Source organism: Phyllostomus discolor, chromosome 3 (genome assembly GCF_004126475.2).
Source record: "Phyllostomus discolor isolate MPI-MPIP mPhyDis1 chromosome 3, mPhyDis1.pri.v3, whole genome shotgun sequence".
NCBI classification, from domain to species: domain Eukaryota; kingdom Metazoa; phylum Chordata; class Mammalia; order Chiroptera; family Phyllostomidae; genus Phyllostomus; species Phyllostomus discolor.
Genome location: NC_040905.2, coordinates 196950971 through 197094641, shown reverse-complemented (window position 1 = coordinate 197094641; position 143671 = coordinate 196950971). Strand labels below are relative to the sequence as shown.

Here is a 143671-nt window from a genome sequence, read left to right as displayed (position 1 = left end):
GACCCAATAAAGCAAACTAGGAGCTGCCCACATTTTGCCCCATCCTGCAATTCTCCTTCCCAGGGCGTCACTGGCAGATAGATGCTCTGAGGGTGGCCAGGAGAGTCAGGTGTCCAGGTCCGGCCTCCTCATGTGGCTTCTCTACATCCCCACGTTGGGAGGGAGTGGAGGTTGGAAAACATCCCCCACCACCACTGGTATCTGTTGTGCATGTCTTATGTGAGATGCTAGTGTCCCTAGGTATAATAAGAACACAAGTTCAATTCAAGTTGGGGTGAAAAACCCTTCCCATTCTGTGCTGATGTCCTGTTCTTAAAACAGTGCTCTTGCCAGGCCAGGCTACCTTGAGTGTTCTCAGTTATATCAAAGACACAGGACTTGGAAAACATTGTTTTCTCCTGGGTATGTAACACTTAGTCTTACAGCCATAAAAGATGATTGATTTCCATTGGGAAGCATGACCCCCACGTCCCCAGTCTGAGGGCCATTTATAGTAGATTGTGCTATGTCCACACCAGTGATGGTTGATTTTATTACAGATTTAATTATCAGCAACATAAATGCGAATTTTCCTCAACAAGTTAACAAGAATGCAGTAGGTCCATGTTAGCATGGTGTGATCTCAGAAACTGCTTGTTGAAGAACAGATACATGCAGCAGGACACTATTCACATAAATGGTAAATAACACAGAGAACAACCAGAAACATCATTTATGGATTCCTGTGTGTGCGATCATGCAGTGCTTCTCAGAACGTGCACACAAATCACCTGGGACCGTGATGAACTGCCAGCTCTGAGTTAGCAGGTCTTGGTGGCACCTGAGACTCTGCTTTCTAACAGGCTCCCAGAGATGCCAGTGCTGTGCTGCCTTGGAAGGGGTGTCTCTGATGAGAGGAGTCTGTCCTTCTTACCTTCTTCTGTGCATCAATGCCTTGGATTGTTTTTGCCTCACATGGTTGGCGGGGCCTCTCAGTTGTATCCTGGACTCCCACAAATGGTAAGGTATTGTCACCCACAAATGCTTCTTAAAATAGGTGTTCCCCTGGAGCCATGAGGGCTGGCACCTCCTATTCCACTGTCTTGTTCCTGTCAACCCAGATCTGTGATTATTTCATCTAAAGACAAATATGGAGAAAGATACTTATTTTCAAACCTGTATTTTGGTTTTCTAGGATATCAAATAAAAACAGGAATCCAATGAAAGCTATGGCAAAATCAGCCTTCAATGGGAGCAATGCTACTGCTTCTTGGTGCACTTTGCTCAGGGACTGGAGGGCCAAGATCACAGTCAAGTCCCATTGGGCCTTTTCCGCCATGACATTTAAATGATACGTCTTTTTTTTTTTAGTTTTTTTTTTCCTATCACCTTCCTGTCCATGAACACATTCTTAGGGTTGGAAATACACTGAGTTGGTTAAGGAAAGAGAAACAAACCTGTTGCAAAGAGCATCACAGGAGAAATCCCAAAGTCAGGACAGTGTGAATGGGATTACTCACTAGGTCACACTGCTCAGTTGCGTCCGAGAGCTCACTCTGCCTGTGCATCAGAAATGCAGTGAGGAAGCTCTGGTCTCGGCCTCCAGCTGGACCAGAGACACGAGTCCTGCATTAGTTTCCTGATTGAGCTGGAACAAGTCACCAGGAACTTAGAGGCCAAAACAGCCAGTTTATTGTCCTGTAGTTCTGGAGGTCAGACATCTGACCCATGGTCGCTGGACCAAAACCAATGAGCCCTGTGTCTGTCAGGGTACTCAGATCACCTTCTATGTGCTTTCTCAGAGTTTTAAAATTTTCTCCTTGGTAGTTTTCTAGTGTATTCTTGGTTGTTAATTGCTGTGTACTGTCACCAGTTTGTTTGTTTCACAGTGTAGAATATTTAATTTTAGAATTAGCCAGATGGACTCAGTTCAGAGGACTTCAATTTTGTTGGCAACTTCCAAATGATCACATGGGGAAGGCAGGTGCAGGTGAACACATGCCTTCTTCTCCCCATCAGGCCTGAGCAGGGTGTCGGCCTTGGCCATGTCAGTCTTGTAGAGCTTCCTCACAGCCTGTTTGGCCTGGTGCTTGTTGGCCTTGACACCCACAGTGAACACAAGTGTGCCATTGTCTTCTGTCTTCTTCATGGCTCCCTCGGTGGACAAGGGGACACGATAATGCCAGAGTGGTCAAGCCTGCATTTCCATGGGGTGGATACTGAGGCCGCCACCAGAGCCACAGTGTCTTTGGCCATCAAAAGGTGTTTTGACACACTGGCCTGGTTTTTTTTTTTTTTTTTTGCATGTCGTAGATGACTTTCAGCACTGCTCTCTTTGCCTTTACAGACTTTGCTTTCGATTTGGGAGTGTCAGGGCCTTCCTTCCTTGCTTTGGGCACCATCCTCATGAAAAGGCCATTTGTTTTTTTTTTAACCAGAAATTGATATCATTATTTTTTTCTGGTATAGAGAAATGCTAGTGGTTTTTGTAAGTTGATATGTCTAGCAACCTCAATGAATTTTATAATTGTAATGAAATGAGTTCCAGTACTTTGTGGATTCTGTTGGTTTTATAGGTATATAGTCATATTATTGTAAACAGTGTCAAAGTATCTCTTGCAATATTTATGCTCCTCTCTCTTTTTTTTCTCCTCTCCTTGTAATTTTAGCCAGAACCTCCAAGGGTTTTTAGATATTGAAACCATGTTTTCTACACCAGTTGGTATAGAACTGTGGATCATCAGCCAAATCTAGCCCACTGCCTATTTTTGTATTGCCTGTAAGCCAAGGCATTTGCTGCTGGTGCAATATCAAGAACAGTATTTTCATCTCCAGTAAAGCAAGTTTCAAAAAGAAGATACCATCCCTCTTACTAATAGATCCATATTTCCAAAATATTGTACTGAATATTCAGTTTTGAATTTCATTGAAAAATGTGGACATATATTTTCTCTATTATTTTTGTTAATACCTATGTAATAACTTTGATTTTGCCTCTTGTCCTGCAAGACATAAAATATTTCCCAACCATTTCTTTAGAGATAGTGTTTGCTGGCCCCTTCCCTGTACCATGGCCCTTGCCCTGGCTGCTTTTTGCTCTGGTGATTTGTGCTGCACTGTCCCCCACATACACGCGATTCTCTCACTGAGCCCCTCAGAGCACCTCCCATAAAATGGGCATTAAATTTTCTAACTGTGGGATTAAGGAGATGTTTTTAAATTGTCTGCTTACAGCTCCCCTGGAATGACTTCAAGCTGAATGGAGGAAACATAGGTAAATGTCAAATAAACTTCCAGTGTAAATATCAACCCAGGACACCCCGAGGTCATCTGACATTTCAACATTGACAAGGGAGATTCCACATCTCCCTTCCCAGCTTTGGACACTCTGCCAGCTCAGCCTCTGGTCCCAGGACACAGTTGTGTTGAAACTGTCCGCCCCTGGAAGCAGGCCCATCAACTTTCCTGAGCTTTCCAGAAACACTGTTCTGCTGCTCGAAAACCCTTTACGAAGGCTCTGATTGGCTCCTAGAAAAATAGACAGTTGCTGGCTGACCCCTTGGTAAAGAAAGACAGAGGCCGGGTATGCCAGCCAGCTGAGGAGAGCGCTGCCCCAGGAGAAGACCTGGTCAGCAGCACTGACAGAGACAGCCCAGCTGCCTGGCTCCCCACAGCCACTCTTGGTTTCCCACGGGTCTGTTACACCTGCGTTGTTATGCACACAGTGTTCCTCCAACCCCCATGACACTGCTGTCTCTGGACTCTGTGTGAAATACTCAGACCCAGGTATGTGCATGTCCTGCACCCGCACGACACAGGGGTGTGTCACCTTGAAACCAGAAATGCCAGAGTTTGTGCCGCCTTTACTACGAGAACCAATAACTAGAGAGAAGGATTGAATCTTCATGGGCGCTTTATTCAGAGGCCAGCAACCTGAGAAGACGGCAGGCTCTGTACCCTCAAAATCTGTCTTAACATCTCATCTCAGGCCAACCTCGTTATAAGGAGAAGAAAGGGCAGGTAAGGGGCTTGGAGAAAAGGTGAGTCAGGTAAGAGTTGCAGTGTGGCTGCCGTTTTCCTAGTGCTTCTTCATCTGTTTGTCAGCAACTCAGATACTGCCTCCTACGCTGGCGGACCCCCTGGGGCCAGGAGGTGGAATTGCTTGTGGACCTCCTGGAGTCACATAGGTCCTGCATTCCAGTTCCTGGAACAACAGCTTTCCACCTGCAAGAATCAGTTAAGCATTAATCACTTAAGCCTTAAGTCAGCTAAAACCTTTAACTCTTGAGTTCCCCTGTCAGCCTCACACAGAGGACTCCACTGAACCCCAAGCATTAGGCGGTGCTCTTTCCCCACCTTCTTTGGCCTCTCACATTTATTTCTTTCCAACCTAGACCCACTACCCTGAAGGTAAGTACAACCAAGCCAAGGAGTTGATTTTATTGCAGCAACAGCAAACACCTGTGAAATGGTGCTTAGCTCCATTGACGCAGGCTCACCATGGGCATTGGCTTCATCAGTGGGCTTCCCTGACCTGCACAGGAAAGCCTGGGGACTTTTTTGACCAGCGACATGGGAGTGGAAAGTGCCCAAGTCGTGGGATCCAGGATTTTTTAAAATCCTCAGGTGATTTAAAAGTGCAACCAAAGTTGAAACACATCCCTGTAAGGATGGGATGCGTTGGTCTCACGACTTATCTGTAACGTGGAGTCTCCAGAACTGGAGTGCCGAGAGGGGCTGCCTGGAGTCGCCCCAAAGAGTGCTCTGTACTTGGGGCGGTGGGGGGAGGACTGCACTTTGGTGGGGGGGTTAAGAGGAGTTCCAGAGAATGGCTTAGGCTAAATGCAGGTCAAGTTTTCCTACTCTTATTTCCTGTTTCCTTATTTTCCTGTTCAACCTTCAACTAATTAAGTTCCCGGCTGTCCTCTCAATGCTTTAACAAGATCAACCTTCTTTCACTTCCTCTCTTGTTTTGTTTTTATTTCTCTTTAATCTCTTTACCTGTTAGTCAGTCACGGCAAAGACGTTCAGCTGCGCTTGTTAATCCGCGCTGAGCGGCCAACAGACCGTTTGGAAAGAGGAGGAACGAGCCAGCTCCCGTTCCACTGAGCTTTCTCTGCACCCTCGGCGGACCGATCTGACCACATTTCCCCCCTTCTTGTTAAATTAGCAGTTCAGCCGTCGTCAATCCTAGTGTTATCGCCCTGTTCTCAGCCAAAATCGGTTTCTCTCTTTATTGCGCTTGCCTCGTATAACTTGGAGAATCTAAGATGAGATACAAGGAACTGTATTAAAAAGATACATTTCCCCTGGCTGGCATAGCTCAGTGGACTGAGCGCGGGCAGTGAACCAAAGTGTCTCAGGTTCAATTCCCAGTCAGGGTACATGCCTGGGTTGCAGGTCATGACCCCCAGCAACCACACATTGATGTTTCTCTCTCTCTCTCTATCTTCCTCCCTTCCCTCTCTATAAATAAATAAATAAATAAATAAATAAAAATCTTTTTAAAAACCTTTAAAGAAAAAGATACATTTCCCATTCACACACAGAACTACATTATAGTGAACTTCCGAAGGGGAGGAAAAATCCTATTTGTGTGTGTGTGTGTGTGTGTGTGTGTGTGAGACTCCAGTGTACCACGTACAGTAGGAAGTCGTATTGAACACCAGAAAATAATACGAGTTAAAATTTGGAGAATAAAGGCACAGAGCACACACTGTTCTTGGGCAGGACACACGCCAACAGAACAAAGCACAAACTGACTGGTAGGGTTCTATACCCAGGTGATTCTTACACATTCACTGGATTAGAAACATTACCTCCATCTTCAAAATACTCCAACCTCCTCAGACCACTCTCCAGAACTATTTCACATTGGTTTTAGGCTTAAGGTTCTAGCAATGTCCTTAGTTCTTAAAGGCATAGCTTATGAGTATATCTATCTTTAAGGTATCTGGAGAATATGTTAAGGAAATAGCACAATGACCTACGTGGTCTGTAAGGCTGATTCTATTTAAGAAATCACTGCTAGGCCTCCAAGGAAACTTGGTGTGTTAGGCATATGATTACTGCACCCCCTCCTGAAACACCACTCAAATGAATGGAAAGGTTTGGGGGATAAAAAGAGGGAGGTGTCCACAGAATCCATCAAAGATGAAAAGAATGAAAGAGGAAGCAACAGCAGGAGAGGATGGGCACACACTGGGGAGCTGGCAGGGGGCTCCGTGAGGGCTGAGTCAGCGAACCAGGGGAAGGAAAGGCAAGAAGAGCTCAGATCCCCAGGGCTGCACTCAGGAGAGGTGCCAGCCCAGGAGGGAGCGAGGCAAAGGGAATCTCTGCGAGGATGGGTCAGAAAGGCACTTGAGCACCCCTCTGCAGCAAGCCCAGATGGTCCAGCCTGGTACCAGGGCGGGAGGGGGAGAGGCAGCGAGAAGTGGTGAGTTTCTAGACAGCCGACATGTTTTCATGATGCATGGAGTATGTAGCATGAGAAGAGGGGAAAGAATGACATCTCGGGTTTCTGACCCAAGCAAGAGGAAAGGTGGAGTTGACATTAGTCGAAAGGAACACTGTAGGAGTTATAGGCTTAGAAGCGAAGATAAGGAGCTCAGACGTAGACAGGTGCAGGCTGAAAGGCCCGTGGGACGTCCGAGTGGCAGAGCTGAGCCAGCACCTCTGCTGTCCTGGTCAAGAATCAGACTTGCTCTCTGCTCCAGACGGGGGCATCCTCTCTGTGCTCCCAGGTTGTCTGCCAAGCACACATCTGTGGAGACACAGTCCAGGACATAACGTGCCACAAGGCGGGCAGAAATGGTACGGAACAGGGCCCCCCACCAGACAATGCCCACCCCGTCATGTCTATTTGGTCTTGGCTTCTAGAAATCTTCCCTGTGAACTTGCCCTTCATTCGGCCACTCTGACCATCACCGCCAACAGGAGCTGAGACCAGATCTACGCAGTGTGTACTCTAAGAAGCAGAGTCGGACCAACCTGCAATATTGACCTTGGATATGCCCCCCAGAGCTCCTGCTGAACAAATCCTACAAATCATAAGTACCTACCTTGGAAAGCCAAGGGGATTTCTCCTAAGTTTCTGTACTAACTCGAAGCTTTAATCTGGGTGGAGCAGGATACAATAGCAATGGCACAGCCCTACCTTGACCCACAAGGGGGAAGTCAAGGGTGATTCTTTCATCCCATAACCACCCAAGACCAAGGTGGTGTTTCCTTAAGCACTTCTAGGTCTCTTATGACCACCTCTTAAGGTGCGAGCCACTGTGCTTTAGGAGAAAGCTAAACTATAAGCACCACAGTCCCAGAGGAGAATGTCCTGAAAAAAAGCTTACAATTCTGGGGGCCCCCAAAGTGGGGTTGACATCAGTCAGAAAGCACAGGTTGCTGGTGATTCTGACACAGCCTCTGGGCTGCTGGTAAGCCTTCGAGTGCCCAGCTCTGTCCACTTGGAGGGTCTGCCTGAGGCCAGCCAGCCCACGCAGTCCCCAGCACCAGCTGGGCCACAGCCCTGTGCCTCACAGAGTGGGTCAGAGCCTTCTGGCGGAGGACGGCTGAGTCGACAGCTGGGTAAACTTTTTGCAGCCATTTGGGAGAAACGTGCTCTGGGTTTTCCTTCTGTCGGAAGGCTCCAGCACAGTTCTGGAGGACGGAGAGGTTGCTAACGTCCCTCTCCCCTGACGCCCAGGTCCTGCTTCGTTGCGCTTTCTTCACCTCCACAAAACCTCATGTCCCGTTTCAGGAGAACTTGACCTTTTATCCAATCATCCCCACTCACACCCAGACCTTTCATCCAGAAAAAACAGGTGGGAGACAGGGCATTTTTATGAAACTGAAGAATTAGGTGGGAGTCCCCTCTTTCAGTGCCATCAGCATAAGCCAATCAGGCACCTGAAGAAGTATCAGCGGGGAGGCAGCCCTGACAGCCTCGGACGGGGGTCCGAGAGGTGACAGAGTGGATCTGCTAGGGAGGGGGAGGGGAAGCACCCTCGTGAGGTGGCCGCCCTCACCATGAAATGGAAGGGTTGACTTTTGGCAGGCGTCACAAGTGTGGCCTGAACCTGTAGCTGAACATCGGAGACATTTGGTTCAGTCAGCAGCTTGATTCCGGCCAGTCTCGGAACCAGCCAGTGCCACGGGCATCTAACTGAATGGCCCAGACAGTCCAATCAGCAAGCTCGGTTCGTCTCAGTGGCTTCAGTGCCACCTTTGACCTGGCAGTCTACACTCTTCCAAGTGGAAGAACAAGCAGTTAGGCCATTGGCAACAGCCCTCGAGTCTGAGCTCTGCCCACCAAGTGGGGCACCCACATCTGCTTCCAGCAGGGCTGACTCTGAGGCTGTTACAACCAGCCCAATAGACGCTGCCCGGCCTCTTCTTACCCAACCCCTCGTCGTGCCAGGCCCAGGAAGGCCCGGTGGAGGGCACCACGGGGCCAGTGGCTTTGCTCCAGGGTTTTTTGGGGGGTGGGGTAGGGATGTGGGTGGGAGGGAGAAAATTTTCTTGGAGGAATTACAGCTACTTTTCCCACTAAAGCCGAAATGCCCCTGGGGCCAGGACAGCAGTGTGCTTGAATATATCATGCTGGTCTTGAAGTCCATAACAGGACTTTGAAAATAAAGTCACAGCCCTTCATGGGTCAAGCACTCCATTCCAAGAGGAGCTCAGCAAGGTAAGAGATGCTTTCCAGCAGGAGCCTGCCTGGAATCACGTGAGAGGGGCCACAGGTCCAAAACCCTGCAGGCGCCCCCAGGCAGCTTGTCTCCCTTCCCCAGAAGCTCCAACTGGTGAAAATCCGCCAGAGACTCCTCCTGTCTCCAGGGCCCAAGGTGTTGAGGCTCCTGTTGGGGGGCAGGGGGTGGGGCAAAGAAAGTGTTTTCCTTGACTGCCAGAGAGATCGACTGTCCTGAGTCCGCCCATGTAGACCTAAGAGACTCCATCTGGCATCCGGCCCCCCCTGAGTGTTTTCCGGTTCATCGGCCACGCCTGCTGGCAGAGGTGTGTGGGCACCGTAGTCAGGGCGATGGAGACCGAGGCTTCAGACGTGGCCACCAACAAGACATCTATACAGTGAAAACTTTGGACATCGGAGGGGGAGGCTGTCACGCTGACTCCTGACCCACCTACCGGTGGCAGATGGCAGTGGGGCTCGTCTCACTGACCTTTCTCTGTACGCAGCTCTCCCCTGATGGGGCTAGTCCTTCCTGGGAGGGGGAAATGCAAGCATATTCCCGCTATCCTGTCAGGTGTAGATGCAACAAAAGCAGTGTATGAAGTCAGCCCAAAGGACGTCATCTACAAGATCACGTCAGTTTCTCTCTCTCTCGCTACAACCTTGAGCCCCACGCAGGCACCCTTTTCTGCACAAGACCAAGTAGGGTGGTGACTTGGGCGCCTATATCTGACAGGCTCCTTGTCCTGCCCCTGCCTAAGGTTCCCTGGCATACTCGGCTTTTTCCTTAAAGCGGTTGGTGTGCAGGCAGAGGGGAAGGGAGAGGCCTGGGCGCGACAAGGGGGCGAGTGGCTCTGCATCTAAGCAAGGCCCGCCTGCTTGCTTTCCAGCAGCCCAGCCGCCGCTGCAGCGCTGAGGTGCCCCTGCGGCAGGAGAGCTGTGCTCCTGAATATCACTTGTTGTCTTGGAGTCCGGGTGGACCCGCCCCAAAATGAGAATATAAAAAGCAGAAAATCCAGAGACATAACCAAGTGCACACGGAAATTTCACATAAAGCAAGGCAGCATGTCCAGGCAGTGTGGAGCAGACAGACTTTTAAAGATAAGTAGGGTTTTCATAAGAAATTAGGCCCAAGGGAAAAAGGTAATGCTAGGATAAACTGTGAACAGCTCAGAGAGCTATCTGTAAAGGAAAACAGAGAAGCACCAGAGGGAAATCCAAGTGAATTCTTTTACATTCTGGCAGTGAGAGGAACTTTCCTAATTATTATTGAAATATACCCATAAAAAGTATTGATAAAATTGACTACACAAAAGCCAGAAAACTTTTGCATGGCAAAAGATACAGTATAAACAAAAATCAAGGGGTCACTGACCAACTGAGAAAAAAATCTTAGTTACATACCACGGAGTGTTAGTGTCACTAATATTATAAAGGGCTTTGAAAATTTGAGAAGAAAATCAATGACATGATAGGGAAAGAAAAAATATAAACAGATCACAGAAGAATAAATGCAAATGGCCCTTAAATAGGAAGAGGTGCTCTACCTCACGCAGGAGAGAAACGCAAATTAAAATGATCCTGAGAGGCAGTGGTCCTTACCCGTCACACTGGCAGCGATTCCAAGGATAACAACCGGCTCTGCTGTGACGCTGTAGGGAAACAGTCTCACCAGCTGCTGGCGGTCTCCGAGGGCCTTTCCCCTGCACCACCCATGACAAACATCAGTGAACAAGCAGGTGGTCTTTTTTTCTTTTTTTACTTCAAGTTGAAACACTTCATAAGGCTCTGGGAACTGGTAGAAAGGATTTGAGGGTTTTCTTTTCCCATCTCCTTTAAGTCACTGGAGGTAACAGGGCTATTAAGCCTTTTCAGTCGGTTTTTTTAAATTTTAATTTCCTGCTATTTTAATCACTTCCCTCTCACTAAAACCATTGCCTGATTTATGGTGTTTTCCATCATGACATGCCTCATTCCATTAAGAAAGTCACACACACGGACACTTTGCCAGCTTTGGTTTGTAACACACTACCACGATCTTAAGAAATAAAAGGTTGCCGAGGAAGCCCAACGGGAGCGGCGGCTGCAAGGGACTAACCAGACCAACGTCACGTCACCACCTGCAAGTCAGGTGTCTAATGCGATGCTGTGCCTTTTAGTTACTATATGTTTGATTCACTTACAGATGAATTACATCAAGGTGACAAAGACAGCCCAAAACCCATTAAAATATAGGGGTTCTCAGAGCCCTAACCAGACTATTTGTCAGTGAAAATATTTTTCAAGCAGCTGCACGGATCGATCACTTTATAATTGCACAATCAAAAACATACAATAGCGACACCTTGTGGTCACCATCTTAACCAGCCGACTAAATTAAGCACCACTCTTAGCGGGACCGCCTGAGATCGCGTCTCCTTCCCTGTGTGCGGCAGTATGCAGTGCGCGGCATCACCTGCGACACATTCATGAAGTCTTAGCCCTAACCTTCAGGTTGCAGGAAACTCAGGGCCTCAGGAACACAGGGGCATTCTTGGATTTTTCTGTCTTCTTTAGGTAACTCTGCAGGAACTATTTATTATATGATTCTACAACTTAATCATAGTCTTCCAATCGGGTGTTTAAGCGTGGGGATTTACTTCACTTCACTTATAAGCAACATTAGAAAGGGTCATGACTCCAGTGTTGTAGCCACGGGCCCATGGTGACCACTAATGCTGCAGCTGCTCATGATACAAGAGAAATACACACGGACTACCGAGTCCTGTGGAGGAATAGGAACGGCATGGCCATTCTCTCTAGTGGGGAGCACGCCAAGCCACCGCCTAAGTAGGCTTTTTATTAGGCAGTATTGGGTAAGGGTACGGATACAGTTTTTGGATTATAGTCTAGCAGGGAAGATCAAACAAGTAGGTAGCTTTCAAAGAGCTGAAAGGGCTCACGCTGAGTTGGGGGTTTTATCACCTAAGAGCTACAAGGCTAGTTTCATTTCCTGCCTGTGCTTTCATATTCAAGAGCATCCTCAGCAAGCAGGTCTCACAGGGTCTTGCATATTCTATGCCCCAGGTCTTATTACTCCGGGGGTCCATCAACTCTGGTCTAGACTGCACTGCCCCTGCTGTTTCCGCAGGCCTGAGTGGGGCAGAGGAGACAAAGGCAGCCGGGAGACTTGGATTTCTCACATCTAAGAACAAGGACTCAGGCTTTGTCAAAGCCAAGGGGGTAGGGGTGATGTCGATCACCCCTTCATTTCCACAGCCCCGAGTCTCTTCCCTGAAGGCCTTCTCATGTGATCGTGTCTGTCTTAGATTCATCCTCTTTGGAGAATTGTTACCCATTATTGACTAACCGACCAAGCGATGGGAGCCAGACATACAGCAGGCAGCGCTCATGCCAGGGAAATAAGTTTTGTTTCCTTAGGTCTCCTGGTTTCCGAGGTCTTTCACTCAGCCCTAGCCACAGGGGGTTACAGCTTCCTGAAACCAGGCAGGGCAGACCCCAACACTCTAGCATCAGACCACCTTTTGGCGTAACATGTAGCAAAAGCTTGCTTTTGTTTTTAAAAAGTAGCAGTATAGCTTGTAATTTAAATCAACCATAATATGCAAATGAGTTTCACACAGGGGACTGCAGCCAACCTGGGCCAGCTCTGTTATTTTACAAAACAAGAAATTAGAGGAATGCAACAGGAGGAAAACTTGGAAAGAAAAGAGCTGTGATCCATCCCTTCCATCGAGAACATACTTTCTTCTAAAAAAATGCAGTTGTGTGGCTGCAGGTAGACTTTTTACACTGGGATGAGTTACTCCAGCATTTTTACCTGCATGTTCTGAGTCAGTTCAGGCACATCAGTCCCTTCAGCAGAACCTGCCTTAGGCACTTAACCTTCCGTGGCTCAGGTGTGCCAAGACAAAAAAAAATGGCCCAAATGGAAAAATAGATCAAAGCTCTAGAACAAATACAACTAAGTAACGAAGAGATAGCCAGCCTATCAGATGCACAGTTCAAAGCACTGGCAATCAGGAAGCTCACAGAATTGGTTGAATTTGGTCATAAATTAGATGAAAAAATGAAAGCTATAATAAGAGAAGTAAAGGAAAATGCACAGGAAACCACATGGTGATGGGAAGGAAACTGGCACTCAGATCAATGGTGTGGACCAGAAGGAAAAAAGGAACATCCAACCAGAAAAGAATGAAGAAACAAGAATTCAAAAAATTGAGGAGAGGCTTAGGAACCTACAGGACATCTTTAAACGTTCCAACATCGAAACCATAGGGGTACCAGAAGGAGAAGAGGAAGAGCAACAAATCAAAAACTTATTTGAACAAATAATTAAGGAGAACTTTCTTAATCTGGCAAAGGAAAGAGACTTCCAGGAAGTCCAGGAAGCTCAGAAAGTCCCAAAGAAGTTGGACCCAAGGGGGAACACACCAAGGCACATCATAATTACATTACCCAAGATTAAAATGAAGGAGAGAATTCTAGAAGCAGCAAGAGATAAGAGGACAATCACCTACAAAGGAGCTTCCATCAGACTGTTAGCTGATTTCTCAAAAGGGACCTTGCAGGCAAGAAGGGGCTGGAAAGAAGTATTCCAAGTCATGAAAGGCAAGAACCTACATCCAAGATTACTCTATCCAGCAAAGCTTTCATTTAGAATGGAAGGGCAGATAAGTGCTTCTCAGATAAGGTCAAGTTAAAGGAGTTCATCATCACCAAGTCTTTATTATATGAAATGTTAAAGGGATATATCTAAGAAAAAAAGATAAAAATATGAACAGTAAAATGACAACAAACTCACAGTTATTAACAACCACACCTAAAACAAAAACAAACTAAGCAAACAACTAGAACAGGAACAGAACCACAGAAATGGAGATCACATGGAGAGTTATCAGCAGGGGAGTGGGAGGAGGAAAGAGGGGGAAAAGGTACAGAGAATAAGTAGCATAAATGGTAGGTAGAAAATAGACAGGGGGAGGTTAAGAACAGTATAGGGGATGTAGAAGCCAAAGAACTTATATGTATGACCCATGGACATGAACTAAAGCAGGGGCACCGGGGGGATGTGGGTGGGATGGGCTGTGCAGAGCAGAGGGGAATAAAGGGGTAAAAATGGGACAACTGTAATAGCATAATCAATAAAATGTATCATTAAAAAACAAGAAATTATTTAGCATCGTTGATTTGGAATGGCTGTCTGTGCTGAGATCCCCCCCAAACTGCCCCTCTTGGTGAGAGAAAGATGAGTCATTCAGTGGTTTTCCTCAAAGAGAGACAGCTGCCTTTTCCCTCCTGTTTGTCACGTGGACATGCGCTGGTGGGGAGAGTCTAGGACAGGTAGTGCAGATCATAAAATAATTGCTCTGAGAGCACTATCATTATACCATAGTGTTATGCAGTAATTAGTATGTCTCTGCCCTTTATTTACTAAGCGGCAGAATCCTTAAAGGTTTGGGTCAAATATGACCAAGTAAGAAAGATGAGGAACGCTTGCATAGAAATGCTGAACTTGAGAAGCTTTGCTGTTGATACTCAGGTCATGTTTTTTAATTTAAAAAATATTTTATACTAATTAGCCTATTAAAGTGTGAATAGAGAAATTATTGTTTTTAAATATTTGATTAGAAAATAAGCACTTGTATGTAATGGAATTCATGGTGTATAACACAACACATTGTGAGATGCTAAATTATATGTCATTTTAACTATGTAAACAACATCTCAACCAATTGAAATGCAGAGAAATTTTTATATGGCCTTGTATTGGGGGGGGCTTAAATGTTAATAAATGTGTATTTTCTACTTTAGGTAAGTGCTCCTCCCAAGTAAAGTGGGTTCTCGTGGGACATAGCTCACGTTGAAAACAGACAATGCTTGGGGGACTCTCCTGGTTGATCGGGGGGAGCCCCGTGGTCCAGGATCTCAAAAACCTGTGAGGCACAAGCATGACTGCTGGCCAGGGAAGATGAGATCAAGCGTGTGCAAGGGGACGGGGACCAGAACTAAATCTCTCCCCTTCTGTCTGTAACAGCGGATCATTTTATCAAACCCACCTGTATATGCTGGGGTTACTTTAAGTCACAAACATAGTCTTCGTTCTGAAACGACAAGGTCCATTTTAATTAATTAATTAACATGTTGATGTTCATTATCATGAAGACAGGTCTTCTCCCTTCCTCTAGGGTTAAGGCCACTGCAGACTTCAGGGAAGTGGTTTTTCTTCTCCCTCCCCTCCTTTGCTTAGATTCCTAAGGGCAGCTTCTGGGCCGGCCGCTGAAGAGCAGTCAGAGTGGATGCCTTCTTCCCACATAGTATCTCATCTTCCTCTGGCCCATCTTGCCTTCTTCCCGGTGACCTTCCCCAGGCCACAGAGAGGCCGGCCCCTCCCTGTTCCTGTGAGACCTCGACTCATCACTGCCCTCTGCATCCTAGTTCTTCAGCCAATTCCTTTCCATGGGTTCTTTTCCTTGTGCTCCCCTTGCAAGTCTAGCTTCTTTCCCTCCATCTAATATCTTTCCCAATAATCACACTTGGTGGCCAGCGGTGCTGCGTTGCACAGCTGCACCAGGCATCATTGAGTCATAGCCTATGTGAATGGTGCCCCCTGGAGTTGAACAGTGAGATTGGTAGAACGAATGAACAATGTTGAACGGGGAAAAGGAGCATTTCCTCTGCTCACTAGGGGGCGCTCCGGCGGTTTTCAACTGTGTGTTGTGGCAGTGGCTCAGAGATTGACTACCACAATTCAGCAAACTCACTGCTATTTTCTTAGCTAATCAAACCTTTATCATAAGGGTCCTGGGATTATAGACGGAGATTCTAAAAGAAGCTTTGCATTTGCATATCCTCAACTTAAAACATCTCCTGTTGGAAGGAATATAATTACTACTTAAAGAGCTCAGTCAGCTGTTCATGCATTCATTTGAGAAGCATTTATCGAACACTTGCTGTATGTATATCAGACACTGCGCTCCGTGCTGAGAATTCAGGTGGGGATAAAAAGAAAGAAAAAAACCCACACGATGTGGACACTCATGGACCTTTCAGGCATTGATTAAACATTTATACAAATACCATTAAGTTATAACAGTGAAAAGAACTGCAGGTGAGAGGTACATAATGCTGTGAGAACATCTACTAGACCAAGACAGGAAGTTCAAGGACGGCTTACTTGAGAGAGGGACGGTCGAGAGAACATCTGAAGGCAGAGTAGGTGTTGATTGGGTAAGATGGAAATGGAATGTCACAAGCAGAAACAAACACATGTGCTGGGACCCATGGGGCAGTGGAGTGGGTGAATGATGAAGACCAGTGTGGCTGGATCCGTGTGAGCAAGGGGGTGTGTCAAGCAAGACGAGGCTGGTGAGGCAGGGAGGGCCAGGCCTGGTAAGCCTGAAGGCTGTAATACTGATCTTGAACTTTATTCCAAGACCAACTGGAAGTCATTGAAGGGTTTTAAGCTGAGAAATGACATGACCATATCTGTGCTTTAGAAGAATCACTTTGGCTGCAGTGTGGCTAATGTAGGGAAGGGGGCCTTAGAGATGTGGGGGGGGGTGGGAATCGGGAGATGATTGCAGGAGAGCAGAGGAGCAGAAGCTGGTGGCTTGTACTGAGGTCGGTTTGGAAAGCTCTGACTGTTAGAAATTCCCTCCTTATATCAAAGCAAAAGTGGTCCCAGCTCTTTCTTCTGGGGCTGCTAAGAACCCACCAGCAGGCTTTCCCCATTGCCCCTCCCTGCAGTCCCTGACAACAAACCTATTTTCTGTCCCTATAGATTTGCCTAATCTGGACATTCTGTAGAAATGGAATCACAGGATACAGGGTGTTTTTGTGTCTGACTTCTTTCTTTCACGAGGCATGTTTCCAAGGCCCATCCATGTTGTAGCATGTATCGGCTCCTCACTGATGTTTGTGGTGGAACAATATTCCTTTGTATGGATATAGCACATCTGGTTTGCCCATTCACCAGGGGATGGGTTTTTGGGTTGTTTCCAATTTGGGGCATTATGAATAACACTACTGTGAAAATTAATGTTCCAGCTTTTGCATGGACATATATTTTCAGTTTTAGGGGCACATACCCAGCAGTAGAATTGCTGGGTCCTATGGCAACTCTGAGTTCAAACATTTGAGGAATTGCGAGAGATTTACTGAAGTGGCTGCACCATTTTATATTCCACCAGCTGTGTACAAATGAATGTTACTGTCTTTTTTTTTAAAGATTTTATTTATTTTTCCCCTAGCTGGTGTAGCTCAGTGGATTGAGTGTGGGCTGCAAACCAAAGCATTGCAGGCTCGATTCCCAATCAGGGCACATGCCTGGCTTGCAGGCCACAGCCCCCAGCAATTGCACGTTAATGTTTCTCTCTCTCTCTTTCTCCCTCCCTTCCCTCTCTAAAAATAAATAAATTTACATCTTTCAAAAAAATAAAATTCAGAAAAAAAGATTTTATTTCTTTTTAGAGAGAGGGAGGGGAGGGAGAAAAAGAGAAGAACATCAGTGTGTGGTTGCCTCTTGCTCACCCCCCACTAAGGACCCAGCCTGCAACCCAGGCATGTGTCCTGACTGGGAATCAAACCGGTGACCCTTTGGTTCTCAGGCTGTTGCTCAATCTACTGAGCCACTCCAGCTAGGCCCTGTCTTTCTTTTTGACTCTAGCCATCCTAATGGGTGTGAAGTTGTATCTTATTGTGGTTTTCATGCACTGATTGGCCATTTGTACATGCTCTATGGACAAATGTCTACTCATACCCTTTGCCCATTTTTAAATTGGGTCATCTAATGTTTTATTATTGAATTATAAGTGTTCTTTATATATTGTTCATACAAGTCCCTTATTAGATATACAATTTGCAAATATTTTCTCTCATTCTGTGAGTTGTCTTTTTTTTTTTTTTTATGGTGTCCTTTGCAGCACAAAAGTTTCTGATTTGGATGAAGTGCAATTGGCCTATACATTTTGAGCAGAAGTGGTGGATGTCACTTTCTAGGCCACACATTTGTCAGTATGACAGTCTTCAGAGCTCTCTTGAAGAGGTGACCAGCAGTGTTTGAGTTGGTGATGGTCCTGTCATTGTGGGGCCCTGAGAGGTTCCAGTGAGCAGAGCCTCTCTCCCAACCCATGAGAGATCTGTGCCCGAGAGGGAAGTAAACCTTGGTCGTTTTAAGCCACTGAGATGTGAGGATGACTTCTCATCACAGTGCAACCAAGCCCATCGTGACTGATACACGTGTCTGTTATAACTTCATTAGGTGTCAGCATATTATCAAACAAGAACTAAGATACTTGTATATATATAAAATATTTACAAATATTTTATATATATTATATAAATATATATAAGTTTAAATGAAATGAGTTTATAATGTCAGCTCTGTGAACTCTCTAGCACTTTAGATTTTATCCCATATTTAATCAAGAATTTCAAACAGTGGTTTCATGATATGGAAAAATGCCCTTGCTGTAGTAAATGAAAATAAAGATTTAAATTTCAGGACAAAGTGCTGGAATTTTAACTAGTGGTTATGTCTCCCTGTTGGATTATATTTTTCAGAATGTATCTGTATTTTTACATTTATTTTTACAATTTGATACTCAGAAAATAATATTCCTTTTTAAAATATATATTTTATTGATAGTGCTATTACAGTTGTCTCAGTTTTTCCCCCTTTGCCACCCACCAACTGGTATCCCCATTCCTTCCAGCAGTCCCCCCACCACCTTAGTTCATGCCCATGGTTGTGCATATAAGTTCTTCGGCTTCACATTGGTGATACTGTTCTTAACCTCCCCCTGTTTATTTTGTATCTACCATTTATGCTTCTTATTCCCTGTACCATTCTCCCCCTTCCTTCTCCCCAACTGATAACCCTCCAAATGATCTGCATATCTATGATTCTGTTCCTGTTCTAGTTGTTTGCTTGGCTTGTTTTTTTAGATTCAGTTGTTGATAGTTGTAAATTTGTTGCCTTTCTAATGTTTATAGTTTTGATCTTCTTTTTCTTAAATAATTCTCGTTAACATTTTATATAATAGTGGCTTGGTAATGATGAACTCCTTTAGTTTTACCTTGTCTGGGAAGAACTTTATCCGCCTTTCAATTCTAAATGAGAGCTTTTATGGATAGAATAATCTAGGTTGTAGGTCCTTGCCTTTCATGACTTGGAATACTTCTTGCCAGTCCCTTCTTGCCTGTAAAGTTTCTTTTGAGAAATCAGCTGGTAGTCTAATGGACACTCCTTTGTAGGTAACTCTCTGCTTTTCTCTTGCTGCTTTTAAGATTCTCTCTTTATCTTTTACCTTTGGCATTTTAATTTTGATGTGTCTTGGTGTGGTGCTCTTTGGGTCCAACTTGTTTGGGACTCTCTGTGCTTCCTGGACTTGTATGGCTATTTCCTTCACCAAATTAGGGAAGTTTTCTTTCATTATTTTTTCTAATAAGTTTTCCATTTCTTGCTCTTCTTCTCCTTCTGGAATCCCTATGATCCAGATGTAGGCATGTTTGGAGATGTCCCAGATGTTCCTAAGCCTCTCCTCATTTTTTGAGTTCTCATTTCTTCATTCTGTTCTGGTTGACTATTTATTTCTTCCATATGTTCCAAATCATTGGTTTGAATCCTGGCTTTTTTCCCTTCACTGGTGCTTCCCTGTGGATTTTTCTTTACGTCGCTTAGTGCAACTTTCATTTCTTCCTTTATGTTTTTGCCACACTCAGTGAGTTTTCGAGCATCCTGATCACCAATGTTTTGAACTTTGCATCTGATAGGTTGGCTATCTCCATTTAGTTCTTTTTCTGGGGTTTTGTTCTATTCTTTCATTTGGGCCATATTTCTTTGTCTCCTCAATTTGGCAGCCTCTTTGTGTTTGTTTCTATGTATTAGGTACAGCTGCTTTTACTCTTTGTCTTAGTAGAGTGGCCTGCGTAGAAGAGGGACCTGTAAATTGTGTTGGGCAGAGCCTTAGGTAATTGATTAGGTAATCGCTGGGCAACCCACTTCACCACTGTGGCCTGTGGGTGGGGAGGGCTCACAGAGGGGACAATGCTGCTGCCTTCTTCTGGAGGTTTGCCTGGCACTTGTCCCGCTTCTAGTCCCTTCACCTACTTCCCATGTGCAACTGACACCCTTCCAGCTGCTGCCTTGGTAATGAAACACAGAGTGGATGGGTTTGAGGACATTTTAAGTCCCTGGGGGCCCTTTAAGTGGCAAAAATCTGGCAGTTTCTTCCACCTCCCCAACCCTCACTGGTTTTTACGGACAGAGGTAATGGATTCATCTTCCCATTGCTGGGACCCTGGGCTGTGCCATCTGGCCTGGGGCTGTGACTGCTCACTCCCAAGATATCCTGCCAGACTTTTATCCACCACATGTGAATGTGGGACCATCTGTTCCACTGCTGCCTCTCTGTGCCATACCTCCTCTCTGCCCATCTCTGCAACTCCACCTCTCCTACCTACCCGGTGATGTGGCATCTCTAAATCTGTTGTTGTCAGGCTCCATACAGCTCAATTTTCTGACGGTTCTAGGTGTTATTTGTTTTTGAGATCTGGTTGTAATACTTTGTGTGGTTTTGCAAGGAGACAAAACGTGTCTGTCTACCTATGCCTCCATCTTGACCTGATGTCCTAGAAAATAATATTATCTTATTTACAACATTTCTAGCTTAGAAATGGCATTAACATTTGTCTATTATTAGAAAAAAATTGGCATGAAAGGTATTGGCTATTCTGTATATTTTTATGTGGTCATCTAACAATGTTTACAGAAAATCATGAGAAGAATTGCTGCCCCATAATCAACAGACTATATTTTGTATCATGTTTTTAAAAATTATTTTATTTTATTTTTCAATTACAGTTGACATTCAATATTATTTTATATTTGTTCCAGGTGTTCAGCATAGTCATTCGACAATTATATAATTTACAAAGTGTCCCTCTGGTAGTTCTAGTCCCCACCTGGCACCATAGACAGTTACTACAATATTATTGACTTATTCCCTATGCTGTACTTCCCTATGCTGCAGTCATTCCCCATGACTGTTTTGTAACTACCAATTGGCTGTACCATATTTTTTAAGTGATTAACCAAAAGAATACAATTTTACATGCACTAAGTATCTGTGCAATAGACCATACTAATTTCATATTTTTCATTTAATTTCTGGATTCAGGAGTTAGGTATTATAATCACACATACAGGTTTATTCAAATGAGCCACAAAGTATCACTAGTCTACAAGAGCCTGGACAAAATATGGCTTTTATCTTACGATGGTGAGAGGATATGTGCATTACCTCTTCTTTCTCTCTCAATATTACTGAATGCAGAAGGAATATAATTGAGAATAACTTTGTTGAGCCAGAGGCAAATAAAAGAGATACCATCTGTGAACTGGAACCAACAAGAAACATCTGGAAAATGCTAAGAGACAGACAGAGCCAGAGTGCAGTCGAAATCCATGGAACAGATGTCCCAAAGCCGGCTGGAAGGGGAGATGGCTCTCTTCTCCTTCCTCAGGAAAGGCAAGTGACATGGAGTAAACTCTAGCCCAGATAATATGATGACTCAACCTAAGTCTTCAAAACAGTAACTTGATTTCTGGAAGAGGAAGCTGATGTTATTTTTCTTTGACCCTGTCTGGTAATACACATTTGGTAATATTTATATGCGGGAAATAACCTTGACTGTTTACGTCCTCCCGCTGGGCTAGGTGAAGCCTTTCCCACAGGGGTTGTGTGTTGCTAACGCATTCATTCCCTGGAATCAGAAAGTGATTATGTGCCTAACTTGATTTAACTCATTACAGAAGTGTTTCCTGGCCTGTACCGGCCACATCTCTCCAAGATCTACTTTTTCTGATTCATAAAGCACAATTTGACTGATGAAACGACCGTGCAGATAAGTAAGTACTGAGTCAGGGTGATAGCAGAAATATTACCCTTTTTTCCCCTCCTTTCTCCCCTGAATTACAGTGTGGTTTTTTGAGACAATGCTCAAATACTCGGGAACTTGAACTTCTTCTTCTTTTTTCTTTTTTTCCCCAAGGAACAGAACTTTTACTTTCACTTCCTTTTCTTAAAAAATATATTTTATTGATTATGCTATTACAGTTGTCCCATTTCCCCCCTTCATTTCCCTCCACCCTTCCCACCCCCTCCCACCCACATTCTCCCCCTTTAGTTCATGTCCATGTGTCTTCAGTTCTTTAGCTTCTACATTTCCCATGCTATTCTTGCCCTCCCCCTGTCTATTTTCTACCTACCATCTATGCTACTTATTCTCTGTGCCTTTTCCCCCTCTCTCCTCCTCCCACTTCCCTGTTGCTATCCCTCCATGTGATCTCCATTTCTGTCATTCTGTTCCTGTTCTAGTTGTTTGCTTAGTTTGTTTTTGTTTTTGTTTTAGATATGGTTGTTAATAATGGTGAGTTTGCTGTCATTTTACTATACATGTTTTTTATCTTCTTTTTCTTATATAAGTCCCTTTAACATTTCATATAATAAGGGCTTGGTGATGATGAACTCCTTTAACTTGACCTTATCTGAGAAGCACTTTCTCTGCCCTTCCATTCTAAATGAAAGCTTTGCTGGATAGAGCAGTCTGGGATGTAGGTCCTTGCCTTTCATGACTTGGAACACTTCTTTCCAGCCCCTTCTTGCCTGGAAGGTCCCTTTTGAGAAATCAGCTGACAGTCTGACGGGAACTCCTTTGTAGGTGACTGTCCCCTTATCTCTTGGCTGCTTCTAGAATTCTCTCCTTCATTTTAATCTTAGTTAATGTAATTACGATGTGCCTTGGTGTGTTCCCCCTTGGATCCAACTTCTTTGGGACTTTCTGAGCTTCCTGGACTTCCTGGAAATCTATTTGCTTTGCCAGATTGGGAAATTCCCCTTTATTATTTGTTTAAATAAGTTTTCCACTTGTTGCTCTTCCTCTTCTCCTTCTGGTACCCCTATAATTTGGATGTTGGCATGTTTCAAGATGTCCTGGAGGTTCCTAAGCCTCTCCTCATTTTTTTGAATTCTTATTTTCTTCATTCTTTTCTGATTGAATGTTTTTTTCTTCCTTCTGGTCCACTCCATTGATTTGAGACCCAGTTTTCTTTCCGTCACTGTTGGTTCCCTGTCCATTTTTCTTCATTTCACTTAGTGTAGCCTTCATTTTTTCATTGAATTTGCGACCAAAATCAACCAATTCTGTGAGCATTCTGATCACCAGTGCTTTGAACTGTGCATCTGATAGGTTGGCTATCTCTTAGTCACTTAAAGGTATTGGCTCTAAGGCTTTCCTTTGTTCTTCCATTTGAGCCATATTTTTTGTGGGGGGTGGGGAGGGATCTGGTCATGCCTGTTACCCTGTGAGGGCAGAGCCCTAGATGTTTGCCAAGGTGGGTCAACCCAATCACTGGGTTGTGACGCTGTATGTGGGGGCGAGGTCAGAGAGGGAACAATGGTGCTTGCTCTGCTCTTTGTTGGATTTCAGTCCCCTCTGCCACTTCCCCCAAGCAAATTGGGCCCTTCTGGTGCTGGTTCCCGAGAGGGTGGGCTTGTGTACATTGTACGACACTGTGGGTCTCTCCAACGAACTTTCCTGTGAGGGTGGGAGTCTCTCCTAGCACCTCAACCTCAACAGGTGTTTTCAATCAGTGCTTTTAGGTTTTATTTCCCAGCACTGGAGCCCTGGGTTGCACAGTCTGTCTCGCTGCTCGTTTTCCCCTGGTTTATCTGCATGCGACTGTGACTGCAGACAGCCAGCTGCCTTGTGCACCTCAGTGTGTCTGCTCGTTGCCTCCCTGCACCCAGAGTCTGCCACGGGGGTCTGCTAGCTGCCGCTTTTTCCTGCTGCAAGCCCTCTCCACTGGCCACTGACTACACCCCTCTTACCTGTCTGGATGAATGGATGTTGCGACTTTCGTGCAGTTCAATTTTCTGTCTGTTCTGGTTGTTTTTTTTATTTCTAAAATTTTCTTGCCCTTAATTTTGGTTGTGAGAGGAGGCACAGTATGTCCACCTACGCCTCCATCTTGGCCGGAAGTCTACTTTCACTTCTTAATTTTTTTAAATACTGTGGAGACTTTCACTTGAGGCAGCTGATCTTGTGTCAGGTGAGGAGGGTAGCTCGGAGACCCCACTTCCTAAACTGGGGAACAAGTGTCTATTGTCCATCAGCTCCTGGCGGTGGACTTAGCTTCTGAGGAGAGAGTGAGAAGCACAGGTGTGTGTGTGCTACACCCAGCCAAGGAGAAAGGAGGAGGGCTGGTGAGCTGAGATTAATGTAATTCCCTAGGGCTCCTTTGCCAAAAACGTTTCCTTGGATATGTATTATATTAGGGGCTGCCAGAAGGTGATGAGACAGGAAATATGGAAATACAGGCTATAGTTCCAAGCTCTACATCCAGCCTCAGTGGCTGCAAAGCTTTCAGTAAATCAGGGCTTGGCCCTGGCTGGGTGGCTCAGTTGATTACAGCATCGTCCCATACACCAGAAGGCTGTGGGCTCCATCTCACGTCAGGGTATACACCTAGGTTGCAGGTTCAATCACTGGCTGGGGTATATTTGGGAGACAACCAACCTATGTTTCTCTCTTTCTCTCTCTCTCACTCTCTCTCTCCTTTCCTCTCTCTCTAAAGTCAATAAACATATTTTTTAATTAAAAATTAAAAAAAATAAATCAGGGCTTGGAGGAATAGCAGGATTCCGAGTTCACCTTTGTGGATTTGATTTAGTGGTGACATCTGTCCGAAGTGTAGTGCTGATGAGATTAATGAGATTAATCGCTTCTCGGCCTTTTAGCTAAAATCAAGTGAGATTAATGAGATTAAGAGTCTCATCCCAGAGCCCTGGCTGGCGTAGCTCAGTGGATTGAGTGCGGGCTGCGAACCAAAGCATCGCAGGTTTGATTCCCAGTCAGGGCACATGCCTGGGTTGCAGGCCACGGCCCCCAGCAACCCCACATTGATGTTTCTCTCTCTCTCTCTCTTTCTCCCTCCCTTCCCTCTCTAAAAATAAATACATAAATAAATAAATAAATAAATAAATAAATAAAGTAGGTGAAGGCCTTATCATGGGCCTAGTATTTGAACTTCATAAAAAGAAATCTTAAAAAAAAAAAGAGTCTCATCCCAAAGGTACCTATGAGTTAGACCCAGAGCCATGGTCATGCTGCAAATTCATGTTAAGGTGTCAGAGGGTTTAGTTTAGTGTACCCAGCAGGCCCCAACCTTTCTGGCACCAGGGAGTGGTTTTGTGGAAGACTTTTTCCATGGATTGGGGAGGGGGTGGTTTGGGGACGATTCAAGTATCTATTATTTCTATTATTATTTCGTTGTAATATATAAGGAAATAATTAGACAACTCACCATAATGCAGAACCAGTGGGAGCTCTGGGGTCGGTTTCCTGCAACTAGACGGTCCCATCTGGGGGTGGGGGAGACACGGACACCCAAAGTGTGTTCCCTATGTCCAGTCTACTCCACGACCTCGTTTTGGTTGCTGTCACTGCAGAAAACCCTGCTTCACAAACGTGGGAAGTTGGAAGTGGAAGCAGGTTTTCCAGTGCATTTGTGGCCATCTTGGGGTATATCACTGTAGTGGGGGAGGGAGAAGGAGACTGAGTTTGGTCTTGCATGTGTTGGAAAGCAGGCAATTGGTATGTGGGTCTGGAGCTCAGGGAAAGGTAGAGATCGGAGACACAACTTAATGAGTCAACTCTATGAAGATGGTAGTTGAAATTATATGGGTGGAAGAGATTGTTTGCAGAAGAGGCTGAGCCATACAAATTACAACTTTAAAGACTGGTTAGAGTCTGATGAGTTTCTGAAGAGGAGAGGAGTGGTCAGAGAGAAAGGAGATAAGCCATGAGGTGTGGTGCTACCAAAGCAAGAGAATGAATTCTCGGTCGTTTTGGAAAGAGGTCAAAATTCTCAAAGGTTGCTCAGGGTCAAGTACAATGAGGACTGAAAAGGCCTCCTGAATTTATTCACATGGAATGACTGATGATCTCAGAAAAATCTATCTTAGTGGCATGATAGAGCTAGAAATAAAATAGAAAATAGGAAAAGAGTTTGGAAGTTTGAAGGGAATGGCAAAGTTCTGAACTTGTAATTTTGCAGAACTAAAGAGTGAGAGGTGGCTGGAGAAATGTCATAGGACTGCTGGATAGTTTCAGGGGCTCATTTGAGATTTGAGCTTGTAAATTTATAGTTAAAACCTACCCTATTGTGAGGCTTCCCCCAACAGTCCTCAGCTGATAATTGGGTTCCTCCAAGGCTGATACGCATTGAAAAGATAGAAGAACCAGAGAGTTTGATCTGTTGAAAAGGATGTTGTTAAAATGATGTGCCATAAAATCTTAATTGAGACAATAGAGGAAGAGAAGAAAGAAAAAGCTACTGGTTTGGAAAATCATGCATTAGTGAAGGGGTACATGGGTCCTGATAAGATCAAAGAATCATTGCGGCGGAAGTCGTTAACAAGCAACCCAGAAGGAGAGGAGGCTGTAGGCAGAGAGTGGGATGTTTGAATTAGTGACTTTGGAGGGGGCACAGTGCAGCTGAGCGGTTACTGGATCCTAGGGAGATGTGGCTGACAAAGGGGGGAAGTCACCAAAGATTAAAGGCCCTGAGTTCGACTCCCTCAAATCTCTTTCATTTGCCACTGATAGAAAACCCAAATTAAACTTGAAAAGGGAATGCAGAAGCTTTTGTTGTTAAAAAGTAGAGGGATAGTTTGGCTTTCAGGCACAGCTGTCATGATGTCCTCAGGATCTGGATTCTCTCCAACTTTCAGTTCTGCGTTTCTCCGGGTGGGCTCCAATCTCAGGTAAGCTCCTCTGTAGCCGTAGCAAATCAGCTGCCAGCAACTCCGGGCTTTCATGGCCACCAGTCCAAGATGAGCAGAAAAGAATAAGCCTAACTAAGCCTAAATCCTGGGCCTTATTCTGATTGGTCCAAATTTGGGTCACATTCCCATTTCTGAGCCAATCATTGTGATCACAGGCACTCATTTCTGGGACTGGCCAGACCTGAGTCTCATATCCACTTGGAGGATGGTTTGTCAAAAGAAAAATGGGGTGCTATTACCAGAAGGTCCATGGACGCTGGCCAGCAAAAACAACAGATGTCTTTCTTTTTCTGTAGGGCTGAGCAGGTTGTTGATGACTTAGGGTGGCAAGCTTAGGGTAGAGAGGAATCCCACAAACCAGTCTTTGATGCAAGAGGAGGCCTGGCCTGGCGTCAGTGACTTCATATGTAAAGCAGAACTGGAGTGGTGGTGCAGTGCCTGTTGGTAACTCTTCAGACCGAAAGATCTTTGAGAGCAAAGGAGTTTGTATCCCTGGTACCTCCTAGTGGGTCTGATACTCAAAATGTTCCTGTGGATGGGTGGATAAGTGGATAGCAGATGATAGAGGATGAATGAATGAACCAATGAACCACTGTATTTGACTATATCGTAGGAACAGGCTCACAGTACTTGATGGAAAGTGATCAACAAATGAATGCTTTTTGAAAATGTATTTCTTCTGTTCAATGATGTCAAAATGGAGCATTGTGAAAACAGCATACTCTTCAAGGTCATGCAAACCTAGATTTGAATCTTGGCTCTGTGGGGCCTCATGCAAATTATTTAGCTACCCTAAGTCTTGGTTTCCTCATCTATAAAATTGGGCAATGTTAGGGTGGCGCCTCAAGGGGGGAAGGTCAATGAAACAATCTCCCAAGAATAGCCATTAGTAACATGCATTATTTTGACACATTTATTATCGTTAGGGCCTAGCTCTCAGCCTGACAGAATTTGAGAAACATCACTTCATCAGCACGTGGACGGGCAACCACCTCCCAGTCAGAGGCTCGCATTCACCACACCAGACAGGCAGACAGATAAATCAGAATGCCAACTGATTCATTTACCTTGAGAGATGATTTGGAGCATCCAAATAACTATCACATTTTCTCCCTGTGTGCACCTATATTTGGGTAGTAAAATCGTAATGAGAAAATTGTTGCGATCAGGCAAGGGGACTTGGGCCAGGCATTGGGATACCCTCAGAGGCAGTGGTCCCTGACAAGGTCTGTCTCTTGTCTCCTAGGATGAGTCTGTAAATCTTCGCCTTGTTCCAGTGTGCATTTATGCTTCAGGAGGCATCTTATTTTCCTTGTTTGCAATGTTTTGGCAAGAGACTCGCCCCAACCCCTAAAATACAGTAGGAACAATGAAAAAAAACCCACACTTCTTCCTTCTTCGTCAGCACAGCCTGCACGTCAGCGGAGAGGTCTCTCGGGCCTTTACGCTCTGGGTCAGATGGCTCAACTCCCCACGTCCACAGCCTATGAAAGCCCCGAGGCCACCTCAGATTTCCGAAAATCCCTGTGCTCCTGTGGCCTCTGCTTCCACCCCTTTCCTGGTGGGCTCTGCTCAGCATGTACACGAAGCACCCAGACACAGCTGCTCTGCTCACGCCCACCTAATTGAAAACACAAAGTCCCACGGGAAGACTTCTCTGAAGAACTGAGGCAGGAGGAGGTCGCAGGAAGGGTTCACACATACACACACACACACACACACACACACACACACGGACCGGCAAGCTGTTTAAAGCCCATGGAAGATGCTCCTCTTCTTTTAGGGCCCCTCTGACCACCCAGATACCAGGGACTCCTTGTTCTGGCCCTTCCCACCCCAGGCCTCCTTCCCACGTGTGTGTGAGTCTCAGTCTCTCTCTCTCTCTCTCTCTCTCTCTCTCTCACCGCTCTCCACCCCTCTCCCTCCTCTGCCCGCTCTCCCCCGCCTCCCTCCCAGCACACTGGCCAGCTTCCTGTCTTTGACTCAGAAGCAGAGGTTCCACCCCCTCCCCGCAGCCTCCTCCACCGCTGAGATCCGGGCCAGGGGATTTGACCTGCTAACTGATCAAAGGTATTTTCCAAACACAGAGTGTTCCTTTCTAAACTGAATTTTGGGGCCACGCATTAAGAAAATAAAAGAGTTCCCTGCTTGATTGCAACGTGCTGGGGTGTACACTCAATAAACAAACTTCCATCCACTCCTCTTCCCTCGTTTGTGCAATACGATGCTAGTAAGTAAAATCATTTCAAAACGACCGAGGTGTTGCGGCTCCTCTCCACATTCCTGTGCTGCTAGAGAGGACACCTTCAAGTGCAGTTTCCCACAGCTACGGGCCTTCACAGACCGGCTCAAAGGACTGGCTTCCCCACTTACTACCTGTGCGATCTCCTGCAAGTTCCTGAACCTCGCCGGCCTCAGTTTCTGCCGCCATAAACTGAGGGGACAGACTAGCTTAAAGACTTCTCGGAAAGGCTAAATTAATTTATTCCTGCCAAGTGCTTCGTACATAGTAAAGACTCAGTAAATGTTAGCTGCTTCTTTTAAAACTCTTTTTAGTTTCTCTCTCCTCAGGTATGTGACTTTATCAATGTAAAGGAGGAGAGAGTTGAACCTTTGCACTTTAATAAAGCCAGCCTTGAGTTTCCCTGGGGTGACCTTGGGCTCCTGTGCATCCTTGCTGCAGGCTGTGTCCGGGTAGAGGGAGAGAGGTGGTGTTTTGACTCTCCATCCCGGGGCACGACTATTTTTGCCCCGGTCCTCTTTGCAGAAGTGTGTACTTAAAGGAGGAAGCAGGGAAGCCTGGGGTTTCTCCGCCCGGCACTGACAAGCCCCAGGGGGAAATGCGCAGGGACCTGCAGGAGGTCGGGGCACGCCTGGCTGTGAGGATAACGACGCCTGGTCAGGCGGCCGCGCTCACTGGAGCAGCGTGACGTGGAGGTCACGGGTCGGGACGCCAGGGACCAAGACTCTCTGTGCGATCCTCTGCGCCTGGCTGCCCTGGGCGGCCGCCAGCCCGGCTCTCGCGGAGGCGGGGGGGGGGGGGGGGGGGGGGGGGAGAGGCGCGGCGGGGGGGGGGGGAGGTGGCGGAGGCGGGGGCGGAGCACAGCCTTTTCTGGCTCCGGAGGAGTGGCCGCGGCCGAAAAGGCTACTTGGCCACCGGGCTGGCAACAGTCACAGGAGCCCCGCCCGTCCCCACTCTCCGGCGCTCACTCGGACGCACGGGCTCACGCGTTTTGGAGCAGCCACCAGCTATCGAACAAGCCCCTCCATCCCGCATCAGAGAGACCACATGGGCCCCGAGGCTACCTGCTCTTGCTGCGGCTACCTGACCCGCCTCCAGGTGCGGACCTGGATTGAGCCCGTGGTGGCGTCCACTCAGGTGGCCAGCTCCCTCTACGATGCGGGGCTGCTCCTCGTGCTGAAGGAATCCTTTGCAGACAGAGCCTCCACCAACCACAGCGCCAGCCCGACGCCCCGGGATGCTCTGGAGGACCAGCAGCAGAAGGCCATCTCCAATTTCTACATCATCTACAACCTCGTGACAGGCCTGACGCCCTTGCTGCCTGCCTTCGGGCTGGGCTGGCTCAGCGACCGCTACCACCGCAAGATCTCTCTCTGTGTGGCTCTGCTGGGCCTCCTGCTCTGCCGCCTGGGGCTGCTCTTCAAGGTGCTGTGGGACTGGCCCGTGGAGGTGCTGTACTGGGCCGTGGGGCTGAATGGGCTCTGCGGGGGCGTCTCAGCATACTGGTCGGGGGTGGTAGCCCTGGGGTCCCTGGGCTCCTCCGAGGGCCGCCGCTCAGTCCGCCTCATCTTCATCGACCTGATCCTGGGCTTGGCGGGATTCTGCGGCAGCATGGTCTCGGGCCATCTCTTCCAGCAGACGTCTGGGGGACCCTGGAAGGGCCTGGTGCTGACGGCCTGCAGCGTGAGCTGTGCCTCTTTTGCCTTTTTGTATAGCCTCTTGGTGCTGAAAGTCCCCCAGTCAGCGGCCAAGGCCAGAAAGGCACCCCCCGCCGTGGATACGGTGTCTGGCACCGTTGGCACCTACCGCACCTTGGACCCCGACGAGCCGGAGAGGCCGGGTGTAGTGGGGCACCCCCTATCTCCTAGGAAAGCAAAGCCCCAGAAAACCATCATCGCCCTGCTCTTTCTGGGTGCCATCCTCTATGACATGGCTGTGGTGGGCACAGTGGACGTGATGTCTCTTTTTGTGCTAAGGGCGCCGCTCCATTGGAACCAAGTGCAGGTGGGCTATGGCATGGCGGCGGGGTACATGATCTTCATCACCAGCTTCCTGGGCGTCCTGCTCTTCTCCCGCTGCTTCCGGGACACCACCATGATCATGATCGGGATGGTCTCTTTCGGGTCGGGGGCCTTCCTGTTGACCTTTGTGAAATACACGTACATGTTCTACATTGGTGAGTCCGGCATTCCTGGGGAGACAGGAGGGAGACGAGACGCTACAGGCCCCCTGAGTCCGGGGGCTGACACCAGGAGTGCTGTGGTCTGGGCATCCCCGCTCAGCACCAGGGATTAGACCTGCTACCTCGGAGGTGCCAGGGAGACGGGATTATGCACACTCGAGTAGATCTGTGTGGTATTGCACCTCGTGCCAACTGAATTGCCCGTGGAAATGTTCCCAGAGTGGCGTCCACGGCTCTAGGAGGTCACGGGAGGGGCGCAGCCTGAGGTCGGAAGAAGAGGCTTTGGGATGGCCTTGGATGAAGGAGATGGGGTTGGGTTTCTGCTTCCCAAGTTAAAGGGATAAAACATTAAATAATGCAACTGAAGAGAGCCTTTAATTAAAATCATTTCAGGTCAAGCAAGGGCTTTCTGAAAATGGGTTTAAAAATTCTCCATAAATGCTTTCTACAACCAGTGCAGTGAATTCCCTCAGGGAAGCGGAATGGGGTTTCCACGTGAGGACTCAGTTCAGACGGCCGCGAGCAGAGGGCACCAGACCAGGGCGCCAGGGGAACTCTGTACAATGACAAAAAATGACCTATGTCTGTTCTGCCCAGTAGAGACGCCACAAGCCACATGTGGCTATTGAGCAATTGAAATGTGGCTAGTGCAAATAAAGAACAGAATTTAAAATTTTATGTCATTTTCATTAAATAGCCGCCCATGGCTAGTGGCTAGCACATTAGAAAGAGACGCCTGGTGGATTATGTGTATCCATGTCGACGAGAATTTGTTTCACTCTCTGTGCTTTGCACGACCAATAAGCGTCCGTGCTTCAGCTGACGCAACTGAAGACGGTTACCCGGGAGGGATGAGTTTTGCAGAGCAAGCCACAGAGCAGTGATGGGGGGAGGGAATTCTGAGTGAGGCTTTTGCTTCATGCTGATTCACTTCTTGGCCAAGGCTGGGCTACAGTGAGGAGTGCTCCTGTGTGATTTCTTTCCAGCTCGAGCCGTCATGCTCTTCGCTCTCATCCCCATCACGACCATCCGATCAGTAATGTCCAAGCTCATCAAGGACTCCTCATATGGTGAGTAAAATGCATCCCTCTGAGGTTCCCTGCCCGGGCTGTTACAGAGCCGCGTGGCTTTAGGCACAGGGTTCAGACGTGTAGAAGGCACACAAAGACAGTTTCAGAAGCAATCTCAAATACTCTAGGGACACACACGTGTCCATCCAGGGCAGAGGAAGTGAAAATGGGAGGGTGGGGCAGACTCGGAGACTCAGTCGCTGAAAAGCCACAGTCAAGGGAAGACACTTCCACCTGCAGGCCCCAAGTGGATCCACCACACGGAGGCAGGAGCCCTGGTGAAATGAGGCCTGGAGGCCGAGAGGGAGTCCTGGGAAGGGGGAGGGGTCTCCTGAGAGCTCCCCGGAGGCTCAGCTAGCTGGGAACAGGCAGGGAGAGCCGCATATCTTCCAGGTTAACCTCTGTTCCTTCCACAGGAAAGGTGTTTGTCATCCTGCAGCTGTCCCTGACTGTCACCTGGGTGGTGACATCCACGATGTATAATGAGCTCTATCAGCTCACCTTGGATAAGTTTGTCGGCACCTGCTTCGCTCTCTCCTCCTTTCTCTCCTTCCTGGCCATCGTCCCGATTGGGTAAGACAAGAACAGCATCTGCTGTCTGGGCTAGGCCTGGGGCTGAGGTCAAGGACAGGCAGGCCACATCCAGCCCATTGTCATAAAGCATTATTTATTTTCAGTGGGTTCCCTCACAAAGAAGAATTCCTGCTGTTCCCAATTCATTATTTGAGAATTCCCCACAGTCATAAGTAATGAACAGAAGGCCCCAACCCACTGTCTCATTTCCTGGCGGTTTGGTAATACAATTTATTTTTAGGAGCCTCATACACTTCCTTATATTCAGAGGCCGGGAGTAGAAACCTCTGGGACCTCTCGGACCTCTTTGGTTTAGCTCCTTTAGGAAGCAAGGAGTCATCCCTCCTCACTCCCGACCACTCCTTCTTCCCAGTGCCCTCTGAGGGCTTGGCACCTGGGTGCTCTGTACCCCTGGCCTCTCATGGCCAGGGGGGCTGTGTGAGGTCCCCGAAAGACTTGGGCGGTTCCCTTGAACATCTTTTGGGGACATGGCCTCATTTGTAAAACAAGAGCACTCACGCCTGGGAGATAACAGGCGGGAGGAAAGCTGCAAAGCAAAAGGGCGGCCCTCCAGTAGCTCCACCAGAGTGCCAGAGTGTCAGCCCTGTGGCCGGTGGGCCACAGGGCAAAGGCCGGTTCTCCAGCAGCTCCATCCAACGAGGGCATGGCCTGAACCACCAGGGCAGGCTGTGTCTGTGATTTTAAACTTTCTAGTAGCCACATTTTAAAATGACGACAGCAACAGGTGAAATTAACTTTAATAACATATTTGATTTAACCCACTATAGCCAAACTATCATCTTCACATGTAATCAATTTACAAAATTAATCAATGAGGTTTTCCTTTCCTTTTTTTTTTTTTCTGAGTCTTTGAAATCTAGTCTGGACTTTATGCTGATAACACATCTCAATGTGGACTAGAACCGATTTCACACTGTTCAGTAACCATTGTGGCGAGTGGCTACATATCAGCCAGCACAGCCCGGATGGTTTAGGACCTTCCCGCCTCCTCCTAAAGTAAAGTTCTCTCAGGCTTGCATCAATCCCACCAGAAGGGAAAGAATGCAGTAAATGCACCCACGCTCAGGTGCAGGGGATTGGATGCAGAATTGCATTTTAAAGGGAACTGCCTACGAGCGCACAAGAACTGCACCAGCATCAATAGTCAGTAGTCAGCAGTGGTGGTGCCGTTGGCTGTGGGGGGGACAAGGAGGGAAGGCAGGCGGGAGACGTAGGAAGTGGCTGGTGGTGAAGCCCCCTTTGAATCCTCACATCATAGCACATGTATGTCCCTGCCTGCACAGAATCAGGCCTTTGGGACAGGGGCCATCAATCCTTAAGGCTCTTTTAAACTTCTGGGTTTTTAGTGAATTTTTTTCTTTTTAAATCCTCACCCAAGGGCATGCTCATTGATTTCAGAGAGGGGAGGAGAGGGAGAAGAGTGAAGGAGAAACATTGATGTGAGAGAGAAATACCACTTGGTAGCCTCCTGTATACATCCCAGCTGGGGACCAAACCCATAGCCTAGGTATGCGCCCTGGCTGGGAATCAAACCCACAACTTTTCGGTTTCGGGGATGAAGCTTTAACCAACAGAGCCACACCAGCCAGGGCAAGGCTTTTTACTTTATTTCATAGCTAAGAATAATAAAGTACGAAGCTGAAACAGCTGAGGAACTTGGCGCCAACGGCAGGCACCAGTGCCCTCCTGGCCCAGCTCTCACTTTCCCGAGATGCAGAGCGGGGCCAGACCTGTCCTCAAGCTGCCTGGCCCCTTAGCTCCTTTCCTGTGCGCCTGCTGCCTGGGAGCCTTGGCAGCTATCCAGTCCCATCCGATCAGCAGATAGGTTGAAATAGTTCCTTTAACCTAAATAAACACATACCGTGAAACAACAAAAGAAAACAAGTCCGACTAGATAATGGGTGTCACGGTTAAAGACAGGAATAGTTCAACGAGAGCAATAAGGAGATGCAGTAACCGGTTCCCTTCTGGTTTCGCTGCTTCGTGTGTGTGCTAAGTCGGATGCTTCGCCTTCCCTAAGAGACTTTTAGGGCACGTGAAGCAGGTGCGCTGCCCTTGACAGCTCCCCCCAGTGCACTCGTAACATGCACCTATACGACACAGTCATACGTTCTCTGCCTGGAAACGGTGATGCCATGCATGGTCTTTGCAACCTTCCATCACAGGAGCAGGGACAGAGTCTTGAATCAGTCAAGTAGGTGATTGAGTGCCTCTGTGAAGGAGGTGCTTCGGCCATTGCTAATTTCCCCCTTTTGTAGACATTTAGCAATGGAGGGAGCCCTGTGCGAACAAGGCCTCCTTGGCTCGCTGCACAGTGGAATCACTGTATGGAGAAATGTGAAATTTACCCATGTCCGGACCCCACCCCCAGAGGTTCTGACTCAGCTGATGTGGGGTGCAGCCTGGGCACAGGAACTTTGAAAAGCTCTCTGGGTTATCCAAATGTACAACCAAGATTGAGAACCTCTAGTATATGGGGAGTGTTTTCATCACCTTTCCCTTCCACAAAGGGGAAAGTTCTTACAGCCAGAAGAGGCCAAGGCTGTACCATTAATTATTAAGTGAGACCCACAGGTAAGTCCAGCAGAACTCTCTAACAGCAGAAAGAGGGGCTGCATCCCAAGGACATAGAACATCAGAGCAGGGAGCAGGGAGCAGAGGAGCCCGTGGAGGGCAGAGGCTGGGAAGAAAGGTCCCTGGGCTGCAGCTGCCAACAGCCTGTTTGTGAAAAGGGACTTTGGCTCCGGCCATTCCTGGTATCAAAGTGAGCCGATTTTACATTACCTGCCCTCTCCTGCCTGCTCTTCTTTATACGCAATAGGGAGATGCTGAAGAAATTAGTGTCTGACTCTGCCCATCTGCAGCCCATGTCCCACCCAGCACACACATGCTCAGCTACTGCCTCATGCTTCATAGAGAGAATAGAAGCCACCAGAGAATGGTCCCATCTTCCCCAAAGTAAATCTACAGACCTATGTTCATTTGTACCCATTCTATTCTTTTCCTCCCCCACCTTTTTTTTAAAGGTTCAGAACAATTTTTTAAGATTTTTATTTACTTATTTTTAGAGAGAGGGAAAGAGAGAGAGAAACAGAGGGAGAGAAACATCAGTGTGTGGTTACCTCTCAAGTGCTCCCCACTGGGGACCTGGCCTGCAACTAAGGCATGTGCCCTGACCAGGAATTAAACCGACGACCCTTCGGTTTGCAGGCTGACAGTCAATCCACTGAGCTATACCAGCCAGGGCCCCCTACCCTTTTTTATGATAATAATTACACATACTTAAGTGCCCTTAATATCTGACAGGCACAGCTTTAAATATTTGATATATTTTAATTAATTTAGTCTTCTCAAATAGTCCTCTTATGTAATTACTATTATCCCCATTTTGAGATGAAGAAACAAAATCTAGCAGGGGTGTCCAACCCTTTGGCATCTCTGGGCCACCCTGGAAGAAGAAGGGTTGTCTTGGGCCATATATTACATACATTGCAACATGTAGCCACAAAAAAAATCTCATAATGTTTTAAGTAAATTGACGTTTTGTGTTGGGCCCCTCTCTCAGCCATCCTGAGCCGCCTGTGGCCCATGAGCCGCAGGATGGATGCCCCTGAGTCTAAAGCATTCTGCGACTTGCCAAAGGGTACATAGCTGTAAGTGGCAGAGACTGGATTTGAACCCAGGCAGTCTCCCTTATCTACTAAGTGACATCACTTCTTAGAAAACTCACCAGGTGTCTGGTTGGTGTAGCTCAGTGGACTGAGCACCGGCCTGCAGACGGAAAGGTCACCGGTTCAATTCCCAGTCCGGGCATATGCCTGGGTTGCAGGGCAGGTCCCCAGTGGGGGTGAGTCTCTTCCACATCGATGTTTCCCTCCCTCTCTCTTTCCCTTCCCCTCTCTCTAAAAACAAATACATTTTTAAAAAGAAAAAGAAAAGTCACCAGGTATCTGGGAGCCACCCTCCCATCTCCTCTGAGAGCTCACCGCAGTGGTTAGATGCTCTCTGTCCTGAATTCTTCCTGCCGGGACTGATGCACAATCCACCAGTCTTTCTCCTGCCTCCTCCTCTTCCTCTTCCTCCTCCCCCTCCTCTTTAGGTTCCCCAGAGGCTGGTCTGCTCCTGTGGTCTTACATATTCCCCTCATTTCCTTTGCAACCCTCTACAGACTGATGTCCCCAGCTCAGCTCCCCGGAGCTGCTGTCACTAGGACTAAGACAGGACTTCTTCAAAGCGGAATCCAGTGGACTCTGCCCTCCTCACCCACGGTTTCTCGGTGGCCCCCAACACTGTCGATCACTCTTTCCTTGGGTGGTACTTGTCACTGTCACTCATATTTCTCAACACCTCCATCTCCTGGTTGTTCTACTTCTCCGACTGCTTCTCCACAAACCTCCAAATGGAAGAATTCTTTGGGGCTCTGCTCTGGGTTGTCATCTCACTTTATATTCTCTAAGTCAGGGGTCCCCAACCTCCAGGCGGAGGACTGGTACCAGTCATGGCCTGTTAGGAGCCCGGCCACACAGCAGGAGGTGAGCTTGAATACAATGCACTTGAATCATCCTGACACCATCCCCACCCCCTATCTGTGGAAAAATGGTCTTCCTTGAAACCTGGCCAAAAAGGCTGGGAACTGCTGCTCTAAGTCACCTCAGGTACTTTCAAAACTTCACATTATCATTTATATTTCCAAAATTCTGCTTTGACGCTCTCCCGAGTCTGTTCTCTTTCCAGCCTTTCCCGTCTCATTGAATGACACCACCACTCAGAGTCACCAGGTCCTCCCCCTCATCCCCCACCCCCCCGCACAGTCCATCAGGCCCCATTGAGTCTACCTCCAAATGTGCCTCAAATTCATCCTTACCTTTCTATCTTTCGGCTGCCACCCCTAGTCCAAAGCACCTGGGTGACCGAATTAGCCTCTGAGTCACGCTCCCCACACCCCCCCTCGTTCACCTCCCATCTTCTCTCCCCCAGGTGGCCACAGCCATTTCCCAGAAGGGTAGATCAGACCATGTCATCTCTTGCTCAAAACACTGCACTTGGCTTTCAATGCTCTTAGGGTGAAACCCAAACATTGCACCACGGACCACAAGGTCTTGCAACACTTGGCCTCGCCAACTCCCCCTAGGCTCCTATTCCTGCCACTCACCGCCCTCCCAACGCTGTGCTTCGGACCCTGTGGCCTCCCCTCGTGCTGCCCCCACCCCTTTCCCACCCACACCTCTTTCCTAACCCAGCCAGCTGTGGTCTTAACACCAGTTTTCCAAAGAGGATTTCAGAAAATCCACCTCTCGATCTGAACTATGAACTAGATCCTTCTCTTCTTTGTTTCCTAAGCCTCCTATCCTTTTCCTTCAGAGCATGACAGGTGGTGATTATTTAGTGAGTATCTGTTCCGAGTGCTTGCCCACGGGCTGCAGGCTCCCCGTAGGGACTGTGGCGGCTGGCTCACCGTGTGCCCTGTGTCCAGTAGCGAGCTTGGCATCCAAGAAGTACTCAAGTGCATCTGTTTAATGAATGAATGGTCCATCAAAGGGCATGCCACCTACTACCAGCACTGCTGCCCATCACCTGGCGGCTGCACTGTCGTGGCCCACGATCGGGCTCAGCTGCAGAGTCAGGGCTGCACCCCAGTATTCCCATGGTCCCGGGCTGGCTGCCTCAAAGTCTTGGCTCACCTCTTGCCAGTTTTGTAATATGATAAGTGTTAAGTCCAGTAAGGGTCCTTCCCTGTAGAGCCCTAGGGCTCACGGAAAGTGGGGAATCCGAGAGATTGATGTTTCCACAAAGCTTTCCCTTACAGGTTTGGATTTAAGCTCATACCCCACCCAGCAGCTCCAAGGGTTCTGTATCATTCAGGGGGGCTTGGAACCTGAGGTACCTAGAGCTCAAACAGACGGGCAAACCAAGGACCCCCAGGTCACACAGATCCAAGATTTCAACTGAGAGCTACACATTCCTACACATGCGTTTATCTGCAGATATCTTTAATCAATGTAATGATTATGGAAGAGGTAAAGGGGCTGTGAAAACGCAGACAATGAGGCAGCGAATCCCACTTGGGATTAGTGACCCTGGGTGTTGGGATACATGTGGGAGTTCCTCCTCGAGCAAGAGGGAGATGGAAGGATACTCTAGAAAAATGGAGGTGCGAAGGGTGGCAGATGTTACGTGACTGGGGCGAGCCTGGAATGAGAGAGGTTCCCTTGGGCCACCTCTCCCTGCTCGGTCCAGCATCCCGATGCTGTGCTGCATAGGGCCTCATCTATCAGTGACAAAGAGGTGGCTAGAAGCCTCCCCACCATTGGTGCAGAGGACAAAGCACATCTTTGCCCCAGCCCCGCTGTTCTCTTGTAACTCTCTCTTGTCAATTCTTGCAGCATCGTGGCCTACAAACAAGCCTCATGGGCGAAACACGCAGACGACACGGAGAAATGAAGGTGCTGCCTGCAGGAGCCAAAAACACCAGCCGTGGCCAGGCCCCTCTGAAGACAAAGGAAGGGACCAGGGACTGGAGACCAGAGCAACCCACTGCCGAGGAACCCGAGTCCCAGCCAGAGTCAGCCTCTGAGTGGCTTGCTCAGGCTCAGGGGCCCCTGGTGGGTGGGAAGAGCATTTTCCTGGGGACAGAAGAACTTTCTCTGCTTTTGGACACCCCGGGTAGGCTGAGGTTAGGTCCTGCGGCAGCTCGGTGGGAACCTTCAGGGTCCTGTGCGAGTTGCACGCACAGCCATACCAGACGCTGTGAGGAGCTTCAGACAACAGCCTTTATTCCTTCCAGAAATTGCCTCCCGGGCTCCAGGGTATGGCGGACTAGTCACCTGGGCGTGGTGCTGCGAGAACCGTGTGAGAACTCAAATGAAGGCATGCATTTTCAACAGCCTGGGGGAATGTGGAAGGGATCTTTCATACAAACTACCGACGGTGAACATCCGTCAATATTTTCTAAACTAAAATAAAACTTTGCAGAAAAGGTAGCTTTCTTCCTGAGGGTTTGGGAGCCGTGAACGCACAGGAGAGGTTCGGAGCTCAGGCTGTTGGCTTGGGGGTAGTTTTGTTGTCGTTGTCACTGTTGTTTTTTTAAAAAGAAAATATCAAGACTTTTTATTTAATGGAATATGAAATCAAATACTTTCAGTCAACCATATTTTGCCAAATGAGTAGTGTGAAGGGAGAGGAGGAAATACACAAAGAACCATTTTATGTTGAGGTCATTTTATTGCCTAGTTTACTTACATATATACAAGCAGACTCAACTCCTCATAAAGTCAACATTCACAGTGTGGATGTGACTCATTCTTTCCCGATGAGATGTCCTCTGTCACTACAGACACGGCGCTTTCTCTGATCCCTTGCAGGGAAGGAACAGCACTTCGTGGCGCGTCTCCTAAGGTCCCGGCACCGTGCTAGGTGCAGAGACAGAGCGAGCACGTGACCACTGCTGCCTCAGCTGAGTGTGCTGTCCACGGCTGCAAGGGGCTGGAGCAAACAGAAGAGCAGGCAACGATGCGCCCTACAGTCAGCGCCGACACAGGGGAGCACATAGTCCAGAGTAGGGTTCTCAGAAGCAGTGCAGGCTAAGACTGGGAGGATAAGGAATTAGAGAGGTCAGAAGTTGGGAGACATTCCAGGCAGGTGGAACAACTTTCTCCAAGATAAAGAAATACAACTCGAATGCAGCAAAGAGGGAGGGAGGGGAAGGTGACAAAGAAGAGGGCATGGAGAGATGATGATGCTGGGAGGTGAGGAGGAACAACATCAACTCTAGCCTTTAAAAAGTGTTTCTCTCTCTTGAGGAACGGGGCTAGCTGTTGAATGGTTTTAAGCAGGAGCACAGGATGCTTGCTTACCTTTGTATGTTCGAGCAGCCTGGCGGCGCTGAGGGTGGACTGGCGGAGGAAGGAGAGAGCGAGATTTGCAGAAAGGAGAGAAGCAGAGAGACCCTTGCGGTCAGCCAGGGGAAGGATGGCGGCGGACTGACACTGGGCAGGAAGCTCTGAGGACGGAGCACAGTGGTGGGGACTTGGAGAAATATTTGGGAGCTTGAGTTCAACAGGAGGCGGCAGTGAATGGACGGGAGAGGGCGAGGCCCATGGAGATGGGAACGACTCAGACCTGGGTTTCAGGCAACTAGGAGGGAGGCAGAGCCGTCCACGGAGAGAAGCCGCACACACCCAGCAGGTGGGATGGGGAAGGCGAGCCCGCGGCCATGCTCCTGTTTACACTCTCACCAGGGTGCTCAGTCCTGTCCTCCCACCGCAGCCCCTGAAAGTTCCCCCGGCCCGAATGAATCTAATCGCTGGCTTCTTCACTCCTGCTCCTAAAATGCTTGCTCTGAACACCTGAAACGTCTTTCTTATTTGCCCACGTTGACCCTGCCTTTCACTGTGGGTTTAACCTGGTCTCGGCTCCCAAAGCCCCAGCAGTGGCTCCTGTTCACTGAGGTAGCGGGTCCAAACCTCTTCCACGCTCCCCAGGCCGCCATCTCCTCTAACAGATGTTCTAGCAGCATCAGCAGCCCCTGGGAGCCCATCAGATACGCAAACTCTCGGGCCCTCCGGAGCCATACTCGTAGTGGCACCCAACGACTGGGGTTTTCATGAGCTCTCAGGCTTCGGAGCCGCTGTTCTGCTCTGTGGTCCTGATTTTCCTCCCTAAAATCTGTCCCGAGTCCCCTTCCTCCTCCCCCTGCATCCTGAATTCTTGAGGCCCCCAAAGCACGTCCTCGGTTGTTTTCCGAAATGATTGAGTTGACTCCCGCGGCTTCCAGAGCTCTCCTCCCAGCGATCCAGTCAGCACCTCCGGCTCGACTCCCACAGACAGGAGTCCAGTCCACACTGTTCTCCTGCAGCCCATCGTCTACACCCACTCCACCGTTCCTGTTTTCCTCCTGATCGACGGACTTCACAGTTCTCCCAGGCTGGAGGCCTCCAAGTCATCTCCGACTCTTCCCCTTCATCGCTGAAATCTCTTAAACCCAGTTCCCTTTCTACCACTTTGTGCCCCGTTTGCAATCTATTCCCATCGAACCCGCCAGCGTAATACCTCCATCATCCTCCTTAAAAAAAAAAAGGTATATCCCACTTAATTTTCTTTCTTTTGTTTTAAAGATTTTATTTTTATTTATTTTTAGAGAGAAGAGAAGGAAGAGAGAACAAGAGGGAGGGAAACAGTAATATGTAAAACATCAATTGGTTGCTTCTCACAGGTCCCCAGCTGGGGACCTGGCCTGCAACTCAGGCACGTACCCTGACTGGGAATCGAACCAGTGACCTTTAAGTTCTCAGATTGGGACTCAATCCACTGAACCACACCAGCCAGGGCCCACTTTTTAATTTTCAATGACAAAGTGTCCAGGAATGATTGTTATTAGAAGATACTTACTATTGAAGTCAGCCATAAACTACAGGAGGCGTCTTCCCATAAGGGCTGTCATATCATCGGTGCCCAGCAGACACTTAGGGGCTTTGCATACCTCATAGCTGGTCCAATCAGCAACCCTTCAGGGAGGGCAAGTCTCTCCGTTCAAAAGTCACAACACTGAAGTTCAGAGAGGCATGAGTTGCCTAACGCCAGATAGTAAGTGGAAAGGCTGAAATTTGATGCCTCCTTTATCCTACCTTTTGGCCTCACCTCATAGGGCTGCATTGTACCAGTGATGTGTACTATCGGTAAGCCAAGTTTAACATCAGTTTAAGTTCCTTTCCAGTCCATTGTCGTCATTAGGTAAACTTAACCGAGCATTCTGGTCCCTGATTTGCAACACACTGGAACCTCTGAAGAACCACAGACATTTCTTCTTTCCTTACAGATTCCTACATTGCATCTCAGCAGTCAAAACGAAGTCAGGAAATGACTGGCTCTGTCCCAGGGTTTGGAGCTGTGCTTTGCAACGAACGAGATGGAGGAGGAAGAAATCCTTCCTGGAATTTCCTGGGCTGGCTGCCAGCCTCCCTGCCCACTGTGGTGTCAGGTACGATTAAGGACACCTGGAAGTTTCCTCACCTTCCCACACCGGTGCCAACTTGAAGGAGATGGTAGATTGAGGAGAAGTCGACAAAAAGTGAAGAGAAAAAGTTATTCGGTGACATGGTGTTTCTGTGGCCCTGCAGACCCTGACCCTTGCAGGTAAACTTGGGAGAGGGAGAAAGGAAGAGGCGTGTATGTGTTCGCTCGTGCACAGGGGTACGAATGAGAGCCTGACTCGGGGTAAAGAAAGCGTCTTTCATAGGTTTATTGGTCCATTACTTTAAGTTAATTGAGGTAAAGAACCCTTGGAAATTTACACGCTAACAGTTTATCGAGCAATACAAATTCTTTTGTTTACCTCAAAATGTAATACTAATCCCATAGTAAACAACGGACAGAATTTTTTATACACAGATACATGGAAAAAAAAAAAGTGGACAAAAACCTCGTGCCAGCATCCAAAATGCAACAAAAGCTCTTTTTTTTTTTTAATTTTTACAATCTCTGGGTTGCACAACAAGGAAGAAGAGGTGACATTCTTTTTAAAATTTGGTAGCTTTGTGAGACAGAGACTTCGACCTGTAAATAAAAAGGCTTTCTCGCCCGCACGCATTCTTGAACACATTTGTCTTTATTTTCACAGCTTTTGGTTTGGCTTAATGGCAGCGTGGAGAGGAGAGAACACATTTATGCAAAGGACTTTATCAGTACCTCGGAAGGGTTTTTTCCCTCTTAAAACTTTAAGTGTAAAGAATGATTTCTAAACATAGGAAATACAGTCCATAATTTGGACATGACCTAAGCAAAAGATTTTTAAAAAATCTTTTTCAACAGTTAAAATACGAGTTAGAAAGTCTGCTGGCAGTTTATTTCATGGGAACACCACGGGTGCCCACCGGTTCTCAGTGCACCCCCATCTCACAGACACCGGGAAGCAGGCGCTCGGAAGCACAGCGGACAGGGTGTCTGCTGGGCGGGCCCCAGCCTCAGAGGTGTCCCCGTGGCTGGTGCTGGCTGCCGTTCCATGAAGGCCCCGCTGACACAGGCATCGTGTCAACACCCCGATTCTCATGTTTGTCTGCAACCTATTTTCACCGCTCCATTTCCACGCCGAGGTGAAAGCAACCCCCTTTTCTTTCCAGTAGGGGACCGGAGGGTTGGTCTGCAAACCAGCCTGTCAAACGGGGGTGGGTGCCCACAGGTGCTGCCTGCCCTCACCTGGCCCACGTGGGGAGCCGGGGTCACACGGGGAAAGGGGCGAGCGTGCAGTGCTCCATCACTGGTTTTCACAGAACAGCTCTGTTACAACGGACTGAATTAGGTGAGTCGACACAATACATTCTATGTTTTTGGCATTTCAACCTGTGGAGAGTGTCTTTCTGAAACACGCTGCTCTGAGCAGCATCTCTGAAGATGCTGCTCTGCAGAGCCCGGGCAAACCTTTAACGGTGTCCGAGTCTGCAGCGTTCTCTGCACCTGTGTGATTTGTCGGCGCTGATACTAGGTACTCTCCACAATCAAACGTGTGACGAAAGGCGCTAAATTAACCTTTTACACGTTCAAACAAAAAAGGGGTTTGTGGTCCCTGTGTTTCCTTACATCATCGAAAGCATCATTTGGCAATAGCACTGCTCAGCTTCCCCCCCCCCCCACAGGGCAGCCTAGTGGTGAACCTCACTTTCTCGCTTGTGTCTTTAAGAGGGCCGCGGACCGGCCACGTCAGACCTTCGGTGCGGAAGCAGAACAACTGATTACAGTTTCTAAAACTCTTTCTATCCGGAATCTAAAACACACTAGTTGAAGAATAAGGCATTTGAATAGGTGCTGACAAATTCTCAAAAAGCAGAGTTAAGCTCTTAACAGTTTGGGGCCTTTTTAAAAAGTCTGGATCTGTTGATTTTCTAGTGCTAAGTATCCAGAATATTTATGTATGGGACAAATAATCGTACTGGTTTAAGTTATTTTTTTCTCCCAAAGTACTTATTTACAGGCTGTCTACAGTGGTAAAAACTACCTGGATAATATCTATTTTTTCCTGGCCCACCGAAAGGAGTAGACAGCCACACCCAGGAAGCGTTTCAAACACACGAGACTGAGAAAGGACAGTCGAGCCCCGTAGCAAGGTCTCCGCTCACCTTTTCTGAGGCATCAGCCCTGCGGGGCTCCAGTCTGCGCAGCTGTGGGGAGCCCTGGCACCCTTCAAACGCAAAGCTCACCCCTGTGGGGTGGGCTGATCCAAAATGGGGTTTCTGGATCATTCGCTGAACTTTAAAAATCACAGGGGAGAGAACAGCTCCAACATGCCCAGCTCCATTTGGCTGACCCAGGGGATGACATTTTCCTGAACTTTACGGATAAATGCCACCTGCCATCTGCACAGAGAACACATGAGGAGTGGGAGGGCGAGTCCAATCTGTTGCCATCTCGAGGACTTTTGAAAGTGAGAGGCAAACCCCCATTCCCAACGTAATTTTGTAAGTGGGGATGACCAAAGCAGTGTTCCCCCAGCCTTAGAATTATACCACCCAGTTCCTGTGGGCCTTTAAAGGAGGTGGCTAGGAAGGCGGGGTCCCGGGTGGTGAGCCCACGCCCTGGCCACGGGCAGCCCATTTTCTGAGTGGAAGCACCTCTGGGGGCAGCCAGAGCAGAGCCTGGCTCTAACCCATCCCAAGGCCCGAACAGAGGAGGCCAACACACATCTAGAGGTCGCTCTGCGCCTCCTGTCCCTCCTCTCGCACCAGCCAGGACAGGGTGCAGACAATGGCTCTCCTGCAGTCCCATGGACGGCCTCAAAACAGAGCCGGTGCCTGTGATTTCAGTGCTGTCAACCGCAGGCCCAAGGCACGCAAACTCTGGGTGTTGCTTGGACTGATCCCGTCCCGAGAGAAACTCCACCTGCAGGCTGCCACGGGGCCATCACGCACCCCCCACCCCAAAAGGCAGAACTTCCCATCGTTCTGTCCCAAACAGAAGGCAGCCTCTCGAGGAATGAGCAGCAAGCGCGCCCTTCGTTTCCTCACACAGACGGGCGACTGAGGAGACACATCCAGCTCAACAGCACGGAGGACACAGTCCGGCTGTGGCTGAAGTTTGGCACGAAGACAAACTTCCGCCCCATTCACCGCGACCCCCAGTGCGGTGCTGGGCTTCCTTATGTCAGCTGCAGAAGGGCATCTGGTTGAGTTCGAGGAGCAGCTCGGTGAAATACAAGCCAGTCACCTCCAGGACCGGACTTCTCCGAGCTCGCCAGGAACCAGTGTTGTCTTATTCAAGGGGACATCCTGACCTCTGACCTGGCTGAGCAGGACGCTCCTCCTCCACGAGGGGGGGGCGGTGGTTCCCTGCAGAATAGCCTAGAATCTTTCCTCTGACCTCACCGCATGAAAAAAAAAAAAAAAAAAAGAGCAGGGTCCGTATCTGGACCAGTTACAACCGCCCTCTTCAACATCCTTCTAAAATCTGCTCGGTTTCTAGGACTTCCCTCTTCTGCCTTAGCCTGGGTTTGAACCTGGGTAATGCAACCTTTCACGGCCCAGGCCCGGGGGCAGTGCACAGGGAGGCCTTCCCGCTGCACTGCCGGGTGCCAGAGCCTTCACACCTGCCTGAGTCTGTCTGCCTGAGGCCAGGCGTATCTGCAACCGAAGGTCTCCCAGAAAGGAAGTACAAGACAGGAGTCGGGGATCCCAGCACCCCGGCTTCGTGGGGCCAAGAAGGATGGGGTGACGGAACCTCTGCGAGGCGGTCTTTGGCACAGATGTCCCCGGGTTCTGCATCTCACGGGGGAACAATCCCTTTTGTGCTGAGCGAAATGGAGAGGCGAACGCTTGGGGCTGCCGACCCTCAGGGGCCCGAGGGAGCCGCGGGAAGGAGCGGAGGGCCTCCCTCGTTCACTGCCTGCTGCCCCTGCCCTTCTGGTCCAGCACCCCCCCCCCCCCCCCCCCCCCCCCGCGTCAGATGCCGCAGTCCAGGCTCCCCCTCCGAGGAAGTCCACCACAGGGACTGGTTTTCCGGGCTCTGTGCTCCGTGGCAGCAGGAGGGCCACTCGCCCTGTTCCACCTCTCTCTGCTGTCTTAACCCAACCTGGGGACCAAAGGGAGAAGGACAATCTCGAGATGCCCAAGCCCTTTCAGAGCTAGTCTTCTGCCTCCGGCAGTGTGGGGGCGGGGGACTGCGGACCCCGCTCCCTTCCCCAAGTTCCCCAGCGACGAACCTGGTGTGTTTCTGAAGGGCCGCCTTCTTTCCCCACTAACCCTTATGCAGGACTGTCCCCGGGCTTTGGCAACGAGCAGCAGACTACGGTCTAGTCTCCTTGTAGCCCCGCCATGGTTCTAAGTATTCATCACACCGGGCGACCGTTTTAAAGCTTGTATTCCATAAGGCTAGTCCTCACACATTCCTGAAGATGAGCATTTGTTATTGGGTCTAGTGTTTTCTACCAAATATCCACAGAGGGCTGTCAACCCGGCCCAACTCCACCAGCAAGTGGTCAGGCTGGGCCCGGCCACACCCACGGCCACACCCACGTGCCGGCTCAGAGGTAGAGAGACACACTGAATCGCCCCTCGGGGTGCGCGGGCTGTTCGTATGTGTCTGCTTCAGGGAACCGTTGCTAATCGTACCAGACCGAGAATTCACATCAAAGGGCTAAGGATGGCACAGGAGGGCGCTAACGGTGCTGTCAAGCACCCGCCGACATAAAAATCACGACTCAAACTGCGACTTTTTCAGACACAAGGAGACAGAACCAAGCTGGTCTGTGCCGGCCGACTGCTGCCCCAGCGGCAGCCTGGCCATGGGCGTCACGGCTGCCACGGCTGCCACGGCTGCCGTCGGGAGCGGAATGAAGTGACTCCAACCCACCGCACGCTGGCCGCTGTTCACCGATTGACTTCCACGGGCAGCAGGGTCTCAGCACAGCTGTTCCGTTAAAAAAAAAATACTATCACTTATTTGAGATCTGTAATTTTATAGGGATGAGCCACAGATGAAAGAACACACAAGTGACATACGGAGCTTCTTTTCAGGAGAAGGAAAAAAAAAAAACCAGAGTTCCTTTTCGGTCTGCTTGTGTTTCTGTCGATCTGCAAAGCAAACCTGGTAACAGCTGGAAACCAGGACTTGAGAGGCAGCTGGCAGCCCCCGGGAACCCGGCTGCACGTGGACTCCGGCTTCACCGGGAGGGGGGGTCTGCTGCTGCTGGAGTCCCCTTGGAGGCCCTCCAGACACCGACTCTTCTCCCTGATCAGACACCAGTGCGGGTTAAAGCGCCTCACACAGGCCACTCGCACGGAGCTCACAAAATCTCGCCTGTGTCGCAACAACGTGCCAGCTTCTCCCCACAAGGCTGCCCACACACCCCAGGGGGGCACAAGAGCAAACATTAAACTAGGAATTTTTGGTGTGGTAACAGCCATTGTGCAAAGCAGCCGTGGGCGGCGCGGCCTGGCACGTGCCCGGGGATCGCAGCCGCCGGGAGCGACCCGCCTTCAGGACCGCAGCTACTCCCTGACGGGCCTGCTCTCCAGGCCGCTGACATCTAACAAGCGAAAGGAACACATGGAAGAATGTCACAGAGAAAAAAAAAACGCACCTTTTTTTTCATTTTACACAAAAAGAGTTCCCAATCTACCGCATTCTAGTGTCAGAACCGCGTTGGGGGAGCGTGGTCCCTGTGGCGTCCCTGGGCTCCGCGTGAGGACCAGGACGCTGGCCCGCTCGCCCTGGCGCGGATGCACGCGGACACTGAGTTCGACGGTCCTGTCCGAGCCAGGAACCGTAACGGAGGTGTAGCCGCCCATCGCATGCAGGCAGCAGGCCGCACTCGCGGCTCCAGGCCGCTGCCCACGAAGGACCTGCCACCTCCTGCTGGGCTGAGACGTGTGGATGCCCAGAGAGGTTGGGCCTAGAGCTGCCGTGCGTGTGCCCTTGCAGCGCAAGAGTGGCCTTCTGTCCGTGCCGTTCTCCTGTCCCTGGAAAGCAGGACCCCGGTTCTCTTCCACCACAGGCAACCAACTCCAACGGCCCTGGACAGGAAACCGTAAGGAGGTACTGGAACGTCAGCTGCCGACTGTCAAATCTTCGCGGTGTTCTGTGTCACGGGTCCCTTCACAGCACGGAGGCGCGCGGCTTCGGCTGAGACGACCACAGCCCTCCGGGCTCCGCCGGGGAAGAGATACTAGTTAAAAATGACTGTCGGACAAAGGCAGGTGGGGATGGGAAAGAAATCCACGAGGACAGATGTCCCTGCGGTCGTTGTCTCAGCGCCGCCATGCCGGCACGGCCGGGGCACGCCGGGATGGGGCGCCGCGCCCCGGGCGGGTGGAGGAGCCTCCGTGGGAGCAGGAACTCACTTGGCCTCCTGTCTCTCCTGCAGCAGTGGGATGATCGACTCCCACGCCGTGAGGCACTGCAACAACAACAACACGCGTGCCCAGTATCAGCCGTGAGTTTCAGATTTCGGGGTCAGCGTCCTAACTCTGCCCTAGTCCTGCCGCTCCTGCTGGGTCACCTTTGTCTGAGGACACCCACACGCCTGATGCACAGCCACAGGGAGACAGGGGAGGCAACAGGTGCTGGTTGTGAGCATATCACCCTACGTGCGTGCAAGGTCACGGCGTCTGCACAGGGCCCAAGTGCACTGTCTGTACTGCGTGCTCGTGTCCGGTGAGTGGAGATGGGGTTACCGAGAGAAATCCTTTCCCTTCAAAGAGCCCGGAGGAGACCAGGCTGCAAACCCCTGACGAGGCCCCAGGTTCTCAGCCAGGACGGAGACACAGCTCCAGGCATGGGTGGTGCTCGCATAAGGCTGTAAGTCGTATTAGAATGAGTTGGCTGCCTGGCTCTGAGGGGGTGGGAACCTGCTCTTCCTCACCAGCCTCACCTTTGCTCGTGTGGGCTCCTCCCGGGTCTCCCCAGAGGGAAGGTGGCGGGAGGGAACTCTGTGTTGACTGTTTCATTGTGTCCAGGCGCTGTTATGTGCAGGGTCCAGCAGAAGTGAGGCCTGCCTGAGTGTGTCTGGTAGGGGAATGATATGGGTGTAATCTTCAGAGTTTTAATGTGAACACTGCACCGAAAATGCCACATGGTGTGCCTGTGTGTGATATTGTTATGCTACAGAACTGCATGCTTATGATTCTGTAATAAAAGATGTTGTAATAAAAAGGGCTCATGATTCCCAAACAAGTGTTCTCTCGGCTCATTCTGCCATCCTGGGTCGCCTGTCATCCCGGACCCCTGTGAAGGGCCAAGACCGCAGAGGATGCTGGTACTCTCCTCTTGGAGCAGCACCCTGCAGAGCAAGAAACGAGTCTCCCTTCGAGGAGTCGTGTTGCAAAGAGGCAAGGACAGAGGAACCACGCAGGCCCTTCCGAGGAGCCGCCCCGGCGGGAAGCAGGCCTCTGCACTGAGTCACGGGGAAGGAGGAGGTGGGCGGAGAGAGGCATCCACGGGTCAGGCGGGAGAGGAGTGGTGAAATTGCTCCCTGCTTCTCCTTCCTGGTGACTCTGAGGTTGCAGAAGCTGGACTGAGACCCTGCCCTGCACGCAGGAGCCTGGGGGGGATTCAAGGGGCTGGCTTTTGGCCGGAGACCCAGGGCGGGTCCCCGAGGCATTCTGGGTCCTGCTCTTTCCCTCATCTCAGACCTGGAGGTGTCCTTCTGTGCCAGCGGTGGGGAACCACGGGCCACACCAGCTTTCCTTTGGACCCTCGAATGCCCAAGCTTTTTCCTACCTTGGGACCCTGGCATAGGGTTGCTCCCTCTGCCTGGAATGCTGAGTCCCCGAGTCTTTGTGTCTGGGAGTCGGGTTAAATGTAGTTTCCTCAGTTTGGCCTTTCCCGCCCACTCCACTTGCCCCTCCCACCCACCCCTAATCTGAATGATAGCCCCTAGTGCCCTCTCCCACAGCTTCCTGTTCCTCCCCTCACTCTGCGGAGGTGGGATCCTTGCATCAGTGAGTATCCTCCACTGGACCGCAGGCTCCTCCCTGGCGGGGGCCCTGCTGTCTCGTTTGCTCGTGTGTGCCGTCCCTGGCACACGGCACGGGCGCAGAAAGCTTTGTGAAATGTATGAAGGGGCCAAACGAGGTTCTGAGACAGGGATCCTATTTGTGGCATTTGGGAATTCAAGGGGGAAAAAAGCTGTTTTAATAGTTTTCCTTTATAATCCGACTTGCCTGTATCTTAGGCATTTAAAAGCAGCATTTTAAAGTCTATTTTTTAAAAAAACAAACAGTGTTCTAATGGTGGGTCTACAGTCTCTACCGGATCGCCAGAGAGATCCATGGCACAGTGACAGTGGACAGCCCCGGAATGCAGGGCCACAACACGGGGTTGCTTTAAGCTGTAGGCCCAAAGTCTCCGCTACAGTAACCCCCGATGGCATTAATGTAGCGCCAAAACCTCCATCAACTGGGGGCACCCCTGCGCGGAAGGCCAGGTGGACTCTGGGGAGCAGCTGGCGGCCAGGACCGAAGGGAAGGGCAGATGCAGCGTCTGCTTCCATCACACTGACCGAACCCAGCGGGCGCCCGGGGCGGGAGTGCCGCTCCCCAAACCAGCGCCGCATCTAGCGCAGCAGCAGCAGCAGCAGCAGCAGCGGCGGGGCAGAGACGGGCAGGGGCTGCTAGACACGCAACAAGGGAGGGGGCTGGGACGCGCAGGAGCCCTGCTTCTGGCTTTCTGCCAGGCCCTTCCGAAAGGCTCCCGCTGTTGGAAACGCTTCCCTAACGAGGGGGCCGCTGCCGGGTCGGCGCGCTCACTACCTTCTCGTAGTACTGGATGTTCTTGTCGGCCATGCCCATGAGCAGCTGCCGGAAGTCCTGCCGCTTGTTGTTCTGCCACCTCTCCATGTCGGCTTTCAGGTCGGCGTTGAAACACTCCATCCGGTCCTGGCACTTCTCAACGTCCGCGGGCACCTGCAAGGGGGACACAGACGTGGGTGCCCTGTGCGCGTGGCTGGCCTCTCCTGCCTGGCACCACTCTGCCCGCATGTCCCTGACGGGCCGGATTACCACCCTACGGTGCCCCAGGCATGCTCTCTCCTCCGGAGGCCTTTATTTGAGGGCGGAGCCCCTTGTTCTCATTCTTTTCAGGTCTCAGAAGGAACTCCAAAGAAGACCACCCCGACCCAAACCTGCAAACCCACCCAAGCACAACAGAGACTCGTGGGGGAAACACCCACTCTCCATTTGCAAGCAGGAAGAAGAAACCTTGCATTCGGAGTCATGCGTCCTTGGTTCCTTTTTTAAAACACGACAGTCTGTGTAGATTTTGCAAATATTCAGCAGTATTTGACACTGGCCCCCTGGCCTCCCGGGTCCAATATTGAATCTACAAAAGGGTTTCCCGTCATCACGTGAACTACTGCATCACCTCTGATGTTTGGTGATGTCTGCCCTCACCCATCAGAGAACTGACTGCAACAATGAGACTGCGGGGGGGCTCCCTGCCCTGAACCCCACATTGCAGATACTCTGGAGACTTGTCCGTGCTCCCCAAGATAGCACACTGTCAACAGTGAAAAGTGAAAGTTAGGCAATTCTGGGGAGATAAGATGTGTGTCCAAAAATATATATATTTAATTGTGTCCAAAAAAAGAGAGAGAGAAATGTAGCAGGCTATTTCAACTTTTTTAAAATATAAATTACTTTATTGTTGTTCAATTACAGTTGCCTGCATTTTCTCCCCACCACTCCCCTCCACCCCATCCAAACCCACTCCCTCCCTTGCTTCCACCCTCCCCCTTGGTTTTTACATCTGTCCTTTATAGATGTTCCTGACAACCCTCCTCCACCCTGTCCCCTCCCCCTGCCCCTCTGGCTACTGTTAGATTGTTCTTAATTTCAATGTCTCTGGTTACATTTTGCTTGCTTTTTTCTTCTGTTGACTAGGTTCCAGTTAAAGGTGAGATCATATGACATTTGTCCCCCACCGCCTGGCTTATTTCAGTTTTCAACTTTTTCTTACAGGAGACTGTCTCAAAATGGAACAGTGCCACCTGAATTCCACAACTTGCATTCCGTTTTGGTGGGTTTCATCCATCCTGCACATCCAGATGGAGAACTTCCGATGCGGTGAAAAGGTGATGGGAAATTATCACCCCGGTTGCTGAAGCACAAAGCTCGCTTCCCTCCTGAGTCAAGGAAGGGCTCCCCCAGACCCGGGCCCTGAGGGTCACTAGGGGCCAATGTGCCCGAAGCTGGGGCAACGCCCACCTGCCAGATGCTTCCCGACAACAGCCAGGCCTTGTACAACACACTCTGTGTGCCGGGTCCCGTGAGCCCTGATGTCTCCGAGCCGTGGGTCCCTTCTGGGTCCATCACTACCAGCCAGGGGGGTTTCACACCCAGGCCTGGTGGGCAAGGAGCTAACCCAGGAACACCAGTAACGGCGAGGTCATGCCCAAGGGAGCTGGACGCCTGAGGGAGCTGGATGCCTTCGGGGCTTCTGAAGCCGAGGGCACTGGCCATGTGCTCGGCCACCCAGACCGTTCGGAGGTGGCTGCGGCACACAGGAGCAAGGAAAAGGAAGCAGCCGAGGGGAGGGGATCCAGACGTGCCTGGGTGGGAGCTCGACTTTGTGAGACGAGGGGACGAGTGGGAGAGAAAGAGAGGGAGAGGCATCCTAGGCAGCCTGAAAGGAAAGAACTTTTCTTCTAAGTGGGAGAAAAGGAGCCTTCTGCAAAGCACTTAAGCTTCTGGAATTAAAAGGAAACAAAACACAAATACTTGAGCCCTGACTGGCATAGCTCAGTGGGTTGGGTATCATCCTGCAAACCAAAAGGTCACAGGTTCGATTCCCAATCAGGGCACATGCCTGGGTTGCAGGCCGAGTCTTCCATTGGGGATGTATGAGAGGAGACCAACCAATGTTTCTCTCCCTCTCATTCCCCTTCCCCTCCTCTCTCTCTACAAGTAACAAATCAGTAAAATCTTCAAAAAATACCTGACTGTTACTTTGGATGCCATGGCTGAGGCCTCTCTGACCTCTCCCTGCCAATTCACCCACTGCTGCTGGCCACCTTGGGGGCAAGTGAAATAACACAAGGGTGCCCTGGCTTGGCTGCTCCCCAGCCCCCGCCCCCCTCCGAAAACATCCAGTGGACGGGTCTCAAGGGACACACAGTGGGCGAGGGGCTCTGGCCAGGCCTCATCGCCCTGCAGGCAAGTCTGAGCTCCCTCACTCCTCTCCTCTCCTCGGGCAACACTAGTTTTAGTGGTGAGTGAGCGCCTGGGAGCCACTTCCTGTTCACTTCACCCACTGCTCCCGCAGAGAGGGAGAGCCAGGCTCTGAAAAGAGAACCTGGTGGGGGTGGGGGTGGGGGGCACAGGGAGAAGAGGGAGGCAAGGCACTGATTCAGGGGAGTCCTTATGTGGGAAGGGGGAGCCTTCTTAAGGGAATGGATGCTCTTTTTCGTTGACCCACAACAATCAGGAGTCAGAACTACAGCTCTGGATCTGATGACGGCCTGAGCCTGGCTGTGGGAAATGTCTTCCGCCCATCGTCTTCACAGCACACCCCACACCTGGCACCCGGGGCACGGACGTGCTCAGGTCTCTGTGGGCAAGTGTGTCTCCAGTCGCTGACGGCCTGGCTGGGAAGAACATGGACCTGCCTGGGCAGCCAAGGGCGGGATGCTTCCTGCTCTCCTCTGAGCCCCGAGCTGGGCGCGCTGGGTGGCGGAACTGGGGACTGAGTCCAACGGGGGTAAGGGGCCTGGCTTCCCGGGGTGACACACCACTGAGGCGACTCCAGAGATGACAGCAGGGGCACGTGTGATGCTGGGGGAGAGGGCACTCCAGAGTGACGGCACACGCAAGTGACAGCAGGGACACAGCACCTGGGCCCCCTCAGGAACAGCTCGCAGGCCACAGTGCTCACGAGGGCTCAGAGAGAGCACTCCAGGGGCGAGACCCGGGGGTGAGGGGTGTGGGCAGAAGGCGAGGAGCCAGGGACCCTGCCTGAAGGCCAGCTTTTCCAGGGCCCACTCACCTCCCGCCCCTTTCTGGAAAACAGAAATGCTTCATGCTTCCTCCAAGTATACGGACCCATGATTTTCCAGCCGTTTTTGTCTCATGGCTCACTTACACTAATCACTGAAATTCTGCGGCTCACCAAAGATTGTTGTACTTTTTGCCAATCTGACAACAAAAAAATAGATGTGATTTTGATTCGTTCACTCTGGACAGCTACTGATGTATTGGCTGTTGTCATTTTTTTTTTATTTGACAATCTAAGGGAAAAGAGGTCAGTGCCCCTGACTAAATAAATAGTCAGGTATCGCATGTTGTAAAAATCTTTTGCGGCACACCGGTTGAGGATCACTGATACAGACCATTGTGGAGCCAGAGTTTCGGAGTTTGAACGCCACACCTCCCACTGGCTGGATGGGTGGCTTTGGGCCTCGTTGTGCCTGAGTTGACACCAAACTCTCCTGTCCCCGAGGTTGCCCTGGACGTCCCGGGGCCAAGGGCGGTGGCTGCAACACCAGCAGGGACAGGAGAGAGTAGCCCAGCCTGGTGCAGACAGAACTGACGGATGTGGGCCCAGCTGCCCGGGAGACAGAAGATCCAGAGAGTCAGAGGACAGCCCGTGTGGTTCCCAGTCAGGGCGACGAGGGCGGCCACGGGGTAGAGGACAGGTCCGCCGACCAGGAGAAGGAGGTGCAGTGGCTGCAGCCGTGGGAAAGGGGGAGGCCTTCCCTCCCCCCACAAGAGGGGCCTGAAACAACTCGACGACCATCACACAACCCAATTTTAGAATGAGCAAAGGACGCGACTAAACATTCGGTCCAAGAAGACGTGCAAATGGCTAACAAGCACGTGAAAGAAGCCCCCACACCAGGAATCATTATGGAAATGCAAGTCAAAGCCACAATGAGGTAACCACCTCACACCCGCTGGGATGGTTGTTACACACACACACACACACACACACACACACAAAACAGGAAATAAGAAGTGTTGGCCAAGATGTAGAGAAAGAGGAAACCCTCGTGCACTGTTAGTGGGAATGTAAAACAGTACAACCACTGCAGAAAACAGTAGGATAGTTCCTCAAAAAATAAAAAAATATATATAATTACGATAGGATCCGACAATTCCTCTGACCCAAAAGGACCGAGAGCAGGGTCAGGAAGACGTACCCGCACACCGTGCTCACTGCGGCGTTATTCACAGCAGCCCAGAGGCGGCAGCGACTCAAGTGTCCGTCCACAGAGGAGGGGATGGATAAGCAAAATGCGGCATTCGCACACAGCGGAGTGTTATTCAGCCTTAAGGAAGGAAGGAAGCTTTGGCACTTGCCCCACCATGGATGTACCTCAAGGACATGGTGCTAAGTGAAATCAGCCAGCCACGAAAAGACAAAGACGGTAGAGTTCCACCGATACGAGGTACCTACCTAAAGTTGTCGAAGTCCTAGAAACAGAAAGTAGAAGGGTGGCCGCTGGGGGCCAGAGGGAGGGGGCAGTGCGGAGCTGCTGTTTAACCGGTGCAGACTTTCAGTTCTGCAAGATGAAGGGCTCTAGAGATCGGTCGCACGACGCTGCGAATTTACGGAACACGACTGAACTGTACGTACACTTGAAAGTGGTTCAGGTGATAAGTTTTATGTGTGTGTATTCTGCCACGATTCAAGTTTGCTTAATGTACGGGGGAAGGAAAGAGGGGGCCGAGGAAGGGTGGGGTGATGGGCAGAACTCAGGGGGAAGCCTACACGTGTAGGGTTAATAAAGGAGTCAGCGAAGGCCACTGAGAGAGATGCGCCCGGGAGCAGGAGTGGGAAATGAGTGCGCCTGAGACAGCAGAGCCATAGACACAGGGGACGGAGCGGGTTAGGAAAGGGGGGAGGGTTTGAAAAGGACAGAATAAGAGGAATTGGGGTGAGCTGTCCGAAATGACCAGCTACTGAAGTCGCCCAGTTTTGTGAGGAGGAGGGCTGCTGGGGTCAGACGCTGAGAATCACATTCTCTCTGCGTTTGTTTCTTCCTGGAGGGCGTTTCTGTGACGCTCAGTTCACGGAGCTGGAGCGGAGACCTCCGTGTTTTAATTTGGTGACTGAGGTATTGTTAAAAGAGTCGTGCTATTTTGTATCTGAAGGGTGTTGAGATGGCAACATCCAATGCCAGTGGCTGGGCGTTGCTTATCGCCAGCCACCAAGAAGCAAAATGTATCACCAGCCGGGACTCAAAAGAGAACAACTCCGAGGCAGAGAACAAAAGCCTGCAGTTTTCTCCCCGGCTCCCCTATCTCCCCTGAGAACGTCCTCTGCAGAACGTGGGCTGAGGAAGGGATGGGAGGGGGACCCTAGGCGGTCAGATGAAGCATTTTTGTGTGTGCAGAGTGGTAACGAGATTCACTCGACATTCATTTAAAAATGCGTTACTTAGCTCTTTCCACGTACCGGGCATTCCTAGGCCCTACGAAACCTCTGGCCGAGTTTCCTTCTTGGAACCAGGCTGGAGCTGCCCCATCATCAGCTCCCATGCTGACAGCAGGTTTTAAAAGTCCCCAAAGATTGTATAAGGCAGGCGGGACCCCCAAACCTGCAGGAGAGGGGTTCATGGCTGCAGTGGACAGGTGCCAGGACCAACGACAGAAGCAGTGCAAGATGGGAGTTTCTGGGCCACACGCCGCGGCGGGGTGGGGGGGCAAGCTCCCCACCCGCTGCCGTGTGAGTGGCAGCTCTGCCATTCCGGGCTGGAGTCCCAGGCTGCTCACCCCCAGCTTCCTTCTTCTGGGTTACGGACAAGTGGTCAGGTTTTGCTATTACTCTGTCGTTTCACAGATATCAACTTTCCCAGATTCCACCTCAAAACAAGGGAAGGCCCCAGCCCCTCTCAGATCTTCGGTTAAGGTGCCCAGACCCAGACCGTCCCTGTGGAAACTGCCCACCTTCCCTCTCCCTTCCCTCATCCGGGTGCTGCGCCTGGAACCAGTGTTGCTCCCAGGAAAAGTTACCACGAGCAGAGCTCACCCAGTCCTCGGGGTAAATCAACCAGGGCTTTCACGGCGCCCACAGTGGCTCTGGAAGGTGGAGCTCAACACCGCAGGAGAGAAAGCACAGCGAAAGCACAAGCTGTTCGCTTCCTGGGTGTCTGTCTACTGCGGACGGGGGTCAGGGAGGAGGGGCGGTCGGTCGGGAGGTGTGCCGAAGCAGGAGAAGCTTTAGGACACAAAGAAATAATGTCTAAAATCATATGTTCAGACCAAAAAATGTACATAATAAGGGCCAACCAACTCAGAGAACACACTCAGCATTCCTACTAGTGACCACGGAACTCAGAGGCTCACCGGTGGCGCAGCTGTGACTGCATCCGGCACTATGCCCATCTTTGCGTCCTCATGACAGTCCACGCGTGAACCCACAAAGGCCAACCAGCAAGCCAGTCCAAGCCGGTGGGGGTGGGGCTGGGGGTGGGGGCAGAGCTGGGATCTGAAGCCTGGGCCGTCTGATTCTAAGTCCTGTGCTCTCTCTCCCAAACCAGGGTGGACTTGGACAGCCCGACGATGGAGCCCTCCTCTGCCCACCAAAGGAGCTGCCGCCCCAGATCCTAAACTGGGGGTACAGTTTCTGCTGCCCCCGCTGTTACAACCTCCATCACGACAGCTCCTGCTTTGTCGTTGAATATCACGATTGTCACGTAGGTAGCAAAATGAACTCTGGCAAGGCTCCGCCTCCCACTGGAATGAGGGGAGGCTCAGACTGCCCACCCACGGTGGCATGCTAAGGGAACGCAGCTGTGCCTGGAACCCACTGGTCCGTCTCATGGGCAGGAAAGAAACCTGCTTTTCTTGTTGTAAGGACTCCTGTGGCCAGGAGAATGCGTGATGCTCCAGGGAGGCGAGGACAGCAGCAGTGGGATGTGTGAACGCCCAGGGGAGGAGCAGAGAAGGCAGCCAGGCCAGCGAGGAGTGGGGAGCAGGAGGCGGGAGCCCCCTGCAGCAGGGAGCCGGCAACAGGTGCTCCGTCTGCTCCGGCTGCCCCCAGACTGGTATGAACTTCAGGCAGCTAGCAGCCAGCAGCCAGGGCAGAGTCAAGATTTAATCCAGCGTATTATTCACACCCTTCAGCTCCTGTCTTTGCAAACCAACTGTCCCAGACAGGGCTGAACATATATTAAATGACAACATTGCCGCTGACAAAGCTGGTGTTCAGAGCTGAGCAGGTACGAGTGCCGACGGAACCACTGACGTGGCATCTTCTAAATACAGGGTCCTCCACTTCCCAACTGGGCCAGCGGCAGAACGAGTCATCTCTCCTTCCCTCCCTAGCCAGGAAAAGTGACAGCTGTATTTATATCTGGAAGCTAAATTGTGAGAATGACAATATGAAATATAGACACACGGTATTCTATGCCATGCATTCAAATGAGACTGAGACCAGGGCCTCAGCACACAGAGACCGCCCCATGCTCCAGACGGCCACAGGGACAGCCAGCCTGGTCAACAGGACAGGCAGCTGGGGGAGAGGGGCCGGCTGCCATGCACACAGCTGTATTTCTGTCACCTCCCCCCTTGGGACACGCAGGATGGAAGAGGGACCTGGCTCCCTGGCCAAGTTCCAGCTGCAAACCCTGGGCCAGTGACCAGAGCCCCTGTCTTTGTCATCTGACTCCGTAGGACGCATGCAGCCTTCACTCTCCTGTGTAGACACTACGGTATCACACAACACGAGGCGGCAGGTGCATCGTGTGCCTGCTGGGTCACGCACACTGGAGAAGGACCGCTGGCATCAACAAAGCCAGGCAATCAATGAGCTGCTTTGTGCCCTGTCTCCTCACCCACGACGTGGGGAAAGCACAGCGCCTTCCCCCCTGCGGGGCCTCGGGTGACTGCCACGGTGATCGGGTGAAGCAATCAGTACATAAAAGTCCCACACGGAGTCCAGGCATGCCGTTTCCGAGGTTTGGGTTTCAATTCCCAAAGCGAGTTCCTTTCTAGGTGTACCTCAGCTCAGCAGCGGCCGTGAGAAGCAAGAACTGTCAAACAGTTCTTATGTAAGCTACTTCCCTCAAGTGTGGGCCCTGCGCCAATCTTTGTAATAACACTTGCCACCTCACCCCCTTTTAGAGAACAAACACACCTTCCGATCACAAACAAAAGGGAGCAGAGGAACCGCACGAGAGCCAGAGCCGAGAGCGGCAAGGTCCTGGAGCCAGGCTGCAGCCTGCGCTCTGGGCTCGAGCACCTGCTCCCCGGGTGACCTCGGGCCACAGCGTGCCCCTCAGCCCCTGGGAATAAAGACCGCAGCTGCGCCTCACGGCGGCTCTGCGGAATAAACGAGTGACACGAGTGTAAAGCATGGAGCGCACCATCAGCACATGTCACTCCCGGGTGCAGTCCTGGCTGGCTGGGGGAAGAGGCAGCAGGCAACACCTGGGAGGGACCGAGACCACCGATGCCTTTCTATGGCTGTGATCCTCCAGCTGGACCCTGGGCACTGGAGCGGGAGGGCGTCCTGAGCTAGGTCAGTGCTCCAGCTGGGCGGCGAAGGGCCACTTTTATTGGCTTTTCCCCCGGTCCGACCCAGCTGCAGTCCTACTGTGCACAACCGGTGTACAGCTAGCTCCACGTGCAACTCTCCACATAGTGGGACACACTCGTCCTGGGAGTGGAACATGTGCTGAGCTGCCCCCTCCCAGCTCCTGTGCCTCTCCCACTTCGGGTGGGTCACAGAGCCCCCATCTAGACTGTCCTCCCGCTTTCTCCACAACCCCCTGTCACGGCGAGAGGACCTGCCCGAGGAACTGCCCGTGAATAACAACTGGGAGTCTTAAAAAAGAATCAGTCCCAGGAAACAGCAGAAAACCCACTCCCAGGGCACATCAGGAACTCCCAGAAATAAGACTTAAAGGGAACGAAATGGGGAATGGCGTCAGCACGGCCGGCCGGCGAGGAGCACCTCGGTCACACCGTCGAACGTGTCTCAGGACAAGAGCCACGGGGCTCTGCAGGGTGACTGCCGCCCCGAGCGCCCGCCCTCCCCAGGGGCCTTCCCTCACCTTGGGGCGGTCTTCCTTTCTCAGGGCCACGGCTTCCAGCTTGGCCTCGTACTCCGCTTGCACTTGGTCCCTCTTCTTCAGCACGTTCTGTGGGGGCAGGAAGGGACGCATGTAAGAGAGTTCACGCGGGTGCCTCCAAGCCCCAGGCACCTGCTTCTGTACCCCGTTCCCCTCCCCCCGCATCACGGCACCCAGGCCCCGCCACGTGCTCCCGGTCTGGGACGGTCTGGGGCCTGGGACCTGCGATGGGGACTTGGGAAGAGGCGGAGATGTTGCTGCTGTTGTGCGATTCACACCAACATTGTCCACCCCGGGAAGAAAGAGGGCAAAGCCAGTACAAAAGGCCTCCTAAGACATGAGCTCGGGAGAGAGAGAGATACTTAAGACTTACCCCCAAACCAATTCCAGGAGGAAACAAGAACAATATATAGAAGCATTTTTACCACGTTTGAACAAAATACCGCTTTATCCATAATTTTCAAACTGATTTCCCACTTTAAGGAGAGAGGGAGAACCCTACTCAGAGAGAGCTTCCTAGCGTGGGAACTCCGAGAGTGACTGAATTCGGAGGAAGGACGCCGCCCGTCGCCGTGGTGATGAGAGGACTCTGGGCACAGACGAACTTTGCTGTGCAGAACAGTGGGGCTGGGCAGGTGGCCATGCAGGAAATCCTCTGAACTGTTCGTGGAAACGTCTAAGACTCCAAGCCAAGAAAGTTGGTCCCAGACAGACTGATTCGCTCACTGACCCTTGAGCCGCTCATCTGCCCTCCACTCTCACTGGGTTTGCAAGCCCCGCCCTAGGGGCCTGGCGAGGGGAGAGGGATGGACACAGTGTGAGGCCACAGGTGCTGCATGCAGGTCCTCGCGGCGAGCCCGCCAGAGTGACAGTAAATGGGCCCAAAGAGAGCCAGCCTGGAGCTAAAGCGACGAACCGGGGGCCCAGGACGCAACATTTCAGGAGACACCCACGGGGCCTGCGCAAACATGGGGTCCGCCGCACCGGAGCAAGAGCGCCTCCCTGGGTCTCCCAGGCCCGGCTCTGCGCTGAGAAGCCACCAGGCGGAGCAGAAGAGCACGCGGCGGACGTTCCAGAAAAGCATCCGCTTCACCCAAGGGTTTCTTTTTTCTTCTTCTCTTGGATGACCAACGGCAAACCAACAGTGGCAAGAATTTTCTTGCCCATGAACTCAGAAGTCACACGTTGCTCTAGAAGTTGCTAATCCCGCACTTTTCCTATCGGGGCCTTGCAGCAGAGCGTGAAGTCGGTGGGAGGGAGCCACTTCTCCGCGAAGCGCTGGGCATCTCGTGTCCTGACAATGTGCTGAAAGGAGACGAGTGACTGAATCGTGGAGAGTGCTCTGGGGACAACCTTCTGGTGGAATGTGCCGACCCAGGGAGCCTGACGTCCTCCCCCGAAGTAAGGATTTACTTCGAGAAGTGTTTTACCGTGGGAAGAACACGAGGTAAAACCAGCAGTAGCTTATTTTTCATTGTTTGTCGCCCACCTTTCTCCTGCGCGCTGGGAAGCCCTCTCCCCACTGCCACCGACCTCCAAGCAGCGAGGCTTCCAGTTGGATGGACCTCTCTGCGGGGTGGGTGGAAGGTTCTGCCGTCTCACACAGCAGCCGGCAGCCCACGGGCTGACCGAGCTCTTGACACAGGACACGTGTGATTGAGGAACTCGGTCTCAATGTTTATTTAATTGTACTAATTTGAATTGAAACTTTTGAAGTCACCTATGGCTTGTGGCTGCCATATCGGACAGCACGAATCTAGAGAGGAAAACCAACCAGCCAACAGATCAGGGGTCCTTTCTGGACTTCAGAGAGCCCAGAAAATATTCTAAATCTACTGGTCTGGACCCACAGGAGCAAAAACCATAATCTCCAACCCAGAGACATACCCATGCGGTGCTGCACACAAATGTAGGAGTTCCTGGGGGGCAGTGAGACAGCAGGGAGGGGCCGCTGGCGTGCTTGTCACCGCCACATGCGGCCTTCACAGATGCCTCACGTCTTGTGGGAAACAGCACAGGCATCCAGACAGGGGTCAGGAACACGGGTGAGTTGTCCCAGTAGCACCGTCCCTGTCGGTGTGGCAGGGATGGCAAGAGGCACGGCAGCTCCGCACAGCGGCAGCAACCCCCGTGGGTCTCCTGTCCCTGCCCCCACGGCAGGCCAGGGGCCCCAAGGTTCAGCCACACTTCCTCCCCAAGTCAGCTGGGCACCCCCCCACCCTCTGTCTCCTCGGCCACTGTCGCCCTCGCCTCTTTTGGGGTGCCCAGGACGCTGCCTGCTCGGGCAGGCTGACACCCCCCGCATCACCGCACAGCAGGAAAACTGCCCACCACCCTGTGCGAGAGAAAGCGTCCTGTCCCCATCGGGGACACCAGAACATGAAGGAGGGACTCAGCTGAGGCCCGGCCGCCGGTTAGTGCCACCCAGGTGACTTGTGTGGGCACAACCAAGAACACACTCCGTCTTCGGCTGTAGTCTCCTCTCCTGAATGGCTTCTCTGGTGCTCTCCAATTCCCAAGTGCTCTCCCTGGTGCTTGTCGCTCAGAGGCCCAGCACTGCGGTCCAGTCCCCTCATTTTCAGTGTTTTTCCTCTAACCCTCCATCTGTCCTTCTGTTTCACTTTATATGTGATTTCCTTAATTTTTTTTTTCTTCTAACTCTTCAATAGATTTTTCAGAAAAATTCTATCATGGCCTTAATTTCCATGAGCTCTTTGTTCTCTGGATTTTTTTTTTAAAATCTTGTTTTATGGCTATGATACCTCTTTTCTTTTTGAGATAGTGCTAATTTTTTTTTCCTGGGAAGTTTCTTCTCTCTCATTGATGTTTCGGTCGATATGCTTTTTCTTCTTTGCTTTTACTTCATAGTCATAGAGCCTCTCGTCTGTCCACTAATCCCAGAGGGAGACCCTAAAAACCTGACTGACAGCTCCCTGCACGTCGAAGGCTTGCTGACGGCTCTCTCCAGGGGCTCTGCTGGGGCATGTGGTTGGGGGTTTACCCCTCCCCTCAGGATCAGTATCTCCCTGTCTCTTCTCCAGGTCTCTTCAGATTTTTCTAGAAAAGGCTCCTCTGGTCTTGCAGGGAAGACAGAAGGCCGAGAGCCAAAGGGAGAGAGATGGCTGAGAGTCTCAACACGCAGAACCTCTCACCTCACATCCTAAGGATTTTTGCCCCCACCCTCAGCGGTGCCTGGGGTCCAGGACCCTCTATTCTACCCTGGGGAGGATGTGCCTGCAGGCCTGCTGGTGTGGGGAAGGGATGGTGGCTTCTATGGGGCAGGGGGAGAACCAGAAGCTCTAACTGCTTCCTGGGCTCCTAACTAGTTTTTCTCCTCAGCTCCTGCTCTCTCCCCGAGTCCCAGAGGTACCTGTGCTCCCCGTTCTGAGAAGTAAGCAGGTGGCTCCTCGGTGTGGCCCTGCTGTGAGCTCCTGTGGCAGCTCCTGGGGTCACCGAGTCCCCTGTCACCACTAAACTTGCTTTCTAGTCCCCCATCGTACTGCTCCTGTTTCCCCTTCTACTGCTCTTTGTTCCTGCACGGTTATGTCTTTTTAAAAAATTGTTCTGGGGTCATTTTGGTGCAATTTTGTGAAGAACTGGAAGTTAAAAAATGGATTCAGTCTGCCAGCACTGGGCATCTCAGAGGTGCCCACGTCCTGATTATTACACTTCCTGGTTTTTAAAAAGCATCTGAGGTCATGTACATGTCTACATCCCACTTCTTCATGTTTTCAAGAAATTGGGGCCTCCATCTATGATTGCTTTTGTTTAGAAAGGAGGGTTTTTCTTCCCTAACTCAATCTTCTAGGAGATCCCATTTGTAGGGTTTTAAAAATTTTTTATTTATTTAATTTTAGACAGCGGGGAAAGGAGGGAGAAAAAGAGGGAGAGAAACATCAATGTGTGGTTGCTTCTCATGCGCCCCCTACTGGGGACTTGGTCCGCAACCTAGGCATGTACCCTGACTGGGAATTGAACCAGAGATCCTTTGGTTTGCAGATTGGCACTCAGTCCACTGAGCCACACCAGCCAGGGCCCTCTTTTTAATTTTTGAAAGGCGCCAGAACTAGTCAACCTAAAGCAGCAATTTTCAACCTTTTTCATTTCATGGTACATACAAACTACTATAATTCTGTAATCTGATAAAAAAAATAGATACAATTTGATTCACTCACACCAGATGGCTAGTGTTGCTTTGGCTGTAATGGTTTTATTTGACAATCTAAGGGAAAAGGAGGTCAGTGCCCCTGACTAAACAGCCAGGTATTATTGCATGTTTTAAAAATTCTTGTAGCACACTGGTTGAAAATCTCTGACCTAAAGCATAAACTAGTTACTTGACTCGTTAGCTCCACCTTGTGGCCTCTGAGGGAAAAGGCAGGCAGGCTGAAGAAACTGTATCACAATTAACTATATGGCATTTGAGTATCTGTAATGCAAAGACCAATTCTGTCTTTAAACGCAAACTTATGCATCCACATATGAGACCTCTAATCACAATTACCAATGGCTTCCATACTATTAAATCCAATGGTTTATCACGTTCCTTCTTCTAAGAACATTTCTTTGGGCTTCACTGAGATCATCTTTTTTCCCCCTCCTACTACACTGACCATTCCTTCTCAGGCTCCTTTTCTACTTGCTCCTCCTCCTCAGGTGCTCGCCCACGAAATATTGCCATGCCTCAGGGCGCAGGCCTAGACTGCTAGCCTCAGCCTCCCCACTGGATGATCTCCCCAGCTGTCACAGACTTAAATGCCACCTATATACAAACAGCCCCCAAGCTTCTGTTCCCACCCTGAACCAAACTCAGCAGTAGCAGCCATGACATCGCTACTTGAATGACAGACTGGCATTTGTTGGACTCAACATGGCCAAAACAACTCAATTCCCACCTGCCCAAACTCCTCCTCTCAGACTTCCCTGCCGAGATAAACAGCACCCCTGCAGCACGTGCTGCAGCACCTTGGGCATCCGCCACTGGGGCACCTGCGGCAGCCTCCGCACCTGGCCTCGCTGCCTCCACTCGCACTGTCTACAGCCCGCTCTCCGCGCTGCAGCAGCAGTTGTGGTCTTCAGTAAGAAGTGCCTCCTGTCACCCCCCTGCATGAACCACAGCGCTTCCCTTTTACTCCTGAGAATAAAATCCAGACTCTCCGCAACCACGACCTTCAAAACACCACCGTATGTCCTGGCCCCATCTGCCTCTTGGGCCTCGCCTCCTCCCACTTCCTCCCTTGCTCACCGGGCCCCACTCACACTGGACTTCCTGACCTGTGCAGACACCACGTTCGTCTCTGCTTTAGAACCACCACTCCTTCCACCAGAAATGCTCGCTCCTATGTGTGGCTCCTGAAGCCATTTCCTCTACCCGGCCCTCCTCTACCAGCCACTCTCCTCTCCTCTTGCCCTGGTCATTCACCAACACCTCTGAGACAGCTGTGCTCTTTGACGTGTCTATATATCGGGTTGGCCAAAAAATCCATTTAGCTTTTAAGATAAAATATACACTTTCCATGTTCACCAATCACTTTATTGATTGGGATATCTGCAGTATGCTGGCTATCGGCTATCTCCTGCATGGTATAATGCTGATTGTTCTCAGTTAATATCTCAATTTGATCTCTATCAACTTCAGCTGGTCTACCCAACCTTGGAGCACCGTCCAGCAAGAAACCTCCAGCAAGAAACCTCCAGCACGAAACTTCGAAAACCACTTTGGCACATTCGATCAGTTCACAGCACCTTCTCCATATATGCACAAATCTTTTTTTTTGCATTTCAGTTGCATTTTTACCTTTCTTGAAACAATAAAGCATTATATGCCGAAAATGTTGCATATTCTTTCATCTTCAATATTAAAATGGCTACACAAAAATTAATCAATTTTGATGTTTTTAAATGCACACTGACATGACAGCTGTCACAATACACTCTAACAAAATTGTTTCAAATGAAGTGAAAGACAACTGAGTGCTACTGAGGCCATCTTATGGAAAAAACCAAACACACTCTTTGGCCAACCCAATACTATGTACTGTAATGTCCCAGGACCATGGATGCATCGGATACTCAGTCTGGCAACGGGAAGGGAGCATTTTTTCTTTATTTTCTAGGGAGCAATTTTTATGAGGGGTGTCTCTATATAAGAGACAAGTTTAAGGACACCCCTGGGATTGTAAAAATTTATGTCTGTTTACAAAACAGATACTATTAACCTATTAACTTTATAAGTACAGCAAAATATTCTGGTTCAGTTTAAACAAGTCAGGAGGCCTTTTTATTGATATACAAATCACATAAAACATCACTTTAGTTTCAGGTATGTATGATGGTTTGACGATGTGTGTACATTGTGAAATGAGAGTAGTTAACATCCACCGGCACACATGCAATAGTTAGATTGTTTTCTTGTGATCACAGCTTTTAAGACCCACTCTTAGCAGCTTTCAAGCACACAGCACAGTCAGAACTGCAGCCACCGTGCTGTACATCAGTCTGTGCCTTTAGACCCCCACCGCCCATCTGCTCACACCCTCCCGCAGAATGCCTTCCTGTACTTGTTTCAGCCACAGAACTGAACACGCAGTGTGTAGATCTCAATGAAGAAAACGCGATGTAATAGAGGAGACTGGGGCACAAACCTTGAGTCAGATGCCTTGGTTTTCGGCCTCAGTTCCAATAATCCCCAGCAGAGCTGCCTCAGGGTAATGATCTCGTGTGTGAGTTTCATCCTCATTATCACCACGACCAGTATGTCCACGGCACAGGCAGGGAGATTTATGCCATTTCCCCCAATCATTGTGAGATCCAACCTGATCCTGTCCTTGAAGGTGTTTTATAAGCAGCTCTACAGAGTGCACGTGAGACAGTGGTTCACCCCACCAGCAACAGGCTCCACTTGCCATCGCTCACACCTCACCACGCATCGAGAGCTTTAAAACTGGGTAGTTTTAAGGAACTTCTCTGATGGAGCAAGGGTGAGGGGGATATGAGAGCTCACCATACTACTGTTTGCTGCTTCTGCATACGCTTGCAATTTTCCATAAGAAAGTTTTTATCACCAGTTGATTTTTTTTTTTTTTTTTTACCCTTTCACAGAACCCAAGTTGACTGACAGGCTTCTATCTAGAGATTTGTCAACCCCAACCCACAGGGGTCTCCTCTGGAAAGCAGAAAGGGGGCTACCTGAAGACAGGATGTTTAGCCCTGAGCCACCCACCCCCCTCTGCTGGTCAGGGGGACCGACCCTTCCCTCTGATGGTGCGGCCCCGCCGCAGCTGCGCTCTCCAACCCGTCTTTGTACAGGCTGGGGCAGTTTCTAGTGTGGGCGTTAGAGGCGTTTGATCCTAATCACCTTCGTTCTAAACTATTCCGGGCATAGGCTTCGGGTTGGTTCTCTGTTCATTCCTCTCGCTGGGCAATTAAAGTGTCCTTTCAATCTGAAGGCTCGTGCCCTTGGGCCTGGGGAGAACTCCTTCTATTATTTCTTTCACAATTTCCTTCCCTCAGTTCTCGCTGTTCTCGCAACCAGAAACTCATCGGTCGGATGTGTTGAGGCTCTGGGACCAGTCCTCCGTGTCTCTTCCCTTCTTCCACCTTTTCAGTGTTTTTGTGTTTTTTGCTCTACTTTCCAACAACTGTTTTTGTGCATTTTACTTTCCGAGATTTCTTCATCCTCATCTTCCGACTTGACTGTTCAATTTTATTTCGGCAGTCGTGTTAACTTCCAAGAGCTGTAATTACCCAATTTCTTTTTTCCCACAGCATCCTGTGCTGGTTTAGTACCCTTTACACCCCCTTGAATTCTCAGTGAACACGAGTAAGAATTCCTTCCAAACTATTTTTTTTTTCACTTAATTCACACACTTTGTTCACCATGGGTTCTATTTATATGCCCACGATGTCAGTTCACATGTCTGATCCTGCCCACCCAGGACAAAGGAAACTTGTACCACATGCAAATGGGCAATAGTCGGTTACTTTTGGGGTGACAGCCACCACAAGGAAAGTCCCCAGGTCCCCAGGCAGCGAGCCGGCTCACCTTCATGGAGTCGGAGTACAAGACGTATTCCCGGAGCACAGGCAGGAAGTCTTCGGTCATGTCGTCCGTCAGCTCTTCCAAGGCCGTGGAGCAGTTGCCGATGCAAGCTGACACCCCCTCCAGCGGCTCGGCCAGCTCCCCCTCCAGGGCGCTCCATGTGGAGTACACAGGCCCGTATTCTCTCAGCTCCACGAGGTACTCTAAGGGCAGGGGCGGTGGGGGAGAGACACCAGTAAGCGTTGGCTGGGCGGCAATCACTGGTATTACTGACTCGGCAACCCCTGCAGCCAGGAGCTCTCAACAGTAAGATGTGTCTCCTCGGCCATTCCCTCCCCTGAGCACGCTCTCCTTTAAACACAGCACCGCTTGTAACAATTCTTTAAATTTATTTTTTAGAGAGAGAGAAAGGGAGAGAGAAAGAAAGAAACATTGATGTGAAGGAGAAACATCCATCAGTTGCTTCCTATACACTCCCTGATCTGGGGATTGAACCTGCAGCCTAGGTGTGTGCCCTGACTGGGGATGGAACCTGCAACCTTTTCGGGGGTACAGAACAATGCTCCAACCAACTGAGCCACCAGCCCGGGCACGACAACTTTTAAAAATCTCTAAAAGCTGACGTTACAGTTAAGATCAAAATGTGAGTCAACCCCACCCCATAATGAGAACGCCATGCCTCTGGATAATGGGGACCACGACACCTTCTGAGGGAAAGTGGCCAGAGCTGTACCCACCAAGTGCCTTCAGAAACAAACACTCTCCTACCCACACAGTGAAGCAGTACTTTAACAACGGTGGCAGAGTTTCTATAGGTTTAGGGGAATGTTTTTATAAAAAATGTATTGATTTTAGAGAGAGAGAGGCAGAGAGAAACATCAGTCTGTTGTTCCACTTTATGTCATCATTGGTTCATTCTTGTATGTGCCCTGACTGGAAATCGGACTCGCAATCTTGGTATTATTGGGATGATGCTCTAGCCAAAAAAATCAGTCATGATGGAAAAACAATGGAATCTTAAGAAACATCTGCTACAGGATATGTGGTCTCCCCGAGGCAGAATCACTCCCTCACGCAGGGGTCACCCAAACACCGGGTCCTTAGGTGCAGATGGTACCTGAAGCTCCCTCCAAAACCTGTGGCCCCCACATGATACCATCAGTGGGAAAAGGAGAATTAAAGCCCAGGAAACAAGAAAAAATGTCATTTCCCCTCACAAACTCTGGGCCACCATATTTCACCAGGACCCTGGGCGTGACACTAAACTGCTGTGGCCACTTTTTCAGCAGCCAATGGGTGGCAACTACTGGAGAGTCCCTTTCGATGTGTTTCACATCACGTGCCTGGCACGATCACTATTGCCCTTCGGATCTATCGCACAAAAGGCCCTGACAGTCTGGGATACAGAAAAGCAAGTGGCCACGAGACGGGTGAGGAGGAAGCGGTGGCAACAATGAGGAAGAACGCAGACAGACAGGCCTTGTAACTCCCCAGGTCGGGAAGAGGGGGTGTGAAAGGCACCCGGGTGGGGCAGGCAAGTCCATTTCCAGTCGGAAGGCTCATTAGGATCACAACTTGGGCAAACACAGGTCACCATGCTGCCCCTTTGAATCATCTTTCTGCCAGAAAAGACAGCCGAGTTTACTTTTTTCGAACTATCATTCCTATGAATGAAGGGAAGTTGAGTCAGTGTCTCCACTTTTGAAGCTAAAGCTAAGAGAAAAACGGGAGAGCCTGCGTGCGGAAGCACGGCTGTTCGTGCTGGGGAGAGCAACCGCAGGGCTGCGATGCAGGGCAGAGCGTGCGGGGCACGGGATTCTCCTCCGGTCACAGCTGCCTCCCCGCCTCCTGGCGTGTGTGTGTAAGTTTCATACACAAACGCGGCCTCGTCCTGCCCCTCCCCCACTTCTGCAGTCTGATCTCCCTCAGCGCACACGAATGCCGTTTCTGCAGGTGTGGTCCCTGCGCATGCCCAGAACCTCAACAGAGAGCTCACCTATTTCCTCTTTGATGATCCGCTGGGCTATCCGATCTATGGTTCCCAGTTTGAGCGCAAATGTGTCTAGGTATTCGCCTATGGCTGCAAACTCCAGAGGCCGACTCCTCAGCTTGTAGCCGCCGGTGACGTGCTTGACTGACTCGCCCATGCGGGTCAGCAGCGCCATCCCTTGCTTCTTGTGGGCGTTCAGGTCCTAAGGGCGACACAGGAACAACCAACCCCAGAGGGCTCAGTCACTCACACAGACAGAACTCAGTAACCAGCTCCCTCAGGCAACTGCCGTTTGGCAACAGAGGTCTCAGAACACAAGGAGCCGAGCAGGAGGGCCCGGCCACAGGCACCCAAGGGCCCTCTCTTTGCCATCACAACCCGCAGGCTCACGGCCCCCTTTCCAACGAGGTTCACTTGCCTGAGCGTGCTCTCTCCTTTAAACAACACTGTGTCTCCAACATCACTTTTCAACACGGTCGCCCAAAACCCAAAAGTCCCTTTCTCCTTCGCAAAATATCCTGAGTTGTCTTTAGAACCAGAATTCGGGAGCTGAAATTCACTGCATTCACCTTTTCATATCTCAACCAAAACCAAGTAAGAGGAGGAGAGAGTAAAGGGGGGGAAGCCAGAAGACGGGTCAGAGAAGCCAGCGCTGGAAACTCAGTGCAGGGGTGGGCAGGGGCAGGCAGGGGCTATAAGCAACCAAACGTTGCCTCCCAGGCTTGTCGGTCAAGGCCCAGACGGGGAAATAGGTTGAGCCACGTAACGTACTGGGTATAAGTTTAAAAAGCACATCAGTCTGTCGGCTGAAGGGAGCTGCAGACTATCAGTAAAGTCGAAGAGGAAGTGACAGTATCTTCAGGTTGTCCTACGTCCCTAACTTGAACGGAGCCTCCACAAACGGTTTTACGGAAGATGCAGGGGCCTGTTCCTCATAGTCACCCGCCACACAAACAGAAGGGCACGTCCACGGGGAGATGAGGCGATGTGACACCAGGGCATGGCTTTCTGCGGACCCAGCCCGATGTCGGAACGGGCAGGGCATCACAGTTACCGCAGCTGTCCAGCAGCCTCCCTGCCTCTGACACACAATGGTAGGCTCAGATCTCCACGGTGTCTGAAGTGTAGGCTCCTCCCGATTTCACTTCCTTCCTTCCCCATGCAGGCAGGGCCTTCACCTTTGCTCCTGACTGCACCCTTTCCCATCCACCCCGCCACAACCCAGGCCCTTGCCCTAGCAACAACCCTCCCCTCTCCTGTCTGTATCTTCAACTTCGAATCCTTCAGCATATAAACTCCAGCCAAGGCTCGCCCCTCTTAACGACAGCAGAAGTCACCTCCAGCCCCCTCCTCCGCCTCTCTCCTTCTTTGCAAAGTCAGGATGTCGGAGAGAAGGTTCTAAAGATTCCATTTCTCCTTCTAGCCACATACATTCTAGACATAAAATATCTTCACAGGCTCCAGGCTTGCACGAGACCATAATAAAGCTTTGTCATTCTCACAACTGATTCCACAGATAGTATTTTGCGGAGTGGGGCTGGATCCAGAAGGGCTCGTTGGACTGCATAAGCTCTGTTTAGAGTAGACCTGTGAAAGGGTAGCCCCAGTCATCCAAGTTAATTAACACGCTGGCTGCAGCGCCTATCTGATTGCTGCGCCCTTTCTGCCACAGATGAAAACGCTGATTCGAACACAATGGGTGCCGAGTGTCCCCCACCTCTCCCAGCATTCCTGGCTGCTGCTTCAAGGCACTCCTGGTTTGTGATAAGAGCCTGTCGGCACAGGGAGAAGAAATGCTTCTGCACTGGCTGTGGCAGGAGGCGTGTAAGTGGGTAATTCGAGAACAAGATCAAGTTGTCGGCAGCGTTGAAGGAAAGGATTGGGGGGGGGGCGGAGTCTGGGGGAAGAAAGAGATGGGAGATGGAGGAGTCCACACTTCAGCTCAGTGTGGCAAGATGCAGAGGTTCTGGAGGTCGGTGTGCAGCAGTGCGAATGTACCTCACACCGATGAGCTACGTTCTGAGAAAGTCAAGACAGTAAATTCTATGTTATGCGTATTTTACCACAATTTTTAAAAAAGAGGGAGAAGATGAGGTTATTCAGTTCATTTAGTTCAGCAAGTAACACTGAATTGGGGCTAGACTTTGTTCTGTTTAAACAAGCCAACCCCCTTCACTCACTCACATGAACTTGGATTTTAATTAAGACACCGAAGGACTATTTTTAGCCATCCACACTGCTTGGCCCACAGGTAAACTCCGTAGACACACACACACACACACACACACACACACAAAATCTTCCTACTTATTCTTCACACAGTGTCCCAGTCACCAGGGCTCTGACTCCGCCCTCCCTCCCACTTTTGTCTCTGTGTAATTAAAATGACTAAGCTGGAGGGCCTACCTGGCCAGGGGACCTACAACTTGGGAGAATTGGTGAGTTGCTCTTTTGGGGACCGCAGAAATGGAGTTTACTTTGTGTATAAGCTGAGAGAACTATATCAAGGATCAGCTCACCAGGAAATACTTATTTAAAAGCTAACACACGTTTGACCTGTGGGGGCAAGGCCTCCTGGGAAAAGGGAAGGTGGACAGGAATGTCATCGATGAAGCTAAATGCCAACGGAGGTTTTAAAGAAAAATCCCCCGGACACTGAAGGACTTTGCCGTGTGGTTTCCAGTGCCCGGGGACTGGCACCCTCTCGGAAGGCTTCAGTGTCACTGGGGCCATCTGTAACTGTCTCTCAGCTTCTGCCTTTTCAGAAAGGAAGACTGGAAAGCCCCTGGGCCTCAGTAGCCTTGCCAACATGGGAAAAACTACCTACATCCTGAAGGTGGAACCTGATAGTGAAACTACACAGGAGAAGCTGGACAGAAGCCGGCATGGGGTCCCGCTCCTGCAGACGCTCGGAGGAGAGTTTCGCGGGTTTCCCCGGCCAGGTCTGCCAACGGGGAAGCTGGCGAGTTGCCGAGTGGAGTTTGAATAAACAGAACCTGGCGACCGCATAGAACCCAACTACTTCTCGGGCAGAGGCTTGGAAAAGGCCCACCTGATCAAAAACTTGGCCGCGGCCAAGTGATACCGAACTACTCGTGGTCAGGCAGTCTGTTCCAGAGACCAGGCGTGGCCTCGGGGGCCACAAAGACCCAACTTCAAATCCCAGTGATGCCACCTGAACAGGTGCAAACTCCCTGAATGCCAGTTTCGTCCTCTGCACGGGGCTCTCATGACGAACGTCCTCACCAAACAGCTGTTCTTACCCTTGCCTGCCCACCGTGGGTCAGAATGGCCTCACTTGGTGGTTCGCCAACAAGTGTTTAAAGAAACCCTTATCCCTGCTCCTGCAAAGTGAAAACATCCGAGCTTCCTCTGCTGCTGCAAGGCTGTGTTCGCTCCTGAATTCGCACACGGTAACCATGCTATGCAAAAGGGTGCCGAAAACTCAGCAGCCACGGCATGACAGCCACTACAGCGGCCACACCTGACAGTGGCTTGTGCGAGACGGAGCAGGCCCTGAACGGAGAGCCCGGAGAATGCCTGTCTGGGGGAAGGAACAGGAAACACCTGCCCTCACCTTAGCAGTAAGGAAAACATTGAAGTGTTCATTGAAAGAAAGCACAGGATGATCCGTAATCCTTTTCAGGAATTTATCCAAAGCTTTTCTCCTGGTCTCCACGAACTCTTCTGAAAAACGGTCCACAACACCTTTCACCACAAACTTCTCTGGCAATGGCTGTGAAGACAGGAAAGGAAAATATCAGAGCAGTTGACAGAATGGTGCAAAGACGAACTAGCAGGCTTGCAAATCATTCCTCTGACCCACGTGCCCAGATCGGTATTTCTCATCCAGGCCGATCTTTATGTTGCTAGTCATCCGTGGAAACCCTTTTGAAAAATGAATGGATGGAATAAATCAAGATGACGCTGTCAATGTTCTCATGCAAGGAATAAAATACTAGAGCGTAGTTCCTGGAATACAGGAAGCAGCCAGTCAGCGGTTCCCCAGCGAACCCAACAGTTAGTTACCTGTACGTCATTGCTCGGTGCGCAGAAGACATGATGAAAAAGTCAGGACCAGAGAAAACAGTCTACGGGAAGAAGGCAGACGACATCGACCACACAAAGATGTGTTTAAGTAGAGTAAGATGCTGCTCCCAGCCCAAGGGGTAAAAAAACTTGGTGGATGGAGGAATAAGTATATGAGGCAAACCCATGTTATCTAACAAATACCTTTCCTCTGCTTTTCTTGTTTGCTTAGGTTTATACTCATGAGTTCTTAAGAATGTAACTTTTGTTACTTCTCTTACACAAACAAATTTCTCTCATATTTTCTTTGAGCCAGTATCCTGGGCAATTTCAAACTACCGGGCTACTACAGGATCTCTGAGCTTCACCATTTCTGTAGTAACCTGATCGAATGCTGGGTTAAAGGCCTTCCTCATCACTGCCACCACAGGGAAACAGAGCATTTGCTAATGTATAATCTGAAACGTGCAAGTTATGAAACATTAAAAGAGCATTTACTCTTTTCAGTATTTCTTCAAACAAGATAAACAAATGGCCTAATAAGCACATGAGAAGATGATCGACATCATTAGCACTGGGGAAATACAAATCAAAACCACAGTAAGATGCTCCTTCACACCACTAGGATGGCCATGACTTAAAAAAGAAAGAAGGAAAGAAAAACCAAGTGTTTGTGAAGATGTGAAAAAACTGGAATCAGCATTTAAGTTCACAACCTCTTCAAACTCCATAATATACAGATATTTTTCTTTTAAGCTACAAGAACAACAACCACACACACACACACACACACACCCCCCACAGAAAACAATGCCAACAGAAATCAGATACAGCAACAAGGACTTACCTAAGCCAAAAAAGTGGAATACTAAGGCACTTAGAGTGGGAAAGTCGAGAAGCAGCCCAGATTGATAACACGAAACCTTTGAAAGACTCAGGAACGGGCAGCGCCAGCCCCCCCGGAAATGAAGTCCTTGGGCTGTGTGGGAATTCGAATGCCTCAGCCTGAAAGAGCTTTTTGCAAAGTCAGTGTGTTCTAGTTCTCGAGAGTCAAGACTCTGGTGCCGTGCCTCCTGGGACCGTCTCTGCCCTCTGCCAAATGGTTTGACTTTGGTCAAGTTCTATACTCTCTTGCTACCTCCGTTTTTTCATCTGTTAAAAATGGGTAACAGCACGAACTTTGGGAGGATTCAGGGAGCTATGAGGGTGGCTGTGCTTCCAACAGTTCCTGCCACTGAGCGGTCACTTGGCAGAAGTTGGCGTCTTTTTGGTTGTAGGAGTGGCAGCAATGTCAGGGGGCCACTAATCTTCAGGGACAGCCAGGGTTCAGTTAAAACTTGAGATGGTGGGAGTGTTTGGAGAACAGGCTAAGAATTAAGAGACTTCTTTTTCACAGAGATGGAGTTCTGGAGTGCACAGTGGGAAGGTTTGGTAATAAAGGGAGGGAGGGGAGCAGAGTCAGGAATACAGTGGCAGAGCCACACGGGGATGACACGTCCAAGTCACATGCCCGGTAGAGCCCACACTTGCGTAGGACGTTAGAAACGCATGACTCGGTCAGACACAGAGGGCCCCCCAGCCCAGGGTTCCAGCGGCAGGGAAGCTGCCTTCATAGGAAAGGGTCATCCTTTAGGATAATTCCTTTATTCCGACCTATTCTTTCATTCCCTTAGACAGCCACTCTCCCGAAACCCTACCCTGAACCTTTCATGCTGAGCAGATTACCATCTCTCCAAAGGAGGAACCAGGTACAAGGGCATCACATGGAAATTACCTAACCGCTTTGCTTCCTCCACAGAAACCCATCTACTGGGCGCCACCTTCGCCTCCATTCCTCAGGTCCCTTTGGAACACATACTCCATCCGCCCCAGAGCTAACTACGCCATCTGTGTCCTAGACCCATTAGTTCGCTGGGATGTGGTTGTCATCGTCAATTAATTATACCTTCTCCTCAGCATCTTCACCATTGCTGCCTCATCCGGTTTTGCTCCCTGAGTCTACAAAAATATAGCTAATTCTCCTTTTTTTTAACCCTCACCCGAGGACATTTTTTTAATTGCTTTTCAAGACAGAGGAAGCGAGAGATGTGAGAAAGAAACATCGACTGGCTGCCTCTCATACGCACCAGACCGGGGATTGTACACGACCAGACCTGGGATCAAACCTGAACCCTGGGTATGTACCCGACCGGGAATGAAACCTGCAACCTTTTCCTTACCGGATGATGCTCCAACCAGCTGAGCCACCTCGGCCAGGGCTAGTTCTCCCTCTTTCTACCTGAGAAAAGTAAATCCAACTATCCCCTGACCTTACATCCTCTCCACTCCCCTTCCGGTCCCATTCAACCTTTTTGAAAAATCTTTTATCCTCACTTCCACTCTTCCACTTTTTCGTTGACTTCTCAGCCCCCACCCTTCCTCCACCCCAAAACAAAGCTGTCTTTGGTACTGCCTTCAATGCTGTGTGTCTCTGCCATTTCCCCACCCAAATGGAGAAACTATCATTTTAAAGATGAGCAGTAACTTTCTCATTACCAAATCCAGTGGATAGTTCTCAGTTCTTACCTCATTAGTCCTATTGAGCACATTCTCATTTGTTTATGCTAAACAGGACTGGGGAGATGGGGCAGGGGCAGGGGGAGAGGCCTAATGAGCAAATAAGTGGTTAGGTATGCCTCATTTAACATTATAGATAACCTCCTGAAATAGTTACCCAGTCTTCAGATTTAATGCATCGTACTTAATGTTTAATGAATCAGGGAAGCCTGCTATTTAAAGGAACCCTGGGGTGAATTCTTCTGCAAACAGAAGTCCCTTCTGTAACAAGCAGTGCTATTCCCAATGTACATGACTTCAGAAATTTGTTTTTCCTATTTCAAGCTTCCTTAAAGGGACATGCCTACTCTCAGCCTCACCTTTACGGTTACCTTGTTAGTTGTTTACTCCAAGGAATCTTGGTTGCTAGTGAAATCAGGGGCATCTAGACTCTGTAAGTGAGACCAATTAATGTAAGTGAAGAGCTTAACACAGCTCCCAGCGCATGGCGGACGTCAAATGGATGCCATCTATTTTTATAAATTTGTAAACACTGAAAACAGAAAGAAAAAAAAAAAAACAAAACACAGTAGCATGAACTCAAGGGTGGAACTTCCATATATCTTTTGCCATTTCACACCACTAGGATGGCTATAAAAAATAAAAGGAGCATAACAAGCATTGGAGAAACTGCAATCCTCACACCTGGCTGGCGAGACTGTAAAATGGTTCAACCACTGTGGGAAAGTTTGGTGCATTCTCAAAGAATTAAACATATGATCCAACAACTCCATTCCTTGGTATAAGATAAGTGAAAGCAAGCGTTTGAACAAAGACTTGGATGTGAATGTTCAAGCAGCACTATCTGTAACAGTTGGGCCGGGGGAGAGGAATGCGAAGTGATCGCTCAACGGGTACGGTGTTTCTTTGGGGGGCGACGGAAATTCTCTGGAATTAGAAAGCAGTGGCCATCACAAACACTGTAGAGGCCATTTGGTTGGCATCCCTTCCTGCCCCTACCGCTTCCTCCCCACCCCATCCCTGGAAAATATATTTATTCATACACACACACACACACACACACAATGAATGTATGCAAAGCCACGGAACTGTACACTTTATCATATTTGTTAAAATGGTGGCTTTTATCTCAATAATAACAATAAAAGATGTGGTGACAGAAGATGTCAGAGAGGAGAGAAGCGGCTGCGCCGCCAGCTCCGAGGGTGGAAAGCCCTCGATGTTCCAGGACCCAGGAACACCGGCGGCTTGGACACTGGAAAAGCCGGAGAACAAATCCCGCCCTGGAGCCTCCAGAAGACACGCAGCCCTGCCTGCGCCAGGACAGGGACCCACTGAGGCCACGTTCGGACTTCTGATGTCAGAACCAGAAGATGATAAATTTCTGTTGCTTAAGTTGCTTTTTAAAAACAAGTCACCCAGCATGGGAGCGAGGGAGTGGGCAGGATAGCAATCAAACAAAATTGGCCAAGGTTGGTAGATGTTGAACTTTGGTGATGAGTACATGAGGGTTCACTGCACTGAATCGCTCTCCTTTAGTATTATTTGACACTTTCCATAATAAAACTGTTTTTTTTAACTGCAAATACATATACAAAGGTGGGCAAAAGTAGGTTGGTTTACAGTTGTAATACTAATAAAATAATATATAATAAATAATAATACATACAAGAATAAGCTCTGTTTTGTGCACTCACAACTGTAAACCTACTTTTGCCCCCCCCTTATATATGTTGAGACCTACCAAAAATTGTATTTGCATAGCATTACAATAACCCTTTAAACATTTCAAGCCTTATTTATTTTTTAAAGATTTTACTTATTTATTTTTAGAGAAAGGAGAAGGGAGGGAGAAAGAGAGGGAGAGAAAGATCAATGTGTGGTTGCCTCTCAAGTACCCCCTACTGGGCACCTGTCCCACAACTCAGGTTTGGGCCCTGACTGGGAATTGAACTGACAACCCTTTGGTTCACAGGCCAGCACTCAGTCCAATGAGCCACACCAGCCTAGGCAAGCATTTCAAGTTTTAACCTTAAAATATTTACATTTTTATAGCACTTGATACTTTGGTAAAAACACTTTCACATGTATTTCACTAATTTATAAAAAAGTACTTCACAATCTGTGAAACAAAAGCATATTTCCTGTACAATGTCACTGAAAAACTGCTACTACAGGCGAGGAGAGCTAGATAAAGATTTCATTTGCTCAATCTTGAAATGTCCAACTTCCTCTTGTCAGCATTTAAATGACTTCTACGAAATCCAACAAATATTTAGTGCACACCTCTCCATGACAGAAAACCATGTTTCCTAGTCTTATCAAACTAACAGAAAATACTGCTCTTAAGCAAAAATAACAAATAAATAAAAAAGCACCAAACTGAAAATCTTTATCTCCACAAAGACCAATCACCAAGCCTGCTTTTATTCAAAGTCTTTCAAAGTTCAACCAATGTTTCACTACTTATTAACTCACCTACTGGGGAGGCTGAAGACATGTATACTTAACAATGCAAAAAAGGAGGAACCAGCTGAAAGATGAAGTTAGAGTTTTTACTGATCATTTAATAGTAAGAAAGAGAGCTGTTGCATTACAAATTTCTTCTAATTAATTCCTAGGAGTGTACCACAACCCACAACAAAACTGGGTGCTAATGAGTACAAGCGCATCCTCCCAGCAAAGCTCCCTTCATAAAAATGAAGCAAGCGTCACATTTCCAAGTGAATTTAAACACTACAGAGTTTAATAAATCTATTTGCGTCATCTCCAAAATCTATCTGTGGGCATAGAGTCATGACATTTATCTGCAGTGTGACTGGTTGTGCCCCAGCAAGTGCAGCGGAGTAAAACCAACTTCTAAGCCAAAAAAATAAATAAGTAAATTAAAAAAAAACACGTCACGATGAAGACTCTCTGGTGCCTCCTACAATTAGGCAATAAAGATGTACAAAGTGAACTGCAATTGAGATAACAAACATACACATCCCACACACTTCTAGTTTTAAGATGGCGCATCAAGAACATATGATTATTTCTGCTTTTAAAACTCCAGAGTAACAATGCAATATAAAAAGAGAAAAATGTGTTGCAGTAACAGAAAATACGCTGTGAACAGGACAGAATTTGTTAAAGACACAAAGCAGAAAAGGTTGGGTTGAGAGAGAAGTCAATCGGTATCAACCATCTTGTGATTCTACTCAGGCAAAGGAAAGGGAGGCTTAGGAAGTAAGGGATTGGTTTTCTCCAGGAGAGGCCTAGAAGCTGCCAAGTTCAGAGCCATACAGGCTAGAAACAAGGTCAGGCCTCAGGACAGCTAATAGGGGAAGGCAAATGAAAGAACTTGGGTGCCTCCCAGAAGAACAGTCTAGCTGACTGCTCACCTATAACTTCTCATGACCCCATTGAAGCCCATGTAAAGCGGGAACTTTGTATGCATGCTCCTGACATAAGCAGTAGAATCTGAAAGCTCGGGAATTCTCACACATTTTTAATCATAACTGACTTAGGCTGGCAAAAAAAAAAAAAAAAAGCAAGAAAGGAGGAAACTCACCACCATTCCCCCAAATTGTCCAACTGATTCAAAAGATTCTAGGACTTCCGGTCAAGATGGCAGCATAGGTAAACACAGCTCACCTCCTCGCACAACCACAACAAAATTATAACTAAAATACAGAACCACCATCATGCAGAACTATCAGCAATTGGGTTGACTGGAAGTCTGACAACTACAGAATTAAAGAAACCACATCCACCCAGATGGGGGGAAGGGGCAGAGACACAGAATAGGCTAGTCCCACATCCACATGTGCTGGATAAAAATTTGGGAGGGATATCTCAGTAGTGAGGAGTCCCAGCCCCATACCAGGCCCCCAGCCCAGGGTTCCAGTGCCGGGAAGGTAAGTCCCCATAACTTCTGGCTTCAAAAACCAGCAGGGATTGAGTCGGTAGAAGAAACTTCTGGAGTCCCAAGCTGTTTCTGTGAAAGAACCCACACATGGACTTACTCAGACTCACTCCCTCTGAGCTCCAGCACTGGGGTAGCCACTAAAAGGCATGAGTGGCATACAGGGAGGAACTGAAGTGTCTGGCATCAAGGCAAGAGCTGGGGGACAGCTTTCTCCTGGACAGAAAGGTGCACAGATGCCATTGTCCCTTTTCTGAGCCATCACCCAACACAGTCACTGAGCCAGAATGTGGGTGCCATATCTGAGACTCCATCAACCTAGCTGACACTGTCCCACCTTGGAGATCCCCTGAGACTCCGTCCCACCCAACTTATGGGCCCACCCAAACTATTAACTGTGACTTCTACATATGAATGGCTGGTCTTGGCTGATTCAAACTTCCGAAATCCTCTGAAACAAGCAATAGCCAGCCTCTGTGAGCCCCCAGCTCTGGTACCTCTTGCTAAGTGGTCCCAGACCCAGCACTACCAGCAGCCAGCCTAGATTCACAACTTGGCTTTGCCTGGGAATCTCCAAGCCTAGCACAAGTAGCAGCCATCTCAGATTGCTTTGTAGCTCAGACAGGGTGGTCCCTGGCAGAACACAGGTGGGGGCTTGCACCTTGGCCCGCACCACCCAGGAAATCCCAGAGCCTATGCCCCCAGTAGACAGCTACAGACCACATCAGAGCACTATGGCCCTGCCCCTGCACAGGTGATCCTTCATGGAGAGCAGAGGTTGGTGGTCAGTGGTCACAACCAGTCCTTGCAGCTGACTGGCCTGGGTAAATCCCACCCACTGATCTGCCAACAGTAATCAAGGCTCAACTACAAGAGGAGGAGTACTCAGCCCACACAAAGGGAACACTCTAAGTATCCAGCCTGGGTGATAGGAGAAGCTGTGCCACAGGACTCTATAGGGCCTCTACCGCATTAGGCCGCACTACCAAGACAGGGAGTCATAGCAGCTCTACCTAATACATAGAAACAAACACACAGAGGCTACCAAAATGAGGAGACAAAGAAACATGGCCCAAATAAAAGAACAGATCAAAACTCCAGAAAAAGAACTAAACAAAAGGGAGGTAAGCAATCTCTCAGATGCAGAGTTAAAAACACTGGTTCTAAGGATGCATAAGGAACTTAGTGAGGACCTCGACAGCATAAAAAACATCCAGTCAGAAACAAAGGATATATGATTGAAATAAAGAAAAATTTACAGGGAAACAATAGTAGAGTGGATGAAACTGAGAATCAAATCAATGATTTGGAACATAAGGAAGCAAAAAACAACCAGTCAGAACAAGAAGAAAAAAATAATCAAAAAAAAAAAAAAAAGAGAGAGAATAGTGAAAGCAGCTTCTGGTACAACTTCGAGTGCTCCAACATTTGCATCGTAAGGGTGCCAGAGGAGAAGAGAAAGAACAAGAAATTGGAGATCTACTTGAAAAAATAATAAAAGAAAACTTCCCTAATTTGGTGAAGGAAATAGATTTGCAAGTCTAGGAAGCATAGAGTCCCAAACAAGATGGATGCAAAGAGGCCCACTCCAAGACACATCATAATTAAAATGTCAAAGGCTAAAATAAAGATAAAGAGAGAATCTTAAAAGCAGCAAGAGAAAAGCAGTTAGTCCCCTATAGGAGACTTCCCATAAGATTGTCAGCTGATCTCTCAAAAGAAACTTTGCAGTCTAGAAGGGATTGGCAAGAAATATTCAAAGTCATGAAAAGCAGGGACCTACAGCCAAGATTGCTCTATCCACCAAAACTATCATTTAGAATCGAAGGTCTTCCAGACACGAAAAAACCAAAAGAGTTCATTATCACCAAATCATTATTATAAGAAATATTAAAAGGGCTTATTTAAGAAAAAGAAAAATATCAAAAACTATGAACAATAAAATGGCAATAAAAAACATCTATCAATAATTGAATCTAAAAAACAAAGTAAGCAAACAAGAAGAACAGAGACAGAATTACAGATATGGAGAGCACTTTGATTGTTGCCAGATGGGAGGGGCTGTGGGGGAATGGGTGAAGAGGTGAAGGGATTAAGAGGTACAAATAGGTAGTTACAGAATAGCCATAGGGATGTAAAGGACAGTGTAGGAAATGGAGTGGTCAAAGAACTTACACACACGACCCATGGACGTGAACAAAGGAGGGGGGATCACTGGAGGGAGTAGGGGGTGTTGGTGGAAGCGGGGTTAAGGGGGAAAATTGGGCCAATTGTAATAGCATTATCAATAAAATATAATTTTAAAAATTTGAAAAAATAAAAATATATGCAATAAAGATTCTAAAGTTCATCTTGAAAAATAAAATGTGTATATAGCCAGGAAAGCTATGAAAACAAAGTCTATTGGGAGATGGGGGCATTGATGGGGACCTGTCAACCCGATGTTGAAGTGGTCTGTGAAGTTACACTAACTCAGACAGTGTAAGAGGAGTACCAGATTAGACAGATCAATGAACAAAACGGTTCAGAAACAGCCCAAGAATACACAAGTCTAATGAATGATGCAGTGTAATGCACAAATGATGTTAAAGGTGCTAGGGTATGTAAGTGATTCCAGGACAACTTTCATGTGAAAAAAGTAAGGTCCTCCCATCTGACATCAGAATCAAGTCTACATTTACATATTACAAATAAAGACAAAAATAATAGAAGAAAATGCAAATATATATTTTTAACATCCTAGGCTACAAAAAAGCTTCACAGCCAGAAACTGTGAAGGAAAGACTAACTTGGCTGGGAAGGAAGGGATTTTTTTTTTAACAGAATCAAGCCTAAGACAGATGACAACTGAAGAAAAAGTAGATATTTCAACTGAGTTTAATTCCTTTGTATAATAGATATAGGTTTTTTACAACCAATAAGAAAAAAAATAGAAAAATGAAGAGCCATTTATAAAAGAAATGTCAATGTCAAAAAAAAAAGTCATGGAAAGATATTCAGCATCACTAGTTAAAAAAAAAAATCTTGCCACACAAATATGGACTCTAAATGTGTATGTAAGACCCAAATGTGAGAGCTAGAACTATACAAATCTTAGAAGACAACAAAGGTGTAAATCTTCATGAAATAGGACTAGTTAATGCTTTCTAAGATGTGACACCAAAACCGTAAGCAGCCAAAGGATGAAACAGATCACCTGGACTCTACTGAAATTTAAAACCTTTGTACTTCAAAGTATAGCATCAAGAAAGTAAAAAGACAACCTGATGAATGGGAGAAAAAAATTTGCAAATCATATATCTGATAAGGGATTGTATCTAGATTATACCAAGAACTGTTACAACTGAACCTGAAAAAAAAAAAAAAACAAAAAACAAAAAACTAAGCAAACAACCAGAACAGAAACAGAATCATAGAAATGAAGATCACATGGAGGGTTATCAGCAGGGAGGGGGATAATGGGGAGAAATGGTACAGGGAATAAGAAACAGAATAGCTAGGTGGAAAACAGACAGGGGGAGGTGAAGAATAGTATAGGAAATGGAGAAGCCAAAGAACTGATATGCACAACCCACGGACATGAACTGTGGGGGTGGGGAATGCTGGAGGGTGAGGAGGTCAGTGCAGGGTGGAGGGGGATAAAGGGGAGAAAAAACATTGGGACAACTGTAATAGCATAATCAATAAAATATACTTTAAAAAGAACTATTACAAACTGAATAATAAAATTTTTTTTAAATGGGCAAAGGATCAGAATACGTATTTCTCCAAGGCAGATAACAAATGGCCAACAAACACATAAAAAAAATGTTCAACCTCATTAATGTAAGAGAAATGCAAATCAGAACCACAGTGATACCACTTCCCACCAGCTATATGGCTATAACCAAACCCAGGAATAACCAAGGCTGATGAAGACATGGAGAAACTGGAATCCTCATACACTGCTGGCGGAATGGGAAATGATGCAGCCGCTTTGGAAAACAGTGTCACACGTTAAATATAAAGTTACATGATTTAGCAATGATGGTTCTAGGTATCCACCTGAGAAAACAAAAACTTGCACACAAATGTTCATAGCAGCATTACTCATAATAACGAAAAAGTGGGAACATCCCCAGTGACCATCAAAAATGAGCAGGCAGGCAAACTGGGATATATTCACATGATGAAATACTATTCACCAATGACAGGGAATGCAGCGGTGGCACATGCTGCTACATGGACGAACCTTGAAAACATTACGCTAAGTGACAAAATCCAGTCACAAAAGACTACACGGTGTGTAATTCTACTTGTATGAAATGTCCAGAACAGCAATTCTACAGAGACAGAAAGTGGATTCATGGATGCCAGGCACCAGGGGAGACAGAGGGTTTGGAAGCGAAAGGCAAGGAGTGGGGGGAGGTTTCTCTTGGGCGTGATAAAAAGGTTCTAAAATGAATCCTGCAGGTAGCTGCACAACGTGTGAATACACTAAACGCCCATGACTTGCACATTTTAAATGGGTCAATTGTATGGTATATGAATTGTATCTCAATAATGCTACTTTTTTAGAAAAAAATTAAAATTTAAATAATTACATTGCTTGTTTAATGGGTCTCCATCTGACAATAAACTCTCCAAGGTAGGGGTCCCTCTTTGTCTTTGACCCGTCGCCTTCCCAAGAGTACCCATCAGACCTTGTAAAAAGACTAACATGAAAGCGATGCTTAATAATAGGTAGACACTTCCTAGCAAAGTTGCTGTAAAATTGATTTCTACAGGGAAAATTTTTTTCTGTTGTTTCCAGCTTGACTTTCCTGTTTAGGTCAGAGATGCTCTCCTACATTAAATCTCTCTCCAGCCCACATAGGCACTAAGAGTTTATGAAGAAATTTAAGTCTCTTCCTGCTTCTAAAATACCTTCCTACTCAACTACTTCTCCCAGACCCTAGGAAACCACACTCCGGATCACTCCTGGGCATCTGGAGACTCTCTTCCGCTGTCTTTCATTTGGGCTTCAGTGGCTAGAGTGCTACCACGTTTCATCAGTGGGTGTTGCCGCCTGACCTTTGATAGTTAAGTACTGAACTTGAAATACACTGTTGGCCAGGAGATGGGACACAACTCCCCTTAAGCACGTAGCATGGGCTACCCATACATAGCGACTTCCTCCCGAAGACACAGTCAGGAAAGCGGGGAGACAGGAAGGGTGAGTACACAGTGGAGACACCTGCCAGGCACAACCTCCAGTCAGGTGATCAAGGCTAATGTCAACAGAGATCAATACCGCTGGACAAGATGCAGAGAGAATGGCACTTTATCTCTGCGCTTTTCCTCCCCAAATGCTCCACCCCAGTCTAATTACGAGGGGAATATCAGCTAAATCTCAAGTGAGGGACATTTTACAAGATGCCTGCCCAGTGGTCATCGAAAACAAGGAAAGCCTGAGGAACTGTCACAGCCGAGCAGAGCCTAAGGAGGCCCTAATGTAATGCCGTGTCCCGGGTGCAATCCTGGGGCAGAAGAGGGCCCTCGGGCAGAGACCATGAAGGACTCTGAGGCTAACGGTAAGGCGCCACTGCGGGTCCATTCACGGTGCAGAGGTGCCTCACTGCAGGGTTCACGAGCAAAACTGAGCGTGGGGTAGGAGAGAACTCGCTGTACTGTCTTCCCAATAATCCTGGAACTCTAAAACTGTTCTAAATAAAAAGTCTATTTAAAAAAAAATAGCTCACTAGCTGCCAACTTTGCCAAATTCAAATTTTTTTAAAGATTCTATTTTAAGGAATACTTCCAACAGTTTCAAAGTGATAGTCCCTTCTTCGGGCATGTTTTTAAGTGATTATAAGACAGAAAAGCAAAACTTCAGGCCTGGAGAGCAGGGGTGATACAGGGTGGGAGTGGGGTGGGGGTAGGGGTGGGGGTGGGGAGAAAGAATGGAGTCCCAGACAAGTCCATCTTCCCATCACAGCACCAGCGACACGGCTGCTCTCGCCTTGAAAATCAGGAAAACCCCCAGAGTGTCCTGCATATTCGGCCTCTTCCACCCGTGGGGAAAAAGGAAGTGTTAAAAGATGCAGTGGGAACAGGAAAATTCGTAGTGCTAAGAAGTTATTCAACCAAGGTTGTTACCGGAAGATAAAGCCCCGCTGAAGAGACTTATGGCCTAAATTGCCCTAAAGCCACCAAAGCCCCAAGAAACATCTGGAGTGTAGCTGTCACTCCTATTAAAAAAAAATAAAAAGGAATCAGAAAAGTACTCAATGTGTCTGCTGATTTAAGTAGTCTTTTCCATTTTATTTGCTCTGATTCTGTTTAAAAATGTGCAGCTAGATGAAATAGATACATGTTGTGCTGCTTACACCAGGGAGGTAAGGCAGCTTTGGGGGTTTTCACACGGAAAGCTAGTTGAGCGGACTGTGTGCCAGACCCCCGCTCTCTGACGACTCTGTCCGCAGAAAGCCCAGCCCGCTGGCATCGGAGGCCCTGCCCCTCACCTGGGCCAGCTGCCCGGACCTCAAGAGCAGTCCCCAGGAAGGCGGAAACGGTCTTTACCCAGGCAGCAGAAGAGAACTACAACTCTCCATACTTCAACAAATCATCACAATGGAAGTGAAAACCTACCCCCTCCCACTCAAGAAAGCAGCGTACCCTATAGCAAACCAGAAACCAAAGCCCAAAGGGTAAAATATATTATACAGTGTCCATAAACACGTGAGGGGTGGATCTGGTCTCAGAATGCAAGGCAGTTTGCCTGTAATTTAGGGGGTGAGAGTGGAGTGAGTGCACAGTGTCAGGAAAGATAATGCAGGAGGAGTGAGTAACAAGCTACAATGACTTAGTACCTACGGGAATGAGATGAGTGGGCTGCGATTCTTCCAGTTTGTTCCTCAGCCAGTCGAAGTCCTGGTATCTCCGCCGGACCGAATATTCAGGCAGGTCGAACTCCACCCGAGTGCTCTGCAGATAAGAAGAATGGAACAGAATGAGCATGAGGGAACAGGAGCCTCCTCTGGCCGAAGGGGAGGACAAAAGCTCTCTGTGAATAACTGACCTGGGCAAGAACACACTCTCCTTCCACCAAACACACCGGCCAAAAGGCAGGGCTCACCAACACAGAACGACGAGTCTGGACCACGTGGCCCAGTTAAAAACTCAAGGATCTAGAATGAAAATGTCCACATTTTTTTATTTCTTCCCTCAGGAAATGGAACTCAACTATCCCTCAGAATTGTGTTCAGAAACATTTGATTCATTTCCTCCAAACTTAACTTGGGGACTTTATTTTAGCAGAATCATTCCACTGAGGACATTGCTACTGAATCTGAATTTAGCTCAGTTGGTTGGAGCACTGTCCCGATACACCAAGTTTGCAGGTTCAATCCCTCGTCAGGACACATGCAAGAATCAATGAATGAATGCATAAGTAAATGGAGCAACAAACTGATGTTTCTCTCCTGCCTCCTCTTTCTCTAAAATCAGAAAATGAAATGAAATGAAATGAAATAAAATGAAAAATAAAAAAGAAAGAACAGACCACCTGCTCTCTTAGAAGATGAATTAGATGAAAATAGAAAAGGTTTTGCCTCATCTGCCATATTCTGACAAGAACCATAACCTTAAAACTATATTGTATTTTAAATGACCAAAAAAAAAAATCTACAAGGAAATAATATCAAATGTCATTGTGCTGAAGAAAAATATTTATCTCATCCCCCTTCCTGATTTCAGTTATCCAAAATGTAATTGTAGCACTTTGATCATGAAAACCAATGTTAAATAAAATTAAATTAATTTATGGGCAAACACGATTTTTCCACATTCATTTGCCACCAGTAGTCCCAGCACCGCTACCAGACTCAATTGTACGTAAACTATGATTTCACTGTGAAAAAGTTGGATGTAAACGGTTAGAGGGAATATCTAGAATTGATACTGACAACTGTCCTCTTTACAGCCATCCTTATCTCCAAATTGTCACCTGTTCTCACACAATACTTAACAGTCACACACACACACACACACACACACACAAATTGCTCATTTTTTAAACAGCTCCTTTAAAGATAAAGGGGGTTTAAGAATGCAGTAAAGCTTGTTTGAATCTTTGGGGAGTAACAGGGTGAAAAATAACCGTCATAATACAGAAGAATGTTCGCACTCCCTGACCCGGTATTTGTTTTACTTATTTTTACGACGACTCATTCTAGAAAAGATATAGTGATACATGAGATACAGTCAAATGACACAACTTAGAAGTAGGTGAGAAAGATGAGGGAAAAACAAAGAGAGAGAGAAAAGCAGAGCCAGGAGCAAGGCTAGCAAAACACACTCCCCTTGGAATTCTGCGTGCTGGCTAAAACTGGGCCACCGGCATTGCCGAGTCTCTGGAGAGAAACCCAGTCGCAGCACTTGTAAAATATGCAAGCCACTAAAATTCCAACTATGAGTTTTCGGTAAAGTTCTCCTCTTCGAAATTCAGGGTCTAACTTACAAAAGTAAGGTAATAAGTGTTTATCTCTGTTTTCTAGTGTCTGTGGTAAACAAAGCAATAAAAAAGGAAGGAAAGTGCACACCCATGAGTCACACTCAGAGACAAACACTGCAGCGTTCTGTCCCGTGTGTGTCCGTCCACACCGTGTTCCTCCAGCTAGGATGCCCCACAAAGATCCCAGGTCACGGGTTCACACCTAAAGTCAGATGAACAAATAGGTAACTGCGCACACACGTGGTAATGAAGACGGTTTGTTTTCACTGTTGCTCCTTATGAATATCCTCACAGTGATCTCTAGGCATCCCTGCCAATTTTTTTTTAACACTTTCATAGACCCAGCACAGAGCCAGAGAAAGGAACATCTGTGAAAGAAAATAGACTTGAACCCTGAAGAGGGGAATTAAGACTAATCAGTCACCCAGGAGGTACCCTGTCCTCCGAGCCTCATCCTCCCGTGGAAGAGCTCCTCTGGCTCCCCAAGTCAGTGTGTCCAATGAGGGTGGCCCGGAGTCCTTCCAAAGAACTTCCACTCAATCCAAAATTGACAACCAACTCCCTCTAGAGAGGTTTGATCTTTGTCAGAAATGCCATCTCTCCTGGCCATGACTAAGTCTTAAGAAGGCTGAGTGACCCCATTTTCCCAAAAGGGACCTCTTCCCTCATCAAATATTAGCCAGCCAAGCCCGTTCCACTTCAAAACCCCCCAGAGCCCTGGAAGGCCAGCTGCGAAGGGTGCCGGGAGAGGCTCTTGGCGTCCCCTCCTCCTCCTCCAGGCTTCCTTGGAGAGCCGTCACTTCCCTCCTTTTTCTCCGACGTTTTCGCCAAGCTCTCCGAACACCCACTGCATCACTAATGCTAAAGCCCTGTAGTTCTTCAACCTGTTCCAACCCTGCAAGCTGAGAACACAGCCTTCCCCCGTCCCATCAAGTGGGAAGCTGCTCATTTTTGCACATTTCACAAACCTCATTTCCAAGAACAAGAGTGGTCACGGCCATCCTGCTCGCCCCACACTGCTCCTTGCCACCGCCCCCCACCCCAGGCCCATGAGAGCCCCTTGAGGCTCACACCATCCAGCGGCATCCATCTCTCTCCCTCTTCACACCATCACCTACTGACAGCCCTGTCATTTCTCCTGATTCCCCGACAGCGCCCAGCTCTGAGGTTTCCTTGCCAGAGCCCTACCGGGGCCTGGCTACCCTCCAGAGCCAGTCGGCCCGCACATACGACACCCACCACTAGGCCAACAATGTCCCCTTCCCACGGCCTCTCCCCACACTGTCATCACACAGAAGCGCAGATGTCTTCCCTCTCTAACTGGCACCGCCTATGTTCCAGACCGCCACTTGGGTTTTTGGCCTCCTGGGACCTACAGTTCCTTGACATTCTGTCCACCCCTGTCTTTATTCCCTTCCTTAATCAGAGTCAATTCCCTGAGCCATCACTTCTACCTCTGACTTGCCCCCACACCCCGCCCCCACCATCCATCACACAAGTCTAGCAAAAATGCAACCACCCACTTCTCGTTCTCATAGACCTGGGTGTGTGAGCATGCTCCTGAAGGCCAAGCCGACCCAGCAAAGCACACTGATCGACGCCATAGATTCCACAACTGGACCCTCGACACCGGCCAGCAATCTTTCTATACATCCTCAGTCCACTCTCTCCCTCATTTTCCACATCAGTTAGTACAAAGCCTGTGCAGATTTTGAAAACTTCTCAGCCCCACTTAAAAAACTTTCCTATCCCTCTCAGTAGAGGACCTCATGACCTATCCACAGAGGAAAATGCAGCTATAGGTCAAGAACCCCCAACTTTCTGCCACAAAAAAATTCCCTTCTTTCTCCAGAAACAATGAAAAAAGATTCCCCTCCCTCATCAAAGGCCACTCCCTCCTCCATTTCTACTCCGGATACTTATCTCCTCCCACCTCCCAGGAGGCTTTCTACTCTCTGATCTCCAACCTACCGGCTCCTTCTCTACCCGCACTGCCCACCTCCTAGCACGTGACCAAGTCTCTCCCATCCTGAAAACACACACAAAAAGCCCATCCCCCTGACACCTACACCCCCCTCCGTTACTGTTACTGTTCTTTCTCTACACGTGCTTTCATTGCCAAACTGCCAGCACTCACAATGACTCTGTCTCTCACTTCTCACTCAGCGTCGCCCACTGCAAACCGGCTTCTGCCCCGCCACACCAATGAAACTGCTCTCCCACAGTCATCCATAACCTCCTTGTCATCATACCTGACGTTCTCTTAGTAATCCTCACCTACAACTGGGCCTCTGAGCAGCATTTAGCCTGTGGACCATTGAGGCCTTTGAAAAGAAAAACTTGTTGGGGCGTAAGTCTCAGTAACGACTACTTTGGTGATGGGGCAAAAGACCAGGAGGAACCAGCTCCTCCTAAAGGGAGCTGGGGGCTCCTCTCTCTTCCCCAGCCTCCATCTGCTTCCGCATCATCACCAGCTTCAACAGCCAGGCTGCGGCAGTAAACCACGTGCTGGGGGAGGCAGAGGCCACAGTGCTGGGGGTGGAGGGGAGGGCAGGGGGCATCCCTCCCTTGGAAATCATGTCATGTCTTGGGTCCAAGTTCCAGCTTCATTACGTATTAGTTGCATGTCTCTAAGCAATTTTCTTCATGTCTCTGTGTCTCAGGTTCCTCATGTGCAAAATAAAAATACCACCGGTATCTGTTTCATTGAGTGTGAGGATTAACTGATGATATATTTAAAGCACTTAGCACAAAATAAATGACAGCTCATCCATACTGCGGAGCACTACCTCAGTATTAGAAACGACAGCATAAAAGCAGGTTTACTGGCATTTATTAACACAGAAGGACATTTGCAACATACTAAATGAATTGACAACATGCAAACTATGCATTTTTATAAGCAAATAAGAGACAAATAGTTCATAAAATTGTAAGTGATTATTTCTGGCCTGAAAGCTTAGAGATCTTTCATTTCATTGTTTTAGCTTGCTTGAGTTTTACAATTTCTCTACAGTGAGCACATATTACTTATGTAGAATAAAATTTAAAGGGTTTCTATTGCGAACAAGTCTAGCACATGGTAGGTGCTCAATAATTAATTATGATGATGTTACTTTCTAGGAACCTGCAGAGAAAACTGCCGATTCAGCCTGCCCTGAAAAGACCCCTTTCCACCACTGGGGAGATAAGAAACCCACCACTTAGATTCGCTTTGCCTACATTGGCTCTCAGCCCTCGGCTCACTTTAGCTCGGGCAAAAGCAGCTGTGCACCTTGTCCGGCTTTGGTCGTCAGGAATCTGAATTAGAACTGGGAGCCAAAGCTTAAAGTAAGAGAGTAAGTATACATACGACCTTGTCCTCTGACCATTAACTTCACTTGAGACCCTCAGCAGAAGTTGGGGGGCGGGGGTGGCCCAGAACAGGATCAGGTGTTTGGGACCCTGTCTCTCTGTGTGTCCTCTCTCTCACCCCCACACTTCCCTATGTATCCCTTAACACGGCATTCAGAAGGAGGGCTCCAAATGCAGCACCACGATAGGAAACTTGGTGTCGCTGTTTGAAACAGGAAAAGAACAGGACTCTGGTTCGAGAAGTGGAACTGGCAGCAATAAGCACAACTTAATTTTGCAGCAAGTTCACCTGGAGGTGTTAGCATCGCAGCAAAGGAAACGGGTGGGATTGGAACTTGGAAATGGCCATCCCATGACATTATGTGACTTACAGGAAACAGAAAGCCCCTGTGAAAAGACACAGACATAAGAACACAGAGAGAAGGGGAGAAAGGAAAGAGAGGAGGCACAGAAAAGAGCAGCGAGCTGTGGCAGGTGCCGCAGCCTGTGAATCAGTGGACAAAGGTCCTGCAGGATTAGCATTTGGGGGGTTACCCGCAGGGCAGAGGAACAAAGGGGGGGGCAGGAAAACATCACAGGAGGCAGGCACCCCTGTGCCAGCAAGTAGTCACCTTGCTGTTTAGCTGTTTAGAGCACAATTCAAGAAAAACAGGTTTTGCATTTCATTGACTGCAGGGTAAAAAGATAAGCTGACCCTAAGGGGAAAAACAATAATAAGTAACTGGAAATAATTCATGGGAATACATATATCAGCCTCCAACCTCTGAGGAGGCAATGCACATCTAAGCAGCCAGCTCAGTGCCCGGGAAATGCTAGGTACCCAGTGGCCACGGTAACGGGGAAGACAGTGTGAGTGCATGTGCCTGTGACAAATTTCCAAATGTGAACCAGGCGAGAGGAGGACACGGCAGTGACATCATAGTGGCACCGAGCAGAAAGTTAGTCAGTCTTAGTTTCTACCCTTCTTTACTCCTCCTCCCCCACCAACAAGTCTAACTACACCAGATGATAATCATGGCCTCACCACAGAGATTTAGGTTGAATCAGTGATTCATATTGCAAGTGCAATGTGATATCAGTATGTTAAATAAGGGAAGGTAGAGTTGACTGACCCTTGAACACCATGGGGGTGAGGGGAGCTGACCCCTCCACAGACATACAAATTTTAACTCTCCCCCAAACTTAACTATTAGTAGCTGACCGTTAACCAATAACACAAACAATTAACACATATTTTGCATGTTATAGGTATCATATACAGTATTCTTACAATAAAGTTCAAGAAAAGATGATATTACAAAATCATAGGAGAAAATACACAGTTTCTACTGAGAAAATCCACGTGCAGGTGGACACACACACTTCAACCCCACAGTGTTCAAGGGTCAACTATGTAAGGATTGTTTCCTTTGAAAGCTGTAGTCACAATTTATCCTTTGTTTTAAAATTAAAACAACCTACATATTGTATAATCCTTTTCACCTGAATGCAGTCCCTCTCTCGGAAAGCCGCACCCACAGTTCCAGCACAGGGAAGCGGAGTTGCAGAGAAGGAGAGAGCGAGCAAGGGCAGACACTAACTATAGAGGCAGGACTCCTCCCCCAAGACCGCTCGACATGGGCGCAGGACAGCAAAGGGACCTACTTTGGTGGTGATCCTGTACGTGATGTAGGTCTCCATGGTACAGACGTGCTTCTTGGGATCATCCACTGTGACAAAGAGGTCTCTGGTCTCACCATCGAGGTCATCATCAAGCTGAAGTCTGTTGAGAAGGGAAGATGAAGAAGCTGGACTCGAAGTACCTGCTGGAGTACCACCGTTGGGCAAAATGAGATCCTGAAAGAAGAGAAGAATCACCTTACAAATTAAATGAAAACGTACACCTGGAGAGCATCAGCAAAAGAAGCTAGTTTTGCCAAGCCCAGAAACACCTCTCAACACAAAATGACTTTCAAAGAACCTGAGTCTCTCCTTACAGAACATTTCTTAAGTGGACAGGCCTTTCATGACCAAGAGAAACAAAGCAAGTTCACACAATTCATCTTCCAGCAAGGACCAGAGGAACCAATGGAAGCATGTAGTTCGGGCACAGAGAACACAGCAGCCCCCACCATCACCCGTCTCAGCAGAGAACGAACTCAGTGCGCACACCATGTGCTCTTCCCCACTTTCTCAGGACCACCACCTGGGCCCAGGGTCACACTGAGGGACCCGAACCCTCCAAAATTCTCACCACATTTAAGGACTCAATCAATCAACACAAAGAAACAACCAAACATCATGTGCCTCCTGAAAGGAGCTCCTTCGCAAAACCACCTAGGGAGCATACTTGCCAAAAAACATTGAACCTGAGCTCTGAACAACCTGTATTACGAAACCCTGGTTTACAGGAAATACCGAGGAATGAGGAAGATGTTAAACAGCGCTATGAGGAAGCAGTCAGCAAAATCCACGCTGTGGGAAACTTTAGGGAGCTGAAGACGCAGCCTTGTCAGTAAACAAACTACAAGGGGAGAACACAGACAGAGACAGGAGCACCTAGAGATGTAAAGAAACTTAAGAGACCTGTAACGATTGCAATGGAACCCGATTAAAATAAAAGATTTTGAGATATTCAGGAAAACTTAAGTATTGGTCAGTTATTTGACGACATTAAGAAACTATTAGGTGTGATAATGCAAGCATTAAGATTTTACAAAGTTTTCATCTTGTAGAAATATATATTAAAATATTGATAGATGAAATAATAGGATGTCTGGTGTTTGCTTCAAAATAATTAAGGATATTGAAGCTGGTAACTGCGGTTTTGTTATAAAATTTTCTCCTCTTTTGTGTGTGTTTAAAATTCTCCACAATTAAAAAAAATTGGGGGGGGGGCAACACAAATGCCAGAGGTAAGAAAAGGAAGAAAAAAAATTTTTAATTACTGGTAGGGACTTCTTCCTCTTTAGGCCTTAGTAAGAAACCATTTGAATAAATTATGGCCCTAATATCAAAAAAAGGTACAATCTTACAGCTACCTCTTGTACTGGTTTTAAGGTTTGATAAGAGAACAAAGCCCTGTCCAGATGTGAAAACCTCTGAATGTGACTTAGGAACCATTAGGAGGTGGACGCTAAGGCACATGGCGAGAAAGCGATGTGACACCGTGGAAAGTGCCTTGATGAGGAACTTGGAAAACACTCCTGGCCTGTGGGTCATCAGGGCCCAGGGTCAGGGTGGGTGGTACCTTCCCCAGAATTCTCTGTTCTGTCTGCAGGCTAGGTGTGACTGAGCCCCCAGGTTACAGAACAAAGTGGGAATTAGAGACCAACTTAGCCGTCACATCCATGGGACACCTAGGAAGAGGGCTGAGACAAGGCAAAGGAAGGCAAGGCCTGGGGTCAAGGGCAATGTCACCAACCCAGATAATTTAATCACAGACTTGGTTATGCAACCAATCGATATTTCTCTCTCACTGGTGCTTCTCTCCCTCTCTTTCTCCCTCCCTTCCCCTCTCTCTAAAAATAATAAAATATTTAAAACATTTTTGTAATGACTAAAAGGGTACCATTTTCGCAGAAGGTACTCATGAGAATGGACCCCACCTCCACTTCTCAGCAGCTGCTCTCGGTGTGGACGTGCCTAGGAGCCTCGCTACAGCAGCAGCTGCCTGGTTCTGGCGGCTCTCTGGGCACACAGACACCGCAGGGCACGCAGGGCCCACGCCCCAGGGGTCCGAGAGAGACACCTCTGAAGCTCCAAGACAACCATTGTGTTTTCATTATTTCAGCAAATATTTAAACAGGCACCACCACACTCGGCACTGCAGGGGCCCACGCTTATGTTTTGTCAACATGAGCACGCTGGGCCCCAGAATGGCTCTGTGGATGGCTAAACATGCAAAAAAAAAAGTAAAATCTTTAGTCAGAGAAGTCAACAGCAGCTTACACAGCAGCTTTCCACAACCTTAGCAGCTGCATTGCTCATGGCACCAGCTCCCAGAACCCGGATCTTTGCATACAAAGCCCTCCCTCTCCAGTTCCATCCATGCTGTCACAGAGGGTAGTAGCTCCTTCTTTCTCTCTGCTGCATAGAATTCCATTGTGTAAATGTACCACAGTGTTTTGATCCACTCATTTACTGACGGGCACTTAGGCTGCTTCCAGCACTTAGCTATTATAAATTGTGCTGCTATGAACATTGGGGTGCACAGGTTCTTTTGGATTAGTGTTTCACAGTTCTTGGGGTATAATCCAGCAGTGGAATTGCTGGGTCAAAAGGGGGAAAGGGTTTTCAGGAACTACTATAAAGGACACATGGACAAAACCAAGGGGGAGGGTGGAAGCAAGGGAGGGAGGTGGGTTTGGCTGGGCGGGGGGAGTGGTGGAGAGTAAACGCAGACAACTGTAATTGAACAACAATAAAGTAATAAAAAAAAAGTAAAAAAAAGAAAAAAAGAAAAGCACTCCCTCTGTTTCATGGACAGGTCTCCAAGTACCTCACAGGAATCTGCTCGAATCCCCTTCCTCTGGAATCCTTCCTTGATCCACTCCTTGGCAGAATCAGTCACTCCCTTATCAAAACTCGGAAGATACTCCCACTGAAGCAACTGTCACAGTTTTCATCATTATTTACATACGTAGCATCCACAAACACTGTGAGTCCGCAACAGCTGTCATTGTGCCTGGTTTGCGTGTGCGTGTAACTGTCTGCCTGTTTGCAGGTCTCCTGTGACTCCTGGCCAACCTCCCCAACCTCTGCTATGGGGACTGCAGCCAATGACCTTCTAGGAACAGCCCACGTAAAGCCTGGAATGTCTTGGCCAGACAGCAGGACCTTAACTATTTCTCAAATCAGCTGCAGGGGTGGGGGAGGGGACAGTCAGCCAGCTGGATCTCCCTTAGGACTATGTGACCAGGGAAAACACTCACGCTCTCACTACAGGTATTTCACAGAAAATTATTTGAGCGCGTAGGCATAGTCAACAAGCACAAGTAGCTGTCGTTTCCCAAAAAGGGTGCTTCCGGCTCAGGTTTCCAAGGCACCTCTGGACGCAGTGCTTTCACATCCTTATTTCATTGTACCCCACGTCGGCCTTGTGAAGTCAGGACGACAGACATCGTCTCTACTGATGAGGAAGCAGATCCCAAAAGGTTAGTTAACGTGTTCAAATGTATGGACGCTAGTCGTTGCCATAGTAAGAGTCGAGCCAGGTTTCTGGTTCCGAGTTCAAGGTTCTAATCAAACTGAATCCCCTTTGTGCGGCTCTTCCAACCCAGCACCACCCCTCATCTCCACTCTCTGGCATAAACCCTTTCGGGTAAACGTGAAGCTTCTGTTTTTAAAAAGCCATTCAAGGAAGGCCAACATTTTCCTTAGAGTTATTTCCCAAGTGACTCCCCTCAAGATATGGTCCCCGTGAGAAACAAGCGTGGTGAGAAATTATGAAACCCCTAGGAGGACAGGACCGAGGGCCAGGCGGCCGAACAGCCAGGTTCCCACTGCCCAGGTCCTCCGGCAGCGGGTCTGCCCCGCTGGGAGGCCAGAGACTGGAGCAGGTACTGTGGGTCAGCAGCAGCTTGATGACCAACGTGAAGCACAGAATTTGAGAAGTGAGAGATGCCCCAGCTCCACACGAAAGCCTCCTGCTTTAGTTTTGCCGCCCTGTAGTCAGTCCTCCTACTGCAGCCACAGTGCCCTTGGAAGAGGTTAATCATTATTCAATACAGTTAATAATACTCTATTGCATATTTGAAAGTCGTTAAGGGAGTAGGTCTTACAAGTTCTCATCACAAGAAAGAGAACCTCAGGAGAGCGTGACAAAGCCTCTGGAGGCGTCCTGGTGGTTCAGGGGAGAACCGGGGCTCTCTGTGTGCGCCGGCGCCATCCGACCTGCCTACCCACACCTCCCGCCCCCACCCCACGCACAGGAGATGCCTGAAGAATGCGTGTGCCCTGCACAAGCAGGACATTCTTGATGGCTGACTTTGTTGTAAAGTTATATTTAAGCCCACTTTGGGTAATAAATTTGAAGGAAAAAATCCCCAAAATGTTCTGTTCAAAGATGTTCCTAAGAGCAAAGAACACAGAAGGAACTCTGGAAAAACCCCAAAGGCTCAGTAACCAGGAAGTGATTGTGTTTTCCAACAAGAACGTTACACACCCGTTGTAAAATTACAAATCTGGACCTGGCTGGGTGGCTCAGTTGGTTGGAGCATTGTCCCACGCACCGAAAGGTTACAAGTTTGACTGCCTTTTCAGGGCACATACCGAGGTTGTGAGTTCAGTCTCTGGCTGGGGCACATAAGGGAGGCGGCCGATCAATGTTTTCTCTCTCTCTCTCTCTCTCTAAATTCAGTAAAGATACCCTCAGGTGAGGATTTCACAATTACAATCTAGACTTCTAGATAGACTCAGTGAATTGAGTACAGTCCTTTGCTTTCTCCCTCTTTCCACTCTCCTAACTTAACAAGCTAGTGAATGGGAGAGAAAGAGCAGCGGGGGGGCGGGGGGGGGGTATAGAAAAAGGCAAACAGTCACTGGAATTGTGCCAGACTGGAAACTAGGAAAGGGTGGCATCCAGAACTTTCAGAGATTTTCTCCTGAGATTTATTCTGCACATGTACTGAGGTCATTCGCGTTACCAAGGTTCCCTAAGAAGTAGCACATGTCCTGACTCCCTGCATCCACTCTGATTTGAAATTCGACTGCCTAGGGAGCCGGGACAGTGGCAGGGCCGGCAGTGGGGCAGGGTGAGACCACCCGATTGTCTCACTGTGTCAACAAGGGGATGGATGTCCAGCTCAGGCAGAACCATCATGCGAGGGCCACCAGCAGAGGGCACCCCGCCCACGTGGCTCCATCTCATCACGCCAGGTAGAGATGCCATGGAAAGGTCAGAGTGGGTGGAAGGCAACTGGGTCAGCTGCCCTGGGCAGGTCCCCAGAGCACAAAGCAGACAATACTGAAAGTTCCGAAGGGGTGGTGTCTCTGCCCAGATGGGGAGAGCACCTGAAACAAGAAGGAAGCCAGGTGACACGGGGGCCAGACACAGAGAGGAGCCAGGCCCGGTGTCCCTGACCCACTGTCCAGGATCCTGGCTCTCTTTCTTCCAACTCCTTTCCCCACTGACAGGTCACTCTACTGACCTGTCCAACCGATTACTCAACTCAGCCTAGGATCCAAGCAGAAAATTCTAACATCGGGTAGAAACAAAGGGAATCCCATAATTAATTCACTTGTTCCAATGGGAGGCAAACAACAGGCCTGCATCACCCTCCCCAGACACAAGCAAACAGAACAATACATCCAGCCGCATGGTCTCACCATTCAGACGCAAGAAAACCAGAATGTGAAGAAAGGAGCACAATGCTCAAGAGCAAATATATACATCTGAAAAAGATTTATCCCATGAAATAGAATACTTGAGGCTACCTCTGCGTTGTATTTCCATTTAAAATAAGTGAAAGAGAATTTAAAAATTAAAGGAAAGTGGGAGGATAAACAAAATCAAAGTACAAATTGAAAACAGAAAAGAGTAAAAGCTATAAACAAAATCAAAATTTTATTCTTCTAAAAGATGAATTAGATACACAAAAACTTAGAAAGTCTGATCAATATGGAGAAAGGGTAGGGGAGAGTCAGCAATACCTATCTAAGTCTCACCTCTAAGCAAGGATTGTAAATTATAAAAATGTGATAGGAATAACGATGCTGACAAACTTGGAAGTCTATGTGAGTAGACAGTTTTGTAAAAAAATATATGGCCAAAGTGAAATCCAGTTGAGATAGACAACCTGAACAATTAAGTAACCACATAACTGTTGTCAGAGAACTTTTACCAATAGGTAGGCTGAGCCCCAAAGGGTTCACAATTGAGTTCTAATGAACCCCAAGGAGCAAGTCCTGTTTTATTCAAAAACTCTAAAACATATATATTTTTTAAATGAAGAAACCTTTCAAATCATTTTATGAGGGTTATCTACACTTGATATCAAAATATTAGGACAAAAAAGAAAATTAGACATAAGTGTAAACATCATCAATAAAGTAATAGCAATGGTCTATTAAAAGAATTGTTGAAAAGAAGAATATGTCAGGATTGAGTCAAACATATTTCAGGAAAACAAGAATAATTCAACACTGGGAAGTTGAGTCATGCAATTTATTGCATTAATTGATCATATAATCACTGCTGAATACAATCATGTCCACAACTACCAATGTATTAATTATTGATATTGTTAGTTGGTAAATACCAGCCATTCCATTAAAATCTCTAAGCAAAATTAAGCAATAAAAGTTCCCAAATATGCTCTCCATAAAGAGTGTATATCAGAGAACGTCAGCAATGAACCCTGAAAACATTATTGTAAGTGAAAGAAGTCAAAATTGTACTTGAGCAACAATTAAAATAAAATTTAAAAAGAAAAAAAAGAAGTCAGACACGAAAGGCCACACGTGCGATTCCATGTACGTGAAGTGTCCAGAACAGGCAAATCCGGAGGGACAGAGAGCAGATGCGTGGTCGCCGGGATGGAAGGAAGGGGGAATGGGAGCAAATGCTTACCGAGTTTGGAGTTTCTTTTCAGGGTGACAAAAATATTCTGGAATTAGTCAGTGATGATGGATGCATGATGCCATGAATGTACTAAAAACCACTCAATTGTACACTTTAAAAAGGTGAATTTTAGGGTATGTGAATAAGATAACAATAATAATTTTTAAAAAGCAGCCGACCGTGTAAAACACTGGAGACACATTTACAAAATTCACAAACAGACTCTGATACCCAGTATCACCCGTCATCCCGTCATTCCGCAGGCTCCACGTGGTGCAACGTTGTGCAACAGCGCCCCGGGCCCGGAGGTGCTGAAGGGCACTCAAGGCCCACGGCGATCCACCTCACCACTCCCCCGGCAAGAGGGCAGTCCCCGCCCCCCGAATGAGTCTAAAATTTAAATACACGTAATATGAAGAAAATAATTCAAAACACTTTAAAATAGTAAGTCTGAACGGACATAGAGCAGTCCCTAAGTAACTCAGGGACAAAAGGAGAGGACACAGGCTGATGGCAGAGCGTATCATTGTTGGCAGTTACTAACTCCCTCTCTTTAGAGGATCCTAGAGTCTTACCATCGCCAAGTGACTGCCCACAGGGCACGTCTCCATGCCACTGACCTTCAGCTTGGTGTGGTGCCTTTCTATGGCCAATCATACGGAAGCGAGTGTGACACACACCAGATGGGAGCGGACACTGTGAGGGCCATTGCCTGATTCCACTGGCTTTCTGGTTCCCATTCCTCCGCCCTGCAGCGAGCACGACCCAAACAGGGCTGTTCCTTTGTAATGAAAAATGCCACGGCAACTGCCTTGCAGCCACTGACACACAGGGTGACTTAGAAATTAATGATTGGTCCTGGCCGGGTACTCAGTTAGTTAGAGGGGCATCCTGATGTGCCAAGGTTGAGGGTTCCATCCCCAGTCAGGGCACATACAAAAATCACCCAATGACTGCATAAATAAGTGGAACAACAAATCAATGTTTCCCTCTCTACGCCCCCCAATCAATAAATTATTTAAAGAAGAAATTAATGGTTGCTGCAAATCTTTGAATTTTGGGAGTTGTTTATTATCACAGTAAGGCTAACTAATATATATTATTAAAATACCTACATATTTTTTGAAGTCTAGATAGGAAATAGTTGATATAAACTATTTATATTTTGTGGTTTTTTGGTTTGCTTTCTATAGAATTATTCAAACACACCTAAACTATTATGCCCCTAAGTGCTGGGACCCTACCTGCTTATTAGTAGAACGTTCAGTCCTCCTTCCCTCCCACCCCCTCCTGGAACCCACCTCTCAAATATCCTCCAAAACCTCCAAGGGTCCTTGCACGAGTATCTCTGAGTTCCCAAGCCCCACCAGTCCGTGGTTTCTAGCACCTCCCCTGAAGAGTTATATTTTTCCACTTTGGATTCTAGACCATTTCTTACGAGGTAAAGACTATTCTTCTTCAGACATGGGTTAAGAAACCACCTACTTTAAAGCTTTATTTGTAGGTTAATAAAGTTGTTTAGAACTGAAAATGCTTTCCTGGCTTTTCTATTAGTAAACCTGCCATTCAAGTAAAATCCACCCATCAGCCTGATGTAAGACAATACCTCCAGCGAGGTCACAAATGAAGTCAGAATGGAAGAGCCCAAGTTCACAGTCCCCGACTAAGTATCCAGTGTCGGTTCCTAGCTTTGCCTAAGAATCTCTGACTAGTGATCACTTCTCCAGACACTGTGATTCCAGGGAGCAGAGATCTTCCACATTCTCAGCTGAATTTATTATTTTTTAATTTATTGATTTTGGAGAGAGAGAAATATTGAAATGTGGTCCCACTTATTCCTGTAGTCATCCCTGACTGGGGATGGAACCCACAAGCCCTGGCACATCGGGATGATGCTCTAACCAACGGAGCGACCTTGCCAGGGCTCTCAGCTGAATTTAAACATGATCCCTTTCCATTCCTCCTAAGGAGGACCCTCCATTTCAAGCACATATTGAACATCTAAAACATATCAGCCAAAGTGCTGATTCAGGACTACCAAATGAAGTAGGATGTAGCACCTGTGTTTAAATAACTCAGTCTAGCTGGGCATATGAACACAAAAACTCTACCTATGATGCAACACAATATGGATTATAATAGAGCTCCGTGCAAAATGCAGGAGGCGAGCAAAGGATGCTGGGCACCTTGAGAAGGAGTAAATTTGCCACATGGAAAAGCAAGGCGGGTATCAGCATGGCACAGACATTCCAGGCTGAGCAATCACTGCCGTTGAAGGAAGAGAGGAATTTCCCAAAGTCTGTCCCTGACTCAGTGATAACTAAGACCCACAATGTGAGGGCTCTGCCTCTTCTGCTGGTCAAGTACATGCGTGCCACCTGGAGGACTCAAAAGCCCAAGCAGACAGCCTCCTAAAAAGATGGATGAAACCTCCCCAAAAGCACACATTCAAAGAGAATGGGATTCTCCCTAAAAACCTGCTCTCTTTCCTGCCCACCTCGACGTGTTGTCGGCATCCTGCAACTGAAAACCCAGAACTCCACTGACATTTCTGCCCCAAATCCCACACGGGCTCTGGGCACAGGACCCCTCAGAGATCATCCAGGTCGTTGTATTTCACGTAAAAGAGGCTGAGAAGTGGCATGTGTGAGGCCACTCACAGAGCACGTGTGGAACCCAGGTCTTTGGTCCCTCATCTACGGCTGTGCCACGCCGCAACCGGGGTGCTCTGAGAAAGTGTTCAACGTGCAGGGTGATTGACAGAGGGTGAGTGATGCCGCCTAAGAACTGGACATGAACCCACCAGTGGGACCCTGTCTGAGGTTCTCATTCTCTGCGCTTCCTGCCAGGCCCCTCTCCACCCACTCGAGTCTTTCACAGGAGAGACAAGGAAGGAACGTCTGGGCTTAGCGTCCAAGTGACTGGGCCTGAATCCCGGCTTTGCTCCTCAGCCGCCCTGGGGTGAGGCAGTCAAGCTCCCTGAGCCCCCGTTTCTCTAACTACGACACAGGGAGGGTGTAAGGGCTAAAGAAAAAGCAACGTGCCTAGTATAATCCCTTCACAAATGCCGGTTCTTCCCCACTCTTCACCCAGTACCTCTTTTTAAAATTTATTTATTTACTTATTTATTTATTGACTTTATTGGGGTGACAGAGGTTAATAAAATTACATAGATTTCAGGTGCACACTTCTGTAACGCACCATCTGTATATTGTGTTGTGTGTTTACAAACACACGATCGAGTCTCCCACACCTCCTCACTGTGCTGTTTGTTCATCTTACAAAGCCTCGTCCCAGTGTACACGTTTCTGGGCTTCCACCACCTGACACAGTCTTCAATACCTGGAACACACTCAGCGTCTGATGAGACAAGACGCCCATGAAACATGAAAGGAAGAGCATTTTTGGTGTCTGGAACTGAGACCTTGACAAAATAATCCAGGGCTGAATGCATAGGCACTAGGTGTTCAAATGCCTGTTGGTGAATCATCACCCCAGACCGACCATTTTCAAAAGCAGAAACCACTCGAGGGAGGGACAGAACAGGGCAGCACTCAACCACCAACAGCCACTGCCAAGGGCTTACTGTTAATTCCACCCTCATGGCCCACAGCTGTGCTTTAAAAAAGCCCTGCACATTTAGCAAGACTAAAAGTGTCCTTCGCCACAGCGACCCTCTCCCTGGAAGCCATGGGCAGCTCACACCAAAATTACGTGAAAATTCTGCACATGCACGGGCAAGTCTGGATCTTCCTTTGGAGAGAACCTATCCATTTTTGGACTCCGTTTTTGGAGTCCTAAAATTACCCGTCGGGGGCACAGTTAGGGGCTGCAGATTCTCAACGGTCTCTCTAAACTAAAAAGAGGAAATGAGTACATTTCAACTTCCACAAGCTACCCAAATTCAAGTTGCCTCTAGAATATGCTCATACTCAACAACCCCTGATACACACCCTGCCTTTGGGGGAGAGGATGCCCTTACACCCTGTACCCGAACCTAAAGCTGACCGGAGCTGAGAATTTGTTAAATTAGAAGGAAGTATGTGCCTATATCCCAATAGGTCACACTTGCCTGAAATATTTTTTACTTCATTTTTTGCTTCTACAGGATGCACAGGGTTCTCCCAATATCAGTTTTGTGACAAGAAACATTGTTGTATTGATTCAGGAACCTGCACCTCTCCACAGAGGTGTTTGTCTGTGGAACTCCTCACAGCCCAGGGCACTGTCTCCCCCACGGCATCCTTAGAAATCCTTTTCAGAAGTCTGACATGTGCCTGCCTCCCCAGAGAAGTGCAGGTGGACTTTCAGGCTTGAGACCCCCTGGCTAGCTGGTGGCTCCAGTTCTAATCCCCACGTTCCCACTGACATGACTCCGACTGGAGTTGGGGATTCCTTGTTATTTCATTGTGGGGAGGGGGAGGTAGGCAAACGATAAGCAAGAATCTGACCACAGTCTAAACAGTAAAGGTAAAAGAAAAAGCAGGAACCACGCATTCTACAGCAGAACTGCTCAAAAGGGTTTCACAACTAAGTAACCAGATAAGGAAAGTAGAAAAAAAAAAAAAACAGGCAGGAAGGACAGGGAAGAAAAAGGCCTTAAACTTAGCACGGTAGGTCTGGCCCTCTCACGTGAGCACCGAGGCAGACAGGAGAACAGGGCGAGGGGAAGGATTCCAGACCAGGTACAGACAACAGGGGGTCAGAAACAGATGAAGGGAGGGAGCCCCACAATGAATGAAGTTAAAACAAAGTCGGAGAGGCCACCTGTCGGCAGGCACAGCAGCGGCTGGTGGGGAGGGGCCATCTGCATGGGGAGGCACGGAGGCTTGTTTTGAAGCCAACACAGGAGAGATCAGAAAGCAGCAAGTACTTCTCGAGATGCTTTCATCTGCCATCCGCATAGGAGAGGAAACCGTCAGCTGTCCAAAGTGAAGAATATTGTTATTTTTCAGTGAAGGCAGCTTCGGTGGGAGGAGCTGCTGGTAGATGAACAGGGGGCGCTAACACCCCTCAAAGTGTGCCACTGCTGGGTGTGGCTGCTGTCTGACACCATTCAGCTGAAGGACCAACACACGTGTAGTACAGAAATACACGGGAATCTTCTGGATACATGTCTATAACAGATATAATTAAATGTTTTAAGCACCTTTCTCCAAGTAATGGAAAACTTGATTATGTCTCCATATGATGGCAGAGGGAATGGGATAAAATGATCTCCACTTTCTATTTATTCTACACACCAAAAGAGAGACGTTTCCCAGCACTTGGGAAATTTATGTAACCTAATTACCAGGATGCTCTACTCCCCAGGCCATGGATCGGAGGCTATGGAAAAAAATCTGTTCATTCACATATTCACCCAAACACTAACCGAGTCCCCACCGAGGGCCAGGCACTGTTCTAGATGCAGGGGATGCAAGTGGATGATACTGAGGCCGGGACATATGGCCAGGACAAAGAGCAACGTGCTACGATGAAGTGATGATACCTGCATAAGGAGAGACCGGCTGTGCCACAGCCGGGAGGAGGCCAGAGCAGCTCTGCCCGGGAGGAGGGCTTCGGAGAGGGCAGTCTGCCAGCTTCGCAGGACGGCAGAGACCTGGGTTTCAGTTCCGGCTCTCCTACTGGCTGTGTGGCCATAAGAAAACCACCTAACATCACCAATGTCTGCTGACACATGGCGAGAGCCCCAGGGCAGGGGGCCAGGTAGGCAGCACGGGCCTTCGGGAGCGCGTGTGTGAAGCCCGCCGTGAACAGTGATGGATACTGCAAGGGAGAGGAAGGCGTGCCCGGCATGCCAGGTGGCATCAGCAAAGTCGTCTCCGGGCAAAGTGCAGCAGCCGCAGCCGGAGAACGTCATCATGGACAGAATGTGAGCCCCCCAGGGGATGCGACAGGAAGTAAGGTGACTGGCTCCAGACTCTGAGGGATCTTAAAAATTTGAGGTGTACCCCATAGGCAATGCCTCAGCTTTTAAGCAAGGAAGTGGCATTTATACCAAAATTTGATAAAAGAGTTTAGCAGAAGCACACAGAGGAGAAAAAAAAAAAAGACAGGGATCAGTTAGGGAGCTATTGTAATGGTCCAGACACCCTCTCTGAAGAGAACAGGCCCTGGGAGGTTAGAGGGTGGGCCCAAGGTCACTTACCCAGTAGCAAGCAGAGGCTCACCCCAAGAGTCCAGAGCAGAGGCTAGTGGCCCCCGACCACGGGCCTCCTTGTCACAGGAGACTCCATTAAACCGGCTCCTACAGGACAGGAGACCTCCTCCCACCACGTTCATCTCCACATCTGCACCAGCACCTGGTAGTGAGCAATCCTTAATGTGTCCCTTCAAACAATTCCTGATGCACCAGTCTCACAGAAATGAATCAAGCCACTTCTCTCACGGGGCTTCAAGAGCCAGCCAGCTCCAGGGAAAATCCCACATAAAGGGCCAGAAACCATTAACGAATGGCTCAATCTGGTTGTCAGCAACCCCCCTCGGATCCCCACCACAGCATCTACATGAAGGACTGAAGCTGAGAGGTCAGTGCCACTCTGCACAGGCACACCCGGATTGAACAGTCAGTGATAACATAGCGGGTAAGGGCTTCTCATCCCCAGAGAACCTGTGGGTAACGTGCATCCTGCCCAAATAGCTGAATGATTCGCCCTGTCATTCCTTAATTGTTGGAGCAGATCTGATGTTTTAATATACGGTAACTATGGAGCTCCAAACAGCGCGGAAAAAATATTCAATAAATGCTGATGGAGAATTTGGTTTACCATCTAGAAAACAATTAAGTTATATCCTTTTCTAATTCCAAATACAAAAAAAAATAAATAGCAGATCATGTAAAGGATTAAATGCAAGATGTAAAAAAGAATATTAGATGATGATTTACAGCGGGGGTTGGCAAACATTTTTTGTAAGGACCAGAGAGCCAATATCTGCAGCTCTGTGGGCCCTACGTTACGTCTCTGTCACAGCACCCCAGGTGGGCTGGAATGGCGCAAAAGCAGGCACAGACAGTAGGCAGACAAAGGAGTGTGGCTACGTCCCAATAAAATTGTACTTATGGACACTGAAATCTGAATTACACCCATTGTCACCTATCACAAGATACAAACGTTTCTTCCAGCCATTTATAAACAGGAAAACCAGTCTGAAGCCTGCTGGTGTCCAGGTTCGGGGACAGAATGAGCGTGGCCACAGAAGGGCAGGTGCAGGGAGCTCTGTGAGTGGGGACGGTCTGCACCGTGGTGGCAGCGCCGGGCACAGAAGCCTACCCACGTGAGAGGAAAGCACTAACTAGGCCCCCACGTGCCCCCCACATGCCCCCACACACCATCTGAGTGAGTTCTGTGCAGTGCTGACATCAACTTCCTGGTGTGTCATACAAGATGTCACCGCTGCGGGAAAAGGCTGACGGACCCCTGGGACCTCCTTACCCACACGTTTGGTGCCTTCCTATACATCTACAGTTATTTCAAAATGAACATTTTTTAAAAATTATTAATTCGCAGACTGCACAAACCCAGTGGCTGGCTAAACTTAACCTCTTGACCTTTGCTTGACGATTCCGGGATTGACATTGATAGTATATAAAATCCTATGTCTGGGAGCCGCTTTCTGAACCCTAAACCGAATTCAGAATCCACACAGCAACAGACTGCCAGACTGAACAATTTTTAAACGAAAAGATAATGGCAAACTGGGAAAAGGGTTTGAACATGTATGACTACAGGTTGTTTGTTTTACTACAGCAAAGGCTCCAAAAATCAATATAAAAAAAAGGCCTGACACCCAAATGGACAGATGGTGTCAATATGGCCCATGAACAGTAACTGCTCAACAAAATGAAAACAAAATATCACTTCTCCCATGAAATTGGCAAAGATTAAAAAGATTACCCCTGGGTCTAAAAAGCCGCTGTTTCTAATATGCCCCGTAGTAAAACAGTTAGGGAAACAAAAAAACAAAATGGCTTTTTCAAAGTTCTGCTGAGGGGGGGTCGAAAGAACAGGGTAGGACCCTGCAAACAAGAGAGACTGTGGGCAGGACGGTGACACCGCGCTCGGAGGGCTCTGCCTGGTTGACGACCGCAGCTAAAGAGAAAAGGTCACACGAGTGGAGTCAGTGTCCCTCCTTCACTCTTCCGCCATGCCTAAGTGTCATTAATGTCCACACCAAGGACAAAAATGGGGGAGATGTTACCGCTCGCTTTCAGTGACCCAGGCGCTTTTCCTCTGTCGGCTCTGACTGTGGCAGATGGCGATATGTATACCCGGTGAATTTCATCTTACTATGAAACTCAAGCCCCAGCAAAGCAGGCAGTCCTCAAACTCAGCCGAGGAGCTAAGGTCACGAATGGCGGACAGCCAAATGCTGTGCCAAAACTCGGGGTGAGAAACATTTTCAATTCTGTGCACAATGGTATTACCACAACAAGGGAGGAGTCCGCACAGAAAAGACAGGAAACCCATTTGTCTTGACTTTGGTGTGAGATAACAGCTTCCAAAAGGGCAAGTGAGAAAGCTTCGAGATGCCCTGGCGGGGTGGCTCAGGTGGTTGGAGCATCGTCCCCGTACACCAAAAGGTGGCATGTATGGGAGGCAGCTGATCGATGCCCCCCCCCCCTCTAAAAATCAATAAATATATCCTTGGGTGAGGATTGAAAAAAAAAGCTTAGAGATCTTCTTCCAGTTGCTATGAGCAAAACCACACATTGAGTTTTTCTGGGACTCCAGACTGATTTAGCTCCTGTCCTAAACCAAGCCTGTCACCTTGGACACACATCCTGGAGATAAGCACGCGTGTGAAGGTGGGGGGAGGGGGGGTTGTGCGCAGTGACAAACGACCCCATCCTGTGTCTGCTCCCAGCTAGCTGAGATGGTCCAGGGGCCCTCTCAGAGCTTCCATTTCCTCATCTGTAAAATAAGGATAATATTTTATTAACTGCCTGCCTCAGAGAGTAGCAAATGACGGGAAATCTGTGAAATGATCAGCCACGCCCCTCGCAATCAGTAGGTTCTGCAGCTTCCATTCCCATCCTTTGATTCCCTTGTTTGTTCTTATCCCTCGACCCTGAGCATAACCCTTTTCTACATGCCTGACTGCACCACAGATTGAGAAACAAAGCCTAGGATAAGTAAAGCAGAAGGGAAAATGAATGACGGAGAATGCACAGTACGCAGGAAAGGATCCCGGAAATGCAGCTGATGAGGCTCGCCTTGCTACCACCCCCTCAAGTGGCCCAAAATCACTCCTAAGGAGATACTGGAGCTCCCCACGAACACACTCGATGCAGACACAGTGGAGGGCCCTCACAGGCCTGGCCAGGTTCACAGAATCACAGTGGACCACACCTTTGCTAGGGTTTCACCTCTTATCTCATGTGCCAGCAGCACCTAATTACTTGCCAATCCTCAGTCTCCCAGCAATTCCCCCAGAGAGCCACAAGCTCTCACACACTCCCATCCTGTCTCTGTACGGGATGTTTCCTCCCCCCGGGAGGCCTTCTTCCTCCTTGTTCACCTCGCTAATGCCCATTTGCACCTCCAGACTCAGCTCCAAATACCCCTGCTACAATGCCTTCCTTCACAACAGACCTCTCCGTCCCCAGCCACTAGCACTTGCCGAGTCTGGGTGAGAGATCCCCACAGCACTCTCATCAGGCCCAGTGCCTAGTGGTTTCCTACCGCTTATCACATGCACTGTCACTGCCGTTTATCTACCTGCCTGTGCCTCTGCCACTGCAACAGAAGGTGTGAGGCGTTACGGATCTGGTATCGGTTATCTTCCTGTCTCCTCCACGGTATCTGCGGTGTCTGCATCAGCCTGTAACTTTTAAAGGATGGCATTAACAGTATCTCCTATTGGACATGCCATCAATGTGGCCTGGCTGCTGCCCATCAAGAGATGGTGTCTATCAATCTACCCTGTTGAATCTGGGCAGGCCCTATGGACACTTTGGCTAAAAGAGTGAGGCAGAAGTGATGCTGTGTCAATGCTGGGTGTAGCCCTCCAGTGGCCCGGCAGCTCCTGCTTCCGGTCTCTTGGCATGCCCGTTCATGGGACGTGTCGTCTAGGAGCCCCCACCCTCCATGCTTTGAGCAACCCAAGCCACATGGAGATGTCACTCGAGTCAACTGCCAACCACAAGTGAGTCATCTTAGGCATCCAGTCAGGGTGAGCCTTCTTCTGATCATACGAAGACTCCGAACAAGAACCACAAAAGCTGAGGCAACTTGTAGAACCACAAGAGATACAGGTAAGTTGGTGTTTCACCTACTTTGTTTGGGGGTGGCTGGCTGGCTAAGCAGCAATGCATAAGCAGAACAACGTCTGCCCGGTACACAGCAGGCAGAAAATGAGAGAGCAATTCACTCGGCTCTGACATGATGTATGATACATAGCAAACACTCGAGTTAACAGCTGCTGCTATTATTAAAATTATGTGGAAGGGGCACAAACGAGGAGAGAGACTGGTTACAGGCGCTGTTGCCGCCCTGCCAGTGAAGAGTAGGAGGGACACCAAGTCTACAGGTGGATGCACTGAGCCCTACGTTTGCCTCTCATGTCACTCTAAATTCCAAGGAAATGGCAAAAGAAATATCAACATAAGAATAATCCAGAAATGCCCTGGCTGGTGTGGCTCAGTGGATTGAGCACGGGCTGGGAACCAAAGTGTCCCAGGTTCGATTCCCAGCCAGGGTACATGCCTGGGTTGCAGGCCATAACCCCCAGCAACCGCACATTGATGTTTCTCTCTCTCTCTCTCCCCCTCCCTTCCCTCTCTAAAATAAATAAATAAATAAAATCTTTAAAAAAATTATCTGTTAAAAAAAAATCCAGAAATGCCCTGGCTGGTGTGGCTCAGTGGATTGAGTTTTGGCTTGTGAATCAAAGGGTCACCGGTTCGATTCCTGGCTAGGGTACATGCCTGGGTTGCAGGCCAGGTTCCCAGTAGGGAGCATGCAAGAGGCAACCACACATTGATGTTTTTTTCCCTCTCTTTCTCCCTCCCTTCCCCTCTCTAAAGTTAATTAATTAATTAATTATTTGTAAAAAATAAAGAATAATCCAGAAAAAAAGCCAGAAAAAACATCCAGAAAAAAACATGGATGGATGCTGTCATTAAAATACAATTCGACAAATTTCTGAAATAGATACATCAGATGGGATCAAATTTAGCCAGAGTTAAGGAACAGAGGGAAGTGCTGAATATGGGAAGGGTCTGGGAAAATCCCAAATTCAGCAGTAACAATGACAGAGAACAGAAGCAAATACTGAGGTTTTGCTGCAACTTGAGTAAAGAAAAGAGGAAGGGTATTTCTGGATCAGCTGTAAAGCTGTCCATCTGCAGAGAGGCTCTCTTCCCACTTCCTCAGCTGAGAAGAGCCCATCCAGCCCGCGGCCCTGGTATCGGCCACAGGTCCTGACAGGGCGCCTGCCCGAGAGCCATCCTGAGGATCTGGCCTCCGACCCTCCGCACCTCCTCCGGGCCTTACCCCGAGGCCTGGGGTCTCCCTGCCAGCTGCCATCGGGACCCTACACATGGAGTTTTTTCAGGACTGGAGAATGATTTCCTTAGGCTGGGCCAAGCAAGGTTTGCAACTTTTTTTTTTTTTTTTTGAAACAGTGGTAAAATACACAGAAAATGTACTGTCTTAACCAGTTTAAGTGTACAGTTCAGTAGTGTTAAGTGCGTTCACACTGAGTGTGACCCATCTCTGGAACTCCTTTCATCACCTTTTTTTTTTTAATTTCCCCCTGAGGACATCTTCTCATTACTTTTAAAGAGAAAGGAAGGTTGGGGTGGGGGCTAGGGGTGCTGGAGAGAGAAAGAAACAGTGATGTGAGAGAAACGGTGATTGGCTGCCTTCTCGCAAGTGTCCTGCCCAGGGATCAAACCGCAACCTGGGTAAGTGCCTTAACTGGGAATCGAACTCGAGACCTCTTGGTCTACAGGATGATGCTCCAATCAACTCAGTTGCTCCAACCAACTGAGCCACACCAGCCAGGGCACAATCTTCTGTTTTTTTAACCAAAGGGGTTTGGGACTATGATTGGGCTTGCCCCCGGGCCAACTGAGCCCAAACCGCAGTCAGGACAAAGGTCAACTGACCACAGTCTTAGAGCATACATTCATACATGTTTATACAAATACAGACATGCACGCACCACCACATAAGCACAGGAACAAGCCTCACCCCTTGGGGCAATAGCATGTGCCTCCGCAGAAAGCAGAGATGACAGAGGCCACATGTGCAGAACAGAAATGTGGTCCTCTCCAGGCCCAGTGGTCACTAGGGCAGGTGGTCCATTCCTACCCTAAGTCAAGGTCATTATCTTGGACATCACATCCTGAGAGATGGTCCAAAAACATGATCGCGAAAACAATCATGGGTGAGGTTAAATTTCAACTAAATAGAAAATTAGAAATATTGGAATGGAATGAAATGAAAAACAAATCCACCATTCAGAAGATCAAATCAAGGAATTCTCCTAGGGTACAGAGGGAAAATATGATGCAATAAAATGAGCCCAGAAAAAACTGAAGCCAAGAAAAGGAGAGACTAAAACCCCAATATCTGGAAGTCCGTTCTCCAGAAAAAGGGAACACAGAATGAAAAGGATGGAGACAAAACAGTAAAATGGAAAGGGTTTCAAGTGAAAATACCTAAGAGAAACATACATCTAAATACTAGCAGGCTGGTGACATTTTTTACTTTAAGAAGAAAAATCAGGGGATATGTGGAAGAGCGCATGAAGAAAAAAAATCACGGGCTTCTCATCTGGGGCTGTAAGTGCTGAAGCAACTGAAACAGGGAAATGCTATGCAATCGCTAAAAAGGAGGGAGGATAGGGGAGGGAAAAGGATCTCTCGGGACCAACAAGCAACAATTCCAAGCTCTATGGCTGTGTAGAGCAAGATACAAAACACTGTGTAAGGGACCATTTCCATTTTTCTTAGAGATGACATTTATGCATTTTCCATATTTACTTATAACATATCTCTCTCGAAAGTGACTCCAGAAACTGGTAACGTCGATTGCCTCTGGGGAGAGCCACGCTGCTAGAGGAAGGGGGAGGATAAGCCCGGAGTAAAAAAGAGACTTCACCAGATGAGGTTTTAATTTTTTTTTTTAATTTATTGATTTTAGAGGGAGAGGAAGGGAGGGAGGGAAAGACAGAGACAGAAACATCAGTTTGGTCCTGTCGTGTGCTCACTGGTGGGTTCCTGTCACACCGGCACATCAGGATGATGCTCTACCCACCGAGCTAGCCGGCCAGGGCAGCAGATGAGTTTCTGGACCTTCTGAATGTTGTGCCATGTGAATGCACTGCCTACACCAAAACCCAAAACACAACAACAAAAAACCCCTCAATATCTCTCCCTGCCTCCCTCCCTCTCACACACACAAATTGAACCTAAAAACTGCAAGACGGAATGGGAGAAAATACATCTGACAAGGCCTTGTATCCAGAATATATCAAGAATTCTTAGTAAGAATATACCCTGTGCCCATGGGCCATTTCCACCCCTGGCCTGCACCCAATCAGAGGAAGCAGGCTGCTCCGGGAACTCCCAACCCCGCCCCCACCCTGTGGCCCCTGGCAGGCAGCCAGCCGCCAGCTCCCACGCAGCTCCCCTGGCCAGCGGCTGGATGGGCCTCGGGGCCAGCGGGCCAGCAGGCCAGCAGTGCACATGCAGAGGCCCTGCGAGAGTAACTAGAGCTGTAAGAGAACACTCAGTAACGGACGCTCACAAGCAGAGAAACTGTGGAGGGGCAGATGACGGTCTACCACCTGAAGCTGTTGATATTGTACCCAATCAAACAAAGACAGTATGAAAAAAATCAGAAGAAAACTGTAACTCAACGATGGAGCAACTGTTGATCAAGATCTGAAAGGAATTTCGTTTTGTGGGTCATTGTAATGTGCACAGACTTTTCCGACGAAATTCTAACCAGCTGTCTTGCACACAGCCCGCCCCCCACTCTTAAGTCTACAGTTAAAACCACTGGTACGTGTTGATGTTGTGGCACCAGAAGGAAACTAGTTAAATGGTACACTGGGCGAGGAACTCTCTGTGGCCCCCCCATCCCCACGTAAGACAAGCTCACGGGCTGTCCCGGCCCAGTCTGCCTGCTGTACCCTGGCCGCATTTCCTCCCGGCCATTCGACACCCTGCACGAAACCCACATCATTTCACTGATACCTTTTGATAGCTTTTACATAACAAAGTCCTCATTCTATTTATAAATTAAAATAATAAGGCACTATGATGGATTAAAGTAATATAATTTGCCTATCACTATTTCGACTTCACATTAATTTTTAGCTATAAAATTGTTAAATTGATTCTTACTCTTGCCTCCTTTTTTTTCCTATTTGGTTTTCAGCTTAATTTAAATGTCAGAGAATTTCCTTTATTAGCAACAATGTATTACATTGCAATATTTTAAAATAAACCACTGAGGTTTACATGCCATATGCACATTCTGACTAACGTCCTATTTTCTTTACCCAAAGGTTTATGTAACTACAAATACTTCCAGCCGTCGAGTCTCCCCCTTCTACCTCTGTGTGATCACAGTATCTCATCATGCTCATTTTATATGTTTTCAGGAACCTGTGAGTGAGGGTTAGTGGGATACTTGGAAAGTTCTTCATTTGATAATGGCCATGTGCATCCATATAGTGCCACAATGTAAATTACTCAACTTACCAATGTACTTCACAATTACAAGATTTTCGTCCCACTTTTTTCAAAAAATAAAGTACATGTGGTATACACATACAGTATTATTCAGCCTTAGAAAAGTAAATCCTGCCATTTGCAACAACACGAATGAACCTGGAGGACATTATACCAAAGGACATAAGCCAGCCACAGAAGGACAAATGTGACGTGGTTCTACTCGCATGAGGAATCTGAACTGGGCACTCTCATAGACGCAGAGAGGGGCATGGTGGTTGCCAGGGGCTGGGGGATGGCAACATGGGGAGGTGCTGGTGAAACGGCACAAAGTGTCAGTTCTGCAAGAGTAGGAAGTCCTAAAGACCTAGTGTACAGCACAGCACCTACAGCTACCAACACAGTATCGTGAGCTTAAAAGTTTGCTAAGAGGGTAGATCCTATGTTAAGTGTTCTTATCGATAATAATAACAAATGAGAGGGTGGGAAGAAACTTTTGTAGGTTACAGATATGCTTATGGCATAAATCACAGGTGGCAAACACAAGGCCCAAGGGCCGAATCCAGCCCTCCACCTTGTTTTATCCGGCCCAGCACCTTGTTTCTACCCTGGGCCGTGCTGGGCTCTCACTTAACTGTTAAGGAGTAGTTAGTTACATTTACACAGTCCTAAAATTACATTCGGCTGTTTGAAGGCCACCTCGAGGCTGATGTGGCCCCTGGTGAAAATGAGTCTGACACCCCTGGCATACATTGTGGTGGTGGTTTCACAGGTATATACTTATCTCCAGACTTACCAAGTTGTACAAATTAAACATATACAACTTTTTGTATATCAGTCATACTTCAATAAAGCATATATAAATAATGCATAAATAATTCAATATATAGACAGACAGAACTCAATGAAGAAAAACAGTGTAATAAAAACAGGCAAGATATACAAATGGCCAATAAGCACGTGAAGGAGGCTCAGCCTGATTAGTAATCGGGTACATGCGAGTTAAAACCACAAGGAGAGGCTGACACACGTCTGCTAGGATCGGTCACACTGGCACTGAAAGGGCTGCCAATACCAAGTCCTGGCGAAGGCGCCGAGCTGCCGGCACTCCCCTAAACGGCCGCTCCACTAGCAGGCGTCCACCCCAGAGCAAGGAGAGCGTGTCAGCCAAGGCTTATTGGACGCAAGTGTTCCAGTAGCCTTATCTGTGTCTGTCCGAGAACCCGCCCATTCCGTCTAAGTTACAGGATTTGTGGGCGTGGAATTGTTCACAGTATTCCTTTATAATCCCTTTTTATTTCTGCTAGGTCAGTACTAATGTCTGCTCTTTCATATCTGACTTCAGTAATTTGAAATCTTTTTCGTGGTCAATCCACCTGTACACCTGTCCATTTTGTTGATTTTTCTTTTTTTTTTAAAGACTTTATTTATTATTTTTAGAGAGGGAAGGGAAAGAGAGAGAGAGAGAGAGATCAATGTGTGGTTGCTGGGGGCCGTGACCTGCAACCTAGGCATGTGCCCTGACTGGGAATCGAACCTGTGACACTTTGGTTTGCAGTCCGCACTCAATCCACTGAGCTATGCCAGCCAGGGCCATTTTGTTGATTTTTCTTTCCAAGAACCAAATTTTGATTCCATTAATTTTCTCTATTGTTTTTCTCTTCTCTGGTCCAGTGATTTTTTTCAGCCCATGTGCCACAGGAATTTTTAAAACATGCCATACCTGACTGTTTATTTAGTCAGGGGCACTGACCTCTTTTCCCCTGGACTATCAAATAAAAATGACAATAGCCAACACAACAATAGCCATTTGCTGTGAATGAATCAAAATTATACCTAGTGTTGCCCTGGCTGGTGTGGCTCAGTGGATTAGGCACCAGCCTGCAAACCAAAGGGTCACTGGTTCGATTCCTAGTCAGGGCACATGCCTGCGTTGCGGGCCAGGTTCCCAGCTAGGGGTGTGGGAGAGGCAATTGACCAATGTATCTCTTGCACTGATATTTCTCTCCCTCTCTTTCTCCCTCCCTCCCTCCCTCTCTAAAAATAAATAAAATTTTGAAAAAAAAAATTATACCTAGCGTTGTCAGATCTGCAAAAAATATATATTTTCTGGGTGTGTCACAGATTTTACTAATTAGTTATGTGAGCCATGAGATGAAAGGGTTGAAAATCGCTGCTCTAGTCCATTCATTTCCACTCATGTCTTTAATTTCCTTCCTTCTGTTTGCTTTAGGTTTAATTTGCTCTTTTTTCCAGGATAGTGGCTTAATTCAGTGCCAAACCGGAAATAACTGACTTGTCCATTAATGAGTGAATGGATAAACTGTGGCATATCCATTTGCTAGAATACCCTTCTGTAGGGGGAAAAAAAAAAAAGAACTACAAACATAGCAACAATATGGGTAAAGGTCATTACATTGAGTGAAAGACATCAGATGCAAAAGAGTAGATAGTTTATGATTCCAAATACACAAAACTGTAGAAAACACAAACGAATACAGTGACAGGAAGCAGACCAGTGGGTGCCGAGGGCGGAGGGCAGAGGGCAGAGGGCAGAGGGCGGAGGGCGGAGGGTGGAGGGAGGCACCAGCTCTGATGGAGAGCTGACCACAAAGAGGCAGGAGGAAACCCCTGCAGGTGACGATCTGGGCCTTGACTGTGACGGTGGTGTCACAGGTGTGCGTGCAACTGCCAAAGTTCACTGAACCAGTTATTTGAAACAGTTATTTTACATAAATTACACCCCCAAAAGTTGATTTTTCGATAATGCTCTATCCTTCTTTAATGTTTTCAAAGTAAAAAAAGAAGACAATGAAGTAATCTCTATACACGTCTTCAGGGCAAAATCTCAGCTGCATTACCATGTGGATGGAAAAGAGTAACATGCAGCCCTCAGTGTTGTTATATAATGTACACTGTCCGGGGTTTTATTTTTATTTCCCTTATGTTACTCACAGACATAAGGCAGCACACTGAAAAATAAAGCTTTGTTCGAGAAGACATTAGTTTCATGGAGAGCTCACGTTACCGTGAGGTTTGATGCAACTATTAAGAAAAGGATTTACGTACTAGAAGGGGCATTAATTTAAAAAAAAAAAAAAAGAGCGATCACAATCAGGAGCTCAAATTCTGGATGATTTCAAAGGGGAAGTAAACAGAAGCCCAACGTCTCTTCTTGTTCTTGTATTTAAACACTAATTAAATCCTGCCTATGCAGAAAAATATAATTATAAACATTAGTCAAATAGAAACAGGAAACAGAACTTGGAGAAAAATAAAACCGAACAAAGCACACCCCACTGACGCAACCGAAGTCAGGAAAGGGAGAAAAGCAGCATCATAAACAGAAAATATAGAGTAAGTCTAAAATTCCATATAGAACATTAGCAAAGTGAACCAAGACTAAGTAGGACTTATCCTAAGTATGTAAGCATGGTTCAATGTTAAGAAACTAATTCATTATATGAAAAGATTCATGCAGAGAAAAACAGAGGACCATTTCCCTAGACGGTAAGAAGGCATTTCGAGGCCTGTGCAGCTCGAAGGCCTGGAATTCTACAGCAGAAAAACGGCCACTGCGGACCCTGGGAGCAGTGAGCAGTCGGGGCAGAACCTGGACCAGGGGGCTTGCTTGATGCACAGGCCAGAGGCAGCAGATGGCCAGGCAGATGGAGGCAGTGCACAAAGACCTCTCATCCGAGGAGCCTGGCAGTGATGGGAAGAGTGAGTGGCCAGAAGGCAGTGAGCATTAGGAGACTTCTCTAATGAGGGAGACAGGTACAACGAGAAGAAGCTGAAAAAGCTAGTAACTGAGATAAGGGAAGAGACTCGGCCTAAGATACAGGAGAGACGGGTTCCATGCCTGCTGGCCTGAGGATTGTGCTTTGCATAAGAAATGCAACATACAGTGCCTAACGCATGTAAGGGCTCAAAAAAAAAAGGAGGAAGAAGTTTGGGAAAGGATAACAGTTCTGTAGTGGTGGTGGTGGTTAAGGGAGTGGGCTTTGAGGTTGGAAAGGCCCAAGTTCAAATCCCAGCATCACTCTCCTATGGCTAGCTCTGAGAACTAGAATAAGTTACTTCACCTCTCAAAGCCTGCCTTTCCTCAGCTGTCAAAGGGGAATGAGGCAGGAACTACATCCCGGGAGAGTGCACTAAGATGATACATGTTCTGTAAGTGTCAGCGATGATCATGCACACACATTGCTGTCACTTCTGGGTGAAGGTCGGGATAACTGAGGGAGCGTGTGCTCACCCTTGAAGAGGCAGAGACCAGAACAAAGGCAAAGAGAAGAAGCAACAATCAGGAAAATGAAAAGCAGCCCCAAGCCTATGTCAAACAGGAAAACCTGGGCATAGAGGAGACCATGGCAGGTTTTTCTAGAAACAGGGAATGCTAGAATGTTGACCGAGAATGGGTTTTCCAGGCAAGCTCCACAGTCAATCCAGACTGGAGTCACAGCCCCTGGGACCCCCTGCTCATTGCAAGCACACTCAGAGAATGACAACAGTCCTGAACCACAACACCAAGATGGAAAAGGGGTGATTTTAACAGGACCTGAAGGCCAGCACCTCCAAAGGATACTCTCATGGCCAGCTTGATGGGTGTGCCATCTGTATGGTAACATGGGCTACTGTCATTATCTTGAAATTCTTAATATTTTAAAAAAAGATTTTATTTATTTATTTATTTTTAGAGAGAGGGAACAGAGTGAGAAAGGGAGAGAAACATCAAACAGCTGCCTCTTGCACACCCCCAAATGGGGACCAAAGCCACAACCCAGGCACATGCCCTGACTAGGAATCAAATCTGTGACCTTTTGCTTTGTGGGACACCATCCAAGCAACTGAGCCATGCCGGTCAGGGCAAAATTCTCAGTAATTTTTTTAACAATGGGACAAGCATTTGAATTTTGTAGTGGGTCCCACAAATGCTGTAGCTGATTTTGGATACACTGGAAAACAACACTCATTGGGTTAACATAGCCGTACCAAAACCTAAGGGCTGAATAGGAAAGAATTTCCCATTTTCATCAGGCCAGAAGACAACTGTCCAAATTCTCCCTGAAATTCCAACACTGACCATTAAGGTAAGAGACAAAATGTAATTATTACCTGCAACAGAGAACCCAAGTTCTCCTCCAAACATGCCACACTTGAGAGTTTCTCTAATGCAAAGAAATCACTCTGGCCACCATCGTAGTATTCTGTATAATACACCCTCATCGTGTTAAACTGCAGTTATTCATTTGTGCCTGCTCTGTCTCCCTTCCTGGATCACGGGCGCCCAGAAGGCCAGGTCATCTTGTTCATCGAGGCATCCTTCGGGCGTGGTGCACGACGGGCCCACGTGAATCTCTGTGGAATGAACAAACAGTCCGAGTGCCCTTCACAGCTGCTGATGGAAGTCGTGCAATAAACAAGGTTTTCTGGGCCGGACAGGGTGGAGAATGGCCGCCGCGCTGCATTTCTGCAGAGTAAGGGCTGATGCCAGCAGGATGACAAGCCCAGTTCCTCAGAACATCCCTCTGGCCTAATTAAACCGTCCTAAATGCAGGCTCGGCTCCCGCGTCCGCAGTGAAACAACAATCCCGTCACCATCCTGCTTTGAATGGCAGTAAGACATCCCTCGTCTGAACGTCGGAGACCGGACCTGTGCCAGGCTGATGTCAGCTCCGGAATTCAGATATCTAACTCCCGAGCAGCATTAGCAATGCCTTCCACGGTGCACAGCACGGAGAAGCTCCTTACACACTTACAGAATGAATTGGCCTTAGCACTTCAAGCGCAGACGTAGTGTGGTTTATGAATACTGGCGAGAAATGAGTTTTAAAAGTATATACGCCCTCAGCGGGGAAAGGACGGTCTTTTCAGCAAGCGGAAATGGGAAAACGGGGTATCCACATGCAAAGAATGAATTTGGACCTTCATCTGACATCACGTACAAAAATTAACTGGATGAAAGACCTACACCTGTATCCCAAAACTATAAAACCCCTGGAAGGAAACAGGAAAAAGGATTCATGACATTGGACTTGGCAATGATTTCTTGGATATGACACCAAAGACCCAGGCCACAAAAGCAAAAAGGGAGAAACAGGACTACATCAGACTTGAAAGGTTTTTTGCAAAGGGCGTACAGAATTGAAAGGGAACCTACAGAATGGGAGAAAATATTTGCAAATCATATAGCTGGTCAGGGGTTAATATCCACAATAAAAAGAACTACAATTCAACCGCCACCACCACGAAAGTCAAATACCCTGATTTTACAATGAGAAAAGAACTTGAACGGACATCTCTCCAAAGATGAGACACAACTGGCCAACAGGCACATGGAAAGGTGCTCAGTGTCTCTAATCATCTGAGAAATGCAAATCACAACCGCAGCGAGATGCGACGAACGTCACGTCCACCGAAATGCCACCACCAAAAGAACAGAAAAGAGCAAGTGCTGGTGAGGATGCAGAGACAAGGGAACCGTTGGGCGCTGTTGGTGGGATTGTAAAAGGGTGCAGCCACGATGAGAACCAGGAAGGAAGTTCCTCAAGAAATTAAAAACAGAATTGCCGTGGGATCCGGCAACCCCTCTCCTGCGAGTGTAGTCAAGAGAACTGAGGAGAGTGGTGTGGAGAGGTGCTCACCCACGTTCACTGCAGTGTCATCCACAGCTGCCGACCAACCGGGAATGGGTAAAGGAAATGCACATACGTGTGATGGAGTACTACTCAGTCGTTAAAAAGAAGAAACTTTTGTCACGTGCTGTGACATGGATGAACTTGGAGGACACCGCAGTGCCCTCTGGATTTCTATCGTTTGCAAACCACACTCCTGACCACTACGCTCCCTGAGTCCAGTGAGACAAAGCCCAGTGAAACTGCCTCCCCCAACTGTCTGCTGCAACAAGCAGCCTTCTCCCCGGATTTCCCGGCCTGTTGGTCCTACCCACCCAATCCCAGCCAGGGGCTCAGTCACAGTGACCTGTCTAACCACACATACGGCTCTGCACCACACCTGCTTAAAATGCAATTGGCCTTCCCGTCACTCAGGCTAAAACCCTCATTACAGATCGCAGTCTGTCCACTACCTGCCTTCCCAGCCGCATCGCTCACCAACCCTCACACATACTCGTGCAACCCGACACGGCCAAGCTTGGCACATGCTGGTTTTTCTGGTCAAGTTACCCTTTCTTCCTCTGTCCACTTGTAAGACATCAACCCTTCATTCTCCAGCTCAGACATCACTCCTCTGGAAAAGCCACCGTCCTCCTAAGCATGGTCGCTCCTTACCTCTTTCCCTGTGTATTACTCTCCCAGCCGGCCTAGCTCAGCACCTGCTGTCCTGACCTGCAGCTGCCAGCGCCCTCGTTTCTCAGCCTGACTGCGTCCCCTGGCTGCGGACCCTGCTTTGCTCGGCCCTGGGGGCAGGCTGGAAAATGCTGGGGGATTCATGCCCAACACCCCCACCCAAGCTGTGCTTAACCAATGACGGGCAGGGCTACTGTTCGAGGACCCCAGCTCCCTGGCCTGCCGTAGGGATAACTGAGGTGCATTCTGTACAGGCTCCCAGGGTTCCCCAGGAGAGTAAGGCTCCAGATATGCTCAGTGAGAACTGACTCTGTAACACACCTCTTACTGGCTGCCTCCCTTTCCCTGTCGTACTCCTTCACCTCTCAAACTGCTGGCAGTTAAACCCTTTCTCAGCACCCTGGTTCTAAGGCAATAACACCACCTAATATTTCCATCGTATTTAGTGTGTGCCAGACACTAGTCTAAACACTTATTTAATCTTCAGAGCACCCCCGTAAAATAATACAAAATTTAGACAGGAGGATACTGAGGCATTACAGTAGCTGCCCCTGCCATCTATAGGGGATACTTCGTAAGATCCCCAGTAGATGCCTGAAACCACAGTTAGCACCAAGCCCTACATATACTATGTTGCTTCCTATACTTACCCATGACAAAGTTTAATTCATAAATCAGACACAGTAAGAGACTAGCAGTAACTAACGAGACAGAACAATGACAGTAATATACAGCAGTAAAGCTGTAAGAATATAATCTTTCTCTCTCTCACAGTGTCTCAGTATCCTTCTTGGGATGCACAAGACACAATGCCCACATGACGAGACACAGTGAGGTGAGCTACGTGGGCATTGGGAGGCAGCGTCAGGCCACTGCTGGCCTTCTGGCCGTCCGTCAGGAGGAGCACCAGCAGCCCGGGGCGAGCCCAGATCACGGAGCCATGACAACGTCCATAGCTAGCTGTCAGGAGTACCAGATGTTGATGGCTGGGGAAATCTGGTATTTTCAGACTCCAGTGGCCGTGGGTAACTGGAACCACGAAAAGAAGACCCTCGGATACGGAGGGAGGACTGCTGTACAAGGTTAAGAAGCTCGCCCGCGGCGGCAGAGCTGGTAAATGCATTCAGCGTCTTTGATATTCCATTGAAACCATCTGTGGATGTGTCTTTCCTCTTCATTGGACCACGACCCTCTCAAGGGAGAGACCTTTGTTTAATCTTTCTCAGCATCCCCAGCCTCTAGCACGCAGCCTGGCATGTGGCAGATGCTCAAGAGATACGGATTCTGAAAAGGGCCTGCACTCTGCCACCCAAACATGCCGTGGGCGTGTCCTTCCTCTGTGCCTCTTCTCACACAGGAGCCCCGAAACACTTCTTCTGGGCATCCCTCTTGCCCTTGTCCACTCTCTACCTACCCCACCACCCCACCAACACAGGACAAGAGCTCCGGACCCCTGCTGTGGCGGCCAGAATGAGGAATCCTCACATCCGAGGCAAGGCAGATGTGAGCCAGCGTATGACCCCTCTAATATCAAGTAAACAAACTCAATCGCTCAGATGTGAATCAGAGCATTTTTGCCCAGCGGTTATTTATGAGCTTATTTTCATCGGAGAGACCCTCATGTATCACGGAACGCGTGTTCTTCCCCATACCCTCCACTAACGCTCCCTTCTCCCTTCTCCTGAAGGCGTTCCTCAGCCCTGTTGTTGTCCCTAAGAGACCACCCTTCTTATGCCAAACTGCTGTGACCTCCTGCCCTCTGTGTGATGGTCAGTATCTGCTCGGGCTGAATTCGGACCTCGACCTCTGCACCTTCTGCTCCCATCTCTATTTAGATGGACTGGAGGCCCAACTCTATATAATGAAGAAGGGCTCGCCGGCGGCACCACTGGCGCTGGGCCCTGAAGTTCGGGTGGGCTTTCAGCCGCAGGGTTTGGACACCCTCTGTCCCGAACTCCTCACTTCAGACGGCAGCCAGTCATCTTTACAGCTCGGGCTCTCGCTCGCTTCCCCATCTCTGCTCTGCCTGCACCGGGGAGCATCGGCCTCCTAGACAGGAAAAGCAGCCATCCTCCCCTTACCAGAACTAGCCCTCTTCACCTGTGTAACCTTTGTCGTCCAGTCAACAACTCCGATCTAAACCAGGTTAACACCTTCCTAACCTCCCTCGCTCACTGCCGGGCTCTCCTCATCCCAGGCACCGATCACACACCCGCTGCTCACAAACCCTCTCGGGCTGGCTGTTGCCTCGAGGATACAAGCAACTCTCCACACCACAGCCCTCGAAGCAGTCTTCGGCTTCCCCCTGACCTGACTTCCCCCTTCCTCTGTCACCAGTCCCCACCTCCAGACTCTCAAAACCCACGCGTGGCCCCACTGAATCCAACTGCAGTGGGCACAGGCCTTTTCCACCTCCAGCCCTCCACTCAAGCTACTCCCTCTGCCCGAGCTACTCCCTCTGCCCGAGCTACTCCCTCTGCCCACACCGCTTTCCCCACCTGGCACCTGAAAGCTTCCTCAAACATCAAGGACCCGGTGAAAACGCACCTCCGCCACCTTGGCTGACCGCAGACGCACCCCCACAACAGTGGGCTGACCCACAGGACTTGAGCACCCCCTCACAATGCTCCCAGTGTAAAACTCAATTTTCACGTCACCTTTTAAGGTGTATGTACTGATCAATTTTAAGTTTCAAGGGACAAACCAAATTGAAAATAGTGTCAACGCAAGGTCCCTAAGACACCCTGGAATGGGGCAGCCCAGGGAGCAGGGCTGGCGGGCTTCGGCAGAGCAGGCACGAGTAGGGCAGGGGCAAGTGCTCTTCGGGCGCGCCCCGCCTTCCTCCCCAGCCCTCCTTTCCTCTCCGGCTGCAGTCTAAGGTGGGTGGCCTCCAGATCTCCGGAAACGACAGGTCACAATCTAACCAAGGGAGAAATTCTTCCCCCAGCATCCACCTGCGCAAACCTCAAGAAAGACTGCTGGGCTCTGCTAGGGTCTCCCATCCACCAAGGAAGAGATTTCGGCTGATGGAAGATACTAATCAAAGACCAGAGGCAGGAAGAGGCGAGAAGGCAGGGTGTTTCTCTCTGGTCCAGACAGAGTCCCTGGCGGCTGCTGAGTCCCTCTCCAGGGCGCCCTCCCACTGTGGTCTAGCTCTTGATGAGCAGCCCTGCTTACCACAGTTCAAGTTCCCACAGAAGCTCCTGCATTCTGATAATACCACCTCCTCCCACGGGCCCTCTGACCCGAGGATGACACTCCCTGGTTACTCCTCTGTCCTCAGCCTGATTTCTCATGCTCCCCATCACCTGTGTGACTCACTCCCTGTGTTACAGTCTCTCAGTGGGAGATAACTACAGTTGTTTTATTCCTTGACCAGACCACAACTAATACAGAAACTGAAAAACCCTAGGAAAGAAAAGTAAGAACGAACGAACAGGACTAAAAACCACCGCCACCACCTCGCATTTATGAAAGGCTCCCTACGTACCAGGCGCTCCTCAGGGCACCGTGTTTTAGAAAGGAGCTCACAGGGTTTTCACAGCAACCCTGTGATGTTGGCGCTTCTGTTAACCCATTTTTAAGATAAGGAGACTGAGGCTCAGAGGGAGAAAATCTCTCGCTGCTACAAAGACTATGGGTGGTGGAACTGGGATTCAAATCCAGACAACCAGGCTCCAGAGGGCAGGCTCCAAAATGTGACGGCAAGCAAAGGGTGTTTCAGGGGGTGGCGGGAGTCCCCACAGGACCGAGTGCTACTGAGAGGTCAGGTAAGATAAGGAATGCGAGGCATCCACTGGATTGAGCAGTCAGGAAGTCACGGGGATCCTTGCGCTGGGAAGTCAGAAGCCAGGCAGCATGAGGCAGGCCAGTGGGCCAGAGGTGAGGAAGTCCAGACAAGAGGAGCAGGCCTTTCTTTCAGAAAGTTTGGCTCTGGAGAGGAGTCACAAAATCAGGCAGGAGATGGAGGAAGAGACGGCACCACGGCGGGGTTTTCTTTATTCTTGCTTTGTTTTAGAAATGAGAGCCACTCTCGAGTGTTTAAATATTGATGGGAATGGGCCAGATGAGAGGGAGTCGGAAGACACAGGAGTGAGGCGGGAGGACCTCAGAGCAGGGTCTGGTCTGGGGCAAGCTGGTCCCACGGGGCCGGAGGGGCAGGCGTGTCATCCTGATCCACTTAGAATCTGCTCTGCTGCCAGCAGCGGGTGAGAGAGCAAGGACGGCTACAGATTCAGATCAGCGTGTAGACTGGTGAAAAGAAGTTCTTTTCCTGTGACTACTGTCTTCCCTAAGCTAGAAAACGAGGCCGCGGGCAGAAGGAAAGGTGGAGTAGAAGGGTGGAGGGTGTGAGAAGCAGAGAAAAGCTGTAGATCAGCCCTGGAGCAGAATGCGGCCCTACTGTGTGAAGCAGGGGTCCTGGCACCACTGAGGCCCCAACTGCGGTTGGAATCTGTGGTTATTCGTGACGGCAGGAGTTCTCCAGGTGCCTTTAGACACTCTTGGTATAGGCACAAGACATGAAAAAATGGGGTGATCCAGCCTGGGTGTACAAGGAGGGCAACGACGGACGAGATGAGCCACGGAATCCAACGGAGGCAGGTGCAGGCAGGAAGTCAGAGCACAGGTGCAGTCGGTCACTCCTGGGGAGGGGCCAGGCACCACCGCCTCTGGGCAGGAACAGTTCAGGGAGTTACAGTACAAAGGTGTGGCCACAGGGGGGTTGAATTCCGAAAAACGAGGTGAGGGTGACTGGAAATGGGGTCAAAAGACTAAGAGAGTTCTGCAGATCTGGACAGTGTCCCATGAGCTGAGGGCATGATGTGAGAAGACAGTGAGTTGCGGGGAGGGGAGCCTAAAGATTCTGATGAATGGGGGTGAGGAGAAGGGCAGCGAGGAAATGACGAGGAAGAAGAAGGTAGTGGAAGGTCTGTAATGGGAGTCGGTTGTTTCTGCCTGTCCAAAAGTCATTGGTTCCTACTTCTTCCAATAATAGCACGTTGATTTTGCTTTGGAAGCCACCTCTTACCTCCCCAGGTCATGAGGGGACTTCCCCTCATATTCTATAGTTTATTCTATAGAATAATATTCTATAGTTTAATCTGGGGGATAGGGACATGAGTGTTCATTGTTGGGAACTGCCCTGCCTGGTTTCAGAAGCTATAACCCCCCATGGCTAAGGCTGAGTGAGCGACCTTCAGACCATAAGCTACTAAGGAGACAAAGCTTATTTCTCTGGCAGAGGCACCGCCTCTGTCCCTTTTACTTCGTTCTGCCTGGCTCCCAATGCATGATCGGTTAGCCGATGATGAGTAAGATTCCTCAAGGGAGGGACAACCTAAGACAGGCATAGTCACAGGGGGCCTCCAGGGAAGGACTTGGGGGGCTATAGCAAAAGGGGGTGGTGGACCCTTTCCCCTCTACTTTGACATAGCCTGAATCCTCATTCTGTCTGCAAGAAGTCTTACTTCCCTTCCTGACTTAAGCCTGAAACAATGACAAAAGGCGGTGCAGCCCTATGCTGCTGGAAAGGGCGGGTTTCCCAGGCAATCAGGCCTAAGAAAGAAAATGTAAAATCCTGTGAAACCTGCTTTGCTAAGAATGCTTTCAATTAAATGATAAGGGTCTGAGCAGGAAATGAGTTTGTTTCCCAAAGTTTTATGGCTCTTTAGCTAACTGACCCTGACTCAGAATAAGCCCTCCTAGTTCTTTGTATGCTATCTATTGTTTGATCCTTACTGCCTGACAATGATTGATGAGCTGTACCTGTATTCCTGTGCAAACTGAACCCAATAAAAGCCCCACTGAGGCAAAGGCTCTTGGCCCTTCTCCTTTGAGGGATCAGCCACCTTTCCTCCCCAAGCAGATCATGTCTTGGTAGACTTATTCTCATCCGTGGCAGCCAGCAGGGGGGGGGGCCTGCAGGCGGAGCCCCCCACAATTCATGTCACTATTCATTCAATTTGTTCTACCATATAGATACATTGTATTCCTTAGATCACAGTTAAATATATGTATTTATATATATTTATAATATATACTTTGTATATATATTTCACAGTTAAAACAAGCAAACATACATAGAGAAACTTCCCTTCCCATGTTCTAAACATAGGGACCTGTGTCAGGTCTGAGCAATCAGAATTACAAAGATTGGTTTCCACACCTGACCCAGTTTAGGCCCGTGAGACGCCAGCCCAAGCTTGTGCTTGTGCTGGAACTATCCGGGAAGAGGTGCTCTCTTTCTTTTTTTTTTTTTTTTTTTTTTTGAGGTGCTCTCTTTCTGCTGGCATTGTGAGGCTTGTCTGCATAACCTGTCCCTTTGCTAACCGGAGGAGAAAGATAACACAGAAGAAAGAGAGCAGGGCCAAGAGGAAAGGGACAGATTCCCGACATCATTCAAATCCTTCCTTCCAGCCACCTCTGAAGCCAAGTACCTGGGGCTTTTCAGTTAATATTCTTTTAACTAAAAAGAAGCCTAATTCAGTGGACCAGTCACATGAAGGATTCTCACTGCAACAGCCTGTGCGATCCTCTTCCACACGTAAACCAAACCATGCCCTCCTCCTGCTCTGGACCCCGCCATGGCTCACCAGGCAAAGGCTGACATTCTCAGGGTGACCTACCAGGCCCCTGCCACCATGCCCTCCAACTGTGACTCTCCTATTGCTCACTCAGCCTAGCCACACCAGCCTCTCAGCTACTCCCTGAACCTCCCCCCCGCCCCGCACCGCCCCGCCCCCCACCCCACAATGTGCCTTCGGGCCTCTGCCGTAGCTGTTCCCTCCACCTGGCCTCTGCTCCAGACAGCCACCTGCAAACCCCCTCACCTCCTGCAAGTCTCTGCTCCAATCTCAAGTTCTCGATAAGCCCTAGCCGAGTCCCCATCCCCATGGCCGGTGATCCCGAACACCTCCCTGCCCTTCAGCTTCTTCCTTCCTTAGAATTTATTACATAATACAGCATGTACTCACTAAACGTACCCAATGAAGGCAGGGGTCTTCCACTGACTGATGCATCTCAAGTTCCTAGAACGCTGCATGACTCCTAGCAGGCCCTCACGTATTTGCTGGATGCACAAATAAAACGATATCAGCCTCAAAGGAGCAGAACTTGGTTCTAAGAGGCAGCGGAGGGAGAGGACACGGACCCCTATCTCCTGAGCCTGATGTGAGTGGAGCACAGGAGGAAAAGACACCTGCTTTTCAAAGACTTCAGGGGGTGCAGTGACCTCGGGGGCAGGAAGTAGGTGGAAGAGTTCAGTACAGCGGTTGAGGATGTGGGTAGGGTGTTAAACCGCAGTGAGAGGGCTTCATGTTAAGTTCTGGGAGGCACGCGGGAGCTGGAGGCTGAGTCAAGGCAGAAGCAGCCCAGAGAGGTTGGCAGATGAAAAGTGACGAAGAGAGATGGGCCAGTGGTTTACTTACATTTTAAATATTTTAGTTATTTATTTTGAGAGACGGGGGAAGGGAAGGAGAAAAAGAGGGAGAGAAACATAACATCGACCAGGAATGGGAATGAAACCCGTGACCTTTCGTTCGGTTTGCAGGCCGGCGCTCAATCCACTGAGCCGCACCAGCCGGGGGTAGCTTACTTACATTTTAGGTGGAGATGAAGGATGTGGTGATAAAAGGCCTTGGTGAGTTTAGCTGACGTCAAAAGAATTAGTCCTAGCAACTGCTGGTAAACAGAAAGGATTCCTCCCACCGCTCCGTGGTTTGAATGATACTAGATTTTCTGGGAGGAGCAGCCATCACCTACGGTCTCTCCCTCCTTCCCAGCACCTGGGGGTCATTCAGGAGTGTCTGCCGGACCTGGGCCCTCAGAAGGCAACTCCCCTCAGTAAGCAGCCTGTCAAATCTTCACTCTCCAAGCCCAGAACTGACTCTGAAACAGGCATCCAGGATCACAAACCCTATTATCCGAAAAAGCAACGGAACAGGCTTCTCTTTAAAGACAGACCAGAGAACTCACTGTTCCCACCTGCCCTCCACGCTGCCGAGGCAAGGAAAAGCAGGGCAAAGGGAAGCCTTCCTTCCACTGCTGCTGATTCACCTCCGTTGCCTTCCTTCTGTCCACAGAAACTTCTCCAGTTATGAAACATAGGTGCATGCCAAGATGCAAGGAAAATGTTACTCCCAGTCAGAGAGAGAAATTACATTGTTTAGCCTCTGAGGAAAAGTGGCTTACTATAAATCAGGCCCTTGGGAGTGATGTCATTTTGATGTTCCTTACAGCTATAGGAGCCTTATTAAATAATTAATAATTAACAATGAGGTCTTCAAGACTCTCTCTCTCTCTCACAGAGGTGTCTCTGTAAAGGCAGGCAGCAGGGACTAGACTTGGGCCTCACTTCCTGCCCATCAACGAGATCTCGGTGGTACAAGGCATTTGTCCTCCCAGTTCTTATCAGTAAAATGGCCATAGTCCTGAGTCAGGTGTCCTCCTGACTCAGAAGTGTGCATCATTATGAAGGGCGGCTCATTAAGCAAACATTTAAAACAGCCACCTGTAGCAGCCAGCCCCCAAAACGGCCCTGGTGATCCCCAACAATGCTGTTGATCCGTTCTGTGACTTTAAGTGACGCTCCACATAATAAAATCATAAGCTGACTACATAAACAAGACTGAAGCTCCCACAGTACCTCTTTAATGTTGTAACAAAATGACGTTATTGGCGGACCTGTGGATATGCTCGTGCCCTCTTCCCACACTGCACCAGCATGCGTCTCTGTGACCAGAGAGTACGGTAGAGGCCCACCACTTCCAGGTGGTGGATTACAAAAGACTGTGGCTCACATCTTGGGAATCTCTCGCTTTCTGGGATCACTTGCTCTGGAGGAAACCAGTTACCATGGCAGGGAGCCAGGTAGAGAGGGGCTATGATCTGCCAATAGCCAAGTGAGTGAGCCTGGAACCCCGGCCCCCACCTCAGTCCAGACTGCAGATGGTGGCAACCCTCGCCAACCCTCCTCAACCGCCACTTCATGACACACCCGAGTCACCGCGGCCCAGCTAAAGGGCTCCCAGATTTGTTGACCCTCTGGTGCTGTTTTCAGATGCTACATTTTGGGGTAATTTGTTACACAGCATAGATCATTCATTCACTATCCTACACAGACTTCAGATGGAAATCAAATGATTTAACCTCAGTTCCTCACCAACATACATGCAGGACAATTTCTCATTCCATAAAAGAGCAACAAATTATTTTCAGATATTTCAACGGTTACTTATTGAGTGTCAAATATGGGGAAGGTATTTGCAAGAGACATAAGCCTTCATATAGTATATAATTTATATGAAGAAACACAATCACAAAGAGCCCCCCCACACACACACCTCAAGCCGCTGAAACCACTGGTTTTATTAGCTTTTCAAGTCTTCTTGCTCCTCATGCTTTAGCCCCCACTCCCTACTCTCTGCTTTTACAAACCCTCCCAAGAAGGTACAGCGAGGACCCCCTCCTAGCTATTTTGACTGCAGGTATGCTCATTTTTATTGTACCATAAGCCCTCCCATCTAAGGGGGAAAGAAACTTAGGTCCCCTCATTGCATTTAGTATTAGGACAAGAAGGAATTTATATCTCACTAGGAGGAGGAAATACCGATCACAAGCGTTGAGTACAGTCCTGATTTCTGCAGTTAGTGACAAGTGTCAACTGCAGCGCTAATACAATCACAGCTCCAGTCCCGGGCACGGCTGAAATGGCGACGGGGGAGGGGGCCGGGGCCTCGGCCGCCCTCCCCTCCCCGGACTCTGCCGTCTCTCAAAGCAGCAGGAGGCTTGTGCTGCTCTGAAAAAAAAAAAAATCAGGAGCCTCGCTCTGCACAAAGAAGGTCAAAGGGCGAGTTTCTTTCCATCGACCACAAAACCAGCGGCTGCCAAACCTAAACAGTGTGGGAGGCCGTCAGAGGTGAAGGAAGCCCCAGACAGAAAACCACAGCCGAGCCTCCTCCCGCCCGCCCCGCGGCTGGGGTCGGAGTCAGGTGACTAGTCGGGGCGCACGGCAAACCTAGACAAAGGTCCCTCCCCGCGGGACCGACGGGGAGGAAGGCGGCTGGCAGGGAGCGCGAGGCTGCCCAGCCGGGCTTCAGAAAACCATTAACTCGCACTTCTTGGCAGCCCCAGCAAGCTGGAGGAGCTACAAGTTACTCGGCAGCCCAGCCTTCAGGGATGCCCCAGGAGGAACTTGGGACCCCATCCCAGGACCCAGGCGCCGCGCTGCACTCGCGCCCCCGGCCCCGGCCGGCAGGCGGGACCCCTCCCCGCCAGCTGTCACCAGCGCTGAGACCCAAAGCCGGGCAAGCCGGTCCCCTCTGGCCGCTCCCCCTGCGGCTGCGACCCCACCGGGGCGACAGAGAGGAAACGCCTTTTCCGAAGTCTCTGGGGGCGAGGGCGCGCCCGCCCCCGGGAAGGGGCGCCAGGGTGGGCGCGGCCGGGCGCCCGAGGGAGCTGGGCACCCATCATCCCTGCAGGGAGAGAAACGAACCTCCTAGTCCCCAGCTAAGCGCGCCCCACCTTGTCGGCGAAGCTGCGGGCCAAGAGCAGGTCCGGGCTGGGCGTGCTGTCGCCGCCCACGGCCTCCTCGCTGCTGGAGCCGGCCAGCGGGTGCGGCATGTCGCGCAGGGAGTGGGGCCCCGTGGACGGCAGGGCCTTGGGGAGCCCGCCCGACATGGCGTGCACCGCCCGGGACGCGCCGCCGCCGCTTCCTGCTGCTGCCCGCCGCGGCGGGCTCCCCCAGCGCCCCGGCCGAGGCCCCGCTCCGCCGCGGCTCTGTCGGAGGCCCTGCACCCGCCGGGCCGGGAGCCGCCGCCGCCCGCGGGCTCGTCTCTGCCCGCGCCGGGCCGCGCTGCGCTGGGCTGCTCCGCGCCGCGCGCCCCCGCTCCGCGCCGGAGCCCGCCGCGGTCCGCTCGCACCTTGGCCGCGGGCGGCCAGCCAGCACCGCCACGCCGCCCGGCCTCGCGCGGCCCCGCCCCCGCGGCGCCTCGGCCGCCCGGGGAGGCGGAGGGAGAAGGGGGAACGCGCGGGGGGGGGGGGGGGGGCGGGGAGGCGGGCAGCTCTGTCCCCGCCCGCCGCCCCGCAGGAAGTGCGCCCTGAGCCCGCGGCGGCTGTCCTCCGAGTGTCCAACCTCGCCGCGGAGAGACCGGCCCCGCGGAGGCTGCGCGCTGTCCGCCGAGCAAATGTTTAACGGAAATCAGAGGTGGAAAAAGACGTTGGAGGGCCCTGTTGTTGCATTCCACCCGCGTTGCTGAGGCGCGCACCGGCAGCCACGCTGGGGTCTGGGGTCTTCGGAACACCCCTGTGGGTTGAGATCGTCTGGCCTTTAACATAACCCGAAATGGAAGGGATTAGGAGGCCTATCATAAGAATGGCATAAAGTGCTATTATTAGGTTCAAAAGAGAACAACACGTCAAGGAGACTGCGTGAGATGTCTTCAAACGCACGCTGAGGTCCCCTTGCCATCTTGCTTCTGCAAGCGAGGCTGGGTCTGTGTTAGGTTAAACCGCAGGAGAGTGAGCGCCAGAAAATGAAGGGAGGGAGTGCTACAAATGATACGTGACTTTTAAACTCACATCTAGACCGAACTGCTTTTTGAAAGAACCGTGAGGTTTAAGCTCTTTTTTCATGTTTTTGGGCTTCCTTTCCGGGCCTTTGGCCTAGCTGGAAGCCCTAGCTGGATTCTCGGCATTATTTGCTGGCGGAGTGGAGATAGTTAAGGCATTCCTTCAGCTCTTTTGGGGATGGAAGTTCACTTCCTTACCCCACTTTACTTGTCTCTGCAACGTTTGTTCTTAGGGCCCTGTCAGTAGAGGTTATCAGTCCAGGCAAGAACAGATGGGTACCAACCAAGTAACAGGTGGGGTGGCTCATTGTGAGGGAGCAGGTTTTCCCTGTCTGTTCCCAAGCTCTAACGGATTGCCCCGTTTCACCTGACGAATCCTGAGGGTGGGATTCACTGTGGTCTACAGCCCACTTTCCTCGAGAAACAAGTCATGCTTCAGCAGGAGGAGAATGCAGAGAGCTGAGGCTGACCCAAAACATCGCTCAGAGACTCGGCGAACATTGGAGATCTTCCTTACTTTCCCTGGTGTGATTCATCGGGCCTCAATCACCTCTTACCTCCCCCACATGGGTCTGCCTGGTGGGGAGATGAGGACCGAGAGGACACAGGGGACAATGTGAAATGCTGCATCTCCCACACAGAAATGCCAGTGTCTGGTTCTCCTGGAGTTGGGCAAAATTACCTTCTATAGTCAACAGCTGCTTAACAAGCCCTACAGACCCTATTCGCCATTCTTCTGATTGGCGTTAAGATCAATAGCATGAGAATAACTAGAAATGAGTTTTCTATGGGTGTGCAGCATAGGTGTTTGTCATGGAATGGCATTATGCATTTTAACAACCAGGCTCCCTAAACATAGTAGAGATCTTATTAAGACTCTGCACAGCTTTCTCTTCCGCAGCCAGGGAAGAGTGGAAAGGGAACCAACGACCCTTGCATTCCTCCTCAGTCACCACAAGTGGGTGACCATGAGTAAGTTGCCTAATGTTAATGAACCTGTTTTCTAACCTAAAAAGAAAGAGCACACGGGGCGGGTAAAAGTACTCACTGTAGGTGGTGGTTGTAAGGATGAAGTAGCGTATTCTCTAACAATCCTAGAAAAATGCTGGCGTGGAATAGATGCCCCTAAATGTCAATCCCCTTCCTCTCCCTCTCTCTCAGGTTTTCTCTATGTTTTTTTCTTTAATTTACTTTTAGAAAGACGGTAAGGGTGGGAGAAAGGGAGAGAAACATCAATGTGTGGTTGCCTCTGGAGCGCCCCCCACTGGGGACCCGGCCTGCAATCCAGGTATGCGAGGAAATCCAACCCTCCACCCCTTAGTTTGCAGGCTGGTGCTCAATCCACTGAGCCACACCAGCCAGGTGTACTAGTCTTATGCCCCGCTCACCTGACGAAGACCAGCTGTACTAGTCTTATGAAACAATTATTGTACAGTTTTCACAATGAAACATGCTGCACTCCAAGTTTTTCAGCTTGGGTCAGAGTACTCTATTTCCATGCTCCCACCAAAAACCCAAAAACAAAACAAAACAAAACAAAACAAAATACCCAGAGTTCCTGAAAGGCCATATGAAGCAGTTTATTCATTTATTTTCCAGTTTCCTGGTTGGTCAGTGGCATGTGGCCACAATGACCCAGTGGGTAGTCAGCAAAACTAAAGAAAGTGAACTTCTGTGGAAAAAAAGTTTGCTACAAAGTTTCCACCGTTCCATTTTAGCCCGGGACTGCCTATTCATACTCACCATTTCCTGTTGTATTTCAGTGGTCCTTGTGGTGGAAAACTGTCACTGAAATAACTCTAAAGTGTCCCGGAGTAGGTGACACTTTACTAAAGTAGGTGTGCTTTTACTAAAAGTTTTCAAAGCAACATGGTAGTAAGGAGGAAACGTGAAGTTTTTATATCAGGACAGAAGTTTCTAGCATTTGGTGGAATTTGTGGAGGGGAGTGTAGATTTCCTGGGCTGAGCTCTGAGGAAGAACACCCTAGATACACGCGCTTGGGAGCCTGGGGGAGAGACCACAGAATCCAAGAACAGAGCACCGGGCCTTCCCCATCCACAGGGAATCTCAGGCCTTTGGGCTGGCACCTTGTGGGAGACGGGGCCCTGGGCCCCAGAATTCCACATTTGACACGCGAGAGTCCTGTAAGCCTCACTAGCAGGTCTGTGAGGACTTCACATGAGCACCCAGACCTCGGAAACAAAGCAGAGTCACAGCGGACGGAGGCTTCTCTCTTTGTCTCCCCTGGTACAGCATGTGCTTAGGCTGCATTCATGTTTGTGTCAGCTGCTCACACTCTCCGGTTTTGAATACAATCATGGCTTTATTCTATATGGCATCGCAAACCCTGCCTCAGAATAACACCAGCCCCTTCTGAAGTGGCCGGCTGAGGAGGACAAAGGAGGTTTTCAAAGAGCATCCACAGTGACACAGAGAAAGCCGCAGAGGGCTGTCTCCAACAAGAGGGGCAACTGGGAAGGCACCATCGCCGACTGAGGCAAAATTGTGTGGACAATTTAACTCAGCCAACAATGTCCCAGGAAAAAGCAAATGCCAGCAGGTCCACTTGAGGCCAGGACCTGAAGAGTTTTGCAAACAAGAAATTGGACCTTGCCCCAGAATCAGCAGAGAGGCTCGTGGGTAAATGGTAGGACCCTTTCTCTTGACATATCTGAGTGCCGGGACCCCAAAACACAGAGACCCTCTGCAGTGGGCAATGCAGCACAGGTCACAGACGGGTGCCCAAAGAACCACCTGGGAATCTGTTCAAACGCAGCTAAGAGATGCTGATTCTGAGGTGGGGACTGGAATCTCTGTGTTCTAACAACCGCCCACCTGATGCTCATGCTTTGACAAACGCCCTCCCAGAGCTCCACCCACTTCTCTAAACCAGAAACTGACATTCCAAACCTCCTTTTGTAAATAGTATCTTAAGTGCTTGCTTTGGAGAAATTTCCTGTTTGCTGAAAAGTGCTCAAAACACCACTTTCTCTTACAGAATGCTATTGCAGGGTCCTTTACCCTTAAACGTTTATGGTTACTTTTATTAAGGATCTACCAGGTGCTGAAAGTTTGGAAGGGCTCGCATGACCTCAATTATCTGTTGACAGATTCATTTTGTAGCGCTGGCTGTGAAGTGCCTCACAACGAATATTTCCCAGAGCCCCTCACTTCTTTTGGCTGGTCATGCAGGCTCCTAGGGACAGGGCCTCATCTGGCCATAGAGATGCAATTCACCTCCATCCCCAGGGCCACCTGATACCTGTCTCTCTCCACAGGCAGCTCCAGAGTGGGTAGGGGTGTGTGTATTCTTTGTGGTGGCTGCCCACTGCAGAGGTGGGGCTGGAGAAGACACTGAGCTGGCAAGTACTGGGAGCCCTGGCACTGAGTCCATTAACAGAGGATTTTGGATCGGATGGAAAAACCTATTTACTGGCTGTGTGCTGCTCCACGGTAGTGCTCCCGTCTATCTAGAAGAGGAACTTTCGGATATCATGTGACCCAGCAGTTTCGCTCCCACACCACAACGGAAATGCATGTGTATATTCATCAAAAGATGGATTCAAGAATCTTCTCATCAGCACTCTTTAGATAAGTGTATGTAAAAAGGCATCTAGTGTGTGATCCTAACTTTATAAATGAGGAGGCTGAGGCCCAGAGAGGTTAAGTAATTTGCTCAGGGCCAACCAGCTAGTGCTATTGCTAGAGTGTCCTTCCATTGGGATGTATAGTGATTCCCATGTGGGTTTGGGGAATGCTAGTTAAGTAAAGCCAAAAGGTAAAGGAGTGAGGGGAGGGGGGCAGAGGAGAGAGAGAGAGAGAGATTGAGATTGAATAGCAACTATTATTTGGTTGCTAGTCATTTGTCCTTTTTCACTGTTGTCCTGTCTCCCTCCCTCCCTCCCTCCCTCCCTCCATCTCCCTACAAAGGCAGATTGTGAGGCCCGGATGCCTGGAGCTGCTACTGCCACCTTGTGGCCAAGAGTGGAGGCACCCTAGGCCCTGAGGATCGCTGAGGGCGTGAGAACCTGGGTTTCGATGGCATCACTGAGCCCCTGCACCTAACTCCAGACTTCTTGAGCAAACAGTCAACACCCCTCTGGGCTCGGGCAGTTTGGTCGGTATCCCTGGAACACGCAGCTGAACTCATCCTTAGAAACTGAGAAGACAAGAAACACAGCAAGTGGGCAGGAGAGAACGTAAAAAGATTCCCTTTCTGGGCAGCAAGTTTTCTCAGCAGCAGAACCATTCTTCTGTCACATGTATTCTCAAAAGAGGAAACTGATTCTTGGAAAGAAGCAAGAAAGTCTTAGATATCATAGTGGCTTGTGGCCCTCCAAAGCTATCCGACAAGATCTTATGTCTTATTTTTTAATGTTTCTCATGTGGGAAAACTTAAACCTAATCAACTTTTTCCAAATAGAGACAATGATAAGAAAGAAAAAAAACCTTGAGAAACGCTCCTCTCTGAAGATGCAGGAAAAGCTCTAAGACAGAAGAGGAAGGGAGTTCCTGCCTTCCCTCAGGCTCTGAAGGCCACCAGCTCTTCCCAGATCCTTGCCCCGGCTTCTGCCACTGCCACTGTGTGGCTCTAGCCAAGCCCGCTCTGCCCAGCCCCGCCTGCAGGTTGTAACCCAGGTGCTGAGCGATGGACGGTGCAGGCCCACAGCCTCATCCCATCACACAGAGGCAGTGAGGCTGCAGACCCCTGCCTTGTCCTGTGCAACCTGTGAGCAGTGCAGCAAAAGGGTGCTGGGGCCACAGCAAGAACACTAGACTCAGTGCGGAGATCATAGACCCAGGCGAGGGGACTTGCTAAAGGCAGGGCTTTCCCCACCCCACCCCAATCCCCAGCTGTATGAGGTAATTAATTATGCTGAAACCTCAAGAGCCTCTGATTGGCTGAGCAGGGGGCTGGTTTCCCATGCCCCTACTCCGGGCCTCCTGCAATATGGCAGGCAGCACACCATCACCCCCACTCATGGAGAAGATGGGAAATTCAGGAAGCTGCACTCACTACACTCCCATTAATCTGATTCTCTGTTTGCTAGACTAGCAGCCCTTGAGCCTAGGCCAAGAGACAGAAACTTCCAGAAGTTTTATCTGTTGGAATGGTCATTTTCTATAAAATCAAACCCTGTCTCCTACAAGACTTCTTAAACCTGGCCATCCTACGCTAGAATGAGGGTTCGTTCAGCTCCAGATTTCTGGTGCCGATGGTGTTTCTCGGCTCCTCCAGGTCAGCACCCTTGTGAGGTCGTCAGTCTCATTCATCTGCTTTTTGTCGTCAGGGCAAGGAAGACCTGAGTTCTTCCGAGGAAAAGCCACACACCCAGCCCTTCTGCGTGGGATCTTAGGAGGTTACTGATGATGATACAAGTAATTTAACGCTGAAAGGGGAGCAGGGTTCCAGGTTCACCCCGACATTCAGGTCTGCTCTGCCAACTTCAGTCCATCCATCTGCCCCAGCACTACCCAGAACCCCCTGGGGTGTTGCTACATAGGCACATGGCCAGTACCACCTGGGGATCAGGAAACAGAAAGGACACCAGAAACTAGATCATGTCACTGCTCCCTTTACAAAGTGGAACATAGGGTACCAAATCATAATTTGATATATTAGTGTAATTACTACTAGAGGAGAACAGTATTTTTTAAAAGCTGCTCTCATCTGGTAGCTCCTGTATTTTTCCTGGAGTACAGATATTGCTGCTGATGGCGTCCCATCACTTGGATAAGAGAAGCTACACACTGTCCACTCCTTCCACATGACACCCAGGGGGCCTTGGGCCGGTCGGGCAGTGAGAGAGATGGAAAGTATATCTCTCACCTGCAGCTTCAGGTGGTACAGAAATCAAGAGACTGTGCAGAGTTGAGTGAGGAGCCAAGATAAAACAAACAAACAACAACAACAACAACAACAAAAAATAGGGCAAGGGCTCTGAATTGGTCACTAAAGCAAGGGGAGGCTGGTCAAAGCAACTGCTGATGGTGAAGAAAAGAGCCAGGGTTCAACCAGAACACCAGGTCCAGAAAATGAGCCTCCTGCTGATCTGGGCATTATATTAGGGCTGGAGGGAGTGGGGGTGCCATTGTGCTTCCCGGGCTGGGATGCACGGAGTGGCCAGGACAGCCAGAGCCGGCCGATCTGGAAGGCCTCTCTGAGCTGGTGAGGGTGGGGGGAGATTTGGACAGGAGAAACGCCTTCCCCAGATTCCTTTCTGACCCACGCACAGAATTTGTTCAAATTAAGCACTAGGTTGTAGAGACACCAACTCTTACTGTCAGAAGGCCGGTGGCTTTCTTGGCCTACATTATGCTCCCCCAGGAAGAAGGTGGGCAGCAGAAGTATCTTCCCCTCCCTCTTCATTTAATCTTTTTATTTTAGACTACTTTTAGATTTACAGAAAAGCAGTGAAGATAGGACAGAGTCCTCACATACTCCTCCCCCAGCGTCTCCGGTTGCTAACATCCTAGATCATTACAGTACATTCCTCACAACTAAGGAGCCACCGCTGGTACATTACCATGAATTAAACTGTATACTTCATTGGCTTTCACTAGTTTTCCCCTGACGTTCTTCATCTGCCCCAGAATCTCATCCAGGGGACCTCATCACGTTTTGCAGGCATGCCTCTCTTCTCCTCTGGTGTGTGGCCGTCTCTCAGACTTTTCCCGTTTAGGATGGCCTTGACCGTTCTGAACAGCATTGATCAGGCCATTTCACTGCACGCCCCTCAGTCTGGGTGTGTCTGGCGTTCTTCTCACGGTTAGACAGCAGAGGCGAAGGGCCATTCTCATCCCATCGTATCAACGGCACATGCATACGATCAGCGTGATCAGTCATCATGCTGGTGGCCTTGCTGATGTGGTCCAGGTGGCGTCTGCCAGGTTTCCTCACTGAAGTTACTCCTCCCCCTCCCCCCATTTTCCATACTGTAGTCTCTGCAAGCACAGTGCTAGGCCCAGCTTGGCTCCCTTCTGACCATTGCTGTTAGGACCCCATTTTCAATGCTGTTTGAAAGGAAAAGTTATCCGGTCGAGGCAGGTCTCAAGCATCACGTGAGCACGCACCACACGCCCTGCAGCGATCGCACTCGGGGCTGAGCAGGACTCTGCCTTTGGGGCCGCTCCTCGCCCTTGTGCCTGCCCTTTGGGCCTGGCCCTCAGGGTTTACGCCTCTCCACCCCTGCCCCAAGTCTGCTGAAAGAGGAACTTCTTCTTCATTAAGTGTAACAATTTCTTCTCGAGATCTGGTTAAGAAGTGGGAGGGCCTTTGATTAAAGGCTAGGAAAATAATTGAGAATACATTCCAGATGAAGATGTAAATGTAAAAATAAAATATTAGCAGAATATTTAAATACTTTCAGAGAGAGAGGGGAGACCTTAAACCACACTGGACACTGGAAACCTAGAAGCTGAAGAAGAAAATATAGAGATACTCGACCATAGGAGAATTAAGGAAATTTGATATTAAAAATACCACATATCAAAGGACAAATTTGGGTGGGGAACTGAGGATGATAGCCAAGGGGCATGGGATTTCTCTTGTTTGTGCTGCACCCTGGATATGTGAAAAAAGTGTTTGATCCGTGAAGCGTCAACAAAAGCAGAAAGAGACAATTTTTGTTTATCCTACTGGCAAACTTTGAAAGACCAATAAATTTGGTGAGGATTCACACTTTAAGAGGCCTCAAATTTAAACAATTTAGGAGCCATTTTCAAGAAAAAGTACCCAACATTTTAAATATAAAAGTTGGTCCAAAGGTGAACACTTATTTAGAGTGAGAAAATAAATCACCACAATTATAATTTTTATGAAACTGATAAACATCACAAATATCACAAAATTTTTCAACTCCCTGACACACCTATGCGATACTATTTTTCATAGTTTTTGGAAGCATAACCTTTAAGAACCTCTTCATTAGACAACAGTTTTATAATACTATTTTCTGTAGAGAGAATAGAAAGATAATGAAGTCTTTCTTCTAGCATGGTTGATTGAATTTCTTTTATTATTGATAGTTTAGAAAAGTTTCTTTCAGCTTCGAATTCAGTCTGATATGTTGGCAGGCATAAAATATGTGGCTTGCCACGAAACCTATCTGCTGTCCGTACAAATGCTACAGATTTTTAGCCTATAAATCCAGAAATTCTTATTCTGAGTTAAGTTCCACCAAAAAGAAAAAGAAAACATTTTTTGTGGAGTTTATAATTTTATGTACTGCTTTATCCAGGACAGTCTTAACAGGAGAGAACTTTTGGTTTTGGCTACTGATCAGTGAGAATGCAGTCATGAGCTTATAGTTCAATAACTCTGATGACGGGAAGAACTGTCTACAGACAAGCTTCTGGCTTCACACATTTCAAACTTGGTTTCTCCTCGAGATCCCTATACAACTGGTGCCAGGTGTCATAGGACAAGTTCCTTTCATGGCGTGACCTCTGGCCCTGTGTCTGGGGATACGTGGAAGCTATTTCTACATGAGGATGTCTGGCAATAACCCCACTAGGCATAGAAGCCACAGTGAACCTGCTGCATACGCCCCGCTAAACTGAAATAGATACATTCCAACTGAACTTTCAAAAATGCCTGCGACCCCTCCAAGGCCACCC

General features: G+C 48.8%; 2 protein-coding genes and 1 long non-coding RNA gene across 3 annotated transcripts; 2 read left to right on the top strand and 1 right to left on the bottom strand.

Annotated features, from left to right (window-relative positions):
• The first annotated feature begins 3583 nt into the window (after positions 1-3583).
• On the top strand, positions 3584-5162 carry LOC118499784. The gene is made up of 2 exons (XR_004902317.1): positions 3584-3999; positions 4992-5162. It is a non-coding gene; the product is annotated as an uncharacterized LOC118499784 (long non-coding RNA).
• Positions 5163-29595: 24433 nt separating this feature from the next.
• SLC46A2 (solute carrier family 46 member 2) lies at positions 29596-39687 on the top strand. Its single transcript, XM_028520055.2, has 4 exons — positions 29596-30932; positions 31925-32008; positions 32425-32581; positions 38986-39687. The coding sequence occupies exons 1-4, from the start codon at positions 29804-29806 to the stop codon at positions 39041-39043; spliced, it is 1428 nt and encodes a 475-aa protein (XP_028375856.1). The 5' UTR covers positions 29596-29803; the 3' UTR covers positions 39044-39687.
• Positions 39688-47503: 7816 nt separating this feature from the next.
• On the bottom strand, positions 47504-134366 carry SNX30 (sorting nexin family member 30). The gene is made up of 9 exons (XM_028515500.2): positions 134006-134366; positions 94588-94779; positions 87951-88061; positions 74202-74360; positions 70631-70826; positions 68638-68837; positions 60576-60662; positions 51334-51486; positions 47504-48980 (listed from the first exon to the last, which is right to left on the bottom strand). The coding sequence occupies exons 1-9, from the start codon at positions 134159-134161 to the stop codon at positions 48921-48923; spliced, it is 1314 nt and encodes a 437-aa protein (XP_028371301.1). The 5' UTR covers positions 134162-134366; the 3' UTR covers positions 47504-48920.
• Positions 134367-143671: the final 9305 nt, after the last annotated feature.

Coding starts and splice junctions, on each gene's coding strand:
- SLC46A2 (XM_028520055.2), top strand. CDS start 29,804: ATGGGCCCCGAGGCTACCTGCTCTTGCTGCGGCTACCTGACCCGCCTC. Junction 32,009..32,424: donor CATCAAGGACTCCTCATATG/GTGAGTAAAATG, acceptor TTCCTTCCACAG/GAAAGGTGTTTGTCATCCTG. Junction 32,582..38,985: donor CTGGCCATCGTCCCGATTGG/GTAAGACAAGAA, acceptor CAATTCTTGCAG/CATCGTGGCCTACAAACAAG.
- SNX30 (XM_028515500.2), bottom strand. CDS start 134,161: ATGTCGGGCGGGCTCCCCAAGGCCCTGCCGTCCACGGGGCCCCACTCC. Junction 94,780..134,005: donor CCCGCAGCTTCGCCGACAAG/GTGGGGCGCGCT, acceptor CTCTTCTTTCAG/GATCTCATTTTGCCCAACGG. Junction 60,663..68,637: donor TGTACTCCGACTCCATGAAG/GTGAGCCGGCTC, acceptor CTGCCCCCACAG/AACGTGCTGAAGAAGAGGGA.